Here is a 116866-nt window from a genome sequence, read left to right as displayed (position 1 = left end):
TTGCAGGAGACTGTTTGATTACATTTAAAGATAGAGAAATGAGAAATATGATCCTACAAAAGAATAGAGAAAAGAGACTGTGTATAGATGGGATTTTCATAATCATTTTTAAAGATACACCAATCAGATTACTCAAACGAAGAGACCCATATAAACCATTGGTACAGACGCTGAAGAAAAACAACATTGAATTTAGATGGGAGTTCCCGGAAGGAATTTCATTTGCGTATAGAAGCAAGAGGCCCAGATTGACAAGCCCAGAGGAGACCGGGAAATTTCTGAGGAAATATAAGGAATTAAGATCAGAAAAGGATGAAACCAAAGGAGCAGACAGAGGAGCACCAGGGGGGTCAGAACCAGAGGAAGAAGAGGGAGTGAATGGAAAGAAAACAGATGAGGAAGAAGAAGAAACAGCTAAATTATAGATATATAAATAAAAGTTATTTAAAATCAGGACATCATGGCGTTAAAAATTTGGAATTGGAATATTAATGGGATGAATGATAAAAAAGAGGAGTAAAATTGAACAATTTTAAAAAAAGAAAAATTTAGATATCATTTGTTTACAAGAGACACATGTGGCAAGAAGACACACAAAAATACTGATTAATAAAAGATTAGGAAATGAATTCATATCTTCAGACAAGGAGAAAAAAAGAGGAGTGGTCATGTATATAAAAAATAAAATTGAAGCTCAACAAATCTTTAAAGATGAAGAAGGAAGGATAATAGCGGTTCAGATCAAATGGCAAGGAGAAAATTTGATTATAGTCGGGATCTATGCACCTAATGGCAATAAGACTGAGTTCTACAAAACTTTGGAAGAAAAACTATTTGAGTACATGGATCAGAAAATTATAATAATGGGTGATATGAATGGAGCGGTCTCACTAGAAATGGATAGACTTAGAGAGGGAACAAGTAAAGAAGGGAAATTACCCAAATCTTTTTTTTCAATGATAAAGAATTGTAACTTGATAGACATTTGGCGACTTAGACACCCATTGGACAAACAATTTACTTACTATTCAGAACCGAACCAGTCAATGTCAAGGATAGATCAAATTTGGATTTCGAATGAATTGACTCCAAGAACCCTACAAATAGAAATTCAACTGAAAGTGATTTCGGATCATAGTCCAATAAAATTTGAACTAAAAGGTTTTGAGGAAAGAACTTTCAGATGGAAGATGAATGACTATCTCTTAGATGATCAGAAAATTACAGAAAAAGCACAAAAGAGGTTAACGGAATACTTTGTTGACAATTGCAACAAGGGCACAAAGATAAATGTGGTTTGGGATGCAAGTAAGGCAGTGATGAGAGGATTTTTCATCCAGCAGAACTCAATCAAGAATACAAACAGTGAAAAAGGTAAAAAAGAAATTTTGAAGCAGATAATGGACAATGAACAAAAATTAATTAAGCAACCAAACAGTCGAAAAATAAAAGAAAACATTAAAGTTCTACAAACTCAGTTTGCAATGATAATAAATAGAGAAGTGGAATGGAATATCAAAAAATTAAGACAAAGAAGTTTTGAATTTGCGAACAAATCAGGAAAATGGCTTGCATGGCAAATCAAAAAAAGAAAAGAGCAGAATACAATAAATAAAATTATAGTGGAAGGAGAAGAGATAGTCAATCCGAAGGAGATCAGAAAAGGATTCTTGGACTACTACAGAAGATTATATAAAAATAGAGAAAGAAACAATTTGAGGAAAATAGAGAGATTCTTGAAGGAGAAAGAGGTGCAGAAGATCCCGACAGATAAAAAAGAACAGTTAAACGCCCCAATAGAAATTGAGGAGATAAAAGAAGCAATAAAAGATTTAAAGAGGGGAAAGGCTCCAGGTCCAGATGGATTCACCGCAAGTTATTATAAAGAAATGAAATCTGTGTTGACGACGCCATTGAAAGAAGTAATGAATAACATTTTAAGGGAAAGAGACATTCCGGAAACATGGAAAGAAGCATACATTACATTTATTCCAAAACAAGATTCAGACTTAACTCAAGTTAAAAATTATAGGCCGATCTCACTGCTAAATACGGACTATAAAGTATTTGCAGCGATCCTTGCAAAAAGAATGAAAAGCATACTACTAGAAATCATTCATAAGGATCAGGCAGGTTTCATTCCAGGCAGGCAGATGAAGGATAATATAAGGAATATAATCAATATTGTGGAATATCTGTCTGCCAGGAATGAGAAACAAGCCATAATGATGTTTGTGGATGCAAAAAAGGCTTTTGACAACATAGCATGGGACTTTATGCTGAAAAATTTAGAATACATGGATGTTGGTAAAGAATTCTTCAATGGAATAAAGGCAATTTATACAGAACAAAAAGCTAAACTTATTATAAATAATGTAATTACAGAAGAAGTAAAGATATCAAAAGGAACAAGACAGGGATGCCCACTTTTGCCATTATTATTTATAACGGTGCTAGAAGTCCTTTTAAATTCGATTAGACAAAATGGAAAAATAAAGGGAGTGACAATTGGCCAAAATGAATATAAAATTAAAGCATTTGCAGATGACTTGGTAATAACGATAGAAGATCCAATAAGTACTGCAAAAGAAGTATTGGAGGAAATTGAACAATTTGGAGGAGTGGCAGGTTTTATACTAAACAAGAAGAAAACGAAAATGATCGCGAAGAACATGGACCAAAGTGTAATAGAAATAATGCAACAGCAAACAGAGATAGAGGTGGTTAAAAAGGTGAAATATTTAGGAATATGGTTAACCTCTAAAAATATAGACTTATTCAAGAACAATTATGAACCGCTTTGGAATGGAATAAGAAAGGACTTGGAGGTGTGGGGAAGAATGAAACTGTCCTTTTGGGGCAGAATATCTACAATTAAGATGAATGTGCTTCCAAGGATGTTATTCTTATTTCAGGCTATCCCCATAATTAAGGGGAACAGGATTTTCAAAGAGTGGCAAAGAGTGATTTCAAGATATATTTGGCAGGGCAAAAAGATGAGAATTCAATTTAAGCTACTAACAGATGTGAGAGAAAGAGGAGGCTTTACCCTGCCTGACTTGAAATTATACTCTGAGGCATCATGCCTTTGCTGGTTGAGAGAATGGATAAAATTAGAAAATAAGGAATTGTTAGACTTAGAGGGGTTCGATAACAGATTTGGATGGCATGCGTACCTATGGTGTGAGAAGAAGAAAATCCATAAAGGTTTTGAGAACCACATCTTCCGAGGTCCTTTAATTGAAGTTTGGGATAGGTATAAAAACCTATTAGAACCTAGAGTACCACACTAGTTATCTCCATTAGAAGTTATGAGTGTAAGGAAAATCAATATGAGAGGTAATTGGATCACATATGGCCAATTGTTATTTAAAGAAGGAGGAAAATGGAAAATGAAACCATATGAACAGGTTAAAGAACATGTATATGACTGGTTGCATTATTTTCAAATAAATGAAATGTTTAGGAAAGACTTTAAAGAATGTGGTTATGCAGACAAGGATTCAAAATTTCAGATAGAAATAATAAATAATGATTTTAAAATTTTATCCAAAATGTATAAGCTGTTGTTAGAATGGAATTTGAAGGATGAGGAAGTTAGGGCCAGAGATTTCGGTTATAACGTACAATTAGAAGACTGCGAAAGGCTATGGAAGGAGAATTTAAAATTTACAGCATGTATGACGTTAAAAGAAAATGTTACGAAAATGTTTTATAGATGGTACATAACACCGGTAAAATTAGCGAAAATGTATAAGACATGTAATAAGTGTTGGAAATGTAAAGATAAAGAAGGTTCTTTTTACCATATGTGGTGGGAATGTAAGAAAGTGAAAGGCTTCTGGGAAATGATATATAATGAATTGAAGAAGATATTAAAATATACATTTATAAAGAAACCAGAGGCCTTTCTGTTAGGAATTTTAGGAAATGAGATAAAGAGAAAGGACAGTAAATTTTTTCAATATGCAGTGACAGCTGCAAGAGTGTTACTGGCTCAGAAATGGAAACAACAGGAAATACCGACGATGGAAGAATGGAGAATGAAGCTGTTAGACTATGCCGAGTTGGATAAATTGACTGGGAAGATTAGATATTTAAGAGACCAAAAGTTCATCGAGGACTGGGGAAAGTTTGTGGAATATCTGAAAAGTATAAGTGAGGGACAGATAACGCTAGAGGGATTTAAAGAAGCACTGTGAAATGTATTGTTAAAAGGGAATAGAAAAAGAAAGGTTCAAATAATGACAATACAAACCTAAGGAATGCGTAACTTAAATAATGACTATGAACGATTTACGGAAAAGCTAAAGGAAGTCCAGAAAAGAAATACTTTGTGAAAAATTGGATGTGAAATTATTGTGTGTTTTTGTTTTTGTTGTAAATTAATAAAAATTATTTTTTTAAAAAAGATAGAGGATCAAATACTTATTTCACTCATTATCATGCACATCAATCTCTAACTTTTGTCTTCTGGGTTTCTGGGGGTTTTCCTGTTGTTATTCCATCTCTCACAGCAACAATAAACCTACCATTAAAAGTATGGACTGGTCATTTCTTCGTCAGAGGGCAAACGGGCAAATTTAGCAGGGGATCAAATACTTTCCCCCCTCACTGTATGTCTGGCACCTTCGTTATACAGTTTTTAATCGTATGCTGATGATACGCCTCTTTGCCCTGGCTTTTGACACCTGAGAAGTGTGTTTTTGGGACCTGCCCTACTCTTGTGATTTGCTTAAACTGCTTTTAGCATTGCATTTTAGATTATGGTAACACACCCTGGGACCTGCTCGTGAATAAATAAATTTAATGCTAATAATATGACAGACAGTTTTTGCAAAGCAATTTTCCCAAACACAATGCATATTTGTATGTATGCATGTTTTTGTTTTTTGTTTTTGTTTTATTACTAATATATGCATTTTGTGGACGTTACTTGGCTGGAGAACTGCATTCCAAAATTCAGAGAAGTGCAGATTTTGAAGAATGGGTCTGTTTCACTTTGCATATGGTTTCAGAATATGTGAATAACGTAGGTTTTGCTTTTAATCTGAATTGAATTTCTCCCAAATCTCTAGCTACATATGACTACTATAATAGGTACTGTTTATGTGCACAGTCAGGCTAATTAAAAATAACAGAATCATAGACTGTAGAGTTGGAAGGGATCCTGAGGGTCATCTAGTCCAACCCTCTGCAATGCAAAATCTCAACCAAAGCATCCATGACAGATGTCCATCTAACTTCTGTTTAAAAACTTCCAAGGAAGGAGAGTCAACCATCTTCCGAGGAAGTCCATTCCATTGTCAAACAGCTCTTACCACCAGCTTGTCAATATCCTTCTTAAATTGTGGCACCCAGGACTGGACACAATATTCTAGGTTTGATATCACCAAAATAGAATAGAGAGCCATCTTATTATTTCCCTTGAACTGGGCACTATACTTTTGTTAGTGCAGCCTTGAATAGCATTAGCTTTTTCCGCAGCTACATCAGATTGTTGACATGCTAAGACTGTGGTCTCCTAAGACCCTTAGATCCTTTCCACATGAACTACTGACAAGCCAGATGTCCCCCAATCTTATATTTGTGCAGCTGGCTCTTCCTGCCTAGTGTAGAACCTGACATTTGTCCCTATTGAAATTCATTCTATTAGTTGGGACCCAGTTCTCCAATCTGTTAGGATAATCTTGAATCCCGATTCTATCATCTGCAGCATTAGCTACCCCTCCCAGTTTGGTGTCATGTGCAAAACTGCAGATGTGTGTGTGATAGTAATTCTGAACTTATTTTTAAGGTTCTTACCATGTCGTTAATTCTAGCGTTCTCATTTTTTTAAGGGTGCCACAATTACACTGGAGGCAGAATTGTGAATGGGTTCTTGGATGCATGGATGATGTCAATACCAGCACTTACCTATGCTGGAGGAGTGTCTGAAGTGAGCATTGCTATCCTATTCTAGTCACTCTTAGAGAGCTGTTACGCAAATGTACCAAGTTTTGGCCCTCTAGCTGAGGATTCACAGTAACAGTGTTCCTTGCTCTTCTTTCTTCTCAGCTGCTGCAGGTCTGTAATTAATTGGCACAGCTTTATGGGCAGCTATAGGGGCACTATTGGGAATCTTATGAGGGCTTTGGCATGAAAGAGGCAAAAGGCAGGAGATGATGTCCTTTGCAAGAGGAGAGGCACTTGATGCTTAACGATGCATCTTTGCCATTTGATGAGAAGCCAACTTCACATGACTAATTTGTGGTTGTACCCAACTGAGTTTTATGTGGAGTAAAGCCATTGAAATGAATGGGCTTAAGTTAGTCATGCCCATTAATTTCAGTGGATCTACACTGAGTAGCACTAGCGTCGGCAGCAACCCATGCTAACTCCATTCCATTTGGTGACACCAGAGTTCTTTTCGTCCCAAAGCTTTTCTTGGAATCTTTTCAAAACTAAAGTCCTCTCAATTTCAGCAACGTCCCTTTACATTTCCTTTAGCATTGCTAAACTTAAGAAGAACCTTACTGCTGAAACACACCAATGGCCCATCTAGTCCAGCATCCGGTTCTCCCAGTGGCCAATGAGATGCCTGGGGGAAACTTGCAAGTAGGACCCAAGGGCAAGAGCACTCTCTTCTCCTGCGGCTTCCAGAAACTGGTGTTCACAAGCACACTGCCGCCGACAGTGGAGGCAGAACATATTGATAGTCTTGTTAGGATTTTTATCTCACCAGCTGCTCAGCAAGTAGCACTATGGTTGTTTATATCACGTGAGTGTCTGAGAGCGTGAGACAGGAAGTCTCATTATTGTTGGAGTACTGATAGAGGTTATTTCACTTCTGTGTGAGATGTTGTTCTGTACTGCTGCTGAGAGAGAGCAGACATGCTGTTGGAGTCTCTGTATATAGACTGTTAAATAAAGTAGTTTATAGCTCCTCATTGTCTCTTTCTTCTGCAATGAGATGCCAGAAGACGAGCGTGCTCCTCTGGGGGGGGGGGTCGCTTATCACAGGTCTCTCTGGACTGAGGAAGATTTACAGCCAGAGAGTGACCACCAGAGAGACGCCCTGGTGTCTTGGGAAGGTGGCGGCCTTCCCGGGCATTTTCCGAACAAGTCTTACCCTCCATAAATAAAAGGAAACATTATCAGTGATGGACAGGGCACTTTATTCCCCAAATATAAAAAGTCTGCTACAAAACTGGGTTGTCTTCTGAATCTTTAAACCTTCCGGCTTCGTCTGGTGAATGTTGCTGAGCCAGATGTGATGGTCTGTGGAAGATAAATTGGAAAAGGTTTCTCTAAATTGCTTCGTAACTAGCAGGTGTAAGACTTACCTAAGCAATGCATAGTACATCAGAACGTGTTCCAAAACACTGCAAATAACCAGGTAATAGGGGCAATTGTTGAAGCCAGGGGACCAATTAAAAGTAGATCCCTTAGTAAATTAATTGACACATACAATTTAGCTTCAAAAACATTCCAATGAAACTATTTTGTTTGGGGTGAGTTTTCACCTTTGTTCGAGCCATGCCTATTGTTGGAGCATATTCCTGATGAGATCCAGTTTGCTGTAGTCTTGAATTGGGGATAGGGGGGCCATGTTCAAAATGCTCTTGTATGCATTAGCAATTAGACCTGCTTTGATTCTTTCTTTCACATTTGCAATAGTTAAAGGAGCAGGTGCCCTTTGAGTATTTGCAGAATGCCTTTCTCTAGATGACCTGCAGTATTTTGCAGAACCATGTGGCACGATGCAAAATGCCAAAATAAAAGTGAGCAAAATGCATGATGTAAAATGCCAAAATAAAAGTGAGCAAAATGCTTGCATTCTTGACCAATACTTCCCACATGGGATTGGGAGAACAGGTGCTTCCAAAGGCAGAGGCACAGACATTCTCCCAGCCCCTCTTTTGGAGAAAGTGACCCTTCTGCAACTGTTCATCTTAAAATACAGTGGTATCTCAGGTTAAGTACTAAATTCGTTCCGGAGGTCCGTTCTTAACCTGAAACCGTTCTTAACCTGAAGCACCACTTTAGCTAATGGGGCCTCCTGCTGCTGCTGCGCTGCTGGAGCACAATTTCTGTTCTCATCCTGAAGTAAAGTTCTTAACCCAAGGTACTATTTCTGGGTTAGCGGAGTCTGTAACCTGAAGCGTCTGTAACCCAAGGTACCACAGTATCAGCATTTACTCACCTCCACCATTTCATTGTCAACTACTTGCTGCTCATGGACGAATTTATCTGCTTTGGCTATTAGTTTCCCATTTTCCAGGGTTACTGTGCACTGTTTGTTTAAAAAAGAAAAACCATTACTGCACAAGGTTTGGGTAGCAACAGATCAGATGCATAGGTGGCCACAGCCAAATGGCCAGCAGAAGGCAGAGTTGCACCAGAACAAAGGAAATGAATATAGGCAGTTACTGTTTTAGGCACCTCTGATATGTGCATGACTTCACATGTCCACATTGCACTGAACCCAGAAACACCCAGAAAATGTAACAAAAAAACATCACAAAAAAGGGGCAGAACAGGACAGGGCGCCTTACACAGGCACCACTGATGTGCGCAGGGGTCTGGAATGTAAACCCACACTCAAATCAGTTGCTGCCTGTATATACATTCTAAACAAATGTGTACATTATGGAGCCCCTAAAACGAATAGAAGCTTCTCCATACACTGCAATGGGAAAGAAACAGGTGCCTCTTGGGAATACTGTGCCACAAAGATTAAGGGTTGCCAGCCAGGCCCAGAGTCTGTGACCACCATTCATTTATAGCACTTTGCTACCATGTTAAACAGTCATGGTTTCCCCCAAAGAATTCTGGGAACTGTAGTTTTTAAGGGTGCTGCGCATTGTTCCCAGACCCCTGTTCTCCTCCCAGAGCTTCAGATCTCAGAGTTTCCTATGAAGAGGGCTTAGCTGTTAAACTACTCGGCGAACTGTTGCTCTCTGAGGGGAGTAGGAGCCTCTTAATGGCTCTCAGGATCCTTAACCACCTACAGCCCCCAGAATCCTTTGCGGGAAGCCATGCCTGTTTAAAGTGGTGCCATAGCACTTTAAATGTATGGTGTGACTGTGGCCTCTGTGTCTACCTTTAAGAACCCGCCCATGTGGGCTCTCACATGCAGGTATGAGTAGGGATGAGTGAACCTGTTTTTCATTGTTCCATTCTTCAGTTCTCTACATTTTCACATCGGTTTGATTTTTTTTAAATGTCCTTGTGAAAATTCACTAGCATTTTCATACAAATTTATCCTCAAATATATACATTTTAATGCATTTTTTTTTTACTAATAGACTCAATTTTGAGAAGCCATTTTCCCCAATATAATGCATTTTTTCCTTTGTTATTTTCACCAGGATATGCACTTTAATGCACACTTCACCCTAGCAGATGCCTTCTCGTACCCATTACTTGACTGAAAAACCTGCAATGCAAAATTTGGGAAGTGTGGATTTTGAAGGACGTCTGTCTTTTGCCTTGCGTATTGTTTCAAAAAGTGTGAATGAGGTAGGTTCACCCTGAAATGAAAACTGGATCAAATTTCTTCCTCGCCTGCCTATTTCTCTGGGTTTGGCAACTCTACAGAGAATTCAGGACTCATGCACACTTTTGCTTGTCCTGTGCGTAGAAAGGAGACGTCTGAGTGCTTTCCTGCTTGTCCCGTACTTTCTAGGTGCAGGTCCAACAGGTTTTGCCTTTGTCCCACCACTTTCACCCCAGGAAACCTGTATTTTAGTGCTTTATTGGAACAAGCAGCAATCTGAGGGAAACCTGACGGCCAATTGTTCCAATTCAGCGCTAAACCACAGGTTTCCCCAGGGGAAAGCGGCAGGGCAAACAGAAGAAGTGTGGATGAGAACAGCAGCCAGGTGAGGCAGCTGCACCAGGTGGCAGCTGCATCATATGCCTCTGAGGATGGCAGAGTAAAAACAGGTAGGGCAGATTTGAGTCAGGAGGCACAGTCCTGTGGGATTTTCTCTTGCTCAAGCCCCAGTGAAATGAGCAGCAACTGCAGCTTAGTGTTGCAGGAGATTGTGCACCCTGTTAAATTCATTCACGTATGAGGAGCGATCAGTTTTCTACATTATGCACCAAAATATCTTGGACTGGCCCTTTTCTGTACATTACAAACAAGACGGTTTTAAAGAAATGTGGTTATAATGTCTTTTCAGCAAAGAACCTTGGGAACTGTAGTTCTGGCAAAGCATCTGGGAATCTCCACCAGCTACAGTTTCCCAGCAACTCTCACACTGGAACCAACTCTGCTCTAGTTTGTGTTGCAGATGTGCCTGAGTAATCGATCGGTAGCGTCAAGAGCCACCTGCTAATGCTGTTAACTCTCAAAGCCCTTAGTTACCTTCACTTTCTTGCCATCCATGGTGGTCATTTCTGTTTCTTTTCCCAGAGTAAATGAATTTGTGACGGATTTGTTGGGGGTTTTGGATGTGACGACAAAGCTGTTCCCGGTTTGCTGGATTTCAGTGATGGGCTTAATGTCTTTAGCCGCTTTGATGATATCGTCTGACAAAGCTGGGGAGGTGGAGAGAGACAGAGACACACAGAGAGATGTGGTGGAACAAAAAATGGAGAACATGAAAGATCCTGACTGGATCAGATCAAATAACTGCTTATTGGAGCATCCTGATTCCCCCTTCCCCCAAGATACCTCTGGGGACGCCTTCAAGTAGGAGCACAGTCTCCCCCCAATATTGCTCTCCTGCAGCCATTGTTCACAGGCAATGGAAGTTCCATTTTGCTATCATTCCTTCTATTTCCCAGGCTTCTGGTTATGAGTGCCAATCCTTTATGTAGCCCAAACAACACCACCTTAACATGACTGGGAGGTATTGTGGGGAACTCCAAATTAAAGGATCCCCAAACTGAGCATGCTCATTGACCACACAATGACTGTAGGAAGGGGGAGAAGCCAGAGGGGAGGTGGGGTTGGAATCCTGAACAGCAGCCCTAGAAAGGGCAACATTTGGTTGCAGGTGCCAACTGTGCATGGCTAATAGTCACTGCTAAGCCTCTCTTCCTCCATGTATGTGTCTCACTCGTTTTTAGAAACACAGGGAGCTGCCTTGTACTGAGTCAGACCCACTGATTCATCCAACTCCATACCAACTGGCAGCAGCTCTCCAAGGTTGTAGGCAGGGGACTGTCTTCCAGCCCTCCTCAGAGACCCTGGAGATTGAACCAGGATCTTCTGCATCCATATCAGATGCTCTGCCATTGAGCTATGGCCCTTCCTTTTAGATTTAATGCCTTCTAAAGCAGTGACCATCACCCCATTCTATGGTGGGGAACCCCATGCATTCTTTCTGTCTGAAGGATTGCTTCCTCTTGCCTGGAAACAAGGAACATTTTATTCTCAGTAAAAGAGCAATTCTGAAGCTGGAAAGGTTTCGGGAAGATGTCTAAATTGGGGTGATGGTGAATGTGTGACTGGGCGAGGAATGATGTAGAATTGGAAGGGACCCTCAGGGACATTTAGTCCCACCCCCAGCAATGCAGGAATCTTTTGCCTAGCATGGGACTTGAACCCAGGACACTGAGATTAAGTGTCTTAATTGCCAACTGAGCTATCCTTGGCCTCTAAAACTGGAGGGAAACAATCACAGAATTGTAGCAAAGAAGGGCTTTCGAATTGCAGCGAAAGATTGATTTTGCAGCAGAAGATGCTGCTCACCTTGATCTAGCAAAGAGGTCTGCATGGTTCCTAGCCCTGCCCTTTGCCTCTCTGCCCAGAGGACTTTACAAATTCTATTAGTCCTCAAAGCAAGAGAGCAGGTCTCCTGTGAGACCCCTGATTATACTCCAGCAAACTTGTCTCTTCCGGAAAAAGCAAGGAGCTGCTTACCAATAGCTTTCAGGAACTCTTCATATTTCTCTTGGCTGTAGACCTGCCACGTGCCATTGAATGCCATTTTGGAAACCGGGAATGACAGAATGACAGGCTACTGGTGCAGGGCAAAAGCAGTTGTTGGTGTCCCCAACTTAACTGGGTGCAATTTATAAAGATGTGAATCCTGTATCCTGTCCAGATTCAAGCTGCAAATGATTATACTAGGAACTATCAATAATTAATCCTAAATGTTGGCATTGTGGAAATAACCTTCCGGTCATTGGGTTGGTGCAAGCCTTGACTGATTCCTCACAGGAACAGGCATTGGCAAATCACACATTATTTCAAGATCCAGGGTTTATGTAACAATGAAGGCAGGAAGCCTCAATGTATTTGGGGTGGGTGAATCCAATGCAAAGGTGATTGAATCTGCCGATTTCAGTTTCTCACTTTCCTACCCTTAAATTCATATGCTACATTTCCACATCACTTGGTGATTTATTTATTTTTTAAAAAACAAATCCTCATGAAAATGCTATTTTCACTAATTAGGCATTTTTGTGTGTACCTCACCCTGTTATATCATATATCTCCTCCACCCTCACTTCAGATTTTTACCACAGAACATTAGGGAAGGATGAATCTGTTGATTCTAGTTCCTCATTTTCCCAGTCTAAAGTTAAGACCTGCAGTTTGCATTTTTTAAAGTCCTTATGAAAATTTGCCAACATTTTGGTGCACATTTCTCCTAATACACACACTTTTGTATGCAATTTTGACTAGTATGCACATTTTTGCAAGCAATTTCTCCCAATATATTTTGTGTTATTTTCATCCATGTGTGCATTTTTATGCATGCTTCCCCTAATATAAGCATTTCTGAACAAATTTATTTGGTTGGAGAACCACATGCAAAATCTGGAGAAATGTGAATTTTAAAGGATATTTGGAAGTATCTTAGAGAGCGGCTGCCAGCCAGTGTAGACAATACTGAACTATGTGGACCAACGGCCTGACTTGGTGTAAGGCAGCTTCCTTTGTTCCTAGCATAGGCTTAAAAGCAAAAGCAAAAACAACAAACTACCTTGCAGCTTCCAGCTTGTGAGGCTTTTGATTCCTGATTGTCTAGAATCACCACAGGCAGCCATACAGTGGTACCTTGGGTTAAGAACTTAATTTGTTCTGGAGGTCCGTTCTTAACCTGAAACTCTTCTTAACCTGAGGTACCACTTTAGCTAATGGGGCCTCCTGCTGCCACCGCACAATTTCTGTTCTCATCCTGAAGCAAAGTTCTTAACCTGAGGTACTATTTCTGGGTTAGCGGAGTCTGTAACCTGAAGTGTCTGTAACCTGAAGCATCTGTAACCCAAAGTACCACTGTAATAATAATTAGTGGCTAATTGCAACAATCAATGCAGATCTCCCTGTGTTGCTTTTCAGCGAGAGCTATTATTTTCTGTGCACGTACATGGGCAAATGATTTGGAGTGCTCCAATATCTTCCTTTGTAGCGGCTCAAGCTGTGTTTTCCTTGAAGTTCCATTGTGCATAACAGAACTTGCACACTATTCTCTTGAAAACAGAAGCACCTTGTGTTTTCAGTGTTCCTAAATGCTCAGTTTTGGAGCATATGGAAAAACAACTCCTTGGTGTTCTTCCCATGTGGCTTCTCCAGGGTGACCCTAGGAGTCAATCCTCAGTGGCCAACTCACCTCCTTTCACTCCGATTGGCTCCAATCAGCACAAATGGGAAGAAGACTTCTTCTCAGTGGCTACGAAGCTCCCCTTTCATGCTGATTGGATGGCCCTAGGATGCTGGAGAAAGGGACCCTGCTGCAGAAATAGTAGTGGGTCTTTGACCCCACCCCCCGTGACTCCAGACCTCTGTACTTTTTGGGCATAGGGCCAAAGAACAGAGATGAATCATCACTCCAGGACGATGGCTTGTTAACTTTGGCAGGCTTTACACTGCAGTGTAACCTTGTATGCCACGAGATTGCTTAATTGAAGTAGTATTTGTGTGCTACCAGGTCTGACCTACCTTGGTCAACATTTCTAGTCCTGCATACTACACAATGCACCTCCTTTTGATAGCAGAATGGAAGAGTAATACTTCCCCCTCTTTTTGTAACTGTAAGCAACTTGCCCCCCCCCCCCGAAATGCCAAGAGGTGGAAACTATCAAACCCTGCACTGTACTTTGAGAAACATCACACCATGAGTCCTGGTTTGGAGCAGCTTTGCACTTGCAAAGTACTGTTGAACTGATTTGGTGGTGAAAGGCTTGGTGACTCCAGGCTCTCACTAAAAACTCCTTGTTAGCAATAGTACCATGGGCTACTGCTCTGTTTCCAGGCATAAATCAGTGCTGGTTTTGACCTACAAAACCTTATATGACTTTGGTCCAGGCACTTTTGGTGAGGACATAAGAGAGGGATTTCTCGGTGGTTCCTCCCAGATGGTGGAACTCCCTTCCATGGAAGGCTAGGCTGGTCCCCTCTCTGCTTTCCTCTTGCCAGCAGACAGAGAGCTTTTTGTTCAGACAGGCCTCTGGCTGTTATGGCAGAGTCTTCTGAGGGTGGGTCACGATTAGTGATCCTGCAGCTGAGGTAGGACATAAAAGTCTTACCAGCAGGGTCCTGGAGCAACTGGCAGATGTACAGGGAAGGGCTGTAGCTCAGTGGTAGAACATTGACCTTGCATGTAGAAAGTTCCATCTTCAATCTTGGACATCTCCATGTAGGCATGGGAAGTGACTGCTGGCTGAAACCCCAGACCAAAAGTCTGACTCAGTTTAAGGCAGCTTCATATATTTGTATGTTCCTATTATTATAGCCTAGGTATTTATTGAGTAGAGGCCCCACCCACTAAATGCGGTATCTGGTCAGTTGATGGGCTGATGCCTTCTGTGGCCATTGGCTTCTGCTAGGCCCTGGGGTTTCAAGCTGTGGGGATATCTCCTCAAGGCTCTCTTCATCATCCAAGGAATCTGTTCTGGGGAGATGTGGACTCTGGTACACACAGTTCTACATGGGATGGACCAGGGAGTGGAGCCATCTTCTCCTCAGAGAACCTCCAAGGGTTCCTGGACTAGGACCAATAGCAACTGAATCATGCAGACCATGCATAGGAACACATTTTCAGAGCTAGCTTTGTATCAGAAAAACATACGTACGTATGAGATGGAGATTAGGGCTCTCTCAGACAGGGTGGCCATGTCTTACTTTACAGAAGACAGTCATACATGGCTCTCTGGTTCCAGCCTAGTTTAAAAAGAAATAATATAGGAAGGGAGAGCAGGAGTGGCCTTGAAGAAGCTGTCCATCAACACTTAGCACCTTGACAGCAGACCTGGAGAGTAGGTACACAGGTCACTTGAGCAGTCTTTCCCACTGCAGTGAGAAGTATTGTGTTTCTATTTATTGTAATTATTTCTGAATTTGCATCTTTACATACAGTATAAGTTAGCATATGCCAATTTCTTAAAATCTGCCTCCTCTTTTGGGTTATGCAGTTCCTCTTCTCTTGCTCCCCAACGGTATCGGAATTGTCCTTTTGTGCCTGAAGGCATTTAGTGCATAACAGGACATATTCAGCTGTAACACTGGAAAAGTTATCTCTTAAGCAATCCTGCTCAGTTCTGCCAGTTACCTCTTTTGACTTCTGCTGACCCTGGGGAGCTAAAATTTAAGCTGCTGTGTCAAAGCTAACCAGCCCTAGCCACTAGAGAGGGTGAGGAGGACATGACAAATGGCCACAAATGCTTTTAGGAGCATTTATAACACAAAATAGCGTGGCAGATTTTGGCCACGTCTACACCTTATATTTAAGGCTAATGACTTTCCCCAAAGAATCCTAGGAACTGTAATTTATCCTCCCACAGTTACAATTCCCAAACACCGTTAACAAACTATAGTTCCCAGTATTCTGTGGGGGATCCCCGTGCTTTAAATGTATTACGTGCATATGACCACACTGTGGTCCATGGACCACTGTCAGAGAAACAGTATAGAAATGAAAGAGTTAAAGAAAATTGAAATGTGTGTGAGAGGGGGTTGAGCAAGCGAAGGTTGTGTTTGCAAGAGAACCGTGAGAGAAGGGTGGAACAATAGGAGCTATCGCTGTAAGTGTTAAGGACAAAGGGAAGGGAAGCTAAGAAAGTTGCTATGTCTTGAGATCAAGCCAGTAGAAGCTAGTAGAAAGAAGTACTGCCATATATGGAGATAACGGCCCCTTTGCTAGCACATGTACAAATGCTTGTGCCTTTTTCATATTTGGTGTGCCATCCTCTCAACTACTTGCTGGTTGAGGTAGCCTTGCAAAGCTTAAATAAACACCCTTCGTGACCGACAATTGAAGTATGGATTTTATTGGCCATCTAGGCTGAACTCATAGGGTCTTGGGTATTGAACCCCAATATTTCCCCAACACCAACAGCGGTCTGTGTGCTTTTTTCAAGTGGTCCGGTGTGTCTGCATTAAATATTCACCTATATTTGGCCCATGGGGGGGGGGGGAGTTGGGCAACCCCTGTTAGCCCTTTTCATAACAAAGGAGGACCTTCAAACTTCTTTAGATCTAGGTAGCACACAGGTGAGCAGCCATGACTTCGGGTTTTAGGCTTCTAGTTTATTAATGCATGCTTCATCATCAAGCATCATCATTTGCTCTTGTCTTGTCACATTTATCTGTTTTCTTTCACATGAATATTAAAAGCATAGCATGAACCACGAAACAGCTCACTACAGATTCTTGATCAATAACACCAAGGAATAAATGCATCAGAAGTCCACTCAAGGCTTCTTTCTGAAAAAGTGTCACCTGGACTCTACATCCAGAATAGAGCCACTGCTATTAACATAAGCAAGTCTCTGACCTCAGACATATCAACATTATTCAGTTAAAACATACTTAAACCAAAGCACATGACTTCACCCAATGAATCCTGGAAGTATACCCCTCACAGAGCTACAATTCCCAGCACTCTATAGTTCCCAGGATTTTTTTTTTGGGGGGGGGGAACCATGTGCTTTAAATGAATGTTGTGGATGTGACCCTAGTATATAGTGCTGTAGACTGAGACCTCAACCATCAAACTCAACAGGTGACCTTGAGCCACACACCAGCTCTGCCACTAGCCTTCCTTTCAGGGTTGTTACTGTGAGAATAAAATTAGGGGATGGGAATAATGTATACTCTCCTGAGCTCCTTATAAGGTGGGATGATCATGATCATCATAATAATAATGATAATTCAGGTAATAATAATGCTGCTGCTGCAGACATTTGATTTCAGGTTTGTTTTTCATGAAAAACAAATTCAGCATCTTCTGTACTCTAGTTCAGGCCATGTTTGTCCTGTAAAGAGATCCAGCTGTAGGCCTGTCACTCTTTCCAGGCACCCCCTCCCCCCCTTTCCCCATTCTCTAAAGTACACTTTCTTTTCTCTCTGTCTGCCAGGGCTGAGTCATGCATGCATGCTCGTCACTGGGCGACCGCAATATCATGTTATAATTTGTGAATGAGCCACTGTAGACCTAACATCACTCTTAGACCTGGCTGACATACCACCCAAGTCCCTAAACTTTCCAATAAAGCTTGATTGACAAGTCCCTTTTTAACATGGTGAACCCAGATTTTTAAAATTGTGATTTCATGATGGGCGGGGTATAAATAATAACATCATCATCATCATTATTACTATTACTATACTATTGGGGACGTCATATGCAATCCCACTATTTGCACCTACAAAAGTTGGGGTGGTCACACTACATTTCCAATCAGTACACATCCTGTGACTTCCTGCTGAAATTCCTTGACTTTTCGTGCTACAAATGTTGTGTGTGTGTGCGTGTCTGTGTCCCACTTTTGTTCTGCTGCAGGCTTTCCAGACATCTATAATGAGGTAGCATTGGGGAAGCATCACAGAACTAATGAGCAGAATAAAGCCACTACTAAAACATAATTTTTGTGATAGCACCCACAATAAAGCACCAGTCTGGAGGGGCCCTTAGCTTGCAGTCAACATTTTCCGAGTGGGATTTTCATGTACAGTACTGTTCCTATGGATGCTCTGATGCAAGTCCTCATAGCTGTGTTCTGAAATATTTTCAAAAAGTGGGCTACCAAGGGATGTGGTGGTGCTTGGCACTTTCACAGGCTCAGATCACTACGACAAAATCAACTAGGAAGAGTCAGAAATTGTATGCTACAGAATACCAGCTACTGGATGTGTGTGTTTAGGTGGAAGCACAATGTGGGGAGAGCTATTGCCATCCTGCCCTGCTTTTGAGTTTCCCATGAGGCATCTGTCTGGAAAGATGCTTGACTAAAGGTGGACCCTCATGTCCATTCATTGCAGAAGTGTCCTTCAGAGGGACTCAGTAGAATGGGGAAGTCCATTGCACATGCCTCTTACTTGTGTAATTCCTGGGTGCCCACAAGAAAACTGGGCTTCATTTCCAGCCTCCTACCTTGACTTCAGGAGGCAGTGGAAGACAGGAGTGCCTGGCATGCTCTGGTCCATGGGTTCACGAAGAGTTGGACATGACTAAATGACTAAACAACAACAACCTTGACTACCAAGTGCTGCCTCCAACCTCCAGCCATTTCATTGCAACTGTCCCTTGGCACCAGCTGTTCTATGTTTATGAAGGAGGCAGTACAAACTGTGCATGCCCACTAGTTAGGATAGATAAAAAAACAGGAGGATGGATCCAGATTAAGGTTGACACCCCAAACAAATTTACTGGGTGAACATATGAGGAATTTTGCTGGCTGAATTCAAGTTTTATTTATTTCAATGCAAGTTACGGTAAGTCATGACTTCCCCAATTCATTGATTTCCATGGGACCCACATTCAATTAGCTTAGCCTGGATCCAACCCAATGACACTGTCCATCACAGATGGCCTTTACCATGTAAAAATAGATGGGTCTCCACTGGTTTTTGATTCTTCATAGGTATTTATTTCCTTCCCATGTATCTATCTAAGTGTGCATGCATGCTGTGTTAGGAAATACTGTCAGGATATTAATCAACACAAGAGTAGGGGCTGGGGAATTATTTCTTTCTAGTGTTTAATTTCTAAAAGGAGAGGAGTTGAGGCTTCAGGCAGTCGTAAGAACACAAGAAGAGCCCTGCTGAATCAGACTGCTAAAGGCCCTTCTAGTTGAGCATCCTTTTCTTACAGTGGTGAATCAGATGCCTATGAAAAGCTCAAAACTGAGTGCAACAGAGCTCTCACCCTTTGTGATTCCCAGCAGCTGCTATTCTGACAGTGGCCTCTGTCAGTGCCTCTGACAGTGGAGGTAGAACATGGCCAGCATAGCTGGTAGTCTGTCCTGGAAACACCAATCCAGATATACTGGTGGCAGTTATTTGGCAGTGAGAGAAATGCTCTACAAATGGGGAAGGAAAATAAATCTCTTCTATCTGATTATTTTATGTGAGCTCTGGAGTTGAAACAAGGCGCTGGGCTAAGGCCTAGCTCAGATCAAGGCCTGCTCATCTCTTAGCTCCTTGGGCTCTTCTCCATGCTTGTACACACTGACGGTAACCCTGCCAGTTTCAGAGCCCCACTTGTTCTTGACAAAGATGCTGAATTTCCCAGAGTCCTCGCTGCTGACATTCTCAATGGTGATGGTGATAACGGTCCCTTTCACTTCCATCTTGTACCGATCTTTGAATGTAATGACCTGCTCATTTTTGTACCAAGTGATCTCCGGATAAGGATCTCCAGATATGATGCATGTCAAGCAGAGAGTCTGTTTAACAAACAAACAAACAAACAAACAAACAAACAAACAAACATAGCATTAGTGATAAGAATTCAGGTTTTACAAAAGAAAAGCAATACAGATAAGAAAGGTCTCTGAGTGGGAGAGTATATTAAACTTATGCCCTTATAAAATGGATGCAGCACCAATTCAGTTGTTATGTGTAAGCCTTAGTGAGTGTTAGGTTCACATACTCCACCTCTGTTGCATGCAGAGGAGGTTATTTTAAGCTTCCAGACTCAGCTGGTAACAAACCATAGTTTACCATTTTCTCTGAATATGGGAAACTGTGGTTTGCTACTAATCACAATCAGGAGCTTTAGATGTCCTCCCTTTGTGTGTCTTTTCCCTGCCTCATACATACACAGAGAAATGTAAATATGAGAAAAATATTTAGACCACGGTCCTGTTAATGAATTAGGGTGCGGAAAGGGGGTATTATTGTATCCATGGTATTATAAATTGTAAGGGCTCTCAAGCAGTTTAGGGCATCCAGTGGAAGAAGTTGTTCCCCTACTATTAGGGCTAGAGTTAACCTGTCCATTAGAATTACCTTGTTCTCCATTATGGTGGCAACATCTGGAAGGCCCCGAACAACTTTTGCTCGGCCTAGCAAAAGATCAAACATCATAATTATTTATTCAACTATCACCTCACCTTTTCCCACCAAAAGAGGAATGGCTACTAAGCTTATATATTAATAATGTTATGACTGCTGCTTGACTGTTCCTTGGTTAGGCTACTGACTGTTTGACCAGGACATCAGCTGATGCTTCACAGCTGAGAGCTAAGGCCAGAAGATGATCTTGTGATAGCTGGGAATCTCTCTCGGTAGCTTTCAGAAGGCATTGTACATCAAAGCTCGGAGAAGGTGATACTCCTCCAGCTGTAAAGAGGAGGCAGATAGACAGCAAAAAAGCAGCTTGCAGTTTGAACTTAAGAGAGTTTTCCACCTGGAGTTAATTGAAATGGGAGGAGCAGCCTTGATGGCAGGGGTGGAGTTGATGCTGCTGCAGAAGATTATCCCTTTGGACCTGCTGAAAGAGTGTCTGCTTGCTTCTTATATGCCCAACTTGTATATTGACGAGGATAGCTCATATTAGAAAGACAACTCCATAGGAAACTCAACCCACTGGTACTGCCCCCTAGACCTCCCCTCCATGACCAAGGGAAATGGAAGTGTGTCACAGTACAATATATAACACAAAACAATGCATTTTGGTTCAGTCAACAAAGATTGCACTTTTGTATACTCACGCTCTTCCACAACAGCTGCTTCCCTAAAATGAAAAATGATATTGTGAAATCAGCATAGGCTTTTTCTTATTAAATGAGTATCTAATACTCATAGAGATTTCCTTCCTGAAACTCTGCTTTCCCCTATTCTAAGGAGTCAACCCATTTAAGCTGCATAATAACCCCGTGATAAAGGTTGGAAGGAGGGGCAGATGAATGTGCCAATTCCAGTTTCTCTCAGTTTCTCATTTTTTTCCAGTGTTAAGCTCGGTTCTCCACATTTCCACACCAATTTGCAATTTTTAAAAGTCCAAATGTATACAATTCCAAATGCAATGTTGCCTAATATGTACATTTTTGCAAAGCAAATTTTCCTTAATGTGATGCATTTTTGCATATACCCCCCACTATATTCCTATTCAATGCACATTTTATTGCAAAAAGTGCATTTCTGTAGCCCTTACTTGGCTGGAGAACTGCACTGAAAATTCAGAAAAGTGCAAATTCTGAAAATGGCTATGTTTTGGTTCTCATATTGGTTTCAGAAAGTGTGAGTTAGGTAGATTGACCTTTAAATGTGACCTGAGTTGAATTTCTCTCCCTCCCAGCCAGAAGAGAGAGTGTGTGTGACATCCAAGGCCCACCCAGTTGGCTTCATGGCTTCATCAGGTATTTGAACCCAGGTCATATTCAATGCTCTAGCCACTAGACCCTGTACTGGCTTATTACATAAGATTAGAGAGTTCCACCATAAATATCCAAAGTCGTCCCATCCTTAATTAAAATTAAAACACTAACAAAGACACCACCACCCCAACTGTAGGGCAAATAAAACCCCCTCACATCCCTCAAGTAACTGGCATTTCAATCTTGCATGTCTTCCCACCCTACTTTCTGGTGGTTTTTTTGGTGTGTTTTTTAAACAAAGCTTGCCATCAGTGCTTTTCTGACAAGATCTAGTTTGGCAGCTGTTAGAAGAACAAATTACACCCCCCTTTGTTTAATGGTAGGTCCAGTGCAGAGTACTTTGCTCCAAAGGGCAGGTGCCACTTAAAAAAAAATGTGGCTGCAAAGGATCACTGCAAAGGGTGAGCAGGCTGGTGTAGATGCCATACTAACTGCTTCCTATCTCAGGATGCACATTTTGTCATGAAGTACACAGGGCATCAGCTTCACACCCAGATGATTGGAGCATGCTCAGAAAGGAAGCAAAACCTTCCTCTGCATTGAGTCTTGGTTAAGTGACAAGTAGAGATTTTCTACGGAAAAGGAAAGTTTGGAGCAAAAACTTACTTGAGCCTTTGATGTTCAGCCAGCGCATCATCGAAAGCTGCAAAAAGAGAGAGATTTTGACTGAATGAACCATGTTTTTCTTTACTGTTGAAATATGAAAACAATACCAGGTTCTTGTCCTCTATTTGTCTCCTATGCACAGAAGTGTCATTCATCTCCAATGAAGTACCCAAACTCTTTCTCCCTTGGGTTACAGACGCTTTAGGTTGTGTTTTTTCAGGTTATGGACCCCCCGAAACCTGGAAGTACCAGAACAGGTTACTTCCAGGTTTTGGCGGTTGCACATGTGCAGAAGCTCTAAATTGCGCTTTGCACATGCGCAGAAGCGCCAAATCACAACCTGCATGTGTGCAGACACGCCGCTGCGGGTTGCGAACGTGCATCCCGCACAGATCATGTTCACAACCTGAGCGTCCACTGTATATAGCTTTAAGACAAATACACAAGCAGCCAACAAAAAGGAAAGAAGGAAAGATTGCCAGCAGTAAAATGTTTTCTATTATCCCAAACACCTATGCCCATAAATATGGACAGAAAATGCTCAGTTGCCCTCTCTAACACAGGGAATTAGTCTCCATTAGTGAAAACAGAGCCTTGTTCATTGGGAGAGGAGAAGGGAAGGTACTTGTAGAAACTGGAGGTAAAAAATGTAGAGCTGAAATGACAGAGATGGGGAATTCTAAATTTCCTGCAACATCTCAGGTAGGAATGGTAAGTAGGAACCAAAGTGTTATTGGAATAAGTACACGGAGGGAAACAGTTCTGTGGAACACCAAGAAGTAACTGAAACTTACAGCATAAGCCTATGAGTGCCATTTAATTCAGTGGGACTTACTCCCAGTGCATATAGGATTGCAGGTGCAGGGTAGCAGTAGCCATTTTGAATTTGGTTGTTGTAAGAGATGTAGTGTATTAAGTAAACTTTGTTCCATAGCTCAGTCTCCTGCCACTCAGTGACATCACATTGCTCCTTTGCAATAGCAAAAATTACATATCCCTCAAAATCAAATATCAGTACAAAAATCTATAAATATCTGAAATTCAAAAAGTCAAATCTTGACACCTGAAATGTTGTTGAATCTGTGGGAAATTTTCTTCCAACTCTAATCCTGCAGGGAGGAGTGTTAAACCAGGATCTCCTCTAAGATGGAGCTAAGTGAGCTAAGGCAGGAACTTAGCAAAGTCACAGAATGTTAATTTTCTAGGCCCGGGAGACTCATCTGAATTGGCGTGAGGAAGCAGGACTTTAGTCAGCAGGTCTTCCTTAGTTTCAAATGGCTGGAAGTGAAACGGCAGGGATCATTCAGTTTGCAATGTAAGGGTTAATTTTGCCAGTGTTAGAGAGAGGAAAACCAAAGGCCAGGCAGAGTGTTGGGTGTTGAGACGAAGGCAAAGATGAACTTTTGGGTACCTTCCGACTCTACAATTCTATAAAAAAGCTGTTGGTTTGCTGCTTACCTTTGCCAGACAGGTCAGTTGACAGCTTGCGTGATTTTTCTCCATCAAACAACTCCAAAGTATATTTGCCTTTGTCCGACTCCTTGGGATCCAGGATGTGGAGCCAAACCTGCTCCATGGTTGTTCCTGTTTTCAGTCGGTCTCCTCCTTCCACGCGCTTGTCGCTGAATAAACAGGATGACATTGGATTACCATGATGTAAAAAACAACAACATTTAACTATGTCAGAGCAATGGTGCTGGGGCTAGATGTCTTAGTGCTGGTGCCAGCTAGCCTCTTCTCTGGGGAATGTGATTGATGCATTACTGCCACAGAGAGTTAGGAAGCTAGGGGTTAAGTTATGGAAAATATCTAAAATTGGGGTGTGTGGCCTTTTGCTACACTCAGAAGTTCCAATGTTCCTTTGTTCCTCCCTCTCTCCCTGATTCAAAAATAGGGGGTTGACCTTTGTTTCACTCCTGAAGCAGACTAGTCCACTCCATCAGTTTCGTAGACAAAGAACTACAAATGGTGAACCAAACCCCGTGCCTTTGAGTTAAGGCAGAAGAGAGCAGCAATCCCCCCTATCATTTTACCAGAAGATTTGTCCCACATTTTCAGGTATGGAGGCAGTGACTTCTGACAAGCGGTGTAAAGGTTTCCCCCCTCCATCTTTAAAATAAAGCTCAATTGCTGAGAAGGGGTTAGACAAGTGGTGGCATGCAGGCAAAAGGCTCATGCATATATGGCAAACCATGTAGACGTGTCATTTTTGAACACTTCCCCACCCCATGAGTACACATACCTCTTATGCTAATAATTTCCAAAAATGCTAGATTTGAATGTGAAATATTAGTTTTGAATGTAATTTCGTTTTGAGAATCTTTTGCAATCCCCTGAGCAACGCTTGGAGCTTTAAAGTGGTGGGTATAAGCATTCTTTTTTTTTTTTTTAAATCAATCTTTATTAGTTTATAAGCAATACACAAAGAAAAAAGAAAACATAACTCCAAAAAGAAAAAAGAAAGTACAACACCAAAACACACAAATATTAAAAACAGAAAACTTTCTCCACCGACTTCCGACCTCCTCAGCGTGGGTTCTTTGTTTCCTTATTAATTGCATCTATTTTTCAATAAACTTAACCTGTATTAAATGTTGTTTGTGCTCTTTTTACCTTATGCTATCATGAGAGTTAGTCAAAGCATACTAAAGCTTTGATGTGGGGAAAATGTTCTTTTAAATATAATCTGTAAATGTCCCATTCATTGTTAAACTTTTGGGTCAACTGATCCCTGATCTTCTCAGTCATATTCTCTAATTCCATATACTCAAATCATTTAACCTGCCACTCCGCTTTTGTTGGTATAAGCCAAGGGTCAGCAAACTTTTTCAGCAGGGGGCCTGTCCACTGTGCCTCAGACCTTGTGGGGGGCTGACTATATTTTTTTTTGGGGGGGAAATCAACGAAATCCTGTGCCCCCACAAATAACCCAGAGATGCATTTTAAATAAAAGCACACATTCTACTCATGTAAAAACAGCAGGCAGGCCCCACAAATAACCCAGAGATGCATTTTAAATAAAAACACACATTCTACTCATGTAAAAACACACAGATTCCCGGAACATCCGTGGGCCAGATTTAGAAGGTGATTGGGCCGGATCCGGCCCCCGGGCCTTAGTTTGCCTACCCATGGTATAAGCATTCTGAACCAATTAAGTACTAATAAATAAACACATACTTGTGGTCCCAGGTTGCTTTCATGGCATCTGTGTAGTATTTCACTTCGCTGTAGATCTTGATGCCTTCTACAGTAGGCTGGACTTTCAAAGGTGATGCAGAAAGAACTAAACAGAGAATTTTGGGGAGGGAGGGGTTGTGGGGATGGAAATGCAGTTGAGAAAGATGATCAGGCCTCCTATTTTTTGCCTTTCTTTTAACCCACATTTGTTTATTTTCTTTCTGCCTTTATTCCATGATGATAGCAAACGCAGGTATGTATACATATCGTTCTCAGAGGGCACTGACCAAACCCAGACCTGCTTAGCTTCAGCAAGGCGGCAGTCTTGTATCTATTTACATCTTTAATGTAATGTTATTGATACCACAAGGATGTGGGTTTAGAAGTAAACAACTTACCGCTGATCCTGGCAAGTTCCTTGAGGATGTCATCAAATGCTGTAAAACACATTTTTAAAAATCCTTTTAAGTAGATAAAAACAATCAAGCAGCAACACATAGCAAACATATCAGAATGGCAATATTTTCAAACTATGTTCTGGATAACCATGGGATTACTTGGAAAAGAATTAGGGGTTATTCAGTTAGAATTTCACTGAGATCTCGCCCTTCCTCCAAGGAGCTCAGAAGAATGTGCATCAATCTTCTTCAGCCTGGTACCCTTCTGATGTTTGGGTCTACAGTTGCCATCATACCCAGCCAGCACAGCTGTTGGCAAAGTGCTGGCCACACAAGTCTTTTTTCCTCTTATCCACACAACAAATCCTGCTTAGGTAGATTAGGCCAAGAGAAAATGAAAGGTCAAAGTCACCCAGGAGATTTATGCTGAGTGGGAATTTGAACCCTACCTGGTACCTTCCAGATGTTCGGGGCTACTTATAAATAAAACAAATCTTTTCTGAAAATGCTATTACCTCCCAACACCAATAATAATTATTATAATTTCCAGGGCATGTGAATGAAACAACCCATATTTGTACTTCTTGTGTGTATGTATAATTTTCGTTTTCATTCAGTTCTGCTGTTTTTGTTTTTTTGTTCTTGTTATTGAAGTGCACAAACTTGTTTAAATAAATGAAAATATTTTTTTTTAAAAAAACACCAGAGTGTGTTGTTTGATATACTCTGGATTTGTGTTGATAAAGGGCAGGTTATAAATATTTTTTAATGAACAGACAACAATATATCTCCCGCCCAAGGAATGAAGAGAAACATACCTTCCTTAGAGAGATCAAGCTGAGTTGTATCTTCCCCTCGGTCATCAGAAACCACAGCTTTGTATATTCCCTTATCTGCTTTGGTAATCTAGCAAAATACAGACAGACAGGCAGACAGACATACAGACATATATTTATCTATCAAGAAATGAAAAAAGCATTGAGCATCATTGGTGTGTAGGGTGATCTGATGCAACGAAGGTCCACATTCCTGTGCACCATGATTACCTGGGCAGTCTTTCATTCCCCCCTCCCCATTTTAGCATGCAGTGTCTATAAATCCATTTTAATTCCACCCTATACAATACTGACCCAGTTGGCTATTGCACACTCTTTACCTTCTTAATCCGCAGGACTCCAGCTCCTGTCTTTGGGTCATACTGACCATCTGAACGAGGTTTGTTATCAAAGAACCATTTGAAGGTGCTCTCCTTCTTCATGTTTGCTGCCTGTTGAAAGGAAATGGGTAGGAGGGTGGAGGCTTACTTGAAATCTGGTTAGGGGAAGCAATGTAGAAACTCCTCCTCTCTGCTGCTACAGCATCCCCTAGGGCAGCCCTGCCAGGGAATCCCATTTCTGGCACAATTTATGTCACAAATAGTTTAGCTCTCAGCAGTGGTAGAGTGGAGGGAGAGTGCAAGGGAGCACAGCTCCAGGATATTTTACAGGGCCTGAGCAATGACAATACCTGCTGGGAGTATAAGGGAATTGACGAATTCTACTTGCAAGTGAAATGAGCGCTAAAGAGACTTTCAGGTATAATCTATTGTCTGGGACAGAGGAGCATAGACGAAGTCAGAGAAAGAGGGAAATACTTAAATAGAGGCTAGGTACTGCTTTGCTTTTATTGGATGGCATGCCTGCTTCATGCTAGTGGTTTAAACAGTACAGTGGTGCCCCGCAAGACGAATGCCTCGCAAGACGGAAAACTCGCTAGACGAAAGAGTTTTCCGTTTTGGAGGTGCTTCGCAAAACGAATTTCCTATGGGCTTGCTTTGCAAGATGAAAATGTCTTGCGAGTTCCTGCGGGTTTCCCCCCCCTCCTTTTTCTAAGCCGCTAAGCCGCTAAGCCGCTTATCCGCTAAGCCAATAAGCCGCTAAAAGCCGCTAATAGCGCTAATCCGTCAATGGGCTTGCTTCGCAAGACGAAAAAACCGCTAGACGAAGAGACTCGCAGAACGGATTCTTTTCATCTTGCGAGGCACCACTGTAACTTATTGCAGCTTCCTTGCAAGATTGATTGCATTTCTGTTGTTGCATTTCAGTTGGCTGACGATCTTTTGGCTTTTCAGTTGGCTGACAATATGACACTATGCAGTCAGAGGCAAGTACCGATGAGTTCAGTGAAATTGACTTCCTGCTGGTCCTAATAAATTGAGTATCGTGGTATGTACTGCTGCTCTTTGATGAGTGTATAATACAGAGTGGATCAATAACAACTGCTTGCATTGTTGGACTCTCCTTGAGTTCACAGTTACAAAGACTTATGATCTCTTGCACTTAAAAAATCTAGCACTATACCACTGGTCCACCGGCCTCTGGTAAAATGGGAACAAGGCTGAGATTGTGGGGATAGTTTTATTTTGTTAACTGAGACCAGGAGACAGAACATTTCGCATCTTTGTTATGCCAAAACAATAGGCTTCACTCCCAACCCCACTTACCTGGGAGTAAGCCCCACTGAATTCAACAGGACTAGGCATAGATAGGATTGCACTCTTATCTGCCTATTAATTGTGGATATTGTCTCTCCTCTTTTCTTTTCCATAATAATAATAATGCCAGTGTCCGGGATTGTGCTATTTACCTTGCAGGTCAACAGGACTTCACAGTCTTCAGTGACCTTCCACTGTAGCTGTTCAATAAAATGTGGACCTATTAAATGGAAAGAAACAATCTCGGCCATCTGCTGTGCTCAAAGTCATTGTAGATTTGAAGAAGGGGTTGGTTTCTAGGCATAGTTAAGCATAATTTTCTTTTAAAAACAGTCAAGGGAATCTTGACTAGGCAGAACTAGGCAGGTGATGAGATGGGTGGAATTTTGAGCACTATCACTTTGGGGACAGGATTGATTTCTTCTTCTTTTGCTTGTTGAAATTAGGCATTTTCCTATTTTAAACAATTTTAAATGGAAATGTCAGAAATCAAAGCCCCTGGTTTTGAAAAATTCTTAGATGAGAACGAATCAGGCATCCAAGCGGGGAGGTGCATCCGGTGGCTCCACAGTGGCTCAATGTCCCTACAGCAGAAGCCATTGGGTATTCATTGTTCCCCTTCACCATCCACACCACTGTACAAGTCTGTGTCCAGCTTTGGGACTGTCTCTAAAGTACAACACACTGTACAAAACTCTTGCTAACTTTTCAGCTCCTTTACCTGTAACCTTGACCTACCTTCCCCCATGTCAACAAATGCCATTTGGTATCACAGCTATGCTCCCCCACCTCCCCATCCCAGGTGCATTTTATGGGTGACCCCTTTTGCCACAAACGCAGCTTCTCAAGCCAGGCATATAGCCACTGACTGCAAGGGTATCTTACCATGCTTTCTCTTCCATTCTCTCTTCTTGGCATCAGCCTCTGCTTTAAGTTTATCAAAATCTGGAAGAATAAATACACCATTGGATTAGCGTGTGATGGCAAGCAAAGATATCTTGATTCATGAAGGATAGTGTTGGATGTTTAACACTGTGCTAAGATGAGTAACTTCCCCAGATGTGTTGATCTACTAGGTTTTCCAGTAGATCTATTAGGTTTTCAAGACCCAAGGGCACGAATATGGAGCGAAGGTGGGAGACTGACTGCGAGACAAGAGAAAGTAATGATACTTGCCCGTGGATGGTAGCGATGGAATATTCTTTCCATTTCAGTTTGTCTCAATTTCTAATTTTTCCAATCTTAAGTGTGATTCACCACATTGCCATAACTTTATGATTGATTTTTTTAATTAAAAAACCCAACTATTTAAGAGCTGTTCCCTAAACACTGCATCAACTTCAGACACTTCCTGAAAATTTAAAATCAGCCTTCCCTAAAGTGGTGTCCTCCAACTGTTTTGAACCACAGTTCTAATCAGTCTCACCTACCCCTGGGCTGGGCTGGCAGGGGCTTATGGGAAGTGTAGTCCAAATCAGCTGGAAGGGATCAGTTTGGGGAAGGTTGCCTAAAAGTTACACTGGACCCACAGTCACAAGAGACATTTGCAACTGCCTCCTTTTGCTTCCTGACCCTCCACATACCGTCCCCAACCAGAGCCAAAGTAAACTGGTTTTCAGCTTTTCCGTCTTTCAGCTTGGCAGTGTATGTCCCCTTGTCGTCCTCAGAGAAGTCTTGGATGATCAGTTCCACAAGGCCTTTTGCTTTGTCAAAATTGATCTTATGTGTCTAAATGTAAACAACGGCAATAGCAACACAAGCAAAAATAAGTTGTTAGCAAAGGAGAACATGGCTAGTGAGGAACTGAACAATGCATTTTAAAATCCCACTAAAATCACAGCAAAAGTCAACCATGAGAATAAGAAGGAACCACTTATTTATATCGGCTCACTACTCCAAAGACTTCAAAATTGAGAAATAGGGTTTGTAGCATCCAGAAAGCAAGAAGGGAGCAAGCAGGAAGGGATTCTTAGGGGCAGAATTGCCCCAAGATATTTTTTGGCCTGAAAAGTACAAGATGGAGCTCTCTCCATTTTTCATTTTTCATACAGAAGGTGGCTGGACTGTCAGCATCTTCCACTGGACAACCTCTTCCATTGCATCTGAGGGAAACTCATCAGCTGATGAGTGTGTGTGTGTGTGTATTTCTGCTGAAATGTCTGCAGACACCAATTCCCCACAAGGAAATGCCTTACAAGGCAAAACTGAGCAGGATTTAACAGCCCCATCAGCTAATAAGCTGGGGTGTCTGTGCTAAATTATGCTTTATTGGATGCTTGCCCCAGTTTCTTGGTGCACAGCCAATGCAGACCTGAACCTCACTCCTCTGCCCATTAGCTGACGTCACCAAGTGACATCAGTTGAGTGACAGGTTTGGGGGAAATGGCATCATGGGCCTAACTGGATCCCAGATTGGCCGCAGGGCAGCGGTTCCTCACCCTTCTCGTAAAGCAAATGATGGGAAACTCACTGGAGTGCTTGAAAGCTCCTTTCCATTGAAAATCAAGTGCAGCTCTGCCTCTGGGGAGAGTTTCTCAACCTCCAGCCACAGCCGCACCTCCCCTTTCTCAAGAACATCAATGTTCCATCCGGATATCAGGTCAATTACTGAAAGGAACAGAAGAAGATGTGACAGGTTATTGGAATCCGAGGATGAAGAGTGAAGCTCAACTTGAACTAGCAACATTTGATGGATTAAGGCTTATTGCTGAACTCCTTGGGAGGCTTGGAAAATCTAAAAAAAAACAACCAACCCCATAAATATTTGGTCTGATTTGCCTTTAACACTATGCCAATCCATGGCAAAACCAATGCCCAAGGGTGTGAATACTCATAGTAAAACACTTTTGACTTAGCATTACGTTCATCTCCTACAGACAAACCATGAGCAGTAAGTGAAGAACAAACCTTGGTTACAGCTTGTGGTTTGGAGCGAAACTGATTCTGGGTTTGGCCACAATGCTAAACTAAACCATGGCTTGGTTCCAGATAGGGTGGTGGAGGAGGAAAGTGGCCAAAAGTAGATGCCTGTATGCATTCACCCTTAGCCCTGGTTTGGCTTGGCTTTCTGTGCAAACTGGGCCTACACATCACACCTAAAACAAGCTTGCCTGGTTGCTGAAGGCTGATATAAAATGTACAAACAGAAAATATACAAAAATACACACAAAAACAACTAGGAGTTATTCATTTTTATCTATTTTAAATTTTAATTACAGTGGTACCTCTGGTTACGAACTTAATTCGTGCCGGAGGTCCGTTCTTAATCTGAAACTGCTCTTAACCTGAGGTACCACTTTAGTTAATGGAGCCTCCCGCTGCTGCCGCACAATTTCTGTTCTCATCGTGAGGTGAAGTTCTTAACCCGAGGTACTACTTCTGTAGTAGTCTGTAACCCGAAGTGTTTGTAACCCAAGGTGTTTGTAACCCGAGGTACCACTGTATTTTTACCCTTGTGTTTGTTAACCCCCTTGCTCACTGTTTGTAGCTGCAAAGTCACATATCATTTTTTAAAACAACAACTTACAGGGGTTGCGGATCTCCTGACTGATCTTCCGCAGCTTGTCCAGTTCTGAAAAAAAATGCAATGAACAGAACTAGCCCTTAGACTTAAGAGAAGGAGCCATGCACATCCCAACCCTTTTCCCATTGGGTGCTGGTGCTTTGATTCAGTTGCCAAATTTCTACTGCGCTGAATAAATGAGTGGTAGAACATTTGAGACAGCCTTGGGAAGGAGCCGATTCAGTAACTAATAGAAAACACTCAAGGGTGGCACACAGCAATGGGTGGTCTGAGAGATGGCCCTGGCCAGGCCAGGCCAGGCGTGAGTCCCCAAGGGATAGGCAGGCCAGGAGAGCCTCATTCAGCTCATGGGCTAAAGGTTCTGTACACCTAGTTTGGGGTGCTTGAGTGCAATGCCCCCACAATGACATTGGTTCCCTCTGATTGCATTGCCTTAGACTGGGTAACCTGGAACCCACCAAGTCATGTAAAGTTTGACTGCCACATACAGTGGCCTGTTGGGTGTCAGGAGGTAAAGAACCGGCCCCCTTTTGTGGGCTGCCTTTCATGGCTGCTCAGCTTAGTTTGGGTTGGTGGATCACAAGTTGTGCAAGGTTCCTCTTAGAGCAGCCTCTCTCAACCTGTGGGTCTCCAGATGTTGTTGAACTACAACTCCCATCACCCCTAGCTAGCAAGGCCAGGGAGTTGTAGTCCAACAACATCTGGGGACCCACAGGTTGAGAACTGTTTTAGAGGATGATGTGAATGAAACCAAAGTAACCATGCGGTGGAGACTTGATTGGATTTTGCTTGAGGAGACATCTTTGTGGAGGTAGAGGATGTAAGAAGGCAGCAATTTCTATTCTGACCTATATTCCTCTCAATCAGCGCTGTTTCTCTTTTGCTGCAGCTCAGTTTCTGTCAGATACTACAGTATTTGTCTCACTGTCCAGTATATAACATATGTTACATAACTAGTTAAGTTACTTATATACTTTACCTTCATTTCAGTGTTTAAAAACCCCTCGTGCCATACTGCTTGAGGACTTAAAAAGAACAATGTTGTGAATGAATACTGGTAGTATTCACTTGACTGATTCCATTCATGACCATAGAAGAGCACACACTATTTCTGCTCTGCTCCCTTTTCCATTTTTGTCAGAATTCTCCAACATTACAAGGTGCAGGAAGAAAACATTTACCAATCTGCACTGAGACCTCTTGTCCTTATGAAAAAGGAGAGTCTTGCAGAATAGAACCTGCCCACCTCAACCTCTTTCAGGCACATTTGAGGATGGAGCACAGAGGATGCACAATTTCAAACCTAGCAACTTGGGAGGAATTTATATCTGAGCCTCCAATCATGCAGAATTAGCTATATTCTTTTTTTTTTAACCCTGTAAGGATGGATTATTTACCTTCCTGGGTTAAAAGATGACTGGCAGAGATGTCTTCATCAGTGTCTGTTACTTCTACTGAGTATGTCCCCAGATCTCTTTCAGTGGCATATTTCAAAATGAGTTTAGATCTTAAAAGAAAAGAAAATGCAAACACACAAATTAAGACATATCTATGCAGCTATAGTTGTTCTCAGGGTCCTGTACTTTGGGTGGCTTTTAATGGCACAAAAGCACACCTAATTAAAAACTGGCAACACTGCAAGCTTACTTATCATCTTTGTTTACAACCTCGACCCTGTCAGGATTTGGTGGCCCTTCGTAATCCTTAGACCAGATAAACTCTGAGGTGTCAACCATTTCTGGAGCCTCAAAGGCCATATAGATGAATCCTTCTTCATCCACCCCAACTTCAATTTCTTTTGTGCCTGCAAATTAAAAGAAAAACATAATTTAATTTTTCAACACAGTGAAATAAACCACAACTTTTATCACCTTTTCTCCTTGCCTAATGCCATTACATAAGAGGATCCTGCTGGATTAGGTAAATGACCCATCTAGCTCAACATCCTGTTCTCACACTGGCCAACCAGATGCCTAAGGGAAGCTGGCAACCTGGAGAGGAGCGATGCCCAACTGCGATTCCTATCAAGTGGTATTCAGAAGCATGCTGCCTTTGACTCTGGAGGAACAGCACCACCACCATGACTGGTAAAGGTAAAGGGACCCCTGACCATTAGGTCCAGTCGTGGCCGACTCTGGGGTTGCGGTGCTCATCTCGCTTTACTGGCCGAGGGAGCCGGCATACAGCTTCTGGGTCATGTGGCCAGCATGACTAAGCCGCTTCTGGCGAACCAGAGCAGCACACGGAAACGCCGTTTACCTTCCAGCCGGAGCGGTACCTATTTATCGACTTGCACTTTGAAGTGCTTTCGAACTGCTAGGTTGGCAGGAGCAAGGACCGAGCAACGGGAGCTCATCCCGTCGCGGGGATTCGAACCGCCGACCTTCTGATCGGCAAGTCCCAGGCTCTGTGGTTTAGCCCACAGCACCACCCGTGTCCCTACCATGACTGGTAGTCATTGGTAAGCTTGTCTTCCATGAATTTGTCCTCTTTTAAAGCCATCCAAGTTGCTGGCCATCACTGCCTCCTTCGGGAGCAAGTTCCAATAGTTTGACTATCTGTCCTGCATATTCCAACATTTAGCTTCATTGGATGCCCATGAGTTCTAGTGCTGTGTGGGAGAAAAGCCTATTATCTATGCACTTTCTCCATAAACTTCTATCATGTCACCACTTACTCAGCTGTTTTCTAAACAAAAAGGTCCCAAAAACTGCAGCCTTGCCTCATAAGGGAGTCACTCCATCCCTTTGATCATTTGGTTGCGCTTCCTTTTTCCAACTCTACAATATCCTTCTTGAGGTGAGGTGACCAGAATGGTACACAGTATACCAAAGGCCGTCACACTATATATTCGTATAATGGCTTTAAGATTTTCGGTGAAAGGTCTCCCTTCCCTGGCCTGATGCCCTCCTGAGGACATGGACTACAGTTCTCACCACCCCCAGTCTACTGACCTAATCTTTCTCCAAGGAAATGCAGACTTTTGTGAAGAAATGTGGAAATAAAAAATGTTGAGAGAGGAAAGGGAGAGGAAATGGAGGGCAGAGGCAGAAGCTTTGTACCTGGTTTGGTTTTTACCACCACAGGATCTGATGGCAAGGATGGTGGGCCAACTCCTGCCTTATTCAGGGCCCACACTCGAAAAATATAGCATTTCCCTGTCTCCAGATCAGACAGCTATCAAGAAAAATGTAAGTAAAAGAGCAGGTAATAGTCAGAGGTAACTTGCCAGAGGTGCAGAAACTCCAGTACTTGCTTTCATTTCCCCTCCCCGTTCCTTTTTCCTTTGGTAACAGTCAGAGATAACATGTCAGAGGAGGGCATGGGTACACACACACACACACACACACACACACGGGCAGAGAGTATTTTCCTCCTAAAATAGGAGATATTCTTCTTCTCTTATCTCTATGCTGCTCTGTGATGGAAAAACAGTAGTTTACCCCCACTGGTCCAGCACTGCCGTGGGGTGGAACAGCACCACTGGAAGAAGTTTTTAGAGTGTTTCTGAAATCTCTAGGACTTACTGTAATGGGGCCATCAGAACCGGCCCAGCCATTAGGCAGAGTGAGACCACTGCCTCAGGCAGCAGAAGCTCGAGGCAGCACTCCCATGGGTGCCCTGCCACCTCCGCCAGTGGCAGATAAGCGCCACCATCATTGGCATTGATTTCAGACAAGATTGCATCCAGTTTGGGTGAGATCTCACCTGAAACCATGTGAGAACTTGCAGAGCGCACAATATCTCACACAATTTTGGGTGATCTCTCACCCAAAATTGGTGCAATCTGCCAGCGGTGGATGCAGCAGGGTGTGTGGTAGAGGCCAAGTGGGTGGCGTAAGTTGTGGCAACAGCAGCAGACGTGGTGGCGGCGGCAGGAGTGGCAGCAGTGGCAGGACAAATTTCTGTTTCGCCTCAAGTGGGACACACCATCCCTGGGGACTGTGCAGTAGGAAGAAGAGATTTTTTTTCCAAGCTAAGAAGAGAGCGTTACTCTCTGACTCCCAATTTTGGCAAGAGGGCTGGTGGTACACTAGAACTGGCTTCATGGGCTGGATTCAGCCTGCAGGCTTCAGTGGACCTTGGCGTCAGAGGAGCAACGACAGCTGTAATGCAGATGTAAAAGGCACAGGAAATACAAGAGAAAGACCTTCATGTGGGTGCTGGATATTGGCTGCTTGTTCAGTTGTTCCCACGTGTCTGATCCCTCCTCACAGGCATCCACGTAGTAGCCAGTGACAGGGCCTGCTCCAGTATACACAGGTGGCTCCCAGTGAAGCATCAGAGATGTGTCTCTCACTTCTGTACACCTGACATCATAGGGAGGTCCTGTTTCAAGGGCAGATGAAATTTCAAAGTATGCGCAAATGAGAAGGTGGGAAAACAGGGGCAAGGAGCACACAGGCCCCTTAATTTCATAGAATCATAGAACCATAGAATTGTAAAGTTGAATCTCTGGACATACATTCCCCCCCCCAACTTGCCAGGAGGGGTCATAGTTAGACCACCGTTCCATCTGCTTGGGAGTCATCTGCTGTGACAACCTCACAATTGTCCTAAAGCCCAGCCAGACCTTCCTGGTCAGGCATTCTTCTCCTGCTGTTTTAAATTCCAAGGTGAGACTGGGCAAGATGCTTTTACCTGATGGTACGATTTAAGAACAGCTTTGGGACTCTTAATTGGTGTGAAGCTGGTTTGAGGCATAACCCATCAGATAGGAGTTGCAGCAAAGTACAGGGCGTGTACGCATTTGGGATCACATTGTGAGACCACAGATTTTAAAACCCAGCACTAGAAATGCAGAGAGTGTGCAGTAAATGGGTGTGTGAAGACAGCAATCAGTCTCAAGGCCTGGCATTGACTTTTACCTGGCTCTGGCATTGCCCACTCCTCGCACTTGAATATGTCACTGGGTTCTGACACCTTCCCAACACCAACCACATTCATTGCATAACCACGGAACTCATAGAAGTGCCCTTCATCCAGGCTGGTGACCTATATTGAAAGAGAGCAAAAGTCTTGCCTAAAAGGAATAGTAATTTATTTACTTATTTCTTCAGAGGCAAACTAATGGCACAAACACCCATACCGTGTAAACACGCTGAGCTATTGGCTTAATGTTGATCTCGTGCCATTCAATCTGCGACACATCGTGTTGATCCAGGAAATAGCCCAGGATGGTTGTGCCTCCTTTGCGTTTGGGAGGCTTCCAAGCAATGGTCATGTTGTCTTTCCCGCAACTCAGCAAGGCAAAGGCCCGCGGGGCTGATGGACAAGCTATGCAGGAAATAAATTAAAGGATAATGAAGGTTTAGAATCTGATCGGCATGCAGCTTCTCTCTCAAGTTGTGTGGTTTCCGGGGATAATGTGTACACCATAACTAAGAGAAATTCGAATTGGTTTGCCTTTTAAGGAGAAACGACCTAATTCATGCTTCTCAAACCAATTCATGAACTAAAACACAACTATCCTTCAAAATTTGCACTTCCCCTAATTTTGCAAAGCAGTTCTCCAACCAGACAATATGCACAAAGATGGCTGAAATGTGACATATCATGTGACATTGTATATAAGCATTGGATTAGGAGAAACTGCTTGCAAAAAATGTTTATATTGGTCAAAGCTGCATACAAAAGAAATTCACACTAAAATGCAAATGGATTTTCAGAGGAATTTTCTTTTCTTTTCTTTTTTTAAAAAATGAGAAAGCTAGAGTACAAAAATGGATAGATCTGTCCACCACAAAACAATACTTACAGATAGCCTGCCTCACAATGATGGCATCTGATTCAGGGGAGCTGTCACCCACGCCAGCTTCATTGACACATTTCACACAAAAGACGTATTCTTTGCCTGTTTTGAGCCCTGGAACAGTGAACCTGATAAACAATTGAAATCCCCCCTGCATGGTCATTTCTTAGCACCCTACAAGTCATCTTCAAAACTCAGAATGTAAAAGTGCTTGCAGTGTTCAGCCTATTTATTTATTTATTAACATTTGCAGACACAAACAATACTGAAAGCAGAATCGCACATAACCACCATGAATACAAGTACAGTGGATGCTCAGGTTGCGAACGTGATCCGTGCAGGAAGCACATTCGCAACCTGCAGCGCCACGTCTGCGCACGCGCAGGTTGCGATTCGGAGCTTCTGCGCATGTGCAAAGCACGATTTCGCGCTTCTGCTCATGCGCAAGTGCCGAAACCCAGAAGTAACCCATTCCAGTACTTCCGTGTTAGGCGCAGTGTGCAACCCAAAGCATCTGTAACCCGAGGTATGACTGTAATCATGATTACACAATAAAAAGAGTTTCTGGAGCAGCTCCTAGTGAATTCAAAACGACTACCTGACTGGAGAACTGGGCCGAAGGTAACAAAATGAAGTCAAAGAGGGATAAATGTAAGGTTCTCCACTTAGGCAGGAAGAACCAGCTGCACATATATAAGATGGGGGACACCTGGCTTACTAGTAGTACATGTGAAAATGATCTAGGGGTCAGCAGTGTAGCTAGGGGGGCAAGGGGAGGAGTGGGGCACACTGGGTGCCACTTACCCAGGGGGGCGGCATTTACCATGGGGCCTGCAGCGTGCCTGGGCCACATGTCTCTCCTGGGAGTGATGTGGTGGCTTGAGTGTCTGCAGGCACCACATCTCCCGGCAGCTGAGGGGGAAGCAGTGGGTGGACTCCTGCAGCCACTGCACTGCCCTTATATGGAAGATGGAGCAAGCTTGTTTTCTCCTGCTCTGGAGGGTAGGACTTGAACCAAGGGCTTCAAGCTACAAGAAAGGAGATTCCAACTAATTTTCAGGAAGAACTTTCTGACTGCAAGAGCTGTTTGACAGTGGAATGGACTCCCTTGGGAGGTTGTGGACTCTCCTTCCTTAGAGGTTTTTAAGCAGAGGTTGGATGGCCATCTGCCATGGATGATTTAGATGAGAGTCCTGCATTGCAGGGGTTGGACTAGATGACCCTTCCAACTCTACAACTCCATGATTCTATGATTCCATGAATCACAGTGTCTTGAACATCTCCCAATGAACACAGTGAAACTTACTTCTGAATAGACATGCACAGGATTGCCCTGTACACTAGTTACAGTTAGATCTCATTGAGATAAATGGGACTTCCAAATAAGTCATCATTCACCTTTCATTATTGATTTCAATGGGACCTCAGCTTAGCTAACTTACCTGTCTGTATCCAACCCAATAACGTTATAAAATAGTACAAACAAATGGAATTTCCCCCTCCCCTGTTTCAAATCTCAGAGCTGGGTGATAGGATCCAGCCCATGCCCTCAAAGAAGGTCAGAGAGGAGATGCAGAGAGGGATACCAAATTGCTTTACCAACTTACTCATTACATGTGACGGGTTTATTGTTGACCGTTTGCCATTCATCTGTCCCAACCTCCCGGCAATATATATAATAGCCAAGTGGTTCCTGGCCCTCCTTTGGCTTGCTCCACTTCAGGAAAACAGAAGTGCTTGTGTCTCTGAAGGTCAGCACCTGGGATGGAGGTGGGAGGGGAGCTGAAGAAGGGAAAAGAAGAGGGATGGAATCACCAAAGAACAGCAGCTCTTGGGAGCCTATTATAGCTCCTTCCAGGTTCAAGTTGGGTGTTATTGCTATCAGCCACGGGTAGGGATGGGGAAGAAATTGGGTTTGGTTCACATTTTAATGCAAGCCCACCTAATTTGCATTTCCCGAAGCAATCTGCGAACTAATATACAACTAACCTTTGAAATTCACCCTTCTCCAAATTTTGCAATGAAGTTCTCTAACCAACGTGTGTAAAGAAGTGTATATTAGAAGAAAGTGTGTGTAAAGATGCATATACAGTGGTACCTCAGGTTAAGTACTTAATTTGTTCTGGAGGTCCGTTCTTAACCTGAAACTGTTCTTAACCTGAAGCACCACTTTAGCTAATGGGGCCTCCTGCTGCTGCCACGCCGTCAGAGCACGATTTCTGTTCTCATCCTGAAGCAAAGTTCTTAACCTGAAGCACTATTTCTGGGTTAGCGGAGTCTGTAACTTGAAGCATATGTAACCTGAAGCGTATGTAACCTGAGGTATCACTGTACTAGTGAAATTAACATACCAAAATGTTTTATATTCAGAGAAATTGCTTGTAAAATGTGTGCAAGCAAAACTGTATCAAGGAGAAATGTTCACTGAAACGATTCCATTAAAAAAAATATTACCTATTTTTTCTCCAGAAGAGATGGGGTCACTGGGCAAGGAAGGCTCGCTCACTCCATACTTGTTCACAGACCGCACTCGGAAGCAATAGGACTTCCCTTTTTCCATATCAAAGACAGTGAATGTTGTGGAATTCACTGGGGTGTCCAGATTAGCCATCTGCCAGCTGTCGCTGCCTGCTATCGACTGAGAAGATAGGAAGGGTGATTTATCAGTGGCTAATTGCTATAAACTAGAGACAGTAGCGCTACAAGGATAAAGGATTATTATTAATTTTGTTTATTTGATTTATATATGACTCTTCCTCCCAAAGAAGCCCAGGGCAGCAGACACCATAATGATAAAGCATTTGAAACATTCTAAAAACAGCTAAAAACATTAACTCAACCAAGTGACCTTGGGGTTGCCAGGAACTGCATTTCTGCCATCCACTGCCTGGGCAAGCAGGAAGGCTTTCAGATTTCTCTTGCAAGTCAATAGTGAAGGAGGCAGAGGAAGGGCATTCTGCAAATGGGGAGCCACCACTGAAAAGGACCCATCAGGAGATAAAGAATTACACAAGTTTTAGAGACTCATAGAATCATGGAGTTGGAAGAGACCACAAGGGCCATTGAGTCCAACCCCCTGCCAAGCAGGAAACACCATCAGAGCACTCCTGACATATGGTTGTCAAGCCTCTGCTTAAAGACCTCCAAAGAAGGAGACTCCACCACACTCCTTGGCAGCAAATTCCACTGTCGAACAGCTCTTACTGTCAGGAAGTTCTTCCTAATGTTTAGGTGGAATCTTCTTTCCTGCAGTTTGGATCCATTGCTCCGTGTCCGCTTCTCTGGAGCAGCAGAAAACAACCTTTCTCCCTCCTCTATGTGACATCCTTTTATATATTTGAACATGGCTATCATATCACCCCTTAACCTCCTTTTCTCCAGGCTAAACATGGCCAGCTCCCTTAGCCGTTCCTCATAAGGCATCGTTTCCAGGCCTTTGACCATTTTGGTTGCCCTCCTCTGGACACGTTCCAGTTTGTCAGTGTCCTTCTCGAACTGTGGCGCCCAGAACTGGACACAGTACTCCAGGTGAGGTCTGACCAGAGCAGAATACAGTGGCACTATTACTTCCCTTGATCTAGATGCTATACTCCTATTGATGCAGCCCAGAATTGCATTGGCTTTTTTAGCTGCCGTGTCACACTGTTGGCTCATGTCAAGTTTGTGGTCAACCAAGACTCCTAGATCCTTTTCACATGTACTGCTCTCAAGCCAGGTGTCACCCATCTTGTATTTGTGCCTCTCATTTTTTTTGCCCAAGTGCAATACTTTACATTTCTCCCTGTTAAAATTCATCTTGTTTGTTTTGGCCCAGTTCTCTAATCTGTCAAGGTCGTTTTGAAGTGTGATCCTGTCCTCTGGGGTGTTAGCCACCCCTCCCAGTTTGGTGTCATCTGCAAATTTGATCAGGATGCCCTTGAGTCCATCATCCAAGTCGTTGATAAAGATGTTGAATAAGACCGGGCCCAAGACAGAACCCTGTGGCACCCCACTAGTCACTCTTCTCCAGGAGGAAGAGGAACCATTGATGAGCACCCTTTGGGTTCGGTCAGTCAGCCAGTTACAAATCCACTGAGTGGTAGCAAAGTCAAGACCGCATTTTACCAGCTTCTTTACAAGAATATCATGGGGCACCTTGTCAAATGCCTTGCTGAAATCAAGGTAGGCTACATCCACTGCGTTCCCTTCATCTACCAGGCTTGTAATTCTGTCAAAAAACGAGATCAGGTTAGTCTGACATGACTTATTTTTCAGAAATCCATGCTGACTATTGGTGATCACAGCATTCCTTTCTAGGTGCTCACAGACTGTTTGCTTAATGATCTGCTCCAGAATCTTCCCTGGTATTGATGTCAGGCTGAGTGGGTGGTAATTATTTGGGTCCTCTCTTTTCCCCTTTTTGAAAATAGGGACAACATTTGCCCTCCTCCAGTCTGCCGGGACTTCACCTGTTCTCCAGGAATTCTCAAAGATGACTGCCAGTGGTTCTGAGATCACATCTGCCAGTTCTTTTAATACTCTTGGATGCAGTTCATCTGGCCCTGGAGACTTGAATACATCTAAACTAGCCAAGTATTCTTGTACTATCTCCTTAGTTATTCTGGGCTGTGTTTCCTCTGCTGAATCATTTGCTCCAAATTCTTCAGGTCGGGCATTGTTTTCTTTATCAGAGAAGACTGAGGCAAAGAAGGCATTGAGGAGTTCAGCCCTTTCTGTGTGTGTCCCCTGTTTGCATTTCACCATCTTCTCCTCTGAGTGACCCCACTGTTTCTTTGTTCTTCCTTTTGCTACGAACATACCCATAAAAGCCTTTTTTGTTGCTTTTAACCTCTCTAGCAAGCCTGAGTTCATTCTGTGCTTTAGCTTTTCTGACTTTGTGTCTACACGTGCTGGCTATTTGTTTGAATTCCTCTTTGGTGGTTTCCCCCCTTTTCCATTTTTTGTACACATCCTTTTTTAATCTTAACTCAGTTAAAAGTTCTTTAGATAGCCACCCTGGCTTCTTTAGGCACCTTCCATGTTTCCGCCTCATTGGTATTGCCTGAAGTTGTGCTTTTACTATCTCCCTCTTAACAAACTCCCAGCCATCATGAACTCCCTTTCCTTTTAGTATTACTCTCCATGGGATCTCACCCAGCACTTCCCTAAGTTTTATGAAGTCGGCTTTCTTAAAGTCAAGAAATTGAGTCCTAGTATGCTTGGCTGCTCCTTTCCGCTGTATAGTAAACTTCAGAAGAGCATGATCACTCGCGCCTAATGATCCTTCCACTTCTACCCCACTAACCAGGTCATCAACATTGGTTAGGACCAGATCTAAAATGGCTGTTCCTCTTGTTGCTTCTCCATAGGTCTTCAGATCTCCACATAAGGAGATCTCTCCATTCTTCAATCTCCAATTCAGACCAGATTTTCATCATCCAGTACTTATTTTCCTTTGTAACCATCATGTCAGGCCTCTGGCTCTCCTTTGTCATCTGCAACATTACATCTCCTCCTTCCTTTTCCTCAGAAACAACATATATCTCTTTCTCCACACTCTCAAATCTCTCAAGTTTCTCTTCTTGTCCAGCTGCATGAACTTCCTGAGTCAAATCCTTATCAAATTCAATGAATTTGTTTACTGTTAAGTCCAGAGTTGCAACATTGGTAGCCAAAACATCAATTTGGCCTTGTAACTTTCCCAAGAGAAGAAAAACTCTGTCCAATTTAGCTTGAATTTTTCCTCCTTCAGCCATTCTTGTAATGTCCCAAAACCCCCTCTAGAGGGATTTTGGTTACTTAATCTTCCTTCCAGTTCAAATCCAAAAATCAAGTTAGTTTGTATCAGTTCTTCCTTGTTTTCAACAAAATATAACCAAATTGTCACAGATATATCCAGCAGAGACAGCAGAAACAAAGTTCTCTTTTTCCTTCTTGACAGCTAATTTGACAGCTGTCAAACTCTTCTATATCTCCTCAACAGGCTCTCTCGGGGATCACTCCCGGGTCCAGGGGAGTGGCACTTCAGCTCTCAAAATTAACTCTTATCCTCCAGTAAAATTACTTATACTGCCAAATCGTGAAATTAATGTCTTTTACCCAATAAAGAAGAAGTAGTTCTCTCGACCTTAGTTAACTAGTCCTTGCTTTAAATTATTTACAAGACGGGGAGACGGACTTCCTGTTTGCGCCTTCCCCGATCGTGCCTAATTCAAAAAAAAATTTTCTTTGCAAATCCAATTTCCGTACTACTCACGGGTTGTTGCTTTTAAAGTCCAATTGTTCACAAGAAGAAGTCAGCGCTCTCCGACCATGGCATGCGGCTTCACTCCGCAGGAGAAGCAGTCGACTCTCAGCACTGCGCCGCTCGCCCCGTTCCCCGTTCCGAAGCCTTTAAAAAGGCTCCTTCGCGGGTCGGGGGGGCGCAAATGGTGCCCGCCGAGTCACCAGGTTCACAGGCTTCAGCGCCTGTGATTTCTGAGGGTCCCCGCGTTGCCGCAGCGGCAAGACCCAAATCCTGCAGAGCCGATTCCCTCCGGAGCTCAGAGGGAATCCGCCATTAGTCGATGGCGCTAACCCGGAAGTTCCTCTTGTTGCTTCTCCCACTTTCTGGACAATGAAGTTGTCTGCAAGGCCAGTGAGGAATCTGTTTGACCTTATGCTCTTGGCTGAGTTTGACATCCAACAAATATCCGGGTAATTGAAGTCCCCCATTACTACTATCTCCCTTCCTTTTGCATGCTTGGCCATCTGTTCCAGGAAGGCATCATCTATGTCCTCTGTTTGGCTTGGGGATCTATAGTAAACTCCCACAATGAGGTCACTGTTATTCTTCTCTCCCTTAATTTTGACCCAAACGCTCTCACTTTGGCTTTGAGGTTCTAAATCTTGGATCTCTTCACAGGTATACACATCCCTGACATATAACGCCACTCCTCCTCCTTTCTTGTCTGGTCTGTTTCTCTGAAATAGATTGTATCCCTCCATTATTACATTCCAATCGTGGGACTTATCCCACCAGGTTTCAGTGATGCCTATTATGTCATATTTAGTTTGCTGTACCAAGAGCTCAAGCTCATCTTGTTTATTTCCCATGCTTTGTGCATTAGTGCATTAGACATCTGAAGGCAGCCCTGTAATGCTGGATGTTATGTTTTCAGATATGCTGTAAGCCACCCAGAGTATTGGGGAAACCCAGCCAGATGGGCGGGGCATTATTATTATTATTATTATTATTATTATTATTATTATTATACAATGCCAACAGGGCAGCCTCCAGTGGTGGGACCACTAACAAAGCCTCTCCTGCTGACTGTAGGATCCAAGATGGTTGAGACTGGGGAAGGTGCTCTTTTAGGTACTTGGGTCCGAAATTTAGTCTGGCCCCCCACAAGGTCTGAGGGACAGTGGACTGGCCCCCCGCTGAAAAAGTTTGCTGATCCCTGATCTAGCTCAGCATTGTCCACACTGACTGGCAGCAGTTTTAGGCACGGGATATCCTCAGTCCTACCTGGGAGTGCTTGGGGATTGAACCTGTGACCTTTTGCATGGAAAACAGCTGCTCTATGACTGACTTGGAGCACTTGGAGCTGGATCAGATTAAAAGGCCCATCTAGTCCTGTTCTCACAGTGGCCAACCAGATGCCTCTGGGAAGCTGCAGGTATCATAAAAGCTGCTACTTTTGCACTCAGCACAACAGAGTGACATATAAATAAGGTAAAGGATCCCTGGATGGTTAAGTCCAGTCAAAGGCGTCTAAGGAGATGAGAGAGTAGCTTGGAAAAATTACCCAAGTCCTTGCAATTCGGGGAATTGAACAATTTGAATAATTTCTGAGTTAATCCATGGCACACTTGGAAGCCCTTGCCCATTTCTAATTAATTTTATTAATTAATTGAAAAGCCATTCTAGGCCATTTATTGTTTGTTTTGTTTTTTTAAAATCCACAGTGGAATACAAAAGTAGCACTATAATCAAAACAGTAAAAGAACATTATGAAAACAGGAACAGTTAAGAGAGAAATACAGAAATAACAGAGTCAAATCCTATAGCTCAGGGAAAAGCCGGGGCAAAAATATAGCGGGATCTTTACAAGATCTTTGAAGCAACTAACAGGAATGTAGGACGGCACTGACTTCAGTTCTGTCCCGTATTTGCCAAGATGCAACACCGTTTCCATTCTGCTGCAGTTCAACTTCCAACAAAAATGACATCTTGCTGTCCACTGTGGTGAAAGGTTATGCAATCAATCAAACAATTAATTAATCACTTTACCATTACATTATTGCACATCATTCATTATAGCGCAAAGGAAATGCAATACACATTGTGGGTCGACAGCGGAGTCATAAATAATGTATTGTTAGGTATTGTTTGAGACTGAAAAACGCAAGAGCAGTGCTACTGATTGCATTCCCTGGGTTGGTTTTCGTTCCAGACATGGGATGAATTAGGGAACATCGGCAATTTCTACTCCCATTTCCGATGGACTTCTCCAGCATCCTTAGCAACTAACAGATGGTGCCTCTTGTATGTTCTCTGTGCCCTTTCCTTACCTTTTCAACATAGTAACTCAGTGGCTCTTTGCCTCTAGGGTCTGGTTCATCCCAAGAGAGGACAACATATTCTTCCCTGATCTCACTGGCATGAACATTGGTGGGTGGCAAAGGGACTTTGATCTTGGCTGTGGGAGAAAAACAACAAGCTAACATTTCAGCAATTTAATTTGGAATAGAAAAGGGTTTGCAAGGAAGACCAATTAACAGCCAGATGGATAAAAGTCACCAGATGGAGCAGCCCCCAAAATAGCTGATGAGAAGTACAACTAGAAATTCATGTTTGAAGCCAAATTTATCAAATTCGCATTTCTGAAACATTACCAGAACTGAAACACAGCCAGATTTCAAAAAACACTTATCTGAACTTTGCAATAGAATTCTCCAACCAAATATTTGCAAAAATGCACATATTAGGGGGAAATTGGTGAAAATGCATTATATGAGGAGTTGCTTGCAAAAGTGTGCACATCAGTCAAAACTGCAGATAGGTGAAATTTAAAACTAAAATCCTGGAGATTTTTTCAGGAAAACCTGCAAATTCAGAAAACGAAAACAAACACCCTTGGCAATTGCTGCAGAAACTTGCGGAACTGAATTGAAGAAAAATGAGAGACTTGCAGAAATGAAATCGACAGATCCTTCCATCAGACCCCATGGATATAATTTTCATTCTCCTGAAACGCCCAATGTTTGGTACCTCAACTCTGCCGCCAGCATTGCTGCTAGACATGGATGGGATAGGACAGTGGTTAATCTCTGCATCCAGGGCCAGCCCAGGGGGTTTTGCCTCTTGAGGCAAAAAATGAAAATGTTCTCCTCCTTCTCTGCAGCGCCCCGTCACTATCTCCTTCTCTGCGCTCCCTCCTCAGGTGCCTGGAGGTGGACTAGGGCAGCCCCAGTGCGCTGAATGCGATGAGGGAGTAAAAGAAGGTGGCGGGTGGTGGAGGTGGCAGGAGACAGTGAGTGGCACACTTCTTAAAGCCCGCATCTCCTGCCTGAGGCAACTGTCTCACTGCGCCTCATGCATGGGCTGGCCCTAAGTGCATTCATGCAGCCCCCTCCCCCCTCCAGTACCATCCAGTTAAGCAACAGCGATGGTGGTGTTGGGAGGGCAGCTCTGCAGTGTCACCCAACCACACACCCCACTTCTAGGAACTAGGGCTCCTCAGGTATTTAAAGTACAGAGAAATCAAGGGAAGTAAATTGTCAGGGAACTGCCATCGCAGCCAGCAGTGGAGGAAGGGCTCCCAAGCGATGCCGGAGAAGGTCCCAGCAGGGAAAGAGGGGACTCAGCGGCCGGGGAAGGAAATCAGCGTTACACCAGGGAGAAAGGCGGGCAGAGGCGGGCTTCGGAGAGATGGCTCCAGGACTCTTCGCCAGAGACCAGCGGGGAGAGCACGGGTCCTCCACTGCCCACACCCACCCTGCGCAGAAGACTTCCGCACAGGGAGGCTAGGCGGAGACTATCCGTCAAGGAACTTTTATGTTGGAAGAAGTTCAGGAAACGCCCACTGACGGATTCTGCCAGTGACTGAGACAGACGCGGAATCAGGACTGTCCAGCCAGGGAAAGGTTTATCCAGGCAACCTCGCCGAGAGTGGCTGCAACTTACGCACGAGCAACCCCCAATTCCCATTACATAAATGTTTTTGGAAAACCCCCTTGTTTAACAGAAATGCCCATTCAGAGCCACTTCCATTTTGAGCAAAATATAGTTATTTGGGCATTTCTAGTCTGCTAAACTCCTAAGTGATTATTAGTTATATAAAAAAGTTCTCAGGCACGACATTAATCATTGGTGGGGGAAAGGACAAAGGTCACATGTGAACTTACGTTCCAGTTCATCTTTGGAAACTGTAATTGTCCTAAATCCATCATCATAAGGGATATCTAGACAGGGAGCAGAGAGGGAAAGAGAAAGAGATGGGGACAAGTGGGGAATCATGAAAAGATTTACAAATTGCGTTTGGGGGCAGGGAATGGCCAGGATGCTACCTGGCTTGACTAGGGGGCTGTGGCTGGGAACTGACCAGCCCCCATTATGGCCAAACAACATATATGTGAGCTTGCACCTCTCTTAGTGGCCTTAAATCCATAGCGGGGGTTACTCTTGAGCACAGTGGATGAGTTAGTCCCAAAGATCTTAAGCAACCATCCAATGATGGTATAGAACAGAGCTTTCCAAACGTTTCATGACGGTGACACACTTTTTAGACATGCATCATTTCATGACACAGTAATTCAATTTTGCATCATTTTGCAACACAGTAGTTCAGCTTTACTAGCAAACCGGAGGTTGAACTAACCCCTTTCCAGCCCTGGGATGAGTGTGGGGAGCATTCATGTGACACACCTACACACTGCAGCTGACACACTAATGTGTCGTGACACACAGTTTGGAAAGCTCTGGTATAGAAGCTAGAAGGCTGAAGCTTGTGCCCTTGCTCCTTCAGCTTCCAAAACAATCATGCAGACTTGTGTTAAGCTTCTCCTAGGCTAAATTGGTGGGTGTGGGAGCCTACATGGTGAGGAATAGGGAACAGGGTTCAGAAGATACATGCCTGATGAGAGCATCCTCAAAGACCAATTCTGCTCTCCTGGGGTCCTCTAAACTGCAAGGGGGCAGAATTCTTCAGGGATAGTCAACATGGCACCCTCCAGATTTTGGTGGGCTCCAGCTCCCATCAGCCTCAGCCACCATGGTCACTGGGCAGGGATGATGGGAAGTGAAGTCCAACAACACCTGGAGGGTACCACTTTGGATACCCTTGGTTTAAGGGACCTTAAAGTTGGGAGAAGTCCCCCCTTTCCTTACTGTCACCATTTTGAACTACAGTGGACTCTTGTATGCAAAGTGTTGCAGTTGCTAGTCTTTTTGTTCTTCTTGTTTTAGGCTGGGCCAGAATAATCAGCCTAGATTTTTTTCCTGGTCACTTTTGGGGTATGGCAATAATCTTAGGGAGTTGTTTAAAATGTGTTAATTTTTGACAGGGGGGCTTACAAATAAGATGAGGTGGAAGAGAAGTAGAAGAGGATTTTGTCTTCTCTGTTTCATAAACAAGGGGGGAAACGATGTTGCTGAGCTGCTTTCAAAGCAGACCAGTGATATTCCCATATGTCTTCCAGAATGGATCACTGGGAATGATGCTCTGTTGTGACATAGTGCCATTGCCCAGGGCATTCTTGGGGGGACGATGACTGCCCCCACCAGCCACTTTTGATAGGACATGTGAAATTACTCTGAGTGGTCCTGCACAGATCTATTGCTCTTAAAGTCTGCTGACACAGGGTAATTGTTCTGTGTTTTGAACATTAAAATTCTTTTATTTGGGATTACTGGTGGGTTTTATGATCTTGGAGGCTGCCTTGGATGTTAAGAAAATAGCAATTGTCTTGGAGCAATTAAAAACTCAATGTACTTAGCACTCTTTTGCTGTCATTTGGGTCTATCATTGTCACTGGGTCGCTGGCCTTCGATGGGTTACTGATGCCTGCACGGTTGACGGCCTTTACTCGGAACTGGTATGTCTTCCCTTCAGTGAGGCCTAAAACAGGAGATCTGCAGGTTTTCACGAGCTTATCATTGCACAATACCCATTCGTCTGTGCCTGCTTCACACCTGGAAAAAGAAGGACCTTACAGTTTGGGTGCAACATGATCTGGGAAAGAAAGAGATAACAGATCTGTGGCTTCTGAGGACAGACCTCTCAATGTAATAGCCGATGACAGGACTTCCACCATTATCACTGGGAGTAATCCAGGAAAGTATGAGACTGTTTCTATTCACGTCATGGCATTGCACGCTGAGGGGTGACCCAGGAGCTCCAGCAGTTTCAGCCTCAGCATCTAAAGATAAGAAAAAGCCATGCTTAGATGGTTTCCTGTAGGTCAGGTTGGCCCATAAGCTAGAATGGCTCCCAAGTTTATCTCCTGGCCCTTGAAAGCATGGTCAAATTTTAGAGAAGCCACTGTACAAAATTTGCCTATAGCAGGTGGAACTGAATCCAGGTGGAACTGAATGTGGAACTGAATCCGACCTGGGGACTGGATCTTTATCTTCCTCCACTTACCCACAGGTCAAGCTTGAAAGGTAGGTGGGATCATTCACTCGATCTCACAATGACAACAGGTGACTCATTTTTGCACAACACTCTGTAAACCCTGACAATTAGTTGGTTGTCGGGAAGCTCTGGCAATCAGCTGATCAGAAGGGCTTGCAAAGCAGTATGCACAGAGAGCCAGTGTGGTGTAGTGGTTAAGAGCGGTAGACTCGTAATCTGGTGAACCGGGTTCGCGTTCCTGCTCCTCCACATGCAGCTGCTGGGTGACCTTGGGCCAGTCACACTTCTCTGAAGTCTCTCAGCCCCACTCACCTCACAGAGTGTTTATTGTGGATGAGGAATGGAAAGGAGAATGTTAGCCGCTTTGAGACTCCTTCGGGTAGTGATAAAGCGGGATATCAAATCCAAACTCTTCTTTGCAAGCCCTGACAATCAGCTAATTGTTGGCACTCACTAAGCATGATGCAAGGAGCTGTGAAGGTGCCACTGATCAGCTGGCGGCTGGCACTTGCGAACCCTCTTTCAGCCCAGATGCATCTTTACCTGCCGTGCACTTGACCTTCTCAATGGCATCAGGTGTAGGGCTGGTGCATGTGGCTTTGCCAAAACAGCCTCATGGGCTAAATGGGAAGACCTGGTGGACCTAAGCCTGTAGGCAAGAGGTTCCTCGCCACTGACCTGTGGTTTTGCTTTTGCTTTCTCCCTAAAGACTGTAAGGCTCTAAGCAGGACCTACGTTCTTTTTAGTTCCATACAGACCATTGACATTTTAGGGCCTTTGTAAATTACAACTATACAACAATGCCATCACCAAACAGCAGCAAACAAGTGCACCTACCCCTAACAAACACATAAGCTCTTTGCTCGTTGTACCCATCATGTGTCGGTATGCGGATGCTGTAAAACCCTTCATCTTCTTTGTAAGCGCAAGAGACTGTCAGGGAAGCCTCCTGGGCCTCACACTTTATTTGCCGGCGATCAGAATCTCTCAGCAACTCACCTGAGCGCAAGAGAAAGATGGTAACTGAGGATTTACCTGGTCGGTGGCTTCCTACCAGAGCTAAAACGTAGCAAAATTTCAAAATGTGAAATTATAATTCCAGCCCTATTTGGGAATGTTAATGGAAAATTAAATGCAGAGGGTATTCTTGCATAAACACTCAATCTTGGATAATTTGCTTAAGAATTTCGTCCCCAGATTCATTTAATCTCTTCTTCCAGTATTCATTTGGGAGAAGCCAGGTGCCTTTCCCCCCTTTCCCCAAAGAGAAATTTCCCTGTAATTAGTACCAGGAACCAGGTATGTAGCATCAGGAGCCATGTGGCCCCCCAAAAGTTCCCTGTAAGGGAATGTGGCCCTCAGGCTGAAAAAGGTATTCCAACCCTGGTCTGAAGTGTTGGCTGTATTGGGGCCCCACTTCAGACAACAAAATGTCTTGGGCCAGGATTTTCTTAATACTTGTCAAATGGCAATAGTCATGGATGGTGGGGTTTTTTGGGGGGGTGGGGGTTTACAAATACAGACCATCTCTGAACCAGCGGATGTCTCGTTGGTATTCCTGCAAGTCTGAAGTAAAAGTGCAGCGAAGAGTGAAGGGCTCCTTTTCTCTGGAAAAGACAGGCCTCAAAGTGCTAGCAAAGTCAGCTTCCAGGTCCCTGAGTGACTCTAAAAAGAGAAGATGAGGTGAGGTAAGAGCACCTGGCCTTGACAGATGTAAGGAGATAGTGATTTCCATCCAGTGCATCTGGCTGCTAACCAAAAGGTTGGTGGTTTGAGCCACCCAGGGACAGCTGTAGGCATGATTCCTGCATTGCAGGGGGTTGGACTAGATGACCCTTGGGGTCCCTCCCAACTCTACAATTCTATGATTCGACAATCTGTTCATCACAATCAGTGCTATTTCCATTCAGCTACAGTTCAGCTTCTGCTAAAACCTAACTTTGCTCATCTCGCTGTCTCCTATGGCCAAAACTAATGTGATTAATGATGCAATTAATTAATAAAAATGTATTTCAGAGGAAGGGAAATGTAAAACATAAAGCAGAAAACAACTAATTGTTTACATAACATTTGCAGATCAAAAACCCCAACCATTTCCATTCGGGACTTCTAATGAACATGTGAATTGTAACAATTTCTGCTCTGGTTTTCCATTTCTCTAGAACTCTCTAGACATCTGCAGCTTTCGGTTGCCACAAACAGCCAAGCTCACAAGCAGAAGACAGTGCATGGAGCTATTCTCTGCTCTTTGCATCCAGTTTAAGGAAAGTGTGGAACAGCTGTGTTTGACTCATTCATTCTTTTCATTGGGCATCTATACAACCCCCTCCTCCAATCATATCTATGCTTTTTTTAAACCCACTGTAGGGCTCCTCCAGGCAACTTGTTTATTGAGCATTTATCCTGATTTGCTTACAAAAACGCTTACAGTACTTGGAGTTTATATAGTGTACAGTCTTTATTGAACATTCATTCTGCTATGTTTGAGGGAGGTTATGTAGCTTCTAGCATTCATCCTGATTTGCTTGCACCTACCCTCCTTCTTCCATTCTGAACAAGTACAAAGAGGTTCTCTCCGTGAGCAAATGTGTTGTGCCACAAATCCTGCGGCAGCCATTTTGTGACTGGTGCTCACAACACTTTCTCAAAATTCCAACTGCGCCCACGGGCCCTGAAAGGTTGGCAACCCCTGGAGTAAGGTTTATTTGGAACAGGATCCTTTCTCTCTCTCCACAGAATAGACATAGACCTGCTTCCCAGTCACCATTTAGACATTATTCCAGTGGCACAGCAACCCCTGCCAGCACCTGGGGTGGACCAAAGATATTGAGCTTTTTGGGGGAAATTGAAGTTGTTGAGCCCCCTGAGGAACTGCAGTGGTGTCTGCAAACTCCCCCGACACACAGCAGCCAACGTAAAACACTGCAGACCCCCGTGCTGCCCTACAGAGCCCCATGACGCCCTATGGGTGCCCCCCCTCCACCCCTGGCTACCTATGCTACTGCTTTCTCCCCAGTATTCCCACCTCATCATTTGGGCCACAAAATGGCCCCAAACTGTACTATGAAGTCATGTGCCAGGCTAAAAAAATAAAGAGAAAACCACAAAATAACTACAGTTTTGTACTTACTTTTATATATCTCTGAGTCAAATCCAGACTCCTTTCCATAATATTCTACCAAAACAAAGAGAGGAAGGGAATTGATGAGATAGGCATTATATATACTTATTTTTATTTTATTTTTATAAATTTTTATTAGTTTTTTAACATATCATTTTAAACATACTTTTACATCTTATTCAATTTTTTGACTTCCATCAGTCCTGTCTGAAAATTTTCCAATCTAATCTCTTAATATGCATTTCTCATTTTCTTATTTTCCCTATTACATTTCAAACTCATAACCAATATCTCTATCTTTCTCTACTTGGTAACACTTTGTATATTTCTCCTTACAAAACTTCTTGTAGTCCTACTAGCGTAATTTGTTGGTTACAGTTGCTCTTCAAATAATTCATATACTTCTTCCAGTCTTCTGTAAATCTCTGGTCCCTCAGGTTTCGAATCCTTCCTGTCATTTTGTCCAATTCTGCATAGTCCATTAATTTCGTCCACCATTCTTCTTTTGTCGGTATGGCATTATATATACTTATAGCTGGGATGAACAATCTGTGGCCCTTCAGAAGTCATTGGTCATCATCAGTGAGCACAACCAATGGTAAGGGATGACTGGAGTTGGAATCCAACAACATCTGGAGGGCCATAGGTTCCCAGTTCCTGGTTTATAGAATTGTATTTCAGTTCTCAGAGTCTAAATAATAATGCCCAGGAGCTGATCAGCAGATCCTCCAAAGCAGTGTTCACATCCCCCATTTCCCCCAGGGTCATAGCTCAGTAGTTTTGCATGCAAAAGGACTAGGTTCAATCTCTGGTTTCTCTAGGTAGGGCTGGGAAAGACCAGTCTCTGTCTGAAACCTAGGAGAGCTGCTAACAGTTTGTGCAGCAACAATCCTGAGCTAGATGCCTCCATGGGCTGACTTGAAATAAGGCAGCTTCCTATGCTCGTATCAACATTGAAGAATTCCAGAAGCAGTTCTGGTGGGTTTCCTTTGGATGAGAGGGTGCTAAAGCCTTGGAGGGTTCTGCATTGTTTGGTTTATTTTGAAGTATACAAGCAGAGCATAAGTGAAGGTAGGCACTCTAGGAAGGCAGCAGGTCTGCTAACTCACATTAGATATCTAGAGCAACTTTCCCCCAATTAGGTGCCCTTCAGATACTTTGGACTACAACTCCCATCAGCTCCAGATAGCATGGCCAATGCCCAGGGATCATGGGAGCTGTAGTCCAGAACATTTGGACAGCACCAGGAGGCTGCCCAAGAGAGAGGCCCTATGTCTCCACAATGTGCTTAGAGGTCACTGGCAGATCTCACTGTCTCAGCTTCATAGCTGTAGAGGAAAATCTCCTATATACCACCAAAGGAAAATCCCAGTGGGTTACAGGGATCCATAATTGAAACAAAATTTAAAAAAAATCCTTCAAGTAGCACCTTAGAGATCAGCTAAGTTAGTTATTGGTCTGAGTTTTCATGTGCATGCACACTTCTTCAGATACACTGAAAGAGAAGTCACCAGACTCTTATATATGGTGAGAGCGTGGGGATGGGTATTACTCAGAAGGGTGGTGGGAATGGTTGATTGGCTGATAGGTGTGGTAAACCTGTTGACGACTCTTAACGACTGCAATTGGTCTTACAGGAAAAAGCAAGGGGAGAGATGGCTACAAATAGCTTTATCATATATATTGAGATAAGAATCCAATGTCTCTATTCAGACCAGGTCTCTCCATGGTTTTAAGTTTGGTAATAAGTTGCAATTCAGCAACTTCTCTTTCCAGTCTATTTCTGAAATTCTTTTGTAATAAGATAGCTACTTTGAGATCTTGTATAGAATGTCCTGGGAGACTGAAGTGTTCTCCTACTGGTTTCTCTGTCTTGTGATTCCTGATATCAGAAGGGATCTATAATGGAACAGATGGGGCCTGAACCAAAGTAAACACAGGAAACAATCTGGTAAACATCATGGATGATTAAATTATATGTTGCTTCTGTTAAAATGGGTCGTTGCTATAACAGCAGATAAGGTAATTTTGCATCACATGGAAAGTCTTCCATTTCCATTTTTACTGCAAGGAACTTCTTCAGGCTCCTGAACGAAATTTTTGTTTTATCATTATGATGATGGTTTATTAATTTATATACTGCTTACTTGCCAAGGTGGCTTCTAAGTGGAAGAATTTAGAACAAAAACTAAGTTATCAATAAAACAAGGTCAAAATAAAAATTTCTATGAAACATAGAACATATGAAACCAGTAAAACTTTTAAAAACAAATATGCATAACTCAATTATATTGCCTAGGTAGGGTTGCTGAAATAAACAGGTTTTCCCACAGGAGTCTAAAACGATACAGCATGGCCACCTGCCTAATGTCAATAAGCAGGAAGTCCTAAAGTACAGCTTTTACCACGCTAAAAGATTATCTTCTCGCAAATGAGAAACAAACATAATGTGCAAACCCCAAACATTTTGCAACGAGGAAGTTGCAAGGAAGGTTCCTGAGAGAGTCCTAAAGCATTTTAGAGAGAAAAGAAAATCACTTCCCCCTTGCCCACGTCCACTTACTCCTGACGAGCACCGTGGCAAATGAGTAGGCTTCGCCATAAGCGTTTTTCACTTCTACACTGTATTCAGCAGAATCGTCCAAGGAGCACCTGAAAGAAAGAGAGGAAGCTAAAAGCACCTGGCCCTGAGGGGGCCCCAGGAGGCCTCAACAGCAATGAGCGCCAGACCAGAGTCCACGGGCAGGAATGGGATGCCTTTTTCAGCCAGAGGGCCACAATCTCTTGAGGGGAACCTTCTGGGGGCCACATTCAAGTGGTGGTTGGGGCCAGAGGCAAAGGTGGGTGGAGCAATTGACAGGATTCTTAACTTTGCAGACTAGGCTGTATTCTAGCTGCACAAAAGTGAAAGGTGTACCTATACACACACACTTCAACCTTCAACCAGGAAAAAATAGCCATAATTGTACTTCAGGGACCCATTCCAGCTAGGCAAAGGCACTTGTGTAGGATGAAGAGGAGGGCAAGGGAGGGGGCGGGGCTTGGGATGGGGCGTGGCCTAGGGAGAATACCAAGGGATAGACAAAGAGGTTGGGAGGGTCGCAGTCTCTTGATAGTGTTGGGGTGCCCCACGGCTTTCAGTTCGGAAGCCCCGATTCCTAATATACAAGTGAGTGCTTATTTTCAATACCTGTGGTTGGACTATTAAGACATTCTGCAGAGAGCTCAGAGGAGAAATGGCACCTGATGTTTCAATAAAGATAAACCACAATCTGGCTTTTCCTTGCTTTCATGCAAGTCCGTTACCTGCTGATGTCCAAAGTCAGCATTCCAAACTCATTCTTCATCTTATATTTCCCCGCTGGAGCCAGATGAGGGTCAATCCGAACTCCATTTTTATACCTAGTCAGGTGCAAATAAACAAACACAGAGACATGAAAAGAGGCAGCAAGGCCAGATTTCAGGTAGGGGTGGATAAATCTGTAAATTTTGGTTATCTAAGTTTCTTGTTTTGCCAATCTTAAATTCAGTGCTCCATGTTTCCCTGACATTTTGTGGTTTTTTAAGAAATGGAAAGAAGTCAGCATTTTAGTGCCAATTTCCCCCAAGAAGCATATTTCTGTATGCAGTTTTTTAAAATAAACATTTTTTTGCAAACCATTTCTCCTAATATAATGCATTTTGTATCATCTTCACTAATAAATGCATTTATGTGCACACTTTAACCAAATAGATACATCTTCATACACTTTACTTGGCTGGAGAACTTCATTTCAAGTTTCAGAATGTCAAAAGAAAGTGTGAATGTCAAAAGAATGACGGTGTTTCCCTTTGCATATTGCTTCAAAAAGGGTGGGTTTAGCAGGGTCACCTTTAAACGCAGACTGAATCAAATTCCCCACCCGCAGCCCTAATTGCAGGAGATTCTTGAAATCGAATTCTTCCATCACTGCCCACTCACCAAGTCACCTCTGGCAGAGGAGAAGCCAGAACTGTACATTCCAGTTTGACACTCATTCTTTCCCAGACCGCGTGAGCCCGGAGAGGGATCCAGAACATGGGTGGCCGGCAAGAAAGCAGCTCCATGACCTCCTTTTCCAACTGTGCCTTTGCTTCAGCCTAGGACAAGGACCACAAACAGCTTTAAAACCTTTTATCTTAGTGTTCTATAAATACACTTGCAGGAATTGGGCAGGCAACTCTTAACACCCTTCTGTTTTCTGCTACAGAATAATCAGGCAGGCCCTTTCTGGAAGCTGCCTTATATGGAGTCAGACGATTAGACCATCTAGCTCAGTATTGTGTACACTGACTGGCAGCAGCTTTCAAAGGCTTCAGACACAGTGTCCAGCCTGTGAAGGGATCTCATGGAACAGCTCTCCCAGGAAGCTTAAGTTTGTCAGCCTTTCATGGGAGGGATTCAGGAGCATACTATAAATTTTAAGTTTGTGCAGGTAAGATGGATTAAAATGTTCTGCCACCTTGGTGCACTAAATCCAAATAGATACCTTTGTAGCTAGGAACTGGCAGCTATCCGCAAGCCTTCGAAGCCCGGCGGGAACTCCCACCATGCTCAGAAGGCTTGCGGAGAACAGGCAGCTATCCAGAAGCCTTCGGAGCCCGCCGGGAACTCCTGCTGGGCTCAGAAGGCTTGTGGATAGCTGCCTGAAGTCCGGGGAGCGCAGCGGAAGTTGGCGCTGCGCTCCCTGGGCTTCAGGCTGCTATCTGCAAGCCTTCGGAGCGCTCCGAAGGCTTGCAGATAGCTGCCTGAAGCCTGCATTCGCTCCATAGGACGCACACACATTTCCCCTTCATTTTTGGAGGGGAAAAAGTGCGTCCTATAGAGCGAAAAATACAGTATATCCACTGAAAAGTGTGGGGTATGAACAAATGATTTACAGGAAGATCTCTGACATGCAGCTTACCTGTCACAGTATTTCTATTTAAATAATAGAAATTTGCATCTATACATATAAATCCATATATGCAGATACGTGTCCTCCTGGGCTGGATCCAACTAACTTCTACTCAGAGTTGACCTATTGAAATTAATGGTCATTGCTAACTTGGGTCCATTAATTTCAGCGGATCTATTCCAAGTAAATGTTAGTGGAGAGCAGCCCCCTCCTTTTTGGAGATGTATAAGTGGCCACTGTATGGAAGTCGCATGTCCACAATTTTGGAAGTCTAATACATTCCTTTATCTTATAATGTACTGTTTCACAGAGCTACAATGGTTGGAATGGTTTAACAGTAAAGCCACCTTCTCTGGGGCTCTGTGTGGGGTAATGGTGGTCCCCCAACAACTCTCAGCACCCTTAAACTACAGTTCCCAATATTCTTTGGGGGAAGCCATGACTCTTTAAAGTGAGATGAAGCTGCTTTAAATGTATAGTGCAGATGGGGCTGAAGGGGCTTCAGAACTAACCAGGAGGTGTCAATGAACACTGAGATTCCTTACTGGCTTGGTTATTTTACCTGCTGGTTGTTAACCCACTTGCTATAACAACAGAGTATCTACATACAACAGTCAGGCTCTCTTTTCGCAAACCACGCAGCGCTGACCCTTTCTTATCCCATCCAACATACATAACTTTAATCTGTTGCTCTGGCAGAAATCACTGCCGGAAAGCAATGGAAAAATATCCAGACATGCGCAGAGCCAGACAGTCCTCCTCCGCAAAGCTGCAGCCTTGAGGCTGATCTTCATAGTGCAATTTGCAAGCTTCCAGACTGGCCCCAAGGTGGTGGATGGATGTGAGTTGAAATGCTACGCAGCAGTATCATTGAAAGTTTGTATCCATCCAATGAACTTTGCCTCTGTGGATGCTGCTGGCTCTTGACTCTCAAACAACCCACTTTAAGCTGCTCCTCCCCTTACCTTCCTCCGCAGGGCCTTTTTGTCAGCTCTCACACGCAAGGCCCGGCAGTTCCGAATGACCGTTTTCTCCAGTTTCTCCATTTCGTTCCCAAAACGAACTCTCTTCTGTCCTCTTTTCTCTATCTCCAAAACAGTAGTCTTCTGCCTCATTTTCGTTTCCCTGGGGACAGAAAGCATAAAATATATAGCACCCAGCTTTCCATGTCCTCTCGCAGGGTTCAGGTTTTGGGATGTAATCCACTGAGAGCAGTCAAGTACAACATTCCTTGTTTTCCTAGAGTGGACATGCAAAGGAATGTTTGGTCCAGCCAGGCGAAACTTCCTGTTCCTCCTGGCCTGGAGCATCCTTCCTTGCATGTGACTAGTGGGTGGGCGTGACCTTTCCAGAACTGGTAAAAGGACAAGGCATGCTGCCACTCTCTCCTCTTCCATCTTCCTTTCTTCCTGTGAACTTCCTGGAATGAACTGCTGGCTGCCAGCCAAGCAGTCCCTCAGGTCATCTCACTTATGGGGTACACCTCTTTTATACGTTTGTAACTTTAAGCCTAAAGCCTGCCTTCAGGGATACACTGTGCTCTGCCTGATCGTGAGTAAACTTTCTTTTTACTGCTTATGAATAAGACTGTGGCGTCTTTATTGTTTTAGGAGAGATTCAAGGGGTCTTACCAGGAAAATATTAGAACACATTTCAATCTGGACAAGCTAGATTGAATCACGTATTGTCTTAAGAAACTCACACAAGTTTTCAACTAGTTTTCTGCTGTGTAGAGGGGAATGCACTCTGCTGAATAAAGGAACTTGCTGTCAGGAGTTCGTCCTACACTCGAGTAGGACCCTGGCAGAGACACATGCCCGACTGGCATGTTCTCTCCCTCCTGGTTGATCGTCCGGGAGCTTCAAAAGCTTTATTCTGCCCGAACATCACAGCGACCGATGCCAACAGACATTGGCACACTTAGGGATCCGCAGAGTCTTCGCAGCTTGCGTAACAGACCTCAGCAACACAGCATTTTGGCTAATCTACTTTATTTACATATAAACACACACAGAGCACGGTAATATGGCTCCCTCTCTCCGCAAAGAGAAAGAACAAAGGACAATAGTCCCACTTCACGGAACACAGTAACACAAACATCCTGTCTCCGTCACTTCCCACTCTGTGGAGTCAAAACATACACCATCATGTGATAGACAACAATCCCATGACTGTAATCATGGAGCAGGAATTCTAACACTTGCTAGTGCAAGTTAGGAAGGATATTAATAAACAATATATCCTCTTGGGGGCCCCTGAACATTCCCACACAGGTTTTGCCCGAACTAGCAATCTTTATCCTTTTTCATTCTCTCTGCCTCTACAGTCAGAGGCAGTAATGCTTCTGAATACCAGTTGCTGGAAGCCACAGGAGCGGAGATGGCTCTTGTGCTCATGTTCTGCTTGCCAGTTTCCCACAAGCATTTGGTTAGCCACTGTGAGAACAGGAGGCTGGACTAAATGGGCCATTGGAATGATCCAGTAGGCTCTTCTTATGTTCTTAACCTATGAGGAGGGCTCTAGATGGCAGGCAGCCAATATGGTACGCTCCAGATACATTTGGACTCTCAACGCACATTAGTCAGCATGGCCAATAACCAGGGATTTTTGGAGCTGAACCACATCTGGAGGGCATCGCATGACTATCTCCTTATGCTTGCAGGTATGGTTCCAGAAAATTAATGGGTCCAAAGGTTTGCTGGTGATATCAGTTCACATTCACACAGCAGACAGATTTTATGCAAATGTACACAGTTCCATCACTAAGATAACTGACCCTAACTGAACTCATTATGCTTTAGAATTTTGGAAACGTTTGCTCTAAAGCTACTGGACCTACCATGATTTTTCCGATGTCAATGCAAGTGCAGATGCTATGGACAAATCCAGACGTGTGAAGCCCTCTTCTTCTTCACTGTTGCCCCCAAGGTTGAGAAAGCAGATGGAAATGAAAGATTTCATGAATACCAAAGAAGTACTACAAGGTGCAGCGAGGGAGATATGTAATGGGACAAGTTCAAAAACAAAAATGTTTCACATGGACTAGAGGTGCCAAAAACCCCCAGCCTGTTTCTAAATACAACAGCACTATACTCAGTTAGGGATGGGTGAATCTGTCAATTTCAGTTTCTCCCTGTTTCCCATTTGTCCAATCTTAAATTCAGATTCCTGGCATTACAAATGGCAACTCTGCTCATATGATATGCTGAATATCCAAACTGTAGTGGCATTCTCACGGGAATGCTAGCAATCCCTAATGAGTTTTGTGAATCTTCCAAAGCTTCGTTCTTGGTTTTCGTGAACTCACAAAATTTATCACAAAAGGTTTACATTATTTGAAATTCTGGTATTCATTGTAAGCGCGCAAGCACACACACACACACACAAACTATATATATATATATATATATATATATATATATATATATATATATAAAAAACACTGGGTTTTGTCATTTCATTCATTCCTTGGCTAACCTGGTCCTGAACTTTGCCTTCCTTGTTCTAGAGCTCATTTGTAGATTTCTGTGCCTCTCCTCCTTTTGCTCTTCTTCCCTGCGGTGGGAAAAGCTTCGGATTTCCATGATGGACCCTTATGGGGTGGGAGGGAATTCCTGTCAGAAACAATAACATCAAATGTTCATGAAAATAACAGACAAAAATGCAAAATTACATAGAGACATTTGTATGTATGGAAAAATTCAGACTAAAATGCTGGTGTAATTTTATGAGAAAAGAAGATGGAAAATGATGTGGAAAATGTAAAGAACTTGCTTGGGAAAAAATGAGAAACCGAGAGAACTGAAAATTGATGAATTTACCCATCCCTGTTGAAGAAGACACACACTAATTCACCCATTCATTCATTCATTCAGTTAGTTAATTAGTTATTTGCTTTCTCTTGCCCAGGATAACCCAAAGCAACTTGCAACCAAACAGACAATAAGCCCCACCTAGATATGTTAAAACCAAGATAAATTATTCAGGTGAATTATCTCAGAAATTACTCAAAATACTTGTTAGATAACACAGTCTCCAAATCTGTAAAATGAAACTCCCATTTAACTCACTGGATTTAAATAGGGGTTTTTTTGTCTTTGGCATGTTGGTTTTATTGTGTGTCTCAATTTCTGTTTGGAAGATGTATTTTCTGTTTTAATTAGAACATCTGAGGCTAATACTTTTAATAAACTGTTTACGCTTGAATGCAAGTAACGGGTTTTAAAATAGCCCATGTGTTAAACTGTTGCAGTGAACACAAAACACTCAGACTTAACTGTGCATGTGTTCCCATCACTCTTGCATCAACAGAGCTCAGGCAAGAGGAAGCATAAGAACTGCAGCAAGTGGAAAGACAATTGTCTTAAATTCGGGATGAAAATAACACTTAGCAGCTGCGAAATGGATATAAATAAATTAGTATTCTTTAGTATTACATTATAGACTTTATTAAGACATTATTTAGACTTTACATTATTAAAAATGAGGTCATTGCTTCTTTAGTCCAGAATCCCAGGTGTGTAACCTGATCTCTGTAACACCCAGCACTGAGGTCACCAACCCAATGCCCTTGAAGGATTACACTGGAGCTGCTGGGCAAGTTCCCCAGACTCTGAGCTTTCATTTTAAAAAAGACATCAGTCTCTTGCCCTCCTAGAAAGAAAGTTACGGGATAAAATTTGCAGGTACCTTCAAAATGACTTCTGCAAAAAGAGAGTGCAATGTGGACACAATGTGGACACATGGTATATTTTTCCTGCTACTGAGGGAAAACACACACACACACCTGTTGTTATTAGATAGCAATAGCAAAAGTGTATGCATTAACTGTTAAACCACTCTGAGAATTATAGCTTTGTGAGGAGACCAGGGGCCTCCTCATAAGTCTCGTTATGATTAATCCCAGAGTCACCTGTGAGAATAGGAGACTAGACTAGATAGGCCATTGGACTGATCCACTTAGGTGCTCTTTGCGTTCTTATGTTAATAAACTATAGTAACCAGAATTCTTTGGGGGAAATCAGATAGGTTTAAAGTGATATGATGTGGCTTTAAATATCTAGTACAAGGAGTCCCTGATTTTTAGGGGCCACGTGGCAATCTAAGGAACTACTGCGGGCTCCACAAAATTCATTTGAACTAAAGAAAGACTGCTGCTGCCCACAAAACAGGCAATCACCTATACACCGACCAAAACAAAACACAGACCAAAGAAGCAGGCAACAGACACCCCCGCCCCTGCCCCATATCAGGCACTTCCCTAAACAGCCATCAGTAAAGAGTCAACACCCCTTTCAATTTTAAAAACTGGAAGGGGAGAGGCTGTTGCCAGGCACCAAGTGGGAGGGCATTCGATGGTGCCATTTCTGGGACTCCAGCAATATACTCATGAGCAAGTCCTCTTGACATACTCAGAAATAAATGCCTTCGTCTTGAAGGATTTGCTGTACTCTGGTATACATTGCTAGATGATTTAACAAGAAGTTCAGGAGATGAAAACATGCAGTATGCTCCACTGATTTGTAATGAGGGTCACCCCGTAAATAAATAAATACGGGAGAGGTTAATTCTGTGTGGAGAGGGATGACAAGGGTCTGACCATTTTTGTTTCTCCCCCCTCCCCCCAGTCTTAAGTTCAGTCCTTCACGTTTCATCAACAGTATGCATTCTTTATTTTGGAAGTCGCCATGAAAAGCCACCAGCATTTTAGTGCAAATTTCTCCTAATACATTTTTGCAAAGAATTTCCCCACTAACGGAATCTTTTATGCATCCTATTTTCACCAATATACGCATTTCTATCAGGGCCTGCCCAGTCATTAGGATGGGTGAGGCCACCATCTCAAGCCATGGAAGCCCCCAGGGTGGCAGGGGCAGGGCAGGGTGGCACAAGCAGTGCAATGGGATGTGCTGCTCCTGATTTCTATGCACACCTTACCCAAGTACTTACATTTTTGTACACATTACTTGGCTGGAGCACTGCACTGGAAAATTTGGAGAAGGGATGGCTGTGTTTCATTTTCCCTATTATTTCAGAAAGGGCATATCCATTAAGTTTTCTTTTAAATGCCTCCTTTGTCCGTATTGGCACACAATGCTAAGCACACAATGGCTTAGCACATACTACGCAACTGTCCCGTTTTAAGCAGGACACCCTGGATTAACAGAAGCCTTCCTGACTCCTGATCCCAATCCTGGATGTGTAGTTTTTGGTTCTGCGCTGTGGTGCGAGTCAGTTGGCTCACACCAGAGCACAGCACCAAAAAAACAGAGCTGAAAGATGCTCTCTTACCTTTGCCTCCATTAGATTTTTTTCCAAGCCCCCTACATCTTCTTTAGCACCACCGCTCTCCTTTTGCGTTGCCATTGGCAGAAGCTGGTGCTCAGTCAGAGCGAACTCTTCTTTTCATTGGCTAGCCGTACAGCGGGTGGGTGTTGCTGACCTTAGCCGTGGCCACTTGAAACATTGCTGTTGCCGTTGAGTTAGAGGCATTAAAGATGGAAGGGTGGGGCAGGTGGGGTGCAGCAACCCTGAAGGTGGTTACCTGCTGTGGACCATTGTTCATATATTGTACCGTCATGCTGAGAAATAAATGAGAACACTGGGTCCTGGCTGAGGTTTTGGAGCAATGAGAGATGGGCGGGTGATGGGGGGTGGGGAGAAGCAGCGTGAAGATCAGGCAGGTGGAGGCCAGAAAGAGTGCAAAAATCAGGCGGGAGAAGAAGCATGGAGTTTGGGCAGATGGGGAGGAGCAGGAAGATGGGTGGGAGGGAGGGAAGGTGTCCCACTGTGCTCTCCCAAAATGTTGGAGGGTATGAATGCAAGTGAACAGATGTGCAGACCCTGAAGTGGAGTAGCTGCTTCGATTCTCCTCCAGTCATTCCCTTTCGATAAATACTTTGGTTATACACTCAAGTTGGGGGTTTGCTCTCCTTGGAGGCAAGTGAGCAGAGACAAGTTGGTGAAGTTAGGAAATTTAATGGGTTTTGAGATGGGAATGCCCATGGAAACACTCTTTGTCCATGACACTTGTTGGAGCCTCTGGGAAGCCGCAGAAGTGGTTCAGCCATTTTGGGCAGCTATGGTTTAGTATCTTGCGAGTGAATAGTTTTGGGGTGCGATTCAACTACGTGCTAATATGGTCTTTCCATCAGCGCAAGCATTTCTCCTCCCCACATACTGTTTTGGTGGTTCTCACCATCCAGGGCAGATTTGGGGTGGGGGAAGCCGAGTGGGAGGACAACCCCATTCTTCTAGCAGGAGTCCTTGTCCTAGCTTTTGTTAGTGCACCACATTGGCTGAATCTGGTGCGTAATCTTATGCATTCATCCACATTGTTCCTGCCCTCTCTTGCCAATCAAGACTAGGAACTTCTAGTTCCTGGTTGCAGGAAACCATAGTGTGCCCTTTAATCTGATCAGCAAATTAGAGTTGGCACATAATCTGCAAACTAGGATTGTAAAACTAGGATTGGTGATGTTGCCCTATGTCCATAACACCCCACTGCTTCACAGGGTGGTTTTAATATAGGATGTGTGAAGTATGCCAGAAATGATAAATAGCAATAATCAAAGAGATCTGAGCTAAATAAAAGAGCAGAGCATTCTTTTTAGTTCAAGAACAGGGCAGGGAGGAACAGCATTTCCCTTCCAGGCTAAATTAAAATTATATTAAATTTAAAACCGAGCAAAAGAATTCCTGTGAAACAAAATGTAAGAATAGCAGCAACAATGAAAATCAGCTAGTCTTTCATACAACAAGAATCACAAGCAATCTTTAAAGCAAGATACAAGTTTGGGGCAGGCGGCAGGAATCACGTACCTTCCCTGAAGTTGGGGAATCTTCTAAATCTTGACTTTGCTATCCCAGTGTAGAGAAAAATCAGAGAGCAGGTTGGCAAGGGAGCTACTCTTGAAGAAGAGAGATAAAGGACAAAAGGAAGGATGCCTTCCCCCTGCTTGATGGCATTAAGAATGACTGTCCCGGGAAGAATGTGTCCAAGGGTAAACTGCCCACCCTTGCAGCCTTAAATATAGCATTATCTCATGTCATTTCAATGACAATGGAGAGAACTATCTAGGATTTATGATCCCCAAACAGCTCTCTGCACGGGTAAAGCAAGATCATTTTTCTAGGTCAGAAGTATTCATGGCCATTGTCAAAGCAGAACAAGGAAGAAAAGCTGCAGGCTGGTTTTCCAGGCCCAGAATCTACGGATTTCTTCTGTTTGGGCTCCCAGAAAGATTTATTTGCGCAAATTTTAGCCAATGAACAAATCTGTGAATTTGTGCTTTGTGTGTGAGAGAGGCGGGTCGAGAGGGAGGGGGGGAGAGAGAGCAGGGCTCCTCCAGATTACCTGTTTATTGAACATTCATCCTGATTGCTTGCACAACGCTTTGTGCAAAGCAGGGTTTTATTGACTTCTTTTTAAAATTAAATCATTTTTATTAAGTTTCCCATTTTAACAATCCAATCAAATCACATTTAATGTTCCAAATTATACAAATCCATATCAAATACAGTGGTACCTCGGGTTCCATACACTTCAGGTTCCATACGCTTCAGGTTACAGACTCCACTAACCCAGAAATAATACCTCGGGTTAAGAACTTTGCTTCAGGATGAGAACAGAAATCGCACAGCAGCAGCGGCACAGCAGCAGGACGCCCCATTAGCTAAAGTGGCGCTTCAGGTTAAGAAGAGTTTCAGGTTAAGAACAGACCTCCGGAATGAATTAAGTGGGTAACCAGAGGTACCACTGTAGTCCAAATATTCTGCCTAAATTATAATTTTTTTTGTTGGGACTTCCCATTCTTCAAGTTTGATCATCTCATATCTCTGCTGCCTTGAATAGTCTTTCCAATAGTTCCTTTAAATCTTCCTGTAGGGTTTTATTGACTATTGGACACAATATGCCTCTGAGTACCAGGTGCTAGAAACTGCAGGAGGGGAGAACGTTTTTGTGCTTGAATCTTGCTTGCAGGATTCCCACAGGCACCTGGCTGACCACTGTGAGCAGGGCCCGGCTGGGACATTTTTTTTTTTAAAAAAAGATATTTATTAAAATTTTCAACTTTAATACATTAAAAAAGAATCAAAAAAGGAAAAACAAAAAGGTTTAAAAACACATAAAGTTCACAATCCTTATTTTTCTATAACATATTTCCCTGACTTCCCCACACCTCCCCTTCTTATATTCCAATTCAAAATGTTAGTTCAGCAAGTTCTTATCCCTAATTTTAACCTTTTTCTATTTAGTTCATTTTAAAAAACCAATTTTGCCTTATCCAAACTTAAACACAATACTTATGCATCAATACTCGTTCTTAAAACATTTTTCTAACGTCGACCCAATTTCCCTTCCACGAATTCCCCAATTTTCATACAAATAACAAAATAAAATAAAAATAAAACAGATTGTAATTATACACCCTTTGGATTCCCAAACTCCACCCCCCCTTTCCCGGTTTCAATCCCCAACAAATGTCCATCAGTCTTAGTCTACTATCAGCCTGGAGATCTCACGTCCGAGGCTCTTAATTCTCTCAATTCCTCTCTGCCGGTTTTTTTTATAGTCCTTAATATTAAACACCAGATCTCGGAGAAGCTCTGGCCCAACGGGATCCATGTTTCTTCCAGCCAGACCTCCATACTTAAAAGTGGAGCCCGAATCATGTTTCTTATTCCTTTCAAGTCCAAATGTCCCCAAAGCTCCAACTTCCACCTTAAGCAAATTTGTAATCCTTGGGTCTTCAGATCTCCACATGAGGAGATCTCTCCATTCCTCAATCTCCAATTCAAGCCAGATTTTCGACATCAAGTTCTTATTTTCCTTTGTAGCCATCATGTCAGGCCTCTGGCTCTCCTTTATCATCTGCAAAGTTACAGCTCCTCCTTCCTTTTCCTCAGGAACAACATATATCTCCTTCTCCACACTCTCAAAGCTCTCAAGTTTCTCTTTTTGTCCAGCTGCATGGGCTTCCTGAGTCAAATCCTTATCAAATTCAGTGATGTTATTTACTGTTAAGTTCAGAGTTGCAACATTTGTAGCCAAAGCATCAATTTGGCCTTGTAACTTTCCCAAGAGAACAAAAACTTTGTCCAACCCAACCTGAATTTTCCCTCCTCCAGCCATTCTTGTAATGTCCCAAATCCCCCTCTAGAGGGATTTTGGTAACTTAATATTCCTTCCAACTCAAATCCAAAAATCAAGTTAGTTTGTAACAGTTCTTCCTTGTTTTCAACAAATTGTAACCAAATTGTAACAAATATAGCCAGCAGAAACAACAGAAACAAAGTTCTCTTTTCCCGTCTTGACAGCTAAATTTGACAGCTGTCAAACTCTTCAATACCTCATCAGCAGGCTCTCTCGCGGAGCACTCCCGGGTCCGGGGGGGTGGCACTTCAGCTCCCAAGATTAGCTCTTTATCCTCCAGTAAGATTACTTATATTGCCAAATCGTGAAATTAATGTCTTTTACCAAGTAAAAAAGAAAGGGTTCTCTCGACCTTAGTTAGCAGGTCGGGGAGACGGACTTCCTGTTTGCGCCTTCCCCGATCGTGCCTAATTAAAAAAAAAAAATCTTTCCAATTTCCGCACTACTCACAGGTTGTTGCTTTAAAGTCCAATTGTTCACAAAAAGAAGTCAGCGCTCTCCGACCATGGCAATGCGGCTTCACTCCGCAGGAGAAGCAGTCGACTCTCAGCACCGCGCCGCTCACCCCGTCCCCCGCTCCGAAGCCTTTAAAAAGGCTCCTTCACAGGTCGGGGGGCGCAAATGGTGCCCGCCGAGTCACCAGGTTCACAGGCTTCACCACCTGTGATTTTTGAGGGTCCCCGCGTCGCCGCAGCGGTCAAGACCCAATCCTGCGGAGCCGATTCCCTCCGGAGCTCGGAGGGAATCCGCCATTAGCCGATGGCGCTAACCCGGAAGTCCCGGCTGGGACATTTTGCTGCCTCCTTCTCCTCCTTGGTTGCAGTTGAGAACTGTGGACACACCCATGATGGGGGCATGGTGGAGTGGAGTGCACTTGTGGCAGAAAGGGTGGCCATGGTGTTCGCGGGGCATGCCTGTGGCAGAGGAGGCAGTGGGGGGCACCAGCCACATTGGCAGGGTGCTCCCGTGGAAGCTGGGGCAAGGAAATGGCACTGGCAGCGAGTGGCACATTCCTTAGGCCCAGATCTGCTGCCTGAAGTGACCGCTTCACATCGCCTCATGGGCTGGCTCGCCCTGACTCTGAGAACAGGGCATTTATCTTGAAATGTTTGAAACTGTTTTCATTGATGATTTCAATGTTTTACTACAATCAGGTGGCATATACATTTTGTTAAATAAATAAATAGATTGTGCTGGACCTCGTTGTATCTGGGGGGAGTCAGGAGTTTCCTGTTGTCCTTCTTTAAATATCCGAATGGCTGGACCTGCCCCGGAAGGTTCTGGACTCATTACAGTGGTACCTCGGGTTAAGTACTTAATTCGTTCTGGAGGTCCATACTTAACGTGAAACTGTTCTTAACCTGAAGCACCACTTTAGCTAATGGGGCCTCCTGCTGCTGTGCTCTGCCGGAGCACAATTTCTGTTCTCATCCTGAAGCAAAGTTCTTAACCTGAAGCACTATTTCTGGGTTAGTGGAGTCTGTAACCGGAAGCGTATGTAACCCGAGGTACCACTGTAGAAGTTTTTTAAGAGGAGTCTGGATTGCCAACCATGAGAATGGACTGGTTGCCCTTTCGGGATCTTTTCCAACTCTATGATTTTATGATTCTAAGAGAAGGGCTGATGGGAGTTGTAGTCCATAACATCTGGAGGGCCAAAGACTCCTTATGACTACTCTAAGCCTTCCATGACATGGTGTCAGCTGTAGAGTTTCAAGGCCCGCAAATTTATAAGAAAACAAAGAAAAAAGGACAGCCACGCCTGAACCAGAAGCCTTCGCCTTTCGTAATTCTGGAGGGTGGCCTGGGTTGAAACAAACAAACATACAAACAAACAAACAAACAAACAAACAAACAAAGGTTTGCAGGAGTCCCTGATAATACCTAATTAAAAGCTGGGTCCACCAGTGAACTCTCCATTTTGTATCACTCCTTCAAATAGAAGGCCTTCCCCTTTTGGCCCAGTGGTGTCCCCATTGATGGTTCTGTGTGTGAGGTTTCCTTTTTAAAAAGTGAGCAGGAACAGGCTCCGCCGTGGCATTTAATCACTGGCTGAGTGGCATCACCTGGCATGCTGCTGACATGGGATCCCCGGGCTATTGCTCAGAAAAGCATCCCACATCAAGAGCTTGGAACGCGGCCCCTGGCAGGGCAGCCTGCCCCCTTTAAAGCCCCGTCCTTGCATGGAAACCAACAGGTGGCCGGCTGGGCTGTCAGCAACATCTGCAGCTGCTTGCCCAGGGTCAGGGAAGGAGGAAATGGACTGATGATGATCCCACTAAACGTTTCCCCAAGCTTCAGACAGCGGCACATGCCCCTTCCTTTAGGGTCACGACCACTCAGCCTCTCTCTTGACGAAGGATGTGTGGATTTCAGTTTCTCCCACTTTCTCATTTTTCCAGTCAGTTCTCTACATTCCCACATGTTTGTGATTTTTTTTTAAAGAGTCCTCGTGGAAATTCATCAACATTTTTGTGCAAATTTATTCAAATAAGCACATTTTTGTGTGTAGTTTTGACCAGGGCTTACATTTGTGCAAGCAATTTCCCCCAATGTAATGTGTTTTGGTATGTTACTTTCACTAATATATGCGTTTATATGGCCGTTGGGGTTGAGCCATACAGTGGTACCTCGGGTTACATACGCTTCAGGTTACATACGCTTCAGGTTACAGACTCTGCTAACCCTGAGTTAAGAACTTTGCTTCAGGATGAGAACAGAAATCATGCTCCTGTGGTGCAGCAGCAGCAGGAGGCCCCATTAGCTAAAGTGGTGCTTCAGGTTAAGAACAGTTTCAGGTTAAGAACGGACCTCTGGAACGAATTAAGTACTTAACCCAAGGTACTACTGTATATCTAAAGTGCACTTAGCACACTTTTAAAGCACATGGCAACTGGAAGGAAGGAAGGAAGGAAGGAAGGAAGGAAGGAAGGAAGGAAAGGAACTGTAGTTTTGTTAAGGGTTTTGTGAATTGTAGTTCTGTGAATGGTAATCAGTTGCAAAGATTATTTGTGGCGAAGCCATGTGCATTAAATGTGCTTGAAATATAAGTTGTGGTTGTGAACTGCTGCTATTTACTAGATATCTATGTAGCAAAGATTATTTATTTTCACACACTGCTTTAGGTTATAAGTTGCCAACAGAGGCTTTCTCTGCAGGGTCCTGTTCCCCACCCTCCCTAGCTGAAATTAGGCTTGGAAGAAGTGTTTTACTTTGGTTAAGGCTTGTTTCAAGTATAATTGCAGCTTGTGTTCCTCCAGTTTGCAAATGTACCCATGGGCCCCAAACATTTGGCAACCCCTGCTTTAAGGCATGTTAGTGACGTGACGTTCTTTCACTTGGGAGTGGCCCCATATGAGGTGCAATATCTGACTCATACTTAATGGGGCATGTTTTATAACCTCTAGGACGGTTCCTATCTTTGTATCTCGTAGATGTTAAAGCATGCTCCAGCAAGCTGAGAAGGCCTTCCCGCCTACTGAAGAGACTTTTTGAACCACTTCCAGAATGCTCATTTTCATAGCTCTCCCTAACTCACAGGAAAAATGTACCTAAATATTGATTTATTCAATGTTTATTGTGAAATGTGGACCCCTCCTTTCAACCAAAGAGTGCCCAAAGCAGCTACCAAACAGTAAGAAAGGGGAAAAGCAAAACAGTAATGAAAAAGGAACAAAAACGGCAGGTGAAACATGCGACTAAAATCAATAAGGACAGCAGCCAGATGAACGAATTACAACATACCAGCCACAGACAAATCAACTTATCAGGGCAAAGTTCTGTCTGAATAAAAACCCATTTACCTGCTGCCAGAAGGTCACCATATGGACTTCCTAGCACAGAGTTCCAGTTGTCTTGAACAGAGATGGATGAGCTTGGCCATTTTGGTTTCTCATTTGTCCAATTTTAGTTCAGTTCTCCACATTTTTCACATGAGAGTGTGTTGTTGTGGTTGTTGTTTTTTTGTCCGCCTGAAAATTCACTAAATTTGCATTTTAGTGCAAATTCCCCACATGTCATTTCTATGTGTTTATATACATATTTTACTCTAGTTTATGCATTTTCTTACAAATTACTTGGCTGGAGAACCACACTGCAAACAAAGGGGAGCGCAAGCGGTGAAGAGCTTATTAGGAGGTGTCACAACTATAACATCCCATGGAAGGTGGGGGGGGGAGGGAGGGATTTTGGTGTCTCACAGGGCTTCACTGAAATTTTACAATCTGCCACTACTGCAAAATTTCAAAGGATGTTGGCATTTTTCTTCCTATACAGTGGTATCTCGGGTTACAAACACTTCGGGTTACAGACTCCACTAACCCGGAAGTAGTACCTCGGGTTAAGAACTTTGCCCCAGGATGAGAACAGAAATCGTGTGGTGGTGGTGCGGCGGCAGTAGGAGGCCCCATTAGCTAAAGTGGTACCTCAGGTTAAGAACGGTTTCAGGTTAAGAACGGACCTCCCGAACGAATTAAGTTTGTAACCAGAGGTACCATGCAAATTGAGATTAAGATTAAGATTTAAATGTGAATGGTAGCAATTCTCTCCCCCTGCAGCTACTTTTGAGTTTCCGCCAAATACGCTTTAGATGTTGGCAAGATAAGAGTGTTGGAAAGGTTGCATGCCACCCCACCCCACCCCACCCCAATCTCTGCTGAGCAGTAACAAGATTCCAGGGGGTTCCAGGTGCTCACCTAGAGTGAGCAAAAGGGTTGTGCTTTTGTTGGGAAAATCAAAGGATGGTGAAACAGAAAGGCAGTTTTACCACCTTATTCTATACAGTGGAACCTCGGGTTTTTGAACGTAATCAGTTCTGGAAGACCGTTCAACTTCTGAAATGTTCGAAAACCAAAAACTGAAAGCGGAAGCCTCAATACAATACGGAAACTCAAAATGGAAGCTGCGTGGCAGGTTCGGCTTCTAAAAAATCATTCGAAAACCGAAGCAGTTACTTCTGGGTTTTCGGCATTTGGAGGCTAAAACATTTGTCAACGGAGATGTTCGAAAACTGAAGTTCCATTGTCCTAGTGCCAGATTTAGAGCTGTGTGGCCAGTTCCCCTGCAGAGGCCGCCAAGCCGAGGGGGCGCAAAATAATAGTAATAATAGTAATATTTTTTTAACCTATATTTATACGGATACCTCCTGAGAAGATCCATTAAAAAGCAACTGTACTGAAAGGAATTATTGTGAAAATAATAAATATTGGGAGGTGGGAATTTTGTCCTTGCTCAGGGCACCGTACCACCAAAGTCAGTCACTGCCTACACCCTACATGGCTTGAGGTGGAAGTGAGGATGGAAGAACTCTCTTGCATTGCTTCGTCTGTTTGCTAGTTAAAACAAAAGTGGAGTGGTGTGCTTTTTTTTTTTTTTGCATGTTTTAGTCTCCATTGGAAACAATGAGAGGTAAAAGGGAAGGGAAGATTTAGGCAAGCTCTGAAGCACACGTTCAAATCCTCTCCCTGTTTCTGAAATGGGGGCATTTGGAGCCCTAGGGATGTTGCGGCTCTGATGTCAGATGCTTCATGATGCTCCCACAATGACAAAGAGGATTTTCCTCTCTGACATCCAAGCAATGTCAGAAAAGTAGACCCATTCCATTCCATCCCATGACAATGTTGATGTATTTTATTTACTTTTTATTTCATACAAATTTATACACTGCTTGATTGTAAAAATAAAATTCTCAAAGTGGTTTACAAAAGACAGAACAGTAAAATCAAGAAATATTTACAACCCCATTTTAAAACATACAAAAGTTAAAATACTAAAACAGCTTAAAATTACCTTGTGCTACATCTGTTGTTAGCAATACTCAGAGTAGATCCATTAAAATTAATGGACGTGGCTAATTTAGGTTGAGCAATTTAAATGGGTCTGCTCTGAGTAGAACTTAGTCGGCTGTAATTCTTCCTTCCTTTAAGAGCTCTTTTAATGTTTTTATACTTGGCTCCAGAAAATTAATCATCTGAGTGTATACACCCTCCCATGGAATTATGGAATCATTGCCTCAGGCAATTTATTAATAAAGCTTTCCTTACATTCCGTTGTGTTTGGACCTGGTTGTTTGGTTCAGTGCATTTTGCAGGATCAAGTTAGCTGTGAAGTTTGGAACACAGACAACTTCTCAAAGGGTATAGGCTATTTTGAACTATAAATACAATTTTTAGCTCTCTGTATACTGAAAATAAGTCAGACTAATAATAAAAATATTTATTAGTAAAGTACAAAGATAGTACATACTTCTCCCCCCACCCCCGATGTAAGACAGAACTGGGGAAGAGTCACCAATGTCTCTGCTGCTTCTGTTCCTGTCCCTTTAACTCAGGAGTGGCCAACCTTTAGGAGCCAGTGAGCAAATGTGGAATTTTGAGGAAACAGACACCAGTCAGAAAATGGCTGCCATGGGTATGTGGCACGCGACAAAATGGCTTACATCTAAAAGAGCAGAAAAAGAGATGGGTCCACAAAATGGTGGAGGCATTCAGCCCATCAACAGTCCTGTCATCCATGAGGAAAAGGTACCTACATCAGCCACTGCCATGCTTGCTCACAGAGAGAAGCTCTTTGCAGCAACCATCTCTTCAGAATGGGAGGGCAGGAAGGTGTCCAGCCCTGGCATCCAATGAAATGTGAGCATATTTAAGGGCGGTGTGCAATGTAGGAGAGGCCAAGTCAGTGCAAACAGAGGAAGAAGAACAAGCAGTCTCTTGCAAGCACTGTGGATTTGTTTGGTGGAAATTTACTGAGACCTTTTGTGAGCACCATAAGAGGAACTCGCAGGCACCCTGGTGCCCACGGGCGCCACACTGGTGGTTCCTGCTCAACAGTGGCAGCTTCTTCTGCTGACATGAGTAGGTGGTCAGTCTTATCGCCAGGCCATGTAAAGCATTGCCTCCCGACTTGCAGACAAAACTGCAGTTAACACAAAGGCAGGCCAATCTGTGTGTTTCCTCCCACACCCGATCAGCCGGCAACTCAAGTTGGGGGTATCTGCCACAAGATAGGACCAGCACTGTCAGGATTCCTTGTGCAAGCTAACCAGCAATGTGTGAGGGACAGAATCACCTGGGAATAATTATGCCAGCAGTACCCACCCACTTGGCAGGGTACCTATCAACCACATTTAGTTTTCCTTTAATGGGCTGAAGTGTGATTCACAAAGAGGATTCAGGAACAGCTGGGAAAAGACATTTCCTTTCAACTCTGTTTTGGAGGGAGACATTTCCACCTCCCTTGTGTTATCGCCTCCCTCGCTCCATTCCTCAGGTGCTGGATGCGTTAACCATTATTCCTCAGACGCTTGATCCCACTGCACCTTCAGCTCCAAGTCTCTGAACAGGCTTGTGAAGAGCCCATTGCTGTGGGCAGAGTCTAAGGTATCTGGGTTTGTACCAAGGAACCCAGGCTTGTTTTCCAACCCCTTGCTCACTTGAGTTATGCAGTCCGATACAGGAAGTCCCAAAGGCTGATGCTGGGGATTCGTCCAGGCTGTCAAATCCCAGGCCACCCACTGCCCAGGGTTCTGATCTTGAATGAGGCTGCTGCAGGTGCAATGTGAAAACAAGGATGGTGGCACGCTTGACAGAAGATTGCCATCTGAGATGGCATTTTGGTCGAATTCCACCGCAGATGGTTGCGATTCTGCAGGCTGCTCTCTGTAGCTCCCTGTCTTGTTGCCTCTTGTGGCAGGTACTCTCTCTTCCAGAAGGGGTGGGAGCAGCTGTGGCATATCTTGCATGTCTTCCTGAAGCAGCAGACACTGAGTTCGCTCTGCATCTCCCAACACAGGCACCGGCATCTGTTGGGGCTTGTTTCCCCACAATTCTCTTTTGATCTGTTCTGGCAGCTGTGCTTTATAATGCTCGCTGCTCAAGGAGCCCTCAGCTAAAGAATCGAGCTTCCTCACTTGATTTGCTGAAGAATTCGCTTTGGTGGAGCTGGTGCCTTCAAAACACACTCCATAAGTTAAAGGCGAAGGACCTTGTGTGCATGGTGGGTTGTTCTTGGCCATTTGTGGTGTATAACCTACAGGCTGAGCAATGGTCTGGAACAGTGGTGCGTTGGCCTGTTTCTGGTAAGCTGTTTCGGTCAGGCTGAATACTCCCTGATGTTGGGTGATCTGTGCCTGGTGCTTCTCTATAGTAAGTTGGACAGGCTTGCACGATTCATAGGGGTTCAGAATATGTTCCACTCTGGGCACGAGAGGTTGGGAGCGTAAAATATCCTTGAAATCCTATCAAGGAAAAAGGATTAAATTTAGTTGCCAGAGATAAGCATCAGCATAAACGTAGGCAGCTAGAAAGATAATGAAGCAGAGTGGCGGAAGGACCGAGTGGTGAAGCAGGAAGTCCCCACCATTAAGCAATCAAGTTCACTCTCTGCCGTGGGGCCAGCATGGAACACAGGAAGTTGCCTTACACCAAGTCAGGCTATTGGTTCATCTAGGTCAGTATTGACTACAGCAAGGGTAAGGGGAACCTCTATCAGCCTGAGGGCCACATTCTCTTCTGGGCAAGCTTCCAAGGGCCACACGCCAATGGTGGGCAGAGTCAGAGGCAAAAGTGGGTGGAGCAATGAATGTAAATTTCACTTTTGTATACTAATTTCTACAGACACTCACACACTCCTCTCTAACTTCCATCCAGGCAGGCACAAGACATTACCAGAGTTCAAGGTCACATCCCAGCTGGGCAAAAACATTCAAGGAATGTGTGAAGCAGGTCGAGTGAGGGATGCGGCCTGGTCAGAGGGGGTGTGGCCTGTGAAGAGTTTTGAGGGCCAGACAGAGAGGACTCGAGGGCCACAGTTGGCACCTGGGCCTGAGGTCAAATGTGACAGGCTACAGTGATGGACAGCAGCTTACCAGGATTTCAGGCAGGGGTCCTTTCCTCTGCTACCTGGAGAAGCCAGGGATTGAACCTGGCATTTTCTGCACGCAAAGCAGAGGCTCTACCACTAAGTTATGCTCCTTCCTCTAAGAGGAAAAGGTTTTTCACTTCAGGGTGAGAATCAGCTTTGCCCTCAGGGAACCTTCCATGAATTTAGGAGAGGGGAGAGAGGGTTCTTATCCCCTTTCATAATGGGCTTTGTAGAAAGCACTGCTTCTATTTTATCCAAAGGCCACTTCAAAATGATCCCATCTCTCCTCCTGAGTTCTCTGTGTAAGCCAAAGAGCTTGAGGGGTTGAGAGAAATTAATGGCGACCACAAAAATCACAGGTGGCTACTAAGCCAAGCCAAAATATGGGAACTCCTGGTTAGTAAACACCAAGAACTGCCATGTTTTGTTTATAAGAGTAACCATTCCACCAAGTCTCTCCACTTGCAAAGAAATTCCTAAAAGAGACATCAAACTATTAGGAACCCAGGCAGTGCAGCAATTTCTCCAGCATTCCTTTTTTGGGGGCTACAGCCTTCTCCTTGCCCTTCAGGTGCCACTCTTTTATGTATGAACAATGCCCAGCAATTAAAATCCCAGGCTCATTAGTAAAGAATCCAACAACCTTCCATAAAGGGGGGGGGGAGGTACAGTACATACCAAAGACGTGGGTTGCTGTGCGGTGTGCTGTTTAATATACTTGTAAATGAAGTAATATATTGTTCCAAAGATCAACAGTGCTGCAAACAGAGCTACCGCGAACAAATATGCAAACCAGGTGGTATCTGGAGAAAGAAAACAAACCGTTAAAGATAGTAAGACCAGGAGAGTTGAGAGGGCAGGAACAGATGGCATGCATCGTCTAGTCATTCTGGCTCAAGAGTTCATAGGATTGGTCTGAGCTTTTATAAAGGATCATCATCTTTCTAGCCAAAGTAAAGGGAAGTGATGAATCTCCATAGGGACAAAGGAAGCTGCCTTAGTCTGAACATTGGTCCATCTATCTTAGTATTGTCTACACTGGCTGGCAGCGCCTCTCCAGAGCTTCGGACTGGGGTCTTTCACAGCCTTACTAGGAGATGCTGAGGGTGAAACATGAGAACTTCTGCATTCAAAGAAGGTGCTCTACTACTGAGCTATGTGGCCCTTTACTTTTTGAATTAGCAAATGCCCTTATTGTGGAGAGCAGAAAGAAAGTCTATGAATGGCAAAGATGCCCACAGGGCCTCTGTACATACTCAGAGAACCTGGAGCACCAGGGGCAGTTTTACAGTGGTGTCCAGAAGTGTAACACTTTCCCACAGGAATGAAGCATAAGTCTTTATTTATATGAGGGCAGGTAACAGGTCTCAACATTTGTGAGATGGAAGCTGCTTCCTGCTCCTGGTGTCCCCCGTTTCTTGTGGTGGAACAGGGTTTGTCTCCTGCAGGATTTCAGCCCGGTGTAATTTAGTCACCCTGCCGTGAAGGGTGCCTCTTGGTTAATGCCTCTTGGTTAGCACTTGCAACATCACCAACCCATTCCAAATCCCTCAAGCAGTGTTTCATTGTTTGCAAAATATTTGTGGCTTTCTTGTTGTTAAGATAAGGGCTTAACTCACATTCATGGAAAGGTATATGTACCTGTGTAAAATAAATAAATACACTGAGATTGGGGGGGGAGGACAAAGAACTCCATAGACTCATTTGTGGCAGGCAAGACTGGGGATTGGTACATTCATTTGTGATGCAAGTTGTGCCACTAGGTTCACAATGGGAAAATTCCCTGTGGTGACTACTTCATCTCTAATGTTTTCAGTACTTAAGATCTGGCAGCATTTCATAACAATGTCTCTCACCTGATAATGTTTTTGCCCGAAAAACATAAGGCTTGCTGATTTTGTCTGAATATCTTATGTGTATTGTTCCATTGTATTCGGTGTTGGGATACAAGTCAGAGATTTCAAATTCATTGTTGTTGTTAACTTTGACCCACTAGAGAGAAAGAGAGAGAGAGAGATTTGTATTTTAAGTAGGGAAAGTGGTACTTTGTGTTATCTACTTTCAAAGCTCCACTAAGGGCCAAACTGTATGTTATGCTTAATGTGTAGTATATAGTTGTGTCTTCAGTTTTCAGTCCCCTGATTTCCACTCCCGGTGGCAGCTGGGGATAAACCTGCCCTCTCCAGACCATCAGGGATCCTTGCACCTCTGATTCACTCAGGAAAAACAGAGGATGTAGCTGCATGCTTTGAACTGAGCATAACATGAAACTTACTCCTGACACTTCATAAAACAAGGGTGTTTCCGCATGAATATGTACAACACAGAGAGAGCTAAAGACTGAAGCTGAAACTTTTGGTTACCCTCAGTTTCTCATTTCTCCAATCTGAAGTTCAGTTCTCCATGTTTCCACATAAGTTTGGAATTCTTAAAAAAATGCCCTTGTGAAAATTCACAAATGTTTCAGTGCAAATTACTCTAAATCCACACATCTTTGTATGCGTTTTGCCTAATCCACACATTTTGGCAAAACAATTTTCCCTAACATAATGCACATTTGTACGTTATTTTCACCAATGTATGTATTTTTATGCACACTTCAGTATGTGCTTTTTTTGACAAATCACACGGCTGGAGAACTGCATTGCAACATTCAGAGAAGTGCAAATATTGAAGGGTGGATGTGTTTTGGTTTGCATATTATTTTGGAAAATGTGAATGAGATAGGTTTGTCTTTAAATGAGAACTGAATTGAATTTATTTCCCATTCTTAATCTGTATGGAATAACACTCCACTGACCCTCAAGAAGTGTGCAGTAGGAAGGTAGCCCATCTAGGAGAAGGAAGAGTTTGGATTTCACTCCCTTTAAGGAGTCTCAAAGCGGCTAACATTCTCCTTTCCCTTCCTCCCCCACAACAAACACTCTGTGAGGTGAGTGGGGCTGAGAGACTTCGAGAAGTGTGACTAGCCCAAGGTCACCCAGCAGCTGCATGTGGAGGAGCGGAGACACGAACCCGGTTCCCCAGATTACGAGACTACCACTCTTAACCACTACACCACACTGGCTCTCAGGAAAACTCTGACCCTAAACCTCTGCTGCCTTGCAGGATATCTTTGGGAGAAGAAAAGGCCAAAGAGGGAACCCTACACAAATCCAGAGTGGAGTCCCTAAGATGGTGCCTTGTACACCTCCTTCCAGCAACTAATGCCAAACATATTGCTCTGCTTTTCTTTGGACCACACTTTGTCATCTGGGCACACTGCTCAGGCTTGTACCCTGGGGAGGTCACTTTGGTGTTGCTAACGCAGCAGTTTGACTTCACCCCAGAAGTGCATTCCATTGTCTCTTGAGACAGACAACAACAGTCAAAGAAATAAGAATTGGGTACTTTCCCCCCAAAGTTACCATTTTCTCTCATACACCTCCCCCCCCTTACCTCCTGCTTTGTCTTTTGGCAATGTATCGTTAATTCGTATTCAAAAATCGTTCCAATTTGACTGAAAATGTCTACGACGGTCAGGATCTGGTTATCCTTGTCTCTCAGAGGGGTAGCAGGAGGTTGTACATAGAACTTTATTGAATTAACACTGGGTGTGTATTTCACATCAGGACTCCCAATAATGGCTTGGAGAGAGAGAGAGAGAGAGCAAGAGTGAGAAAGCAAAAGACTGAAGAGTTTAGTGATAGTAGTTTTGAGAACTGGATAACTGAGGCATTTAAAAAGAATTGGCTCAGTTTCTTCAATACTGACTTCTCATTGTTAGCACCCTTGGCCCTCACATGATGTCTACACCATGTATTTAAAACATTCATACGTATATGCATAATTTTATTTGTATGCCACCTTTCCACAGTTCAAACCATGATCAAGGCGGCTTACAACATGAATAAATACATAATTACAGCACAACAAAAGCAGCCATAAAGAAAACATCAAAAAATACACAACCAAATTGAAAAAATACACATAAATCATAGTAAGATCTAAAATAAACGTAAGATAAAATAAATTAAAAATTAATATCAATAACAGCAACAACACCCCCTAAACGATTCCCCAACCAACCCAAGAGTAAACACTCTTGTCTTCTCCCCCAGGAATCCTGGGAACTGCAGTTTGTTAAAGGTGTTGGGAACTGGCCCAGGGCCATTAACAAACTACAGTTCTCAGATTCTTTGGCGAAAGCGATGAGTGTCAGAGCAGTGCGAAGAGGACCAAAACACAGGAGTACAGAACCTTTGGCCCTCCAGTTGTTGCTGAACTACAACTCCCATCAGCCTCAGCAAGCACGGCCAATGGCCACAGGGGATGAGAACTGTAGTTCAGCAACATCCGCACAACCTGCAATAGCTGCACCTGCTGAATGAGGCAGCTTTCTTAAAGAAACATGAGGTCTGTCTTTGGGGAACATGTTTACCTTACTCCTGCAGCTTTCAACTACTGTATGGAAGGGAGAATTTCAACAAATGCATCTTACCCCATCATAAGTGCCCTGGTGGCGAGACATCCTACAAATTGTTGATGTTTATTTTCTTGTTTATTTTTTAACAATGTGTCCCACTTTCCCACTAAAGTAGAACTCAAGGCAACTCAAGGAGAGGGTGTGTGGTTTGGAGAAAATTTTGAGGATCAGGTGCTTTGGTAGACATTTGACGGCTGGGCCAGAAGTTCCCCACAGTTCCCCACAATATTAGCCACTTACTGTTTTCCCGGGGATAGAATCTTGAGGACTCAGCCCATTCGGAGACGCAACAGTTAGGGACGGTGGCTCTCACTCTGGCGTAGTAGCACTCGGTGAAGTTTTCTGTTTCAAGCGTGAGATTGCAGGAGCGGCGTGTGATGTTTTGGCACTCACTCTTGTTCTGCCATGCATCCCCGTACCTATGAACAAAGGTAGCTGAGTCAGGCAAAAAGCCCATTTAGCTCAGTATTATCCAGAGAGAGCCAGTGTGGTGTAGTGGTTAAGAGTGGTAGACTCGTAATCTGGTGAACCGGGTTCGATTCCCCGCTCCTCCACATGCAGCTGCTGGGTGACCTTGGGCTAGTCACACTTCTCTGAAGTCTCTCAGCCCCACTCACCTCACAGAGTGTTTGTTGTGGGGGAGGAAGGGAAAGGAGAATGTTAGCCGCTTTGAGACTCCTTCGGGTATTGATAAAGCGGGATATCAAATCCAAACTCTTCTTCTATTATCCAAGCTGATGGGCAATAGCTCTCCAAGATTTCAGACGAGTGTTTTTCCCAGCCTCACCTGAAGATGCCACCAGGGATTGAACCTGGGACCTTCTGCATGCAAAGCAGATGCTCTAGCTCTGAGTTACAGCCCTTGCCCCACAACCACTGCTCCCCATCTGCTTTAGGCAATGTGTGGGTGGAGAACAGCAGGCAGTGGCATAGACAGCACACGTCACTGTTAAACCACAGGGAAGGCAATTCAGGTCTGAGATAGACATCAGTGAAAAAGAGACACGTGCCTGGATCTGCCATGGAGCAGTGTGTGTTGCAAGCTGCGATGCTACCAGCCGCTTGGCTGGCTGTGCTATTGTTGCCGGGATTCCAGCTTACGACAAATAAGATGTGAGGGTTTTAGAGCAGTTGGGCCTATTTGGAAGTGAGTTTTCTGCATTCAGCCCTGCATTCACTCCAGGGTTGAGTTCAGGAACCTGTTTGGTTCGGCAAGCAGCAGAACTGAGCACTGCACAGCACCGATTGGCCAGCGCCTTTAACATCACCAAGGCAGCTCCCACCTCCAATCTCTAGGACAATTTTGCTTTTAAAAAGCATCCTTTGTAAACAATGCTAAGGTGGCATATGACAGATACTTTAGGGGTCAAACAGGCTGCCACCTGGGACACAGTGGAGTTAGTGCAGATCACATCACACAATGTGGGCCACTAAGGTCAGAAGGCAGGTTTCACCCTCAGCCCAATGGTGTCCTTAAGAAAACTCTATTACTTTTTCCTGCATAAGTGAAAATAATAATAATAATAATAATAATAATAATAATAATAATAATTTATACCCCACCCTCCCCAGCCAGAGTCGGGCTCAGGGTGGCTAACACCAGTAAAATTGCAGTAAAAACGTAATGGGGGGGCCAATTTAAAATACAGGTTAAAATGCAATTTAAAATGCAGCCTCATTTTAAAAGTACCCCATAAATCAAAACCATAAGGGGAGGGAAACATAAGGGTCAGACTGAGTCCAAACCAAAGGCCAGGTTGAACAGCTCTGTCTTGCAGGCCCTGCAGAAAGATGTCAAGTCCCGCAGGGCCCTAGTCTCTTCTGACAGAGTGTTCCACCAGATCGGAGCCACAGCTGAAAAAGCCCTGGCTCTAGTTGAGGCCAGCCTAACCTCTCTGTGGCCTGGGACCTCCAAAATGTTGTCATTTGTGGACCTTAAGGTCCTTCACGGAGCATACCAGGAGAGGCGGTCCCGTAGGTATGTGGGTCCTAGGCCGCATAGGGCTTTAAAGGTCAAAACCAGCACCTTGTACTGCACCGGGAGTCAGTGCAGTTGGTAAAGCACTGGATGAAAAGAGCAGAGGGTGTCATGTTACACTGAATCAGACCTTGGGTCCATCTAGTTCAGTCTCACCTACACTCACTGGCATCAGCTCTCCTGGATTTCAGACTGAGGTCTCTCTAGGCGCAGTCTGGAGATGTCAGGGATTGTACCTGTTTCTGCATGCATTGAGCATGGTTGCCATCCATTGCTGCCCTGGGCTCCTTTGGGAGGAAGCATTGGCCATAAACTGAATAAATAATGACAATAATGAGAGGAAGAAGAGCATATTTCCCCACCACTCTGGTAGCTGGTGGCCTTTGTCAATAGGAATCTCATGGATGGGGTGCAATGCAAGAATACAAAATAGGGCAAATGGCACCTCTATGTAGGCCTTCCTTCCAGAGAGCCTCCACCCATCATAATAGCCCATCATTTTGTTTGTTTCATCATCCTCGGCGCAGGAGGGGTGGCTCCTCTCATATGCCTCCCTTGAATGAGGCATGCAAAATATGTAGAAGGGGGAAGGCTCTCTCTCTTGGGGTGCCAGCTTGTCACCATTTTAGTTATTCGGCTATCCAATTTCCTTGCTGCCCTTTGCTGCAGAGTCCCAGGCTGGGTTGCAGCAGCACAAAAAACAAAAAAACCAATGACATTAAAACCGGTTAAAAGTATTTACATCGAAGAAAATGCCAGAAAAGTATATGGGGAAAACAGAAAGGGGAATTGAGTAGGTCCTAAAATATATATGTCAGAAGGCCAGGGTAGAGTGGTTTGTCTTCAGTGCACAGGGAAAACAGTGCAGTGATGGCACCAAGTGCATTTCTTTACCGTCGTAGCAGGCATAAGGCCTGGGCAAAGGGGTGGGTGTTTCACTAAGGCAAGAGGCAGCCAACAGATTCTTTGGATTACAACTCCCATTATCCCTGGCTATTGGGCATGCTGGCTACAACATCTGGAGGGCACCATGCTGGCTACGCAGACACTAAGTTGCCATGTAGTATACCTTGCCCGCCACATTTGACCTGATGGTAGGGATGGAGGGATGGAACTCAGTTTCTAATTTTCCCAGTCTTTGATTCAGTTCTCTACATTGCTTCAGTGATTTACAATTTTTCGCCATGAAAAGTTGTCAGGATTTTAGTGCAAATTTCTCCCAACGAACATGTGTGCGGTTTTGATTAATGGACTCATTTCTGTGAGCAATTTCCCCCAATATAACACACATTTATATGTTCTTTTCATGAATATATATGTTTTTATGCGTTTCCCCTAACATAATGCATTTTTGCGAAACATTGTTGCAAAATTGGGAGAAATACGGATTTCAGTGGATGGGTGGATGGGTTATGGTTCTCATATTGTTTTTTGAAAGTGCAAAATGGGTAGTTTCACTTTAAAATGAGAACTGAATCGAATTCCTCCTCCTCCCAACTTTCTAAAAGCCCCTGTGAGCAAAACAAAGCTGCAGTTAAGAGGAGACCAGGTGTCCCTATAGGCAGGAGATGCACTGACTGTAACTTCCTCCCAACTTTCCAAAAGCCTTTGTCAGCAAACAAAGTTTCAGGTGAGGAGTTTTTTTAAAAAGTCACCACCCTACAGTGCAATCCTAATCATGTCTGCTTACAATTAAGTCCTACTGGGTTCAGTGTTTACTTCTGTGTTATTAGGATTTGGATTGCAGCTTTAGCAAAGCAGCAACAGCAGGATTAGAGGAATAACCCAACTCCTACTCCTCCTCCTCCAGACTTTCTGCCAGCAATTTCATGGGTTGACAGAACAGAAAGATGACAAGACTTACTGCAACTGTCTGCTACCAAGTTTGCAAAAGGCTTTGTGGGTAAATATGCTTGTGGAAGAGGAGGGCAAGTTTTTAAAGAGATGGTGTCACTTACTGCGAAAGCCATAAATATGTTTTCATCGTCGCCAATCTCTTCATTAGTCATCCATTCATTATGTCTTGGTGGGTGTTCCCTAAAAGTCTGTGTGTGTGTGTGTGTGTGTGTGTGTGTGTGTAGCTCTCAAGCTATCTAGTGCCCTTCAAATCAAATCCAGGGATCTCTTTTCCTCCCTGTTTTGCATCTTGAAAGCAGGCAGTGGTGTAATTTATCTGCATATTTCCCCCCCCTCTGCTCTTTAGCTTAATTGCTACAATGAATATTCAATTTAGGTATTAAGGTTTAATGAGAATTTCATAACCCATCTATGGATTGCAACCAGAGGGTTATGTTTACTGGAAAGATCAAAGGAGAAAAGTGTCTGGGTGCCAAGTTCTCCAGCTTGTGCAACAGAGGAAAATCTACAGTACGGTGCAGTTCAGGGGGACATCAGCTATCTCAGCAATGTGATGGAAGCAAATTGAGTGAAAGCTGTCATCAAGAGGATTTGTTTACACGCCACCCCTACCCAGTCATCTGAGTTAGATATGTCTTTGCTCATTTTACAGTTATTGGAAAACATTCAGATTGGGTCTACTTGTGCAACAGCATGAAGTGGACTGTATCATGGGCATGCATGATGAAAAGAGAGCTCTTTTTTTATCTGTTCTCCCAGAATAGAAATAATTCTTGCATATTTTATGCATTATTATAATATGCATTTTATGCACATATATGTATACCCCAAGTTTCCTAAAGTTACCAGCACATAAACAGATACCTACAACAATGTGTATAAAAGAGTACTTTGCATTAATACTTATACAATTATGTTGCAGAAATATAGTACAGTGGTACTTTGGTTTGCATACGTCTTGGTTTGCATACGTTTTGGATTACAAACACGTCAAACCCGGAAGTTTTTTTTTTGGATTACAACCTGTTGTTTTTGGATTACGAACAAAATTTTTTTTGAGGCCTCATTGGCAAAAGTGTGCCTTGGGTTACAACCTGTTTTGGTTTACAAACAGACCTCCAGAATGGATTATGGTTGTAAACCAAGGTACCACTGTTCGGTATATATATATATATATATATATTGCAGAAATATAGTGTAGAATTAGTTGGGTTTTAACAAACCAACAAAACGGAGAATGCCCAAGTGCTCTATGCAAGAGCACTTGACTGGGGCTGAATCTACACACAGGAGGGGAAACGCTATAAATAAGCCATGAATTCAATCATTATAACAAAAGAAAAAGCTCTATGTAAAATCGCATTGACAAAGTTTTTTGCTCTACAGCAGCATCTGGTGTTACATATTTAAAACACTGTTGGTTCTCTAATGTAGCTGAGTCCTTTGTCAGGACCACCAAACACCATGCATAAATCCATGGAAAACAGATTGGTGAATGTGTGTACTTCTGTGTTTGTTTGCTTACTCGCACGCATGCTGAGCAAGGGGAAGCAAGCAAGTCTTGCAAGCAGCACCAGTTCCTCCCCCAGCTACAGTGGCACTGCAGCTCCTCAAGGCTGCCTCTCATTTGCCAGTTGCGTTCCAAATGGCAAAACTACTTCTGCACCCTGCCACTTAGGTGTGACCTGAATTCCTTGCACTGGGAGTATTCACATTGCGATACTGGTACAAGGCAACCAGTGTGGTGCAGTGGTTGGAGCGCTGGAGACAGGGGTCCACACCCATACTCAGTTCAGTGGCAGAGCTTTGTGCTCAGGCACTATGGGGTGGAGAGCAGGTGGGGGCGGGGCTGGTGCGCATCCTGGGGGCACACCACCTACAGGGGTGTGGTACCCTGCGTTGGTGTGGGGGCAGCCACGATGGCAGCCTTCTGGGATCGCGCTGCCAAGGGCAGTGCGCTCCCCCCACATTCCTCTTCCTCTGCCAGTGACTCAGTTATCAAGCTCTCTATGTGACCTTGGGCCAGTTACAGCCTTTCAGCCTAACATGCCTATTTTGCAGATAAAATGGATAGGAGGATCAATTTATACCACATTGAGCTCCTTATAAATGTAATAACTGGGACTGTCAGCACCCATTAGTGAGAACCTAAAGCTACACAACAGCCTCAAAATATGGCCGTATCCAGAGCCGCCTCAACCATTAGGCAGAATAAGTTTATCATTTCAGATGGTAGATACTGGGGGGTGGGGCCAACAATGGCAGTCCCCTTCTAAGTCCCCCCCCCGCAACTGTTCCCTTCTCTTACAGGACAGAGCTGTGTTTCTCCACATGTACTTGCTGCCATCAAATGTGGCATAGGACGTTGTCCCATAGACAGTACTGAAAAGTCCAATTGGCTTCTGTTTCTAGAATGGGGAGGACACATCATTTTGCCTATTGCCTCGGGCAGCAAAATGTCTTGGGCTGGGCCAGGGTCTGTTTCTTCCTTGGACCTGACACAAGGCTATTTCCACAGCAAAGTATTTTTCTCCCTATCTGAGATATCTGTGGGTTCAAAGAATAACAGTCACACCAAGTAAGGAGAAGGAATAGTCCTCTTACTTCTTATACTGCACATCGTACACCGTGCCTGGAAGTGGCTCCCCCCAGCTCTTCCAAGTGAAGATATTTTCAAAGTTTGTGGACGAAAAGATTGGTTGTTGAATGAGTGGTGATCTCTCTGCTAGCGAATTCCCTACAATGGAGAGAGAGAAAAAGATTATTAGAGGTTAACCGTAGAACGTGCAGTCTCTGTACTTAGGCTGTGTATATCTTACCAACTTAAAAGGCAGCTAGGGTCATTCTTTTTCTCAATTCAGACTAAAGCTGGTTGCATGTGGTGATGGTAGGGACAATGACACATTGAAACAAGGGGTGGAAGGATCAATCCATTTTGGCTCTCTCTGTTTCTCATTTCTCAAAATTTAAATACAGTTCTCTACATCTTTTCAACAACTGGTGGATTTTATTCTTATTTTTTTGGTCAAAAAACCGCATGAAAATTCTCCAGTATGTTTGTGAGTAATTCTGCAAATAGATATATTTTTGCATGCAGTTTTGACTAACAATGTGTTCCTCACAATATAATGCATCTAGTATATTATTTTAACTAATATATTGATTTTTTTTTGCAAAGTTTCCCTTAATATATCTTTATAAACCATCTGTGGTTGGAGAACTGTATTGCAAAATTCTGATATTTGCGAATTTCCACAAACTACCCTGTTTTAGTTCTCATATTGTTTTAGGAAAATGCAAATTTCATAGAATCAGCTATCAATGTGAACTGAATCAAATTTATCCCCATCTCTATTTTTCCCCCATACAGTATTTCATAAGAAATGACAGGATAGATATGGTTAAATGATAACATTTATTATCCACCTTAATGTCATGTGTGCACCACTTCCCAAACCGGCAGTGGGAGCACAGAACAAATGCAGAACGAAATTCCCCTCAGTTTGAGAACCCCTATTTTAGAGAATTTTATTTGCTGCTTTTTGTTGCAGTATTGCTGTACATTGGTCTGGGATTTTGTAGGTGGAAGGGTGGTGTAGAAATGCAATAAAACTCAGGCCAGTGGGGACTCCATACCACTTTACCTGGCCCTCTCAGGCCTTGCTTTGCCCCCTCCTTGAGGGTTTTTGCCTCACTGGAAAGTTTCCTTGGAGTAGGTGGAGGATAGGTAGAGATATGTGCGTAGAAACTAGCTTGCTGTACAAAGGTAGCATTTACACTCATTGCTTTGCTCACTTTTGCCTCTAGCCCCTCCCACCACTTGCATGTAGCCCTTCAAAAGGCTGCCTTGGGCTGAAATGGGCTCTCCGCCCCACAAACAAACAACCAACGGTTTCAGGTGGGGAGCTGGCTATTGCCTTAAACCTGTCAAGCATTCTCAGCTGAGCGGTGTTTTGGCAGCAGTGATCAGGAAATACAGACCCGCATTGTTTAAAAGGTTTACAGTTGTTTTTTAGAATTGTAGAAGTAAAAAACATGCAGCTGGGATTTCCCCTACCTCATTACCCTCGCCTCATGGCAGCGATGCAAACTGCCGTGTTGGGTGTTGGCTGTAGGAGTCAACTCCTAGGGGTCTGGGCCCCCCAAAGTTGATGGGCATTGCCATTCTAATGGTGTGCGCGTACCGTGTCTTGTGATCGATTATGTGGGGCAGGGCTTACCCCAAATAATTTATTCAAATTGGCATCCCTGGTGTTGGCTCCAGGTTTTGCAGTTCCCATGGGCAAGAGGACCTCTTCAAAGCCCACTCTCTCAACAAGTCCAGCTTCTATTACCGGATTCTCGGTTGTGTGTGTGCTTTAAAAGTGTGTTGTGTACACCCTCAGAGTCTCACAAGCAGCAAATTGCAATAAGGATGAGAATTAGAGTCTAGCCCACATCTCTCCCTATTCAAAGGGCAAAACCTCCCATGGAGGGAAAAGGAAAAACAACTCCCAGCTTGGACTCCTGCTTTGACAGTGTAGTGAAAAGACCTAAGAAATACTTTGATTTCATTTCAGCTTTCTGTTTTGCTCCCCCCCCCAGCGCCCCAGATAGGTTGGAGACCACCTATCTGTTGAGAGGAAAACTTTCCTCTTTAGGACTGAAATCCTAGGCTTAGTGCATACCATACCTTCAAACCCGTATAAAGTTAAGATTAGTAAGATTATTTTATTTTAAACATTTCCATAATACAATAAAATTAGGAATAGAAAAGAAGAGAAAAGGACAATAGAAATAAAGAAAATAAAAGGAGAGAGAGAGAGAAATAAGATAGGCAGCTCCAGTCAGAGGTAGATAGAGGGGAGTGCGACTTGCTTGGTCGCAGAGCCTGGGGGGCACAGCAGGAGATGCTGCAACTATGCTGCATAATGGAAGGCAAGAGGTGGGGGGGGCACTGAATTTTGGCGTCACACAAGGCACTGCTGAATTTTGAAACCCCAGGTCTGCCACTGGCCCCAGTTGCCATAGATGAACGCTGTTTCTACCTGCGTGACAGTTGAAACAAGTGAAGCTATGACAATGCCACTCCAGGGCGTAAGCTCGAAACAAAGGTAAGGGGAGCAAGAACTGACCACGGAGATCACGTTTGCCTGCTTGGTAAACTCTGGCTACAGCTTAAAGAGATTCAGAGATCATGAAGAGAGGAGTCAAAGGCTGGCTACTTACCCACGAGGGAGCACAGGGCCCAGAAGACGAGAAGTTCCTTCATTAATAGCACGGCACAAAGAGTCGTGGTATGGGGCTAGCTGTCCTCAACACTGGCTGAATAAATTTGGGAAGGCTCCAGGCTGGTGATCCTGGACTACCCTGTCTGCCTAGGCTGAAGAGATAATACGGTAATGCTGTCCCCACTGCAGCACATGGAATCGAGCGAGCTTCGACGTCTTCTTTGCTTAAGTGCCAGAGGCATCAGGGCATCCAGCAGTCTGAAGCCAAGCCAAGCATATTTCCTGATAAGGGACTTCCTGCTGACATTCCTCACAAGAAGTCAGGAACTGGTTTTTCTGGTCTAGTCGCCTTTTTCTTCTTCATTTACTATTACCTCAACCAGCAGAAACAGGGCTCCGCACCTCAGCCTGTGGCTACGGAACTTCTGCAATTCTTGTCGCACAAGCTGCTGTCACACTGGTGAAAAATAAAAAAAAACCCTTTTGAAAAGCCTGCACAAGGGAAGACAGTGTCAGGGTGTCGTTTTGAAACAGCCTTTTACTTTGGTTTGCTTTTTAAAAAAGCAACATCCATGCATTCCTAAGCCTGAGGTGAGCTGAGTTATAAAGTAAAATAAATAATATTAAATAAAATGTGAGTTCTTGTTTGAAAGCTACATACTCTGAACACTTATATTATCCTAAAACAACTTGCATCTGGTCCACACCATACTTTTGAAGCGCATCCAATACACAATACATACCTGAAGGAGCGTCTCCACGCCCATCGTTCTGCCCGGACGCTGAGGTCCAGCGCCGAGGGCCTTCTGGCGGTTCCCTCATTGCAAGAAGCAAAGCTACAGGGAACCAGGCAGAGGGCCTTCTCAGTAGTGGCGCCCACCCTGTGGAACACCCTCCCATCAGATGTCAATGAGATAAACAACTACCTGACATTCAGAAGACATCTGAAGGCAGCCCTGTTCGGGGAAGTTTTTAATGTGTGACATCTTAGTGTATTTTTGGTCTTTGTGGAAGCCACCCAGAGTGGCTGGGGAAACCCAGCCAGATGGGCGGGGTACAAATAATAATTATTATTATTATTATTATTATTATTATTATTATTATTATTATTAAGAGCACGACTTCCCAGAGAACTGTAGTTTGCTCCTCGCAGAGCTACAGTTCCCAAGGATATTTGAGAGGAAGTCATGCACTTTATATGTGCATTGGATATTATTTAAAAGGTGGGGCGTGTCTCTAGACTTTGTTCCCTCCAGATATTGTTGGGCTACAATGGGGTGGAGAAGTGAATGCAGGCAGCAGGCTGAATCTTGGCCTCTCCAATGACCATGGGCCATATTGGCAGTTGGGTGGGGCCATCCCCTGTCAATTAACTGATGTTACCGTATCAGGTGAAGCATTTTCCTTTGCCTTTATGGTTTGAATTCAAACTGTGCAGGCAAAGGAAGAGAGCTTTGTTTATCAGCAGTGCCTGCAAACCCTTCTTTGGGCAGGGAGCAGTGGCTGTACCTGCCTTGCACCTGATGATATCAGGTGTAGGGCAGGTGGGCATGGCTTTGGGAAAACAGCCTCAAATTAGGTCTGTGGATCAGAGGTTCCTCACTACTGGGCTACAACCCCCAGCATCCCTGATCATGGATGCTGATGCTGGTTGAGGCTGATGGGAGTCTAGCAACATCTGTAGGGCCACGGGTTCCCCATCCCAGTTCTGGAGGGTGCCTTGCCTTCCGCATGGCAAAGAGGAGCAAATGGAAAAGGGCTCAGTTTTGTTTGGATGCCAAAAAGGTTGTTAAGTGGTTTGCAGGGAGAGGGGAGGTTGCTCAGAGGGACAGAACTGACATTGTCGTGAATCTATCACAGAGTGGGATTTAGATGGGCTCGCAGTGATGGATGTGCAAGTGAGAATCCCTGTTTTATGGCAAATGGGATTTCAAGGAAGGGCCAAAGCCCAGTGGTAGAGCAACTGCTTTGCACAGTGAAGGTCCCAGATTCAGCTGGCCCTAGCCTTCTCTACTATTTCTGTTCATAGTAATTGTTTTTGATTTGCATCTATGCATATAAATTAGCATGTACAGGTTTCGTGCAAATCTGTGTCCTCTTTTGCCTTTGTTTCATTGGTGCATTTTCTTGTTTTTGGTGATGCATAGGTAGTCAACTTATGCCCCCAAACAGACCCTGCACCAGGGGGAGGGAACCTCCATTCTGCAGGTCTTATGAGGCCCACCAAACTTCCAGATCCGGCCATTTTATCCACACCACGCTCACTTGCCCTACAACTGATGTCATATCTGACTTCTGGTGTGATGCAGGTAATGACCTGGTTCAGCCAAAAGGGGATTGCAGGGATCAGCTGATTGGGGGTGCCAGCAAAGACCTGAGTAAAGCTCTCCAGAAGACCCCCACTAAGAGCTGATTGTCAGGTCATGTGGAGTGCTTTCCAACAGGCTTCACTAGACTGGAGAGGTTACTAGGTTGCTGAAGGCAACCTACTCACAGACATTACAGTGGTGAGTAACCTGCTTGTTTGCGTGTGATATACGTGTATATATATAAAGGTTATCACTCATTTGTACTTCCTAGAGCAAGGAGCTGCCACATCCACCTCCTTGACAAATGAAGCTGCCCAACAGGTCTGTTAGTTAATATATACAGCTGCTCATCATCAACGGCCTCTTTTTGGACTTGTCATAAGAAGGCAGTCACTGTGTCAACAGCTGCCTGTCTCTGTTAAAAGATGTACCTGCCCTTCAACTCACTTGGAAGAATTTTTCCAGCACTAAGAAAATTTCAGAGGGCACAGTCAGTTCACAGACCCTTTCCGCTTTCAGGTTCCACACCGTGAGAATGTGGTGAAAATTCATTTTACCACTTTTGCTTTGTCTGAACACTATCATTATGCGTCATGTGGGCTCATTTCCCCTTTCTTGCACTTTGCCCTGGCAAACAGCTAACTTTTTTCCTAAGGTCCAGAGAATAAGGAACTATGGCAGCCACAGAATTGGATAGCAATTCTCCTTTTCTGTCTGGAGGACCCTAATATTGATTTCAGATGGGAATATTGAGAAAGTGGTGTGGCCAAATGTCACAAAATGGCTGCCTGGCCGGTGGGGAGGGAGAGGACATGGCCCAGCACTGAAGAGCTAAAGCAAAAATTATCTGTTTTCTCCATCCCCGGCCTAGACAGACTTGTAGAAAAGCAGCCATCAAGAGCATAATAAGGCCCTTACGTACTGTCAGCATCGCCCTTGAGCCAGTGTCACCAACTGGACTCATCCACTTCTGCCCTGACTAGGCTAGGTGAGCTGGGTAGCACTTCCAGAGACCACCTTCTGCACAGGAACAGGTCAAAGTGCTGTGGACTCACAGCTTAGAGTTGTGAGCACCGGATTCACTTCCACAAGAAGACAGTCGTCGCACAGCAGAGTATAGCAGAGTACAGCAGAGCATAAACGACTCGGAGAGCAGCTCTGTAGAATATCTTCTTTTATTCTATCTACAACTATAATACACAACTATGTACAGAGCTAAATGAGGTCTAAGCGAAAATGCTGAAGTGCACTGAGTGTCTGCAGCTGCTCTTAGCAGCAACCTTATCTATACACACGATCTCTAACACTCAGTCTCTCTCTCTCCGACACACTGACTGACTGACTGATGTTAGGCTGGAGCGGAATAAGTAGAGAGCAGAACACCGCCCCTCCTCTCTGGAAAATCACCAGACTCATCAGCAGATTCTTGGATATGGGATCAATGGCCCGTAAGAGCATAATAAGACCCTTACGTACTTCTGGAACAATGGCCCGACTCGTCCACCACCCTGTTCACACAGTGGCCTAGCACAGACCTTTTTGCAAAGCAATGTTCCCTGATCTAATGCATATTTGCATGTTAATGAATATATGCATTTTATACACTAATTACCTATTACAACTTGTGCAACTGGAAAATATAAGGAAGCTCCAATATGCAAATCAGATTCCTTTTCTCACAGGGATGCATCTTAAGTTCTCTTGCAATGCTGATTCAATACCAGTCTCCACTATTAGGTTGCGGCAGATTACATTTGTCTGAAACAGTGGTTCTCAAAGTGGACGTTACTGCCCCCTGGATGGGGGGTGGGATTAGTAAGGGGAGGCACTAAGAGGCAAGAGTGTGGCAGGGGGCGCTGAAAAGCACGCACCAGAGGGTCAGGTTGATCAGTTTTGTTGAATCAACTGAACTACAGTCATACCTCAGGTTGCGAACGCTGCGGGTTACGTCTTTTCAGGTTGCGTCCCGTGGTGACCTGGAAGTACCTGAAAGGGTTACTTCCAGGTTTCACTGCTCTGTGGTTTAACCCACAGTGCCACCTGCGTATCTAATGTGTCCTAAGAGTAGTGAGTGATAGCCCAACATTAGCCATGCTTCGATCCATTGAAATCCGTGGATAGCAAACTGATATTCTGAATGTTCTTTAGAGGGGCACAGAGGATGAGTTTATGGAACCAGAGGGGAGGGTGTAGCCTGAAAAAGTTTGGGAACCACTGTCCTAAAAGTTCTACCTCAGGGGTGAGGAAGGTTTGGCTCTCCAGAGGCTGGTGTTGGACTCCAGACCCCATCAGCCCCAGACACTGTGGCCAGTGGTCAGGGACAAAGGGAGTTGTAGCCCAGCAGCCTCTGGTAAGCCACAGGCTCCTCACCCCTTCTCCATATATGTAACAGATAGACCTTTCCTCAGTCATATGCAGGGCAGACCCAGCCTGTTAGGCCCACTTGTCATCCTGTATGAATTGGGGGTGGGCCCTAGTACACTCTTCTTTGGGTGCAGTGGGAAGCCATTGCTTGTAGTGACGGAGAAAGCTGTGCATTTGGAAAAGCATTATGGATCTTCTCATCAAGGAAACCTTGAGAAGCTCCCAGTGACCCCCAGGCCACATTCACACCATACATTTAAAGCACCATCATACCACTTTAACAGCCATGGCTTCCCTCAAAGAATCCTGGGAACTGTAGTTTGGTAAGGGTGCCGAGAGTGGAGTTAGCCTGAGATTTCCCTGCCCTGCTCTGGGTCGTGTTCAGTAAAAAATATTGCCTGCTGGCACGCCTGGCAGCTTTATCACCACCACTGTCAGGCTTATGAAAAATATATTGGCACCAGCAGCAGAAAAGGTGAGCCGGGGTGAGTTTCGTTCTGTATGAAGACTGTCACATACACACCCTGAGCCTCTCCCTCCATTTCAAGCTGAAAGTTCTTAACAAAATGTTTGGCTCAGCCCTATTTCAAAGTGAACTTGGTTGTTATCATCATCCCTGCGTTCCACAGAAACATGTTCAAGATCTCCCCTTTTGACCAATTGAAAAACACACACAAAGTTTTGAATAAAATATTTTCCCCCTGTAAAAGTTTATTTGTAGCCCATTTATGGCTATAAAAACATACATTATTTAGCAATGCAAATAACAATACAATTCAACATTATACACATACAGTGACACACTTCCCATTTTATTGATAGGGTTGCCAGTTATTATTATTTATTGAATACGGCCCTATACCTGGAAGTCTCAGTTTCCAACCTGGTGATTCCTCAACCATATTTTTCATTCTAAGGAGAAATACCACCTGTCAATATGCATGGAAAGGAACCACTTCTCCTGCCTGAAGAAATCAAGGGAGAAGAGCGTGCAAGGTTACACTTCAAATGTGTTCATGTGTCAAACTCTGTCGCGGCAAAACTTCCTTTAGAAAATACTGTTTGAATTACCCAAAGTGTTACCAAGGGTGGGTGTGCATGGTGGTTTCAAGCACACTTGGCTAGGCAATGTAAGGATAAAAGGGAAGGTGGGAAGCAGCTTTGGACGAGGTAGGTTTGTTTTCTCTGGAGGAATCATAGAATCAAAGAACTAGCTGATGTCCTTGAACATAATATTCATGTCTCAAAATGTGGGAGGCACAACACAGTAATGGAAGCATCTCCGACTTAACGGATCTTAATCTGGGGCTCAAGGAGAGCGGTGATGCTCATTTTTCCTAGCCCTTATCTGAGCATGTGAGCCCCAACACTGTATAAACATGTCCAAACAACTGCACATCAGAAGCAAAAAGGCTGTAACAACAACAAGGCGCGAGGAAAGGAAGGAACAGGGAAGGGAGCAGAAGGCTGTATGGCTTTTATTATAATACTGTGAAAACCCAAATAAAACTTTCTATCTATCCAAAGAGGGATTAACACCAGGAAGAGTCCAGATCAAACACGCCCATTGAGGGCTGCTATCTTGACCTCCATTTGCCATCTCCTCTCTCCCTCCACCTCCTTTTAAAGAGCTGGGGCTGGAGAGAGAAAGATGCAAGGGAAAAGAGCCTTCCCTCCAGGTACCTGCCACACATTATCCTCATCCCAATAGCTAACCTGCTTCAGGTAATGTGGAAGAGGATAGGAGACAAGGTTGTCAGAGAGAACAATGGCTGGATTTTTTGGTTTGGACCGTCGTACCTTCAGAGCAAAGCTTCTTGGCAAAACTAGCTGACAGCCTCAACGCAAGGTTCACAAGATTCAGCAGCCTGTAGGGCCAGCTGTCACCACCAGAGGGCGACAGTGCATGGTAAACTCTGTGCAAGAGTCTTTGCCAACCTGTTGCCTTGCAAATGTTTTGGTTCACAACTGCCAGTGGCCCCGCCAACACAACCCTGGCTGGGGCTGATGGGAATTGTAGCCTAAATGGGAACTGTCCAAAATATCTGGGGCACCAGATTGATAAATATATGAGGTATGTACACACATCTAACAATATATTAACAATATAAATTAACAAATGCATTTAGAACACTTACAACAGCTTGGGACTTCAGAAGGCCTCTTGTGCTCAGCAGAGAGGATTTGTTTTGGTTCCAACAATGGAATTTAGATGTAGATCTATTTATTTTATTGACAGTTCCACCCTGTGCCCACGACATAGTTCCAAGTGAGCATATATAGGATTGCACTGTAAATTAACACATTTATTCTCCTGGCTTTCTTTGTGACTGCTGAGCTGCCCCCTGGAATCAAAGCTTTTGCTACAGCATGGGGCTAAAACTCTGAAGCAGGAGGCACCTTTCTCTTCCCACACCTTGTTCATTATGGGATGGGGGTGAGGATTAAAGGAAACAACATGAGCTTGGACTGAATTGGATTCTGTATAATGGTTAACCTCCCTATTGTAGAATTTAGATCTTTCAGTGCAAAGTTCACCACCCTGGTACTGGTGAAACAGCTGTGATCCTAAGATTCTATGACTAGGGAAATCTATTTCAGAGCATCCAAATCAGGTTCTTGCAATATAATGTGTGTGCCTTGGCCGATACCCATAGAATTTGGGTTCTGGAGTACGGCCCGATTCCAAGTCTCTGTTTTCTCCAAGCAGCCCAGGTTCTAAGGCTCCCATGCAAGGCACGTCCAGAAGAGGTATTTCATCCACGAGACTTCCACAACCACTGGAGTCCTTTTCAGAACCTCTTTCGTCTACAAACTGCTCCTCAAAATGGAACCCACAGGAGTCCTGGTTGCCTAGCATCCCAAAGAGAGGTATCTTCAAGTCCTCCAGGCTTGCACAGTTTTCTTCAGGATGACCTCTCACAGGTGTGAATTGCTTCCCAGTGGAAAGGTTAATGCCAGAACCTTCTATCAATACTGACGAGAAGTTTATATCTTCATCCCATCCTTTTCCTCCAGCAATTGGAAAGCCAACTGGAAACCCAAGGGATTCCTCCACAGAGGAACTCTCAGAACTTGAGGTCCCCTGGTTCTCTTGGAACCCAGAAGAAGACTCCCCTGTCACCCACTCTGTTGAAGCAGGGGCCCCAAGCACTGTTAAATCTGGCAAATCTGACTGAGAACTTCCATAGCCGGAAGATGGCGGAGGTGCTTCCAGGCCCATGCTGACCATTTGGCAGTTCAAGCTTTTCTTCTGGAATCGAAGCACTTCCGTGTAGGGTATGGGGCTATCGTCATCGTCATCTTCCTCATCTTCCTCACTCTCTTCTGACGGCACAGAAGGACTCAGTGCTGAGTGTTTCTGGGGGCCAGTCCTGTTCCTCCTTCCTGATTCCACAAGTGCTACTGTACACATGATGGGATCCAACTTGATTGCTTCCCTTTCACCAATCAACAGCAACTTTGTTGGGCCTTTGGAAAAATCCTAATTAGGGAGACAGAATGTGGTTGACCATTTTAGAGGCATATGGCTAGATATTTTTAATTCTGGATATAACATTTATCTATTTCCTTAGTTACTTATACACTCCTTGACTGCAAAAACAAAACACCCTCTAAGCAGTTAACAGGAAGTATTTAAATTATCAGTAAAAACAGTTAAACAGAATCAAAAACCTTTTTTAAAATAATTAAAATGAACAGCAAAATAGATTAAAATATGTCAACATTTCATCTTGAAGTCACCATGACATACAACTTTAAACTGACATACGACTTTAAACTAGGACTGATTATGCGAATGGTCGATAGCTAAGGAAGTTTTCGGGATGGGGGAGAAATTAGCTTGCAAACCTACCTGGTTTGCACTTCCTAAATAAATTTTAAATTCACACTTCTCTGCATTTTGAAATGCCATTCTCCAACCAAAAAAAGTAATGTGTTGGGGGGAGTGTGGATAAAATTGCAAATATTAGTGAAAGTAACATACAAAACTTCTTTATACAATATGGAAAATTGTTGTAAAAAAATGTGTGTGTTAGGCAGCATTGCATTGAAAAAGGCATATGATAGAAGAAATGCACACTAAAATGCAGAAGAATTTTCATAATGCCTTTTTTCCATAACACCATATATATATATATATATATGAATGATTTCTTGGTTTACAAAAGTATGTGCAATATCCCCTTTTTCAAGTTGTGTTTTCTACAGATCAGTTTCATTTGTTGTGATATATTAGTGTTACATTAGGAAGAAAAGAGGGAAAGAGGTGGAGGGGGGAGTGGTGAGTGGGGTGGGGTGGCAATGCTTCTGTTCTACTTAGTTATGTGTGGGGTCATAACGCCTTTTTTTAAAAAAATGCAAAATGATGTAGAAATGTGGTGAGCTGAACTTAAGGTTGGAAAAACGAGAAATGGAGAGAAAGTAAAATTGACAGATTCATCCACCCAAAGAAATGGTGCGATCGAGTGCAAAGTAGAGCAGAAATGCGTGCTTGCAAATATTTAAAATGTAGCAAAATTGCCAGCTCTACTATCCTTGCATCCCTTCCTGTCTAACATGAGCTGTAGGCAGTAGCAACACTGTGTCACATAGAGCAAAAGTGTGTCTGGCTTAGTACAGTGGTATCTTGGTTCTCAAACTTAATCCGTTCCGGAAGTCCGTTCCAAAACAAAAGCATTCCAAAACCAAGGCTCGCTTTCCCATAGAAAGTAATGCAAAATGGATCAATCTGTTCCAGACTTTTAAAAACAACCCCTAAAACAGCAATTCAACAAGCATTTTACTATCTAACGAGACCATTGATCCATAAAATGAAAGCAATAAACAATGTACTCCAGCCACACAATCAATCAATCAGTAGCTGAACTGGGTTCAACACAGTCGCAAAAACAAACAAAAAAGCCGCAAAAACAAAAACAATAAATAAATAGGAAAAACAGACATACCTCAGCGTAACACTCAAAATGGAAGTGTGGCACTCAAATCGGAAGTGTAACTCTCAAAAAGGAGCATGTTAGGCTTCCGAAAAAAGTTTGCAAACCAGAACACTTAATTCTGGGTTTGCATCGTTTGGGTTCCAAGTTGTTTGAGAACCAAGGCGTTTGAGAACCAAGGCATTTGAGAACCAAGGTACCACTGCATAAAGCAGCACTATCTGTTCCGTATACAAGGTGTTGCAGTCCTTGGTTTCAAATGCAGTTCAGTCAGGTTCACGTCTCTAGCAAGAGGAAAGAACCTTGCCATTTGACAAAAACCACAGAACAGGGAAGTAATCTACCTTCCTCCTCCTCCTCCTTCCGTTCTTCAACATCTACAGAAAAACCCTGACTGAGGTCATCCAGGATTTTGGAGTGCAGTGTGAGCAAAATGTGGGTGGCACACAGCTCTGCTTCTCTTTGACATCTGCGAGCGTGGCAGATGTGCAAGATTGGTGTGTTGTCTTGGTAAATGTCTGGGTGAGAGCCAATCAACGGAAGCTTAATCCTGACAAGGCCAAGGCACTGTTGGTGTTGGGGGGTGCCTAGATCAAATGGATGGGATGCAGTCTGCTTTGAGTGGAGTTATGTAGCTTGGGGGTACTAATGGATCCATTAGCGTTACTTGAGGTTCAGTTAGCCTTGGTGACATGGAGCACTTTTCATCAGCTTCAACTGGTGGCCCAATTGCACCCCTATCTGGACAGGGGCAGCCTAGCTTCCGTTGTCTACAATCTGGTAATCTCTAGGTTGGGTTACTTCAATGTATTATTTGTAGGGCTGCCTCCACAGTCAGGGACGCGGGTGGCGCTGTGGGTTAAACTAGAGAGCCTAGGACTTGCCGATCAGAAGGTCGGCAGTTTGAATCCCCGTGACGGGGTGAGCTCCCGTTGCTCGGTCCCTGCTCCTGCCGACTTAGCAGTTCAAAAGCACGTCAAAGTGCAAGTAGATAAACAGGTACCGCTCCGGCGGGAAGGTAAACGGCGTTTCCGTGTGCTGCTCTGGTTCGCCAGAAGCGGCTTAGTCATGCTGGCCACATGACCCGGAAGCTGTACGCCGGCTCCCTCGGCCAATAAAGCGAGATGGGCGCCGCAACCCCAGAATCGGTCACAACTGGACCTAATGGTCAGGGGTCCCTTTACCTTTACCTCCACAGTTAGGAAACTGCAGCTGGCACAGAATTCCAAGTCCGGATAGTGAACCAATTTTGGTATGTCTGCAGTCACTACCAGTTAAGTCTCCAAGCTCAATTCAAAGTGCTAGATTTGACCTATAAAGCCTTATGTCGCTCAGGACCCCAATATCTCAAGGACTGCCCTCTCCCCACGTGAACCAATCCAGAACCTGACAGTCATCATCAATGGTAGGTCCAGAGGGTGGCAGTACAAGAAAGGGCCTTTTCCATGGTGGCTCCCCACTTCTGGAATGCCCTCCCCACGCTTGGTGCCACCTTCATCCATTTTTAAGTGCCAGGCTTTCGTCTCTTGATTTGAAGGGCTTCAGGTATTTGTGCCCTTTTACTGGAAGACTTGTTTTTTATTTGTATAGCTGTGTTTTTAGATTTTTATCAGCAGTTTGTTATACTTGAGTTTAGTGTTTTGTTTTTTTGTAAGTTGCTTTGGGTCACTTTTGTGGGGAAAGTGATAAATAAATAAATAAATAATCACCCCATACCAAAACTTGAGGCATCTTGATTGGATTATTCATCTTTTTGTAGCAGCAGAAGACAATAAAGGCACCAGCAGGGAGCATGAGTAGCAATGGAACAGCAACAAAGACCCAGTTTTCTGCTGCAGAAGAAAGCAAACAAACGAAGCAGTTAATACTGTATTTGGGGTAAGTTCTTCCCCTTTCTCCACTTCAGTCTGTTTTATTGTTCTATTCTTCCTGGTCTCTTAATTAAAAGTGGTGTTTTTTGTTTTTTGTTTATCACAGACAGAATGAAATTTTCACTGAACCAGGGAACCAGGCAGAGGGCCTTCTTGGTAGTGGCGCCTGCCCTGCAGAACGCCCTCCCAGCAGATGTCAAGGCAATAAACAACTATTTTACTTTTAAAACACAACTGAAGGCGGCCCTGTTTAGGGAAGTTTTTAATGTCTGATGCTGTATTGTTTTTAATATTCAGTTGGAAGCCGCCCAGAGTGGCTGGGGAAACCCAGCCAGATGGGTGGGGTATAAATAATAAATTATTATTATTACTACTGATAAAACAAAGCTTCCTTGGCACACAATGTCTCTGGATATATTCCTGGAATGTGGGGCTACCCAATATGAGGCCACAGGGATCTGTTCCCATCTACATAAAGAGGCAAAGCTATCTACTTTAGCTGTGTGATCACAATGCAACTTCAAACATTCATTTGCACCCATCTAAACTGCATGTGCACAAGTCTGTCCTGCACGTGCTGGATCAGGGCAAGTATACAAAATGGACAGTAAAGTCTTCGCAAAGGCACCCCCGTTTCCTCCTTCCCTGTACCTTTTTCATGCAAGAGAGTGCAAACTGGTTTCGAGTAGTTGCTCCATTTTTCACTCATGACGGCACGGGCACGGAAGCAGTATCTGCCACTGCTCCAGTGTGTCGTGTCAAAGCCCAGAACATTCTTCTTCATCTCAGTGTAGTTCCTCTGGCAGATAAGAAAAGCAAAGGGGGTTGAAATCGACAGTGTCAGGGACCATGCTGAGGAAGGCTGCACTGAGGAGGAACAGTGGGAGCCTTCCCCTCCCCCTGCTCCTGATCAGGATCCTGAATCTTCCCAGGAGCAGGAGGACAGCATAGATTTGGAACAGTGGTTTGCAGAGGGGCATAGTTCCGAAGGCAGAAGCTGGGAAATACTGGGTGGGGGACAGCTAGGAGGAGAACTGGGAGAGAGAGAGTTAGCAGACTCACTGTTGCTTGAAAGCGTTCATTTGCTCAGCCCAAGGTCAAGAACAGCAGGTAAGAAAGCACAGTGGTTGCGAGCTCAGGTTGCAAGATGCGGTAGTGATGTGGGTGACTAGGGAGGAAGTGGGTGGAACCCTTAATTGGGAGCACCTTCATTTCGATGAATGTATTCTTTGTTCTCTCACTGTGATCATTAAAGTTTCTAACTGGTAAGAGACTCCTTTCTCTTTGTTCTGCTTATCTTTTGCCAAAAGGGGGAAGGTTTCATGGTCCGGGTTACAGGCAGTCGGAGTCCCGGCTTGGTACGTCGGGACCGGGGTAGAGGTCGGGAAGCAGGAATCAGCAGTCCAGGGGTCCACGAATCAGGAAGCCAAGAGTCCGAGGGTGAGGAAACCAGGAGTCAGGAAGCCAAAGCACAGCTAGATGGGTAGCATGTTGCTGTGGCAAAGAGCCAGAGGGAAATGCTGGTCTTATATACCCCTCCTGGCCCTTGCCACCAGGTGCTACAAGTCTTCTGTCAAGCCTCACCTGTGCGGCTGTGCCTTGCCCTTCCAGGCCAAACTCAGGAAGGCCCCAGTCCTGCGAGGCCCTACCAGTCACAGGGCCCGGCTCCTGCACACACTCCTAACAGACGGAAGCCAATTCCCTGAACAGACAGGGATATCAGCAAACATAAACTTTGGCTGAGACTAGGGTTGGAGAGGGGGGATGCTCAATTTTTATTTTACATTTAGAAACTTGCATTTCATTGGGAAACCGGGGACAAATTCACACTTTTTTTATACATATAAAACACAAACTGAAACACAGCGAGTGTTTGAAAATTTGCGCTTTCTGAATTTCACCATGCGCTTCTCCAGCCAAATAATGTGTACAAAAATGCATACATTGTGGAAGTTGAAAATAACAGACAAAAATGCATTATAGGAGGGGAAATGGGGTGGCAAAAATGTGTAAAATAGTCAAAGCGGCATGCAAAATGTGGTTAACAGGAGAAACGTGCACTAAAATACTGACAAATTCTCACAAGAATTTAAAAACAATGGAGGGGATAAATTGCTTCAGAAATGCAGAGAACTGGACTTAAGGTTGGAAAAAATGAGAAACTGAGTGGAACTGAAATTGACAGACTTGCCCATTCCTTGTCCACCAAGAGGCATTAGCATGGTTCAAGAACGATTTCAAGCCAGGCAAAAAACAGCTGGGGTGCAAGGCAGGGCCAGTGAGGGGGTATGGCCTGGGGAGAGTGTTATGTACTGAAGTTCTCACCCTGGGCCAGCAGGGGGATACTGTAGATAGTTATGCAAATAAGGGATTGAAAGTGACGTTCAGTGATTGGATAGTTTTAGAAAATTGTTACAGTTATGTTGTACTGGAGCTCTATATAAGCAGGCTGACTGAACCCTTCAGTTCAGTTCTGTTCTGGCCTGTTCACCCACAACTTAACAGAGAGTACCAAGGGCCAGACAGAGAGGCTTGGAGGGCCACATTCAGCCCCAAGGCCTGAGGATCCCCGCCCCTGGTTTAAAGTATACACCAGCACTCCCTGCTGCAGCTGCACTTTGAAGAGGTCCACTGCACCACACACAGGAGGCTTTTCAATGGAAGGAAGGGTGGGATACAAGTTTAATAAGCACTCCCTAAGCAAGCCCTGAAATGAGGAAGGATTGTTAAATGTAAGTGACAATGACTTTCAAGAAGGACGTCTGCAGATGATTTTGAAGTTGCATATCCACCGCCTACTTACTGGTTTCCCTGCTCCATCGATGCCATACTCCAAGTCATAGGTCAGGTCTTGAAAGGTGGCCTTTGCACAGGATGGGTAGGAGAAAGCAATGCTCACATCAAGAGCATTTTCAGTCTTTTTCAGTTGCAGAATTGGGGGAGCAAGTTCCACTGGAAACGATTGGACAGATGTTAGGGCAATGTTGAGAGAGACAGAGAGGAGTAAATATCCCCACCCCCAAATGCTTGGTTGTTGCCAGTGTGTTCTGCATCTCATTGATGCAATAATACACATCATTCTGCTTTATCTGTCGTTCTGCAATGCTTTCTGAATGATACCACATTACTACTGTCCGATACAGCACTCTTGAGCTATAGAGCAACAAAACTGGGACATTCGTGGTATAAAAAGTTACAGGATTTCAGCAGGAAGCTGCAGGGCATGTGCTGACTGGAAACGAAGGCAATATGCTTGCTCTGAAACTTTTGCAGGTACAAGTAGTATTTGGAAGAGAGAATGCATATAGACACCTCAATGCCACCCTGAGCACAAATCATCATGAGTGCACGATTTTAATAATATGTCTGGAAGTGTCCTGAAATTCCTGCTCATTTATGGGCCTGTCAGGTGAGCTACCTGGGCCTTTCTAAACCACAGCATTTGCTCAATCTCAACTTCCCCAACCTGGTGCCCTCCAGATATTTTGGACACAGTTCCGTGTCTTTCTGCTTTACTGCCAATGAGTGCCAGGTTGGGGAAGGTTAATCCCATCAGGTATGTTATGTACTGAGTTGAATAGGATCCAAAAGGCAGCAGTCTGATTGGTCCTAGAACAATAGGATCCAAAACGCAGAAGTCTGATTGGTCCTAGAACAATGCAGCAGTATGATTGGTCCGCAGGAGCCACCCAATCCAGCTCCAGGTGGAAGTGAATCTGCAACCTGATTGGACCACGGGAGAATCCCGGAATTAGCCAATCACGTGCGGCCTATTGTGTAAATAATGTATATAAAGCAGATATTTTGGGGGAACTTTCATTCCTCACTACTATGAGCTGAATAAAGAGCATGAAATCCACACTTGACTCTGAGTATATTTCAAGGTATTCGTGTTTTATCCCTATCTGCCAGGCTGTCTGGAGAGAAAGGAACCTCTGGCCTTATAAGGAGTTCCCCTCCTCTCTTTCACTTATTAGGTCTTCTGGGACAGAATTGTGAGCAGAACCTTCCATTTCACAAAATAACAATTGGCAGCATTAGAACAACTGCCCTCTGCACCTTGATCTCAGGGTCCTACCAGCCATACCTTGAACAGTGTAGTCAATATTATTCAGTTCCACCCATTTGGAAGAGGCCATCCCAGAGTTATTCTTCATCTGAGCTTTCACGTGGACTGAGTATCTGTTGTCCAGTTCTGGAGACATGCAAGTTATGTTGCAGACTGTTTCAGAGATGTCCCTACAGGGTAAGAAGTCGTCCCATTGAAGTCCGTAAGGCTCCCTGCAGGAAGAAGCCACAGCGGTGGAAGGTTAGTATTCAGATTCACATGAGGATGTGACGATTTCAATTCTGAAGAACAGTCAGCAGCCAATTGTCGCCAGGGGTGGGGATTAGATGGGGCTTTGCCAATACTCAGTCCCTAAAGGATCGTCTTTGTTTTTAAATGACAAGCTCAACAAAATATCTGAGAAAGTGTACTATTCTTTATAGATGTATGATTTAAAAGAGCTGTCATGAAACAAAATAACCTTGCCTGCATAGCAATTTTTTTACTGACTATAAATATGGTTTATATGCAATATAAACATACATATACATACACATATAGGCCACATTCACACTATATATTTAAAGGACTATGTTGTCGTTTTAAACAGCCATGGCTTCCCCCAAAGAATCCTGGGAACTGTAGTTTGTTAAAGTTGCTGAGAGTTGTCAGGAGACCTCTGTTTCCCCTCACAGAACTACAGTTCCCAGAGTTCCCTGTGAAGAGGGATTGATTGTACTGAGAGCTGTCGCTCTGTAAGGGGAATAGGGCCCCCCTAACCACTCTCAACACTCTTAACAAACTACAGCCCCCATAATTCATTGAGGGAAGCCATGACTGTTTAAAGTGGTCCAACAGTGCTTTAAATGTATGGTGTGAAAGTGGACACACTTGTTTCCTGTTTTGTTTAATGTGTGCATGTAACTATGCCCTTCACCCCAGAAATATATTGTCAAAGGATAAAAATGGAATGCCCAACCCAATAGCACTGTAAATTTCCAAACCAGTCTGAGCCTGACCTATGGACTAGGCCGTTCTGACAAGCGACTGGTGTTACACAACGTATTCAGTCAAAGGCCACTTCAGGCCAAAGCTATTTTTGCAGGTGGGATTCCATTGCAAACCACCAAATACAAGTCATGCAATTAGTGAGTATTCGGCGTTCTTGGACAAAACACACACACACACACACACACACACACACACACTTACTGCAGTAAGGAAAGTGATGGGGAAATGCTCTGGAAAGTGTGGGGTGACAATTACTTCATGTGACATTGGATAAGCTCCCTGCAATGAACACTCAATAAATGGTGGGCATGACAGCACCTCCCTGTAAACTTTGTGCAAACAAATCAGGTGTGAATGCTCAATAAACAGGTCATCTGGGAGACTGTCCTCCCCCCATTTTCTCTGAGAGGTGTGTGAACCTAGCTCATCCTGCACAAACTAGAAGATGATTTTTTTAATTGGGAGACATAAACACACCCACTGCCTCCAATTTCTTATGTGCTAGTAATATCCCAGAAAAATCAAGTGGAAATTATAGTCCAGCCTTTCCCAATCTGGTGTCGCTCAGATGTTTTGAACTACAACTCCCAGCAGCCACAGCTGCCAGCAAGTTGGTGGGAATTGTAGTCCAAAACATCTGGAGGGCTACCAAACTGGGGGAAGGTTGTTCTAGCCATTGCTTTTTTCTTTGATGCTCACATCCATTGAACAGTGTAGGTTACTCCAGGAAGGTCAGCAGCAGCTGGCAGCCATGTCAAGAACAGATGGAAATCCTTCGACACGAGCGTCAGATTTTGAGGAGGTGATAGTAGGAATTCTTGGCCTGTTGGAAAGGAAGACTTCCTTAAGTGTCCTGGGGTTCATTTCGTCTTCACAAGGCTAGCCCAAGACTTTTCCTTGCTCAGGCAGAAGATCCAAATGACAACCACCCTACTATTAATTCAGATAAGGCAAAGCCCACAGGGAACATCTGTGAGGAAACCTCGTAATCTGGATGAGAATCCCACCCGTTGAGCCTCATTTATCCATTACCTGAGTTGATAGTATTCTTATTAATATGAATTAGGTGCAATCTTGCACTCAAGTGCCTCAAAGCAAATCACACGGTTAAAAAAGAACATAACAAAAACATTTAAATCAATTTTAAAACAGCAATAAAAAAAATTTAAAACACTCCCCCAATAACCTATTTAAAAGGACCTTTCCTACCACCTTACGTAAATGCATTTCAAGCGCGGACAAAGGCTGGAACTGTGGAGTATCTTTAGTACATATGATATAAGCCTGCCTAATGGTTACCCCTCTCTGGTCCGAGGTCCTCACACATGTTAATCTAATTCTAGAGAAATGTTTGACATTAGTGGATGTTGAACTGTATCTTGGTGTAACAGGACTTCACTGAGGGGCAGTGAATCTGGATTCTGTGGGTGCTGACGCTGCAGTACAGTGGTACCTCTGGTTGTGAACTTAATTCATTCCGGAGGTCCGTTCTTAACATGAAACTGTTCTTATCCTGAGGCGCGCTTTCGCTAATGGGGCCTCCCGCTGCCGCTGTGCCACTGGTGCGCGACTTCCGCTCACATCCCAGAGCAAAGTTTGCTACCAGAAGCATCTACTTCTGGGTTAGTGGAGCTTGTTACCCGAAGCGTTCATAAGGGGGACAATATGTAACTCGAAGTTCCACCGTATTGGGAAGAACGCCTCTTACCCCCAATTGTACAGCCATCAAACGTTCTGTTAACATTGGCGGCGTACAAGCGGGCAGGTTTTCACAGGCGGCGGCAGGACAAGACGTTCTCTGACATTTGGCCTGCGTATAAAGGCTTATTTGCCTGAACTGGAGTTGAGCAATGGGCTTCTTCATCTAAGGTGGTTTGTTGAATTTGGGAGCTTGAGCAATAACCCTTGGCTTTCCCTTGTGTGTCTCTGCGTATGTGTGTGGATAAATGGATGGTACACACGAGTGCCTGTCTTTTGATACTGATGCAGTGTCATTTTGGTACCTAATAAAAAATATAAACAATAATGATTTTTAGAGAAAGGATGGTCACGACAAAGACAACCGACCTGTGTAAACCTGTGTCTGCTCAGCACGGTGAAGCCTGTTTCTGGGTGAGGCAATAAATTTATACTTGGGCTAAACCGCCTCAGACTGCAGGGTGGCAGAGCAGAGTCAAGTGTCATGTGACTGAATGCTCCTCCATTTAAAAAAAAAAACAGTTGGGGAAAGGTTGTAGCTCAGTGGTAGATCATCTACTTTGGAATCAGAAGCTCCCTGGTTCACTTCCTAGCATCTCCAAGTAGAGCTGGGAGACAGACTCCCTGTCTGAAACCCTGGAGAGCGGCTGCCTGTCAGTGTAGACAATATGGAGCTAGGATTCAGGATAAGGCAACTTCCCCCATTCTCTGAGCACTTTGACACAAATATGCCCTTCTGCACAATTTGTCCTCACAACAGCTCTGTGAGGGAGAGGGATTGGCCCAAGGGCTGCTAACCACTATCTATTTTAAGGCTTTCCATAATGATGCCCAGGGAACGTGTCATGGTTACATATGCATACATAGCGATGGCTTCTTAGAGAATGATCCCAAGCTATGAACTCCTGCAATACAACAATTTTGCCTTTTTAAAGGGGAAATGTGATTGCAGTTGCAATTATCAAAAACGGGAGCACTGTAAAGGTAAAGGTAAAGGGACCCCTGTAGACTCCCATCAAAAGGTAAAGGGACCCCTGACCATTAGGTCCAGTTGCAGATGACTCTGGGGTTGCGACGCTCATCTTGCTTTATTGGCCGAGGGAGCCGGCGTACAGCTTCCGGGTCATGTGGCCAGCATGACTAAGCCGCTTCTGGCGAACCAGAGCAGTGCACAGAAACGCTGTTTACCTTCCCGCCGGAGCGGTACCTATTTATCTACTTGCACTTTGTCGTGCTTTTGAACCGCTAGGTTGGCAGGAGCAGAGACTGAGCAACGGGAGCTCACCCCGAGGCAGGGATCTGAACCGCCGACCTTCTGATCAGCAAGTCCTAGGCTCTGTGGTTTAACTCACAGCGCCACCCATGATTCCAAGTACACACACATAAATGCACACACATCACTGCACTGCCCCTTCTGCATTATAAAGCAGTACCATACCACTTTTATCAGTCGTGACTGATATCATTATGGAAACCTAGTTTGCAAATGGTGCTGAGAGACCCTTATTCCCCATAGACTCCCATTATACAGCTGCAAATAAAACGCTTTTAAGTGTGCTTTAAGTGCACTAGATGGTGATGGTGAACCTTACGGAAAATTCAAAGTATGTTTTTAAAAAAGCATTTTCAGAACGGTTTTTATATGTGTGTAGATTCCACGTCAATATCCATCTTTGGTCAGGTGTTTGTCTACCCCACATTGCTGCTGCTGAGCAATTTGGATAAGGAAGTGGGGGGAGAATACAAACTTATTTGCAGAACAATATTTTACTAAACTTCCCTATAGGGCAAATATATGTAATTGGAAAGCGCCCAAACCACCCAGCAGGAAATGATAGTCTAGTATATATAAAAAAGGGAAGTGAAGATTATGCAAAAATGATCAGATCAAAAGAGAGGTGGTGAACCAATCTTGCACAGCTGCCTGACATTATCCCATTTCATATGTTGAAACACCCAGTTGATAACTTTAGGGCCATATCTGGAATTCTGTGGCTGAAATTCTTTTGGGAAAGTATCTGCGGGGTGTCTGTGATTTGGACGGGGCAGTGCAAAGAGGTGAGAGTCACTTCCGCACCCAAATGCTGAAAACTCACTTTAAAAAAACTGAGTGCCTATTTACCTGTTAAGGAAAGTGCATAGGTGCCTGTAAGTTTCCCTTAATGGGGTGTGTAGCAGCCAGAGTTAGTATATCCCATTTCAGTGCACCACCCCCACCACAACATCCCCTCCCTAGGTTACGTAGTGACACAAAGCAGCAATGGTGACAGCAGGTACTGACCAGATCTTGCGATCACCAAATGCTGTGGCATTTGTTAAAGGGGCTGAGAGTTGTTGGGTGACTCCTATTTTCTTCAGAGAGCTACAATTCCTACAGTTCCCCAGGAAGAAGGATTGGTTGTTAACCACCCTGGAATAGGCCAACATGGTGAATAGGAGCAGCCAACGTGTTGCCCTCTATTTATTTCTTGGAATACAACTCCCATCATCCCAGGTCATAGGCCATGCTGGCAGGGGTTGATGGGAGTTGGAGTCTGACAACATCTTGAGCTCACCACATTTGAATAGGCTAGGGTTACCAGATGCCCCCGTTTCCCAGGGAGAGTCCCCAGATTTGCAAATCTGTCTCTGCACAAATTCCGTCCCTGGATTTCATTAAACATCCCCGGGAAAAGTGACATCCTGGTCTCCTGGAGTAAAATGCAGCTGGAGGGGTGGGAAGACAGTTTTTGCGCAGGCAGAGGCAGAGGGGGGGGAATCGAAGAGTGCGAAAGAAGGCCTTTGCACCTTGCCCAGCAGAGAAATTGTGTGCCTTGCATCCCTCCTGGGCAATGGCGCGCCACCTGCCTGTGACTCCTGAGCCTCCCCCGATCTCCTACCCCCTTTTTTTTTGTGAGGTCACGGGTGGGCGGCCATTGCCCAGAAGGGGTGCAAGGTGCGCAGTTTCTCTGCTGGGCAAGGTGCAAAGCTCTTCTTTCACACCCTGTGAAACTCTCAAAACGAAGGGGGAAGGGGGCAGGAGATCGGGGGAGGCTTGGGAGTCATGGGCGGGAGGCGTGCAGTCGCCCAGGAGGGGCGCGAGGGGCACAGTTTCTCTGCTAGGCAAGGCATGGAGGTGTGAGATGACTTCGATCCCCTCAGCCAACTGCAGCGACTGTGGAGCTGGTGCAGAGCTGGGCAGCTGAGCGTGAGAGAGAGCGTGAATGAAAGCGTGTCCCCGACGGCCGGGAACTGCAGAAGTCAAATTGGAGCAGAGAAGCATTATGTTCTTTTAAGTTGAGGCTGCTTGAGTTGAGGTACCTCCACTGCAGGGGGTTGGCCTAGATGGCCCTCAGAGGTCCTTTCCAAATCTGTGCTCATCCCAAAGTCGTATTCTCAAACTCTGCTTTCAACTCCACCCCCCAGGTTTCTCTCCTCTTCCGGACTTCTCAAGACAGCAAAACAGCTGATGTATAAATGTAATTGGGGATAATAAAGCATGTAATAATAATAACAATAAAGTGTCCCCGGATTCATTGAACAACATCTGGTAACCATAGAATAGGCCCCTGCAGAGGGTTCCTTCCACTGTGCAGAAGCTCAAAGCATTCAACACTGCATATGGCAGCCCTCACAACCCTGCTGCCCTCCCGATGCTTTTGACTGAAACTCCCATCAGCCCCAGCCAGCGTGTGAGAAAAAGGAAATCATTTTACACCCCATTTTCAGCCAGACATTCATTCCCACATCTCCTTTCGCCCTGCTGCCTTTTTCCATTTGAGTGTACTCCTTCCACACTAATAGACCGACAACCTTGTTCCTTGCCATAAATCGTCACTCCCTGTCAAATCCGGCCAGCAGCAGAGAGGCTTTGAGAAAGTGGACCCAACAGCAGGCTCTCCTTTTTAGACTTTGCACCCTTTGGAGGATAACCCACCAAACGTATGAGTAGAAACGAAAGAGCCAGAGGGAATTTGGGCTTACCGACTGTCCCTGAAGCCTGTCCGAAGGAAGCCAGCACCACAAGACAACAGACCCTCAGAAGAGACATCCTGGAAAGGAGCGCAGCAGCTCATGTCTGGGCCAGGAACTTCTGTTTCTTACTTTCACTTTGAGGTTTCCTGGCAGGAAACAGCACCTGTGGCACACGTGCCAAAGCACAGCAGCCCCCTAGAGGACAGGAAGCACATTTACTTGCTGAATCTCCTGGATGTACCGTATTTTTCGCTCTATAACACGCACCCGACCATAACACGCACGTAGTTTTTAGAGGAGGAAAATCTGTAGGCATGCCACCCGTAGGCATTCCCTCCATAACACGCACAGACATTTCCCCTTACTTTTTAGGAGGAAAAAAGTGAGTGTTATGGTGCAAAAAATACGGTACATAAAAAGGCACCTTTGGCTGTGGTACTTAAGAGCCTGCTGCACTAGCCATCCCTGAAGTGTCTCTCTATACGATATCTTTATTGTCATTGTCCCATGCAGAACAATGAAATTGAAAAACTACATAAAACTACATAAGAACTACATAAAACATTCAAAAACCCCTAAAAACTCTGAAACCCCATTTTAAAATACACTATACTATAGAGACCCCTTATGCTGCATTTAGAACCAGAATTGCATTAGCGTAGAAACTGTTTCTCAGGCGGCTAGTCCTGGCCTTTATAAACCTATACCTTCTTCCAGAAGGCAGAAGCTGAAAGAGATCATTTCCGGGGTGCGTACTATCCTGCGCTATCTCTGCCGCTTTCTTATGGCACCTGGCAGCATAGATTTCATCTAAGGTGGGAAGAGTGCACCCAATTATTCTCTCTGCAGTCTTTACAACCCTGGATAGCATTGTTTTCTCCCTGGCCGTGCAGCTCCCAAACCACACGCACAGACCATAAGTTAGTACGCTCTCCACAGTGCAATTGTAGAATGCCATCAACAGGTCCTTTGAGAGATTGTTTTTCCGGAGGATTCTCAGAAAATATAACCTCTGCTGTGCTCTCTTCACCAGGTCTTTGCTGTTCTCTCCCCAGGTTAGGTCGTCTCTCAACTCCATTCCCAGAAATCGAAACACCGAGACCTGTTCTGTTCTCTATCCCAACCCCTGCAGGCTTATTTGCTTGCTGCTGTTGGTATTGTTGTTCATGACATTTATATCATGCCCTTCCTCCAAAGGATCCCAGGGCAGCAAACACATCGAGACTAAAACTGCAACTCAGACGTCTAAAAAAAGTTTAGAACTCCTAAAAGCAGCCAGGATCCCCAAGGATGTGCGGTACACAGTGCTGGATTTACGTATAAGCTAAACAAGCTATAGCTTAGGGCCCCACTCTCTTGGGGGGGCCCTAAAAATTTAAAGGAAAAAACACTGGATGTACATTTCCAAAATATAAGATAAAAAACAAATAAAATAAAACCTACATACAGCAACAGTGTTTTGTGTTGTGTAGGCTCCTGTGATGTAAGTAATGGGCCCCGCCTGCTAGCCTGCTCCCTAAAATATCACTGGTTTGCTCATTTCTATATCAATTACTTTGATAAAATACATATTTTGTTATGTGCAAATGGCTTTAGATACCTATTAGGTCCATAAATTACCATATAGCATATATTCAACACAAAAAACCAGTGACAATTTGTTGTTGACATAGGTTAGCTAGACATATAAAGGGCCCCATTACCTTCAGAAGCTTAGGGCCTCACCAAACTTAAATCCGGCCCAGGTTTTACGGGGAGCTGGCTTTCGGCATCGGACCAACTCTGCACTACAAAGATGTCTGCAAATGTGCTATGAACCCTGCCTTGTGGGAATCTGTTGCAGACGACTGCAGTGCCTGGAAACAGGCAGTCGAGTCCATAGCTGTCAATTTTTCCCTTTTCTTGCGAGGAATCCTATTCGGAATTAGGGAATTTCCCTTTAAAAAAGGGAAACGTTGACAGCTATGGTCGAGTCGTGTACCCATAGCAGTGGCCCGAGGAGAAATGACCACTGGGGAGGAGCACAGAGAGAAGAAACGCCATCTGCAGCAGCGCAAACAGATGCCTTCATCTGCCCCAGCTGCAACAAAGCATGTCTCTCCCGCATTGGTCTCTACAGCCACAGCGGGCGCTGCAACTGTCCAACAGCTTGACCCAAAGGCGCACTCCTCCATTGTCTCCCGAGACAGGCGGATGTCAACAAGTCTCAAAACTAGTAATTCAAGGTGGCCAGAGAGAGATCTTTCTGCCATCAAATGCCTGGGTAAATTTCTTTCACAATCCCACCAACGTCTTCAATACACTGTATCTCTCTTTTTTTAAAAAGATATTTATTAAGGTTTTCAATTTTTATACAAACAAAAAGCAAAAAGCAAAAAAGAAAAATCTTAAAAACACAAAAATTTCACCACTTATTTTTCAATAACATATTTCCCTGACCTCCTCATACCTCCCCTTCTTGTATCTCCAGTTCGAATTGTTTGTTCAGCAAATCCTTATCTCCAAGCATTACAGCTTATAAAAACACCTTATTTTCTATCCAACATCTTAGGTTATTATAACCTTAAATTTTTACTTATAAAAAACCATTTTTTCATATTCCTTTATACCATTACAGCTAAAAACCACTTAATTTCAATCCAACATCATTCAACATTCCTTAATTTTACAATATTTCTGTAAATAGTCTTTAAATTTTTTCCAATCTTCTTCCGCCGACTCTTCTCCCTGGTCACGGATTCTGCCAGTCATTTCTGCCAATCCCATACAGTCAATCAACTTCATCTGCCATTCTTCCAAAGTGGGTAAATCTTGCATCTTCCAATACTTTGCAATGAGTATTCTTGCTGCTGTTGTAGCATACATAAAGAAAATTCTATCCTTTTTTAACACCAACTGGCCGACCAAGCCCAAGAGGAAAGCTTCTGGTTTCTTCAAGAAGGTATATTTAAATACCTTTTTCAATTCGTTATAAATCATTTCCCAGAAAGCCTTAATCTTAGGGCACGTCCACCAAAGGTGAAAAAATGTACCTTCATTTTCTTTACATTTCCAACATTTGTTATCGGGCAAATGATAAATTTTTGCAAGCTTGACTGGGGTCATGTACCACCTGTATATCATTTTCATAATATTTTCTCTTAAGGCATTGCATGCCGTAAATTTCATCCCAGTGGTCCACAACTGTTCCCAGTCAGCAAACATAATGTTATGTCCAACATCTTGTGCCCATTTAATCATAGCAAATTTAACCATCTCATCCTGAGTGTTCCATTTCAACAGCAAGTTATACATTTTTGACAAAATCTTAGTTTTGGGTTCTAACAATTCTGTTTCCAATTTAGATTTTTCCACCTGGAAGCCTACTTTCTTATCCAAATTGTAAGCCTCCATTATCTGAAAATAATGAAGCCAGTCTTGCACTTTGTTTTTTAATTTCTCAAAACTCTGCAGTTTCAGTCTATCTCCTTCTTGTTCCAAAATTTCCCAATATTTTGGCCATTTGGCCTCCATATTGAGCTTTTTCTGAGCTTTCGCTTCCATTGGTGACAACCACCTTGGGGTTTTGTTTTCCAATAAATCCTTATATCTGATCCAAACATTAAACAATGCCTTCCTGACAATATGGTTTTTAAATGCTTTCTGTGCTTTAACCTTGTCATACCACAAATATGCATGCCACCCAAAAACGTTGTTAAAACCTTCTAAATCCAAAATGTCTGTGTTCTCAAGAAGCAGCCAGTCTTTCAGCCAGCAGAACGCTGCTGATTCATAATAAAGTTTAAAGTCTGGCAGTGCAAATCCACCCCTTCTTTTGCATCAGTTAAAATCTTGAATTTTATTCTGGGCTTCTTGCCCTGCCAGACAAATTTAGAAATATCTTTCTGCCACTTCTTGAAACAGTCCATCTTGTCCACAATTTGAAATGTCTGAAACAAAAACAACATTCTAGGCAATACATTCATCTTTATAACTGCAATTCGACCCAACAAGGAAAGCTTCAAATTTGACCAAATTTCTAAATCTTTTTTCACC

The 116866-nt window shown here is 43.8% G+C and overlaps 4 protein-coding genes across 5 annotated transcripts; all 4 read right to left on the bottom strand.

Annotated features, from left to right (window-relative positions):
- Window positions 1-7142: 7142 nt before the first annotated feature.
- Window positions 7143-12040, bottom strand: LOC128420392 (fatty acid-binding protein, liver). The gene is made up of 4 exons (XM_053401991.1): window positions 11858-12040; window positions 10355-10527; window positions 8186-8275; window positions 7143-7260 (listed from the first exon to the last, which is right to left on the bottom strand). Exons 1-4 carry the CDS (start codon window positions 11922-11924, stop codon window positions 7210-7212), a joined length of 381 nt encoding a protein of 126 aa, XP_053257966.1. The 5' UTR covers window positions 11925-12040; the 3' UTR covers window positions 7143-7209.
- Window positions 12041-19141: 7101 nt separating this feature from the next.
- Window positions 19142-61719, bottom strand: MYOM3 (myomesin 3). 2 transcript variants are annotated; one of them, XM_053398785.1, is made up of 36 exons: window positions 61589-61719; window positions 60951-61025; window positions 59077-59236; window positions 57157-57314; window positions 56502-56597; window positions 55759-55847; window positions 53205-53249; window positions 51599-51739; window positions 50912-51073; window positions 49718-49859; window positions 49433-49632; window positions 47847-47903; window positions 46011-46138; window positions 39930-40113; window positions 39083-39257; window positions 37482-37603; window positions 36813-37000; window positions 36592-36718; window positions 35874-36052; window positions 34786-34900; window positions 33371-33527; window positions 33121-33230; window positions 31727-31771; window positions 30671-30807; window positions 29784-29928; window positions 29086-29145; window positions 28353-28420; window positions 26884-26994; window positions 26546-26633; window positions 25728-25766; window positions 25330-25435; window positions 23608-23771; window positions 22150-22186; window positions 20878-20900; window positions 20174-20229; window positions 19142-19608 (listed from the first exon to the last, which is right to left on the bottom strand). In XM_053398785.1, the coding sequence occupies exons 1-36, from the start codon at window positions 61693-61695 to the stop codon at window positions 19333-19335; spliced, it is 4272 nt and encodes a 1423-aa protein (XP_053254760.1). In that variant the 5' UTR covers window positions 61696-61719; the 3' UTR covers window positions 19142-19332. The 2 variants fall into 2 exon arrangements, with proteins under 2 accessions (XP_053254760.1, XP_053254759.1); XM_053398784.1 differs by lacking the exons at window positions 60951-61025; window positions 61589-61719 and having other exon boundaries at window positions 59077-59489.
- A 12161-nt stretch (window positions 61720-73880) lies between these two features.
- Window positions 73881-91025, bottom strand: IL22RA1 (interleukin 22 receptor subunit alpha 1). The gene is made up of 7 exons (XM_053398783.1): window positions 90638-91025; window positions 88034-88166; window positions 81835-82013; window positions 80568-80755; window positions 78986-79121; window positions 77808-77932; window positions 73881-76503 (listed from the first exon to the last, which is right to left on the bottom strand). The coding sequence occupies exons 1-7, from the start codon at window positions 90678-90680 to the stop codon at window positions 75556-75558; spliced, it is 1752 nt and encodes a 583-aa protein (XP_053254758.1). The 5' UTR covers window positions 90681-91025; the 3' UTR covers window positions 73881-75555.
- Window positions 91026-95991: 4966 nt separating this feature from the next.
- Window positions 95992-112990, bottom strand: IFNLR1 (interferon lambda receptor 1). Its single transcript, XM_053398782.1, has 7 exons — window positions 112841-112990; window positions 107879-108002; window positions 106208-106401; window positions 104924-105072; window positions 102772-102919; window positions 101966-102081; window positions 95992-98796 (listed from the first exon to the last, which is right to left on the bottom strand). Exons 1-7 carry the CDS (start codon window positions 112905-112907, stop codon window positions 97924-97926), a joined length of 1671 nt encoding a protein of 556 aa, XP_053254757.1. The 5' UTR covers window positions 112908-112990; the 3' UTR covers window positions 95992-97923.
- Between the last annotated feature and the right edge of the window lie 3876 nt (window positions 112991-116866).

This window comes from Podarcis raffonei, chromosome 8, assembly GCF_027172205.1.
Source record: "Podarcis raffonei isolate rPodRaf1 chromosome 8, rPodRaf1.pri, whole genome shotgun sequence".
NCBI lineage: Eukaryota > Metazoa > Chordata > Lepidosauria > Squamata > Lacertidae > Podarcis > Podarcis raffonei.
This window is presented reverse-complemented; position numbering and strand designations above follow the sequence as displayed.

Excerpts from the sequence above, each read along its gene's own strand:
- LOC128420392 (XM_053401991.1), bottom strand. The coding sequence starts at position 11,924 with ATGGCATTCAATGGCACGTGGCAGGTCTACAGCCAAGAGAAATATGAA. Across the intron at positions 10,528-11,857 it reads AGAGTTCCTGAAAGCTATTG|CTTTGTCAGACGATATCATC; the intron begins GTAAGCAGCTCC and ends CCACCTCCCCAG. Across the intron at positions 7,261-8,185 it reads TTGACAATGAAATGGTGGAG|ACCATCACATCTGGCTCAGC; the intron begins GTGAGTAAATGC and ends TATCTTCCACAG.
- MYOM3 (XM_053398784.1), bottom strand. The coding sequence starts at position 59,433 with ATGCAAGGAAGGATGCTCCAGGCCAGGAGGAACAGGAAGTTTCGCCTG. Across the intron at positions 55,848-56,501 it reads CTGACTTTGGACATCAGCAG|GTGCTCCTTGGACGATTCTG; the intron begins GTAACGGACTTG and ends TCTTTCTTTCAG. Across the intron at positions 19,609-20,173 it reads CCACCATAATGGAGAACAAG|ACTCTCTGCTTGACATGCAT; the intron begins GTAATTCTAATG and ends TTTGTTAAACAG.
- IL22RA1 (XM_053398783.1), bottom strand. The coding sequence starts at position 90,680 with ATGAAGGAACTTCTCGTCTTCTGGGCCCTGTGCTCCCTCGTGG. Across the intron at positions 82,014-88,033 it reads TACGATGTGCAGTATAAGAA|GTACGGGGATGCATGGCAGA; the intron begins GTAAGAGGACTA and ends CTTTGTTCATAG. Across the intron at positions 80,756-81,834 it reads ATTCTATCCCCGGGAAAACA|CCATTATTGGGAGTCCTGAT; the intron begins GTAAGTGGCTAA and ends TCTCTCTCCAAG.
- IFNLR1 (XM_053398782.1), bottom strand. The coding sequence starts at position 112,907 with ATGTCTCTTCTGAGGGTCTGTTGTCTTGTGGTGCTGGCTTCCTTCGGA. Across the intron at positions 102,920-104,923 it reads TCGATGGAGCAGGGAAACCA|AGGAACTACACTGAGATGAA; the intron begins GTAAGTAGGCGG and ends CTTATCTGCCAG. Across the intron at positions 98,797-101,965 it reads TCAAGATGCCTCAAGTTTTG|GATTTTTCCAAAGGCCCAAC; the intron begins GTATGGGGTGAT and ends CTCCCTAATTAG.